Source organism: Lepidochelys kempii, chromosome 6 (assembly GCF_965140265.1).
Source record: "Lepidochelys kempii isolate rLepKem1 chromosome 6, rLepKem1.hap2, whole genome shotgun sequence".
Classification (NCBI taxonomy): Eukaryota; Metazoa; Chordata; order Testudines; family Cheloniidae; genus Lepidochelys; species Lepidochelys kempii.
Genome location: NC_133261.1, coordinates 125,043,139 through 125,186,506, shown reverse-complemented (window position 1 = coordinate 125,186,506; position 143,368 = coordinate 125,043,139). Strand labels below are relative to the sequence as shown.

General features: G+C 43.4%; 4 protein-coding genes across 7 annotated transcripts; 2 read left to right on the top strand and 2 right to left on the bottom strand.

The window, feature by feature from the left end:
* Positions 1–8,539: 8,539 nt before the first annotated feature.
* On the bottom strand, positions 8,540–39,845 carry GCH1 (GTP cyclohydrolase 1). Its single transcript, XM_073350071.1, has 6 exons — positions 39,146–39,845; positions 21,385–21,494; positions 18,992–19,047; positions 13,759–13,790; positions 12,423–12,507; positions 8,540–11,737 (listed from the first exon to the last, which is right to left on the bottom strand). Exons 1-6 carry the CDS (start codon positions 39,471–39,473, stop codon positions 11,611–11,613), a joined length of 738 nt encoding a protein of 245 aa, XP_073206172.1. The 5' UTR covers positions 39,474–39,845; the 3' UTR covers positions 8,540–11,610.
* Positions 39,846–59,382: 19,537 nt separating this feature from the next.
* Positions 59,383–61,030, top strand: LOC140913634 (uncharacterized). The gene is made up of 2 exons (XM_073350361.1): positions 59,383–59,938; positions 60,526–61,030. The coding sequence occupies exons 1-2, from the start codon at positions 59,383–59,385 to the stop codon at positions 60,750–60,752; spliced, it is 783 nt and encodes a 260-aa protein (XP_073206462.1). The 3' UTR covers positions 60,753–61,030.
* An 11,669-nt stretch (positions 61,031–72,699) lies between these two features.
* WDHD1 (WD repeat and HMG-box DNA binding protein 1) lies at positions 72,700–128,704 on the bottom strand. Its single transcript, XM_073350066.1, has 26 exons — positions 128,393–128,704; positions 125,674–125,758; positions 122,311–122,422; positions 116,614–116,765; positions 113,335–113,446; positions 112,694–112,744; positions 111,650–111,745; positions 109,910–110,002; positions 108,838–108,944; positions 100,231–100,372; positions 99,845–100,046; positions 99,466–99,650; positions 98,332–98,516; positions 96,518–96,759; positions 95,542–95,679; positions 93,455–93,611; positions 90,866–90,980; positions 86,129–86,260; positions 85,088–85,302; positions 83,051–83,181; positions 81,568–81,624; positions 81,263–81,306; positions 80,967–81,125; positions 80,397–80,530; positions 78,732–78,867; positions 72,700–77,395 (listed from the first exon to the last, which is right to left on the bottom strand). The coding sequence occupies exons 2-26, from the start codon at positions 125,748–125,750 to the stop codon at positions 77,192–77,194; spliced, it is 3,378 nt and encodes a 1,125-aa protein (XP_073206167.1). The 5' UTR covers positions 125,751–125,758; positions 128,393–128,704; the 3' UTR covers positions 72,700–77,191.
* Positions 128,462–138,987, top strand: SOCS4 (suppressor of cytokine signaling 4). Of its 4 annotated transcripts, none has more exons than XM_073350067.1 (2): positions 128,462–128,592; positions 137,098–138,987. In XM_073350067.1, the coding sequence occupies exon 2, from the start codon at positions 137,197–137,199 to the stop codon at positions 138,505–138,507; it is 1,311 nt and encodes a 436-aa protein (XP_073206168.1). In that variant the 5' UTR covers positions 128,462–128,592; positions 137,098–137,196; the 3' UTR covers positions 138,508–138,987. The 4 variants fall into 4 exon arrangements, with proteins under 4 accessions (XP_073206168.1, XP_073206169.1, XP_073206170.1 ...); XM_073350068.1 differs by having other exon boundaries at positions 128,462–128,596; XM_073350069.1 differs by having other exon boundaries at positions 128,590–128,674.
* The last annotated feature ends 4,381 nt before the right edge of the window (positions 138,988–143,368 follow it).

Genomic DNA, 143,368 nt, shown 5'->3' with positions numbered 1-143,368 from the left:
GGCTCAGGTGGGGATTTAAAGGCCCGGGGCAGTAGCAGTGGCTGGAGCTCCAGGGCCCTTTAAATCTCCGCCAGAGTCCCGCCGCCGCTACCCCAGGGCTCGGGCAGCAGGGCTCAGGTGGGCATTTAAAGGGCACCAGGGTGGTAGTGGGGGCTGGAGCACTGGGCCCCCCCACCCCTACTCCAGGGCTCGGGCAGCAGGGCTCAGGTGGGCATTTAAAGGGCACCAGGGTGGTAGTGGGGGCTGGAGCGCTGGGCCCCCCCACCCCTACCCCAGGGCTCGGGCAGCAGGGCTCAGGTGGGGATTTAAAGGGCACCGGGGTGGTAGTGGGGGCTGGAGCGCTGGACCCCCCCACCCCTACCCCAGGGCTCGGGCAGCAGGGCTCAGGTGGGCATTTAAAGGGCACCGGGGTGGCAGTGGGGGCTGGAGCACTGGGGCCCCCCCACCCCTACCCCAGGGCTCGGGCAGCAGGGCTCAGGCAGGGATTTAAAGGGCCCCAGGGGGGTAGCGGTGGCTGGAGTTCTGGGGCTCTTTAAATCCCCTCTGGAGCCCTGCCGCCGCTACCCCAGGGCTTTAAATTGCTCTCTGGGATAGCCGGTCCCGGTACGGCGCACCGGCTCTTACCGGTACGCCATACCGGCTTACTTTCACCTCTGTGTAGATCTAGTATAGGCCTCCATCCCCCAGTCTTTTTCTGGGTCAGGAAGTAACGGGAGTAGAACCCTTTCCCTCGATGTTCCGTTGGCAAAGGTTCTGCTGCGCCTAGCTGGAGGAGGTGAGCCACTTCTATGCGAAGTAGGTGCTCGTGAGAGGGGTCCCTGAAGAGGGATGGGGAAGGGTAGGAGGATAGGATATGAATGGGATAGAGTAACCGGACTGAAATATTTTGAGGACCGAGCAGTCCTGTGTAATACGCTGCCACGCATGTTGGAAAGTCTGGAGGCGGTGGCCAAATGGGCAAGTAGGCTGTGGAATCAAGGGGTGGTCGTGCAGACCCTCGACCAACGTTTCAAAATTGTTGTTTATTCCCGTATGGGTGGGAGGTGGTTGCTTGAGCTTGATTTCGTCTGCGCTTAGGGGGTCTAGCGCGATTCCTATTTACGTCATATGGTTTGGGTTGAGGCCGATAATATTGTTGTGCATGCGGTCTTTGGTAGAGTTGGTCTCGTTGTCTCCTGGGAAGAGATGGGTGAATGCCCAGGGTGCGCAGTGTCGCTCTAGAATTTTTCATGGTGTGAAGTAGTTCATTGGTTTTTTTGGAAAACAGTTTGTCTTTATCAAAGGGGAGGTCCTCCACTTTGGTCGGCAGATCTTTAGGGATGCCAGATGCAGAAAGCCATGAAGATCTGTGGATAACCACAGCAGTTGGAGAGTACGGGCTGCTGTGTCTGCCGTGTCTAAAGAGGCTTGTAGGGCGGTTTTGGAAATCAATTGGCCCTCGCTCAGAATTGATTTAAAGTCCACTCTCCTAGCCTCTGGAATGTAGGAGGCAAATTCAAAAAGTTTATTGTAGTTATCAAAGTCGTAGCTGGCGAGGAGTGCAGAGTAGTTTGCAAACCTGAATTGTAGAGTGGAGGACATGTAAACCTTGCGACCCAAGATGTCAAGGCGTTTAAGGTCCTTGTCTTGTGGGATGGGCCAATATTGTGGCTGTTTCATCCTTTGTGCGACTGCATCCATGATGAGAGAGTTCAGTTGTGGGTGAGAAAATAGGAAGTCAGCATCTTTAGCAGGAACATAGTATTTACGTTCGGCCTTTCTGCAGGTTGGTAATTAAGAACGTGGAGTTTGCCCGAGAGTGTCAGCTGGTTCCAAGAGTGCTTCATTTATAGGGAGCGCAATCTTTGAGGGCGCAGAGAGTTGAAGGATTCTGAGGAGTTTGTGCTGTGTCTCCTGAACCTCTTCTAGGGGGATGTCTTGATTGAGTGCCACCCTCTTGAAAAGCTCTTGAAATTGTTTACAGTCATCCACATTCTGTGGAGGCGGGGGCGGGGAGAGGGCTCCGTCTGGAGCAGATGGAGAATTAGGGTTTGGTGAGTCAGGATATGATTCGTAGCTCACGTTCTCAGGAGGGGGTTCAGGTACTCTAGGAGTGGATGGAGCTGGAGATCGAGGCACAGAAGCAGGTAGTGGTTTCGTGGAAGAGGTCTGAGGAGGAGTGGTAGGAGGATGTGGCCAAGGGTACCACTGAGGCCAAGGCATAGGGTAGGAGACCCCAGGTGCCGTCCACGGGGGGGGCGAAGTAGGGAAACTGAGGCTGTTGGCTGTGGACAGTAGCCTGAGGTGGAAGAGGGTCCGGTGGAGGAGGAGAGGCAGGTGGGGAGAACTCCGTCTGCTGCTGTGTATCGGGTTTGCTGTCAGTGAAGGTAGCCAGTTCAGGTGGTGAGAGCGGCTTTTTGAAGAGTGAGCCCTGTGTATCCAGGAGCAGAGAGTTAGGCTCAGGTCACACTGAGTGAGGAACTGTGGCTCCTGCTCCCTGGGCTGTGCTGAGCCTGGACTGTGCTCTCGTGCATTAGCAAGTGAAAGCGAAAGGGTGAGCGGTGCCGCGGGTCTGTTGGAGGTCCCCTGCAGGGGGTCCGTTGCTGGTGCCGGGGCGGGAGGCAGGCTTGGTGCCGACGTTCTTCCCAGCACCGGGGCAGAGCGCACAGTCAGCACCGCGGCTATTTTTACCACTGAGGCGCTCGGTGCTGCGGAAACCTTCCCGGTAGGGGAGGTCGGGTTCCTGCCTCTGCGGGAGCCGCGGCTGAGGCTTTAGAAAGAGCTGAGATGCCTGCCTGTGGTGTGGTCAGCACAGAGGGTAAGGATCTCATGGGAGACCCTTCGCTCTTGTCGGAGTCTCTTCTGTGAGACTGCTGTGCTTCTTGCCTCTGCTCCAGAGAGGGGGAAGCAGCGCTCCCCACTGGCTCGGATCTGGCCAGGGAGCGCGTAGGAGCGGGTTTAACCCTCCCCGTCTCCGAAAGCGGCTGCAGGGATTTTTCCATCGGAAGCATTCTAAGCCGCAGGTCCCTGTCGCGCCGGGCCCTTGCCTTGAGGCTCGTACAGCGGAGGCACTGGGGATGTGGGTTTCCCCGAGGCACTTCACGCAATGAGAGCACCCACCCGACCGTGGCATGGAGTCCTGACAGGAAACACACTTTTTGAATCCTGAAGCCCCTGGCATTGTGAATTAGAAATGGCAGGGAAGAGTGTCTCAGTGGGAGACAAGCCTGAAGCGAAAAGGGTTTTTGGGTTTTTTTTTTTTAAACTAAGTAACTAACTATGTAACTACACTAAAGGAAGGGAAACAACTGGGATGTAACTAATAACTATTTCTATATTCTTTGTTACTTTTTTTTCCTACAGAGACCAGGGAAGAGAAGCAGCACTGCTGAGTCCCGTCTTCAGCTGGGGACGGTGGAGAAGGAACTGAGGGGGGTGCGGGACGCAGGCGGTCAGGAAGATTCCAACGAGAAGGGAGATACCAACTGAGTGCCTGCGTCCCGACCAGGCACGGCTACCAAAAATATCCTGTCAACGGTGCCGGGACGCACCGACACCTAGAGTAGAGCACCCACAGGGACAGCACTTGAAGAAGAACCTAAGGTACAGGATAGGGGGAAACAAATATACTTAACATTAGCACACTGCTTGCCTCTAACTTGTTACACAGTAATTTCCAGTTCCCAAGCTCTGGAATTTCACTCCGACCACTATTCCTATTGCCTGGCTAAAATGATAAGCAATGAAAGAGTGTTGTCTTTAGGTTTCAGAGTTAATAATATGCTAAGGTTTTTAGTAGTCCGCCTACAACTTTTTGTAATACTGACCAGGATCGTAATCTTGATGCCCCTTTAAATATTCCAACCTAAAACATATTATAGAGCGATTTACAGTTGTGAATGATTTGACTGCAAAACCATGACTGTACCTTTAAAAAGGAGTGGAAGCCAACCCTTTTGTAAAGGTTACCTCCAGGAGGATAGCAGAATGGCTTAGTCAAGGCTCAAAGGGCGCAGCTGATTAGAGTCTTTCCCAATGCTGATCACTTGATAAAATGCATTTGGTTCAGGAGAATCTGAGCTGGTTAATGAACAGTGACCGCTAATTACAAAACAAGGACCAGCTAAAACTGTGATGATTTCACAACCCCTACAGGAGTTTGAGAGTCCTCAGAACCATGGGCCTTCATCTTGAACTGTGCATACAAAAACTCAAAACACTGATAGTAAAACTTTGACAGAAAGAATCCCCACTCACCATTCGCGGTGTAAAAAGCACATGAAAGGAAAGAATTGTTCTCAACCCATAAAATGCCAGAGCTCCCCTCCTTTTAAGGCCCTGTTCAGTATACCCCTGGGATGATCTATGGAGACGAAGGACAGGCTCAGACCCCAATAGACCATTGTGAAAGAGCCACCTGCCCCATTTAAGAAATGCCAGACTCCTAGGCAAGATTCTGCAGGAAGTGACCAAGTTTAGAGGTACAGAAAGCAAACTGAGTCCATGCAAGCATTTCCTAGTGTAAATATCCTTCAAAAGATATGGTCAGGATACTTTTCACTCAAGTTTTAATAATATATGAAGTTGACATCTGCTTATTTATCAGGGTTTCCATCTAATTTAGGTTTCACAGTAGCAGTCGTGTTAGTCTGTATCCGCAAAAAGAAAAGGAGGATTGTGGCACCTTAGAGACTAACAAATTTATTTGAGCATAAGCTTTCGTGAGTTACAGCTCACTTCATCGGATGCATTCAGTGGAAAAAAACTGAATTTCCACTGAATGCATCCGATGAAGTGAGCTGTAGCTCACGAAAGCTTATGCTCAGATAAATTTGTTAGTCTCTAAGGTGTCACAAGTCCTCCTTTTCTTTTTGCATCTAATTTAAGTATTTCTAAAGCCCCTATCATCTTGGCATGCAAGGCCCCAAACTGAAAGTTGATGACAACAGTCCCGTTGATTTCTATCGGCGCAGGATGTGGTTAAGTGTGAAACTATCCTGTGTGTTGGAATGCATTCATTATTTATCTGCTGTGTGCGCACATGCTTGCTTGTTCTCCCAGGGCTGTATACACTATGGAAAGCCAAGAAAGACCACATGAAGCATTTAGTTAGGAGCAGGAAATGCAAAGAACTATGGTTGCCTGGCAAGCATAAAGAAAATGGTACATTTAATTCTGGGCCTGCCATAGTTAATTTCAGCTGTGTGGGATTTGTCTGTGGGTACACAGCTCAGTGAATTCCTCACTTCCAAACAATCTCCCACACCATGCGATGAGCTACGCTGAAAGAAGGGGCCTGCACACTCATGTTCATACTTTTTTACACCGTCAGGTCTGTGCACTTACGTCTTTTCACAGATACGTTCCTGTGCACAAACTGGACTAGTACATGGAAGCTTCGAGACCACTTCCGTCATGTCTTTTTAGACTGTAAGCACTTCAGGGCAAAGGACTGTCCCACACTATGTGTCTGTGCAAGACCTAGCCCAGTGGGCCCCTGCTCTTGGTTAGTTAAGACCTCTACATTGCCTGAAAGTACAATGTGAGTATAAGAACTAAAATCCTGTGCTAGAGAGCAGCTTGTGTGTGGTATGATTAATCCTGGTTCAATGGTGCTTTCAAACACTCACTAAAGCAGTGGACAACTGCAGAAATTGCAACTGAAAACTCCACAAAATAAAAATAAAAAATAAAAAAGTGGGGAGAACATGAAAGGGCAGCAGCTGGCATGGGTGTCATTAACAAAAACAGGGGCTAGAAAGAATATGTCAGCGGAAGTGATACGAGAACCAGTGAGCAGTATACTAAAGTCAGTGTTGGGCTGTTGGGACAGGTGGCTCTGAACAGCTTAGAAATAAGTGTCTTGCAGATGAAAGTCAGCGGGAACAGTCAGCCGAAAAAACCATGTGGAAAAAGCTTAAGAATTTGAAGAGAGAGTACCGGAGATAGATGCAGCAAGTTCGGCACCAGATGATGAGTTTATTAAACAGGGCTGGTTCTTCCCTCAGTGTCCTCATGATATGGAGGGAGGAAATATCACAATATTGCCAACCCTAACCATTCAAAACATGAGTCACACGCCCCCCCTCAAATCACGAAATTGGCTTAAAAATCCTGAGATTTAAAAAAAGTTCTAGGCTCTTTTTCATTTGCCTTCTGGCTTTTGAGCCTGCAGGATGCGGCGTTTCAAGCTGTACTCCACCCATGAGAGCTGAAACCTTGTTTTCCAATGAAAGCACAGCAGGGTCTCATATGACTCCTTGTCAAGTTGTTGAAAATGGACATTTCCCATGGAATTTTCTGTTTTGACATTAAAAACCATTTGCCTTTTAAAAATGGTTTGACAGCAAAGCTCTTCTGACTCCATGCGTGTATTTAATATGGTTGTGTATTAAATAGAGCTTCATTGCGAACAAGAGCAATGTTTGGAAAACGCTTTGGAAGGTTGGCGTGACAATCATTTCCAGATGGACCAGACCATTTAAAAAGAACAGTGGGCTGGACTGGTCAGTACATTTCCTCCCCACACTTCCCCCCACAGGCTCCACAGCACAGCTCAAATCAGAAAATGAGACACACTGGGATGTTCCCCATAGGTGCACTCAGACTGAAGTTTTATCTCCCTGACCCCCAGGGCAGGACTAGCTCTCTTCCCCTGCACCTAGCTGCTATATGACCAGGAAGTGCAATAAAAATGTAGGCACAGAGGTGAAGTAAAGGTTTATTAACTACTGGGCGGGTATTTTTCCTTCCTGTTCTTTCTTCCCTTCATGCTTTTAGTATTTGCCTCTCATTTTCTCACCTTTTATCCCTCCCCACGGGTCCCACCCCCAATTTCTTTCCCTCCCCCACCACATCTCACCTTCTGCAGCACATTCGGACACTAAAGAGATTCTTATTTACACTAAGGCTCCTTTGCACCACTCTGGCAGTAGCAAGCAGCCTTAAAGCAAGTGTAAATGTGAAACACTGCAAAGGGAGCTCAGTGTAAGTAAAGGAGAACCAGGCCCAGGAAGCTGGACTGCTTTCTTGTAACCACACCCCTGTCTGGTTTCCTTCTCATCATACCCAGCCTAGAGTCGGGCAACAAACAAAGGAAGCACGTTCCTGTATGCTCCCAGTCAGCCCTGAGCTATTAGCTGCATCCTTCTCTCCTCTTACTGCCACCCAAGTCTATGGGTTGGGCTTGGCTCTGATGCTCACTGACCGTGGTAGGGAGGCCTTTTGTCTGGCTTAAGCCAGACTGGACTGGTTTTGTGGAGCACTGGCCCTGTCCAGGAGGGACTTAGCACCAGACGTGGCTTTGATGCAGGAGAATGCAACGGGGAAGGCGACTCAGTGTGGAGTGACAGAGGCAGGGGCCGGCCGATGGGAGCAGGCCCCATGCAGGTGGGAGCAGGGATGTCTTGTACTCTGGGGATGCACCAGTGTCCACCTTCGATCCTGGGAAGGTCTGGGTCTAATATACCATGATAGCCTCCCTGTTACTATTAGGGTGACCAGATGTCCCAATTTTATAGGGACAGGCCTGATTTTTGGGTCTTTTTCTTATATGGGCTCCTATTACCCCCCACCCCTGTCCCGATTTTTCACACTTGCTGTCTGGTCACCCTAGCTGCTATGCACATTCAGGCCCCTAAGCTCTGGCTGTCCCAGCACTGGCCTTCCAGTAGAACCGGTTCTCTGCTGGGAGAAGGAAACCTGATGTGGAGGCAGTACCAGCCTCTGGCCTACTTTGCTGCAGTTCTCTTGAGGCCACCCCTGCTTTTGTGCTAGAAATGATGCCAGAAGAGCAGAAGCCAACCTGGGAGAGGCAGCAGGGGCAGTCCAGGGCAGTGTTCTGGGACTTAACACGTGGCCTAAAGGTCAAAATTTCAGTCTTGCTGTGGGATTTGTCCCAACTCAGCTGAAAAGGGGAAGCTGCAAATCCAAGATCAGTTGGTGCTTCTGCTGCGTTGAGGCACACAGAGCCTTTGTTCCGTTATTGACACACTAAAGGAGTGCTAGGGCTCCTTTCTCGCTCTGTATCCTCTGCCGCCTCAGGAAAAGTAGTTCCCACAGCTAGCTGGTGTGGCAGGTGCTATTTTGGTTTTGTCAGGCTGTTTGAATTAAAGTGATGAAAGTTAAGACAAACCAAGGCTCAGACTTCTGGATTGTGAGGAAGGGAAAAGGCAGAACACTCAGCAGGGGAGAGACCATGGTGTGGCTTTCAGCCATTGCCTCAGAGACGTGGGGAAGTAGGACTCTAAAGGAATTGCGGCCTGTGTCGTGAGGGGGTAGGAGGCCAGAGATGTGGTCTCTAGCAGCACAACACGGCAGGTACTAGGCCTGAACAGGCTGCAGAGGTAGGCCCAAGAGAGGAGGTGATGGGAAAAGAAAGCAAAACCTAAGCTGGATGGAAACAGCAGCTGCAGCTTCTCTCCCCCTCCTAAAAAGTTTTGCACACTCCACCCCTCTGTCCCTGGTTTATATTTATGCTGCTGCTCTGTGTACAGGCTGGATGGTGTAATCTCATACAGTTGCAAGCCACGCTAATACGTTCCAAAGGATAATACTGTAATGTTTTAAACTCAATAGACTTTTATGGGGTACAATAGCAGACTGTGTAGTGTACATATATACACTGGATGTAGTTAAAACTCACTGGAGTCACAAAGTGTTCCAAAATGCACCAAATCCTACAAACATCTGAACAAAATCCAAGGCCACATGTACATAGAGGTATGTTTCAAGGACTACAGATCATGATGACGTAAATAATGAAGCGTGGTGGTGTAACGTGGACTTTATCCTTAATAGAGATAAGTGGTTAAAAAACACAACCCCTTCCGTTACCTCTAGAAGAGTAAGGGCTAGTCTACCCTACATAGGCTTTCCCACTACAGCTATACTGATATATCCCCTTAGTGTAGACACAGTATATATGGACAGAGAGTTTTCCTGGTCATTTAGCAATACCCCTCCCTAAAGGACATTTAAAAAATATATATATATGGAGATATACCTATCTCATAGAACTAGAAGGGACCTCATCAAGCCTAGTCCCCTGCCTTCACAGCAGGACCAAGTACTGTCCCTTATTTTTGCCCCAGATCCCTAAATGGCCCCCTCAAGGATTGAAGTGACAACGCTGGATTTAGCAGGCCAACGCTCAAACCACTGAGCTGTCCCTCCCCCAAGGACATCAACACCACCGAGAGAACCACTCTGTTGTGGCATCCCAATAATTTGAAGACCATCCTGCATTTGTCAGTATAGCTGTGTCTACACTGGCGGTTTTGCCAGCATAGTTACATCAGCGAGGGGGTGTGGTTTTTTCACTCCTCTGACCAACATGGCTGTATCAACAACTTTGTAGCGTAGACCTGGCCTAAGACTGTGCTTTAGAGACTTGACAGTTTCAAAGCAAGCATGTGATCACAGGAAAATGTATCTCTGTGTAAAACACTTTGGTGCTCAAGTTTTTTCTAGAGCTGCTGCACTAGGAGAGAGAACAAATCTGACTCTGCATTCCAGACTAGAGTGATTTAAGGCTTCTTAATTAGCATATTTAAAAAATATATTGAACTCAAGGACCCAATGCTGCTCCCAGAACTACTGCTGTAGATCTGAGGCAATATTATTGGGGGGAGGGAGGGAATTCGATGAGTAACTCTGGATTTATTCTGTGCAACACTGATTGATTCAGAATAGTTTGCCTGCTGTAATAGAAAGGCACTTCTAGAGTGCCCCACACTAGAGTAGTAAGGTTAGTGTTTTCAGAATATTGTACAGTTTTTTTATTAATACTTCGAATGTCTTAGTGTCTTTCCTCAATCACACTAACTTTATCCACACATTCTGGGGGACTGCTGGCAATCAAAGTGTGACAGTTAGGGAAGGGCAGCGTTTGATTATCACATTCACCCTGTTGCAGAGCTACAGGCCTGATGATAAAATACTTTTAGTTTCCTTTCGGCACAGGATGAAAAGGGGCATTAACGACCTGTGCATAAATGAGCAATAATTTGCTGACTCAAGCTCAAAGCTCACCTTTTAGTTTAGCCTGTAGTAGAGATTTTACATTCACACCAACAGAGACAGCGTGCTATATGAATTTGGACTCTCGCTCTTTGAAAGTCTGCATGGCATTTTGTGGGTCTTGCCGTTGGTTTTAGAAGCAAGTGAGTGATTTTGATTTGTGCACCATATTGTCCCAATTAAGAGTTACAACACACTCATTACATTTTCCTAATAATTTAATACATTAAATCAAGTCCCATTAACTGCCTGCTTCACATGCCGAGGTTTCAGAAAATATGTTTAACTCATTTTGCTCTCCTGGGAAGTTCTTTGCTCAGTTGCCCTCATGAAAGAGGAACAACAACAACTGAACAGTTCATACTAATGTATTTACAGGGCTATACTGACATGGAATTATGTTCCATCAGAAGAGACGTGTCTGGTATGCAGAGTTCAGCAGTCACTTCAGTTCCCAGGCTTTGATCCACTGAGTTGGAAAAGATTACAAGTTTGAAATATTGGAAGAGCTTGTCTAGTCCTGATTAATTCCACAATAAGAGCATCATGGAAGTGGATTAAAATAATTTAGAATAAGGCACTCTTATTGTGGAATAAGAGCGTCCACATGTGGAGTTAATCAGGAACAGTTAATTCACTTTTAAATTCACAACCTATTTTATTCTGGATTAATTTCCCCATGTGTAGTTTTCCTAAGGGAAATTTTTACTCGACTAAATTACAAACACACACAATATTTATCTAGCCCAGTTAAGACCTGGAAAATCCAGGAAAGCAAACTCAAAATGATATAAAACGGTTAAAACTCTGTTTGGATTCGTTAGCTCTTTGAAAACTCAAACAGTAATTTATATAAAGTGACTGCTACAGTTACAATGGCATAATATTCTCATTTTGAGGCACAGAGGGGAAGGTGCACAAACCCTTGCAGACAGAGATAAGACTGCGCCCCCTGAATTGTTGAAATTAATTCCCTGCATGTTGAGACTAGCAAGATAACAATATGCCTTTGTAACAGACTAAAGCCACAAAGGAGAGAAGGTGAATACTAACAAAATACAACTGTCACCAGATTGTCACATAAAAAGGTAGGACATGCATGTTCAAAGACTGAAACCGACATATCAGAAGATTTGCAATTAATGGTACAGTACGAATCCTGACATGTCAGTGGAGATCATTCAAAAGCTCCCTCTTAGGGATATGAGGCAGTATACGTGGCACGTAGATTACCTTGCAAAGATCTGTAGCCTTTCAATATTTCCTATGCTGTGTTGTACATAACCTGCCGAACAAAGTTCTAGTATTGATAAAGAACCTCTTTTCACTTCCCCCTATCTGCTGTTTTTCCTCAATGGCAATAAATTGTAGTCTAGATTGAGCAAGTATATTTAAAAACTATCGGTAGCTGGGTTATCCTGTGACACAAGAGACAGCATAGATATCCATAGGGCCTACCTCACGGTTACATTTTTGACTTACTGTCAAAATTCTTTCACTGCACATATTAGAACGCACGACTTAGTTAAAAACGAGCTGCACAAAGAGTTAAGAACAGACAGCGGCACGGACAGTGCGACCTGCAGAGAGCATTCGGCGAGTGGCACTGCTTCAGCTTCGGATGAGGGTTAAGAACTCTTCCCGAGTCTTTGCATCCTCCCGGAATACACCCAACATTGTGCTCGTGACCGTTTTACTGTTCATCTTCTGCACCCCGCGCATTACCATACACATGTGTCTAGAAGAAAGAAAAGGGGAAGAGGGGAAATCAGGCAGGCTTGAGCATTGCTATGAGAAGCAGGGGACAATCATTTCCCAGTGCTAGGTTTAAATTGCAAGCATTTCAGATAATCCACTTAAGGCAGAGTCTGGGAAAAGGCCCAAGGCTGGAATTTTCAAAGGAGCTCCTGATCCCTGTCAGTGGCACTGGCGTTCCTAATTCTTAGGCGCCTTCTGAAAACCTCACCTAAAGTGCTGTGTGTTCATGCCAGGCCTATCACACCAAAATGTTTGTTTCTAGATTGGAGCCAAGATCTGCTACTGGAAGTCTTCAGCATGTAATGATGACAGAAAATTAGTCATCACAATGGATCCATGTTTAAGGATCTATTTTGAATTGCTGGCTAAGCGATCAGCTGCCACCATGAGGTAAGGTAACAAGACACCCCCCCCCCCAGTGCAAAGGCTCCAATCCACTACCATGGCATGCTGACTGGCCGGGAGGTACTCCTGCATTATAGCACATTGGCCAAACTGTTATATGGCTCCATTGTACGCGTGGGGCATGATATGCTAGCTGTAGGAGTGAGAGAGGCAATGCACGAGGAATACATTTTGGCAGGTTGCCGTGTATCCTCCTTGCCGGGGCAATACCCAGCACCATTATGTTACTACAGAGAACAGCAGTGTATATGGTCACTTACGTCGCTTCAATAACCACTCCAACTCCAGTAGGCTGCAAGGCTTCTGTGATGGCTACTGCAATTTGTTTTGTAAGGCGCTCCTGAACTGTAGAGACAACAGGGAGTTCAGAGGCAGACGCACAAACAATAGCCGTGTGTGGCTGTATCTCATGGAGAGGAAAAGTGACACTATTCAACAGCATATTCCTGTTTCCAAGAGGAACTGCCCTCAAACTCTGTACTTTCTGGATATGTAGCTTGGGGGAATGTTAGTGCAGGCTTCTCTCACATAGTTGGGTATGGGAAGCCTTATTTTTTACTTTCATACGTGCATGCAGGAGTCTGTATGTAGCGCCATGACTTATGCAAAATCTGCACACTCCATTAAGTTTGGTTTTCTTGCACAGTGGTTTTCACATGTTCATTTCTTTGACATAGGGCAAGATATCTGTGGTTTTCCTTTTGTGTGTTAAGGAATTTTTTAAGCGTGCAAGTTAAAGCTTTGCAGAATAGTGACGTGCCACAATCTCCTGCAGTCTAGAGTTCTTGTGTCCTATATTCACCTGGTGCTGCCATGCTGGCCCCTGCTGCCTATAAAACCATCTTGAGAACTTTGCCACCAAGAATAGGTCAAGTCTAGTCACAGAACAGTGAGTCAGGAGAGCTCAGGCTGAACCCAACCCGACCTGCATCCACAGCCAAGAGCAGTTCTCCTCCTCCTCCTGTAGTGGTTTTAGGACCAAAACATAGTGGGGCAATTGGGATAAAAAGACCATCATGAGACAAGAAGGGGAACAGGAAAGATAGAAACATCTAATGGGAATTACGAAGGCTGAAAATACAGCCCTTGTGAGCAACCTCAGTTTCTTTAGTAGCTGTGTGGTTCTTAGAAGTGCCTGGGAATGTGGCTCATCTCTGAGGATGGCTATTGTCCTTTGCCCATGTTTCATCCTGGCTTGGGTATTTCTTTTAGGATTCAACATACAGTATCTTCAGTACCACAACGGCTCTTGAATTCCACCTCCTGGAGCCATCCCTCTGGACAGCAGGACAGCCCCCAAACTGCCAGTGACCTCACTTGGTCCCGGCAGCTCTACTTTAACCAGCACCTTTCCCTTGAGTTGGTCTCATAGCCGGAGTCAGTTTTCATGGGGAGACTCTGCTTTTCAGGATAACGGCAAGTTAGAAAACACAGGACAGGACTTGAAATGCCTGGATCATGACTCCCATTGAAAATCTGCCCAGATACAGCCCTGCTGTAGTGATCTGCCTATGGGACATACCCTGGCCTGCTTCCCCCCCGAAAGTGATGACGTATGTGGTAGTGTTCTCTGTAAGAATAAAAGAGTCTATTTACCCTGTAGTCTTCTACTGTATATCTCCACAATCCTAGAAAGAAACAAAATCTTGGTTATTGTGTAAGCCATGTGCCTAATAGGGAGATCTCTCTTTAAGAGACCCATTGGGCGGAGGTTGCTGTGAGTTGTGTCTGGGTCATTGTTGCTAGGCAGATTAAGCACTCCACATCTAGAAGCTTCTGGAATTGGGTGTGGCAGTTTTGGGTCTGCTCCAATGTGTTCCCTGTTGCCAGGGTCAGATGCCCTGTGGGCAAGTGTTCGGCTTAGCTGCTTTGCAAAAGGCCATGTGCCCTGTGTGAGTTGGGAGAAGCTGAGCCCAGGAGCAGGAAGCAGGCTGTTGTCCTGAACTCTGAAACATTTTGCAGCAGGTTAGTATATTGTGAACTCTCTGACAGGGAAGCCTGGTAATGCTAATGATAGCCAGGGGAAATTGGAAGGGAAAAATAACTTCTATTTTAAGTGTATGCTTTGAATGTTTTGATTTTAGCCAAACTGTTCTAGTTAAATTGTCTCCACTCATCTGAGTCACCAACTTTGCTTTAAGTGTAGCCATGGGGAAAGAGTCATTTCTATTTTGCTGGTCTCGGTTTTGTACTTTCTTGTAACAGGGTTTTCTTTAAATCTATACACTTAACTGAGTGGTTGGTTAATGAGTTAGCGGACTGGCTAGCAGTGATTTCGGCAGAGGAAGAGTCTGCGTGGATTCCAACTAGGGTGACCAGATGTCCCGATTTTATAGGGACAGTCCCGATTTTTGGGTCTTTTTCTTATATAGGCTCCTATTACCCCCCACTTCCTGTCCCGATTTTTCACATTTGCTGTCTGGTCACCCTAATTCTGACTACAAGCAAGTGGAGGGAAGATGTTGTTTTAGACTCAGAAGACTATAGATTTGGTGATCAAAGACTCAGACTTAGGTGAACAAAACCTAAGCTTTTGGGAACTCTCAGTTTCTTCTCCCTGTATTTCTGTGGGGCCTGACCTGTTCAAATTTTAATTTGTTTTCTTTATTTATGTTTATGTATAAATGTGAAGGTAAAGTCTGTGGGTTATCAAATAGCCATGTCATGCTGTAAAAATTATATTATTTGTTTCTTTATCATAAGATTTTATAAAGTTATTTAATTAAATTAATTTCTTTAGTTCCTTTTGGGACTTGAATGTGGTGTGGTTGACCCTGTGCAATCCTTGCTGAAAATCCTTACAGACTGAACTCTGGGTCTCCAGCTACTTTCTATGGGAGTTGGAGTTTTTTTTTAAAGGCACTGGAGACCAGAAATGAAGTGAACTCTAGCCCATCCAAAGGTTACAATTGCACCTCCTACATGAGGATTTAACAGTGGTCACACAGTGAACATTTAAGCGTGTAAAAAGCCATGCTAATGATCTGCCCCAGTGTCTGCTGGGAAAGGAAATCCTCATGGCAGCTTAGCATCTGGCCTGCATTTCTTAAATGACAAGGTTGTTTACAGCAGCTGATCACTCTCCCAGCCTGCAACAGGATACAGCAGCAGATGTATCATCCTTCCTGGTGTAACAAACTGTGGTCTCTTCCAGCTCCCCGTGGCTTTTCGTTTGGCTGTTGCTTTTGAAGGGCCTGGTCTGTGACCCATTAGTTCTGTAGCATCCTTTACAATAGCTTTATTTGGGGATTTTGCAATGGAGTCAGGCATCAAACGAAGGCTCCCCAAGGCTGTTCCTGGAAGCTACAACACACTGTGCCTTAAAGTTTCAGAGTAACAGCCGTGTTAGTCTACATTCACAAAAAGAAAAGGAGTACTTGTGGCACCTTAGAGACTAACCAATTTATTTGAGCATAAGCTTTCGTGAGCTACAGCTCACTCACGAAAGCTTACGCTCAAATAAATTGGTTAGTCTCTAAGGTGCCACAAGTACTCCTTTTCTTTTTGTACCTTCAAGGCTATAGACTGGGCCCATCTGAACTTCAAGGCAACAGGTGTTTGATATTGGGATTGGTTTTGGTACTTTTAACCCAAGAGATATGCTCCAAGGGCCATGCTGATAACCACCACTATTTAATTAAAAAAATAAATACAGGGATCTTAATACTGCTTTTCAATTGGACTGCAGATTTAACCCACTTCCGGTACAGTATTATCATGCAGGCAGTGGGGTGGTGCATCAATAGAATACTGTAATCTATACATTTAGAGAGACAAAACTTCAACATGGTGAAGGAGTAGTTATGTATGCAAATCCTGAATGCTTAATAAGATAGCCCATTGGCTATGTCAAGAAGCTTCTGTACAAGGCTTTTATATTGGTCTTGTCAGTCTAGACAGAAACCAGACACACATTGCCCTGCCTAGGCCATTAATTAGACACTTGTGAAAAAGCAAGAGAGCATCATTTTCAGAGGAAGGGTTTTGACAAAATAAGCCCCTTTACTGAAGAGCAAGGGGTGTGTTACCAGTCAGTTTACAGAAAGTAGCACCAACACGGATAGGAAATATTGAAAAACAAATGTAAAAAAAATTGATATTGACAAATATTCTTAGCCTTCGACTAGAAGAGGATCTGAAAGTACATTTATATTTGTAACAGGATTATTTGCAAGCCATGTTTTTAAAATCCAGAGAAAGGTGTTTGTTTACTGAACACAGGTCATCCTTGACTATACAAACTCATTAGACTAATCCTATTAGTATAGATTAGACCCACAGCACCAGCAGCCTCACAAATCTTAATTTGAGCCCTAGGTTGCATTAAATAGGGCAAGGAAGGGATATACTGTTTGGTCATCCAGTCTGTTTTTTACCACAGGTTTTGAAAACAAATTAGGACTCTGAATAATATTTTGCAATCTAAGAGCCTGATCTTTTGCCATTGAAAATGATGGGGATTTCACACTGACTTCCTAAGGACAGGATCAGAGCCTGAAATCATACAACAGGTCAATATTACAAACCCCACAGTGTGATTCTATACCAATTGCTAAGAGAGATGGGAAGAAAATTATACACTTTTAGCACTGTATTGCCATCTCTATTAAGAACCATGCAAGACAAGTGATTCTTAAATTGATAGTTCCTTTGTACCACTGGTTTCAGAGTAGCAGCTGTGTTAGTCTGTATTTGCAAAAAGAAAAGGAGGACTTATGGCACCTTAGAGACTAACCAATTTATTTCAGCATAAGCTTTCATGAGCTGTAGCTCATGCTCAAATAAATTGTTAGTCTCTAAGGTGCCACAAGTACTCCTTTTCCTTTGTACCACTGCAATTCAGAGACAATTGCAGACAAATGTAAACTCAATCCAATTGATTTATATTTCAGTTGTGATCCTGAGCAGTTTGAAAATGTCAAAAATTAAAACCCTTCGATAAATAAAGGTCTGTAAAATGTTAGAGAATACTTTTAGTAAGAACAGTCACCTTCAGAAACCCTAATCAAAAACAACAACAAACAAGTTATTCTTGAAGTTCCAGCCACAAGAGTGCTGATCAACAGAAGAGATGAATCATGAAATGCCACTCATCAGAAAGGTTTCTAGTACTAAGTGGCAATGAAAGAAAAACAAAAATTGTATGCCACAAGCTTTTGTCCAGGTAAACAGAAAGATACAGAGTGGAGATGCTGAAAATAGCTCAACAAATTCTCATCCTGCGTTTCTACAATGCATGCTACATACAGACACGCAGAGTTTTGTGCCAATGAAATACAACACAATTTCCAGAGTCTTTTGAACAGTCTGCCTGAGCCGGTTACTTAGGGCAAAGTTCAGCTTTTCTAGCTGCCAGACCATGTGAGATAGAACGTGTGGACTGATGAGCACCCTGCAATCTGAGGTTATTTTAACAAAGATTGCTTGTTCATGGTATAAGGGTCTCTCTCCAGCTCTGAATCAGATACATTCTTACGCAAACAAAGTGCAAAATGGGACCAGCTGCATTTAAAGTGCTTTAGTGGCATATTTGACCCACTCCCTCCCTGCTAAGAAAACCCAGCATGCCTGCTGATTTACAAGTTTAACTCTCATTATTGCTATTGGGAGCTACAGAGGATTTACACATGTATCAGAAGGAGAATAAATGAACTCCTACATAGTCTTTCCAAACAACAGCCAACTTCTTCAGAGTTTTTTTTCAGAAGAGAACCTTCTATTATTGTCTCCACTAAAGGGCATATTTGCTACATTATCACTCCATAAATGCCACTTTTGCTACAACTGATTCAGCACAGCACTTGACATAAGGCCACATGCTGGGGGAAAGCTTTTTATGCGACAACAAATAGGTTTCTGAAATGCATCATAATTACTTTGGTCCCTAATCTGAAATTCATCCATAAAATCCATCTCTAGGCTTGTTCACTGCAGGTTATAGTGAAACAAAAATGTCAGATTTAATTGAAGAGTCAACTGATGTAGATATGAAAGTCTTAGATTCAAATCATGAACATAATCCAGAAAGAGTTAGTTTTAAATCACGTTTGTTTACCATTCACAAGTTCTGGAGTTTGACCGTATAATGCAGTGTCCAAGCAAACAGATAATCAACTTTAGTGGGCTTATTTGCCTGCCTTCCAAAGACTGGTGCTCCCTAAAATAATCACTTGCCATCACTTTTGCACAGTAGAACCTCAAGAGGTATTAACATATTGAGAATGGAGGTTGTTCGTAACTCTGAAATGTTCGTAACTCTGAACAAAACATTATGGTTGTTCTTTCAAAGGTTTACAGCCAATGAACTCTGACGTAATACAGCTTGGAAATTTTACTATGCAGAAGAAAAATGCTGCTTTCCTCCTTTTTCCCTTTTTTTTTTAAAGTAGTTTATGGTTAACACAGTACTGTACTTGCCCTTTTTTGGTTGGGGGTTTTTGGGGTTTTTTTTTTTTGGGTCTCTGCTACTGCCTGATTGTGTACTTAACGGTTCTAAGTGAGGTGTGTGGTTCACTGGTCCGTTCGTAACTCTGGGGTTCTTCGTATATCCTATACACCAGTGTTTTTGAATAGTCTTCAGCAAAATTATGAATCTGTCCCCAATCTGCACACTCCCAAGGTGTGGTTTAAAGTAATAAGGAGTTGCAATTTAGCTTTTGTTTTCCAGTAGTCTTAACGAGAAGGACTGCTGTAAACCCAAATCCAGAACACGAGGTACTGCTACCGTCTGCTGTACTTTAGAAGGGGACCAGATTACAGATCAGCACACTTAACACAGTCTGGAATCCTTTTTACAAATTAGCATCGCTTTCATTAAATTAGCACTTACCTAGCAAGCTTGCTGAGACCAAGGACTTGTTTGTTAGGAAGATAACCTATATGTACCTAGAGAAAGGGGAACAAACCATTAACTGGATCAAAATACTCTTCAAGACAGCTTTAACACTCACGCATACTTTCTGAAATATTCATTTGCCTCATCTCAAACTTTTAGACCCACTCCTGTTTCAAATCCAGAATCTTTAGCATAGGGTGAGGACATGCGACCATGCAAGTCTGAAAGATTAAAGAGCAAGCAGAGACAGAGTGCTGGTGAGTTCAGTATCTTTTTTTAAAGTAGGTAAGTACTTTGGAAGAAATCACAACTTATACACCAAGTGTCAGGATGGCTTACACACTAACATGCAGAATTTAAGTCAGGTGCAACAGAGAGATTGTTTTAGCATTACTCAGCACAGAAAAGTTAAGCTAAAATAAATGCAGCCTTCTTTCAAGGAATTAAAAATATATATATATCTTTTGAAGAAAAAACTATCCTTTTTCCTTTAGCTGGAAAGCTCATATGGGAAGAAGCGCTTAGTGTGCAAACTGAAATGCACTTGAAAAAAAGAATTAAGGGACAACTCTTGGGACACTGATACTGCAGAAGACCAATGAAATTAAAGCCATCCTCCATCCTGTTCAAATATGCATTTATTGTCTGAGCATTCATGTTTAATAGGTAAATAGACAATATTGAAACAGTAGAGTTCTCATTATTAAAGACTGTCCTAAAAGCAGTGACAAATTTTTCAGATTTGTGCTGAGAAAATACGTGTTCAGAGTTGTGAAAGAAGCTAACGTATTAAAGTGGATTTATAGTTAGAGCAGATTACAGTGGCACACCAATGGGTCATCTGTAGCACAGGATGCATTTGCCAAGATAGAGCAGTCGGAAAGGGTCAGTGTAGGGTCAAAATTGTGTATAATTTTGCCTGGAAGTCTGGTCTTTCAGAATCCTATTTTGCTGTACCTGTGGCTATAGGTATCATAATACCACCTAATTACCTGGCTAATTTGATCAGTCCTATCACTTTTCTGTTGGGTAATCAACCAACTGACACCTGAAAGACACGAAACATTTCAGATCAAAGTAAGAGACATGGTTTTGCAGTAGTTAATTGAAAACAAGCAATGACTTTTGTTGCCTGGAGAGAACAGCTTAACTGTGAATTTTCAGACAGCGCTACAAATACATCATTTGTTGAAGAGCATTTGCAGCATGTTTGATGTACCCAACAGGAGAATGGCTAGTCTAACAACCCTTAGAAGCACACCAAGTCATTTAGCTAATCTTCTGTGACAATCAAGGTCCAGACACCCCAAGGGGAGAGAACATAGCAAAAGGACTGGTTCGGTGTTTGGGATTTCTCCAACCCACACAGGCTAAACTTCTAGATGTAAAAATAATTTACAGAATGCCCGAGAATAATGAGAAAGAAGCACATACATCCTACACAGTAACCAAAGTATAGGCAAATAGAAAGCCAGAACAGAAAGGAGACTCTTACTTTCCAGAATTAAATACCAGCAATATAGCAGAGTGGGGGGAGGAGACAAGAATGAGATGGCACCCTCTAGGAGACATACATAACTGGGCTTCTCTGCAGGTATTTTATTTTCCAAGAAAATATATTTGGGAACACAAATGGCATGGATAGAATTTTACAGGCTATGGGAACACCTGCATCTCTACAGCTCAAGTGTGCTTCATGGGGAGACACTGCAGTGCAGATGCTCCATCCTCCGGTACTTCTGGAGCTGACATGGGCATCAAATGTAGCAGCACAGAGACCAAGATCTTTAGACAGAAGGCCTCAGTTTTGAAGTGTCCAACTTGAGACCTTTTAAAAGAGTCCTGATTTTCAAAGGGTGGGTGCTCAGCACTGTCTGGAATTGAGGCCCCGTTAGGCTCTCACAGTTTGGGCATCTAAAATCACTAGTCACTCTTGGAAATCTAGGCCCGACTATTCATTTAAAAGAGCACACTAATCCAAGGTCTGCAGAGACTGCAGCGGTAACTGACGAAAATGCACCGGCTGGCTTTTCAAATTGTTACTGTAATCTGTTACGGATCAAAGCCGATGTCTGAGGTGCATTGGTTTAATATCAAGATGTCTGCCCTGAAGGCTTGCTGCTGCTTCATGAAGAGCTTCGATATAAAACGTCAGAAACTATTAGACTGATAAAGGTTGAGCACTATATGCTAGGGTCTTAAATCATATAAAGCTTGCATAAAGGTACTCTTCAGAATTTGTATTTTGAAGATTGCTATGATTCTAGATAGTAAGTGGCTGCATATAGTTACAGCTTAAAAAAAAAAAGACAGTAACTAGAAACACACATGAATGAGAGATTTAAATTATAGTTTACACTGCAGTATCTGTTCTGTGAGGTAGTTACCTTTCCAACGAATGGAACCAGGTGATGTTCACACAATGAGAACATGTCTATGTCCTTTACAATTACCATCTCATCATGATCTTCATCAAATATGGCATCATTCAGGACATCTGGAATTAAATGTTTGCAGGAGATTATATATAAATTATTCACAACATGCAAAATATGGGGAATTCTAGGTTTTCTGACCCCTTTCACCAGGAACACCTTAGCCAAACAAGCACTTGGCAATTCTTAAGACTATGGAATGTAGGCCCTGAATTGCATCCATTAAGCATAGACTAAGGATCCAGTTTGATTGGTACAGGGTCACTTGTCCTATAACTGCAACAGTGCAATGTCAGACTTCACAGACACAATTTGTCTTTAATAAGAGTCATTAAAGATAAGCTAATTTGTTCAGAGGACAAAACACATCCACTGGTTGGTGGGAATGAGAAAAGAAACCTAGAATGTAAAGACTAGGGTATGTGTACATGGCAACTGGAGGTCTGACTGTAGCATGTGTAGACGTCACAAGCTAGCTTTGATCTAGCAAACTCCAATAACAGCATGGAAGCTGTGGCAATGCAGGCTGTACAAGCCCACTCCGGACCCTAGGTAGGTATCCAAGCCTGCGCTGCCATGGCTTCACTGCTATTGTTATTTGAGCTAGATCAAAGCTAGCTTGGGTATGTCTACATACGTTGCAGTCATACCTCCGATGGGTGTGTTGACATATTGTATGTCTATTGCAATCAATACTGAAGAAGGCACAGTTCTAAGGATCCTCTCATGTTGTATAGGCTCCTGCATGCGCCACTTTGTGAGGTCAAACTGGTCTAGGGTTCAGAGGAGAGGCAAAGGGTCTCCATATGTTTGAAAAGTATCACCAAAAGGGCAAGGTGAGGAGAAAGGCAATTAAACACACCAAGGCATCTTCTAGGTCAGTTTTCACAGTCTGACAAGATACTTCCTCCTTCCCAAGTTTCATCATGTGCCCTGCAACAGAGTTAGGCCTCTATAAAGGCAGCAGCTGGTTAGAATGTCCCGAGCTCGTTCTCAGTGCCTTAGCAAGATCAGTACTGGGTTTATAGTTCTATGAGAAACTGACAGTCTTGCCTATCTGGCTTCTTATGCTCTCCCAGAAGATGTATTGCATGGGGCAGAGCCAACAGGCTTACAGATGGATACCCCAACTTAGCTGCGCATCCCATCCCCAAAGATAAGGGGTGTTACTTTTTTTTTTTAAAATGGGGAAATCCAAGCAGGTGGCGGGAAGACAAATACTTGGCTCTTCTAGTTCCAAATGGGCACCGTTTGAATGCTATGCCTGGTGACTTTGCTGTTTGCAGTGGAGAGTGGTGCTCTGAGTCTCAGTCTACTTCTGGTTTAAGTAATCTCATGCCAACTCCCCAAGTTGTTCCCAGGAGCATGCCCTGCTACATAGGGTCATGCAGGGCGCTGCTGTTTCTAGGAGTGTTCTGAAAAGCCAGATTGTTTGGAGACGTTAAAGGGATGCTAAGGCCCCGAGGTAAGAGTAGACAGCGCCTTTCAATCAGGAGCGAAGCGGAGTTCAGTGAAGTGAATTTCAGAGGCAGTAATTTGTTCTGCTCGTGCCAGGGAGAACTTTGCCAGACGCTCCAGCAGCAACCTCCAGCTTCTAAATAAGAAGAGGGCTAAGCTAACAATTAAATGGGAGATATGGCCAGTTCAATGGCAATAACTCATCTAATTGCTAACACGCACACCGTTTGTGGGCCTCCATGCAGGTTAACACTAAGCATTTAGTAGGGCCCCATGTAACTTCTAGACCATACCATAAAAAGAGCAAGTCTAATAGAAGAACAAAAGGTGTCCAGTGACCGTTGTACTTCATTAAAAGCTTTGCTTTCGTATTCAAGTGACTCAGTGGTTAATGTACAAATTCAACAATTGTGCCTGCTGCATTTGCTTTTATGCCTTCCTTGGACACTCATATCCCAACAGCTGCCATCTGTTGCCAATAACATATTGCCATCACAGATTGTTTTAATTTCCTGCATGCTATCAGCGGTACACAGGTAACCCTGGCAACCAGCATTTGCGATATTCTGCTGTTTCTCTGTGTTCATTACCAAGAATGGCTAGTGACCTGGAAAGCCGCGAGCTGGAACTTTGGAAAGTCACATATCCAGGGGCAGGGTATAAACGGAGCGGGGGGGGGGGGGGGGTTGTGGGGGCACAGAACAAGCTGGGGACCATTTTTACAGTGGCATGTCTGCTTCTCTACAATCTTTCTAAGCCATGTCCCCTTCCCATAGTCACTCTGGCAGCGGAGAGGGAGGAAGGATGGTAGGGAGGGGGGGGCACACTTCCTAAGGATAGGGGTTTCCCCACTAGAGGTGACAGCAGCAGGAGCAGGTGATGGAAAGACAGCAAAGCTGAGAGGGGACAGTGCTCAGATCCCAGCAGCAGGGGCGGTCGGGGTGACATTGCTCAGGTGTACAATCCTGTGCTCAGAGAAGTGTCCATGCAGCATGTGCCAGGAAATGTAATTTAGGACACTGCTCCGTGAAGTACTGGCAGGCCCACTCTACTTGCCAGCTGGAGAAGTTTGCTATCTGGCACATTCCCGAGACTGGCCTACTCAACAAACACCCAGTGACCCTAATCCCAGCAGTGCTCTCTCTAGAGGTCAACTGAACGGGTTTGGTCCCACTGCAGATACCACAACATGAATACCTGGCTAGTCTAGGGAACAGAGTGAGTGATAGGACAGAAGATAGGATACAGCATCCACGAGGAGTGAGGGAAGCTCTCCACACCTATGGAGATGGGGAGGGGGGAGGAGGCGTGTGGAAGAGGAGGGGCCCATCGACCCGTTTACTTTCCCCATTTCTTTCTGCACCAAGATCATATTCCTTGTCCACCCCTTCAAGGTGCTACACAGCTCCACTGCAGCCCTTGGTGGCTCTCCTTCTAAATGCCCTAGGCTCTGTTTATGCTTTGATGAGTCCTGTGCTTGAGCCAACTAGGGGATTGAGCAGCACGGCTCCTATTCATGTCAATGGCCCTCAAATGGCTCCATCCCCACCTTTGTCTTCGCCTACCAAAGCCTTCATGCCTTCCTCGCTTTGCTCCCTGTTTCTGACTGCCTCCCTCCACTAGCAAGTCAAGCATCTGACCTCCCCTCCTGTATACCCATCCTCTGCCTTCAGATGCTGTGAAGGCTACTGGGAAGAAGCGCCTCCACCCCATGAGGCCTCCTGCTGCACCAAAGCAAAACACAGAATGAATCCACCCCCCACCTCTGTCTATCCTTTGTTGCACATGTCTAATTTACACTAAGCACCTCATGGGAGAGCCGGTGTGGTTTTGCTGACAGGTAAAGCGCCATGCACTCTTACTCCTGCCCTTGCTTGGGGTATACCAAGCATCAGAGGGCTAAAGGGAAAGGTGCTGGAGTACTGTAAGCTCCAAGTGGACAATATCCAGTGTCAAAGCAGGTTAACGGGGAGGAGACGATGGAATGGCAACAAGGTCTCTAGAGCATCATGGGTCCGGAGGTTCTATGAAGGACACAACTTTAAACAAACAGCAAAATTTACAGAGCTCATCACTGCACGGGACGTGGTATATAAAACCTAAACGTGATAGGTGACTTGTGTCACTAGAGCCAACGCTGCCTTCAGTGGAACTCATGCTTCCCTCCTAAGAGTGTTGCTGAGAGTAACAGAGAGGGCTCAGCAAAAAGATCCCAGAGCAGGTCTGTGATTGCACCAAGCATTACGACACCCTGCCCGATGGCTATTAGCGAAGAACCTGGCAGCTGCTGTTCACAATAGGTGGGCAGTGATGTTAGAGACAGGTTTACAAACAAAGCTGTTGCACAGTCAAGCGAAAGGCTTGGAATGGTTGAGAATTCGGTACGTTCTTGCTCTGAATGCATCTAGTGTCAGGCCCCACGCACAGCCCTAATATGATAGGCTAGGTAAAAAGTCCCCACAGTCAGAAGAAATTGACATTTACAGAATGGACCTTTACAGGCTTCCATCGAAGCAGCTCAATGCATTTACCAGGGAGATTGTAAGGCTAAGTTACACTGTGAAGGAGACTAGTGTTATCCTGATTTTACAGGTGGAAAAAGAGAGAAGGTTAAGTGACCTGCCCATGGTCACACAGAGCGGGTGTTGCAGAGACAGGAATGGAACACAGGTCTCTTGAACCCAGTCCAGTGTCTTGGCCATGAGACCTTCCTCCCTCAAAAGCTTTCAGGAACTAAAGGCTAGTGCCATGCAGCTTGTATGTATTCAGTGCCCTGAAGTGTGCAGTTGGAAGCCAACAGTTCCAGGCCTCAAATGGTACATCTACATTACCAGTAGAAGAAGATATTGTGGCTGGCCCGTGCTAGCTGACTCAGGCTCTTGGGGCTCGGGCTAAGAGGCTGGTTAATTGTGGTGCAGAAGTCCAGCTCTGGCTGCAGCCCAGGCTCTAGGACCCTGCATAGCAGGAGGGTCGCAGAGCTAGCGCAAGGCACTTACACAGCCCCTTAGCCTGAGACCTGTGAGCCAGAGTCAGTTGGCACAGGCTAGCAGTGAGTTTTTAACTGCAGTGTAGACATACTGTAAGAGTTTACACTCCAAAGTGGACAATATCCAGACAAAAGCAGAGTTGGGGGTGCTCCACAAGACTTTGTCCCTTTGCTTTTCACTCATGTGGATCTTGTCTTATTGCTGATCCTGCACCTAAAAAAAAAAAATTGTTGAATATTAGTAGCAAGATGGAGGCCCAGAACAACTCACCCAGGGCAATTTCTACTACTTTGATCACTGCAGGTCACCCCTTTGCAGCCCATGTGAATTCCAAAAGGGATGTATCAATTTAGCCTTTCCAGCAAGCCCATCAGCATTGCCGAGCAAGTGCCACAAGCAGAACAGGCAGCGCGAATGAGATGTGGGGTAGTGCACATCCAAAAGGCACCTAACTGAAAGAGAGAGTCTCTCCGAGGCAGCCCTACCCTGCTGAGATGAGTCCTTCCGACTCATCCTTTGAAAATAACTTCTTCTTCAATGAACAGTAAAAAGTCTGGCTTTCCTCTGAAGGTTGACTTCTACTGAGAACAATCCAGATTTGTAAAACTGACTTCTGGCAAGAAGCAGTGTTGCGCGCCTCACTCCCGCACCAAGCTACAGTGACTCTGCCCAGGTGAATTGCTCAGTCAAGGATGACTGAATTGGGCTACATAAAGTGACTTGACCCCGCTGCCAAAACCAGCCAAGCCTTTTGAGTAGTTACTTGATTTACAGCAGTACCAACTGGCAGCAGGCACTGTACAGACAGTCCCTGTCTCAATGTACCTACACTCTAAAGAGACAGGACAGATGCACGTGTAACCCACACATCTTCTGGGTGTGGTGTTCTGTCCCCTCTAGTGGCACCGAGATCACTTAGAGATTAATGAGTCTGCTCTACAGCCCTGGCAAAGAGCCATGGGGCTTTTAGCTTATGCAGTAAAGACTCGCCCATTGTTCCAACTTGTTCTTGGAAGACCATCATAGCTGTTTTAGTCAGTTGCATCTTTCTGTACTACTAGAAGGGCTATTGTAGTTTTATCCTGACTGTTCTAATGGGGGTGGGGGAAAGGAAAAGGGAGGGGAAGGGAAGATAGATTAGCCCTCTAAATCAAAAAAAAAAAAAAGTAGGGCTAGACAAATTAGCCCCAACTACTAAACTACATTTATTCTCCATGTTTACTAGTGAACAAAAAGCCACACACATTTCACGTAAGTACATGAGTTGCATTTGAAGCATTCGGCATACTAGAGCCCTCAATGGCCCAGAACATGGGGTTAATTTCACACAAGCACTACTGTTGTATAACAGTTTCTCTAGTGCACTGTGTCCAACAGGCACACAGATTACAGCTCCTTGTTCTCTGCAGCATGCATTTCTTTGTAATTGAAAGGAAAGCTCTTCTCCGCCTCAACTGGAGTTCGCCACTCCTTGCAACATCACTTTAGCTACTCACCCCCCACCATTAGTACATGCCCCCCGTATTATGCATCTTTTCTAGCAGCAGATGGGAGAAGAGAGGTATTCCTCATGGTCTGTGAAGATCTAAAGAACGCTACTTGTCCTCTACATTTTTGCACATTTGGGCTCAGCTGCAAAATGGGTATGTTTGCATGCTACTTCAAAACAGCATGTCCTACAAGGCAGAGAGATCCACAAATGAAAGGGAAACTGCATGCTCCTAAGGATAACTCAGAGAAAAGCTAATTGAGTTGAACGCACAAGCCCTTTCCAAACATATTGTATTAATATGGCAGCTACAGTTCAGATCAAACACAGATGCCTTCCTGGGGGGCGGGGGAAGCGGGCGGCTAAGTAAACGAGAGAAGTAAAGTTAGAGGTAATCTTTTAAGTATCCCAGCAACAATTTCTCCTCTGACCCAGAATTAAGATACTGCTGTGGAGACTTTGATGTGTCGTAAAACTAACAGCTGGCATCCATTAAGAAGCAGCTCTCAGCAGAATTGAAATAAAACCTTTATCTACAGTATAGCAGCGGATGAAAGCAAAATGAGAATCAGATGAAAACAAGGAACAAGAGACCTTTTCGGGATTTTGCGTCAGAGGAAAGAGAGGACCTGTTGCTATAGAAACTATTTGCATGGCTTTCATGTGACACAGGAAAGCAAAAATCACCTCTGGCAACCAAGGGGCAGACTCTACATCTCCTGCCAGCCGGCTGGATAGGTCAAGAGAATGAAAGATGACAGCACTATACAGAACAGCTTCTTGATACATCCTGTCAGTTTCACAAACACTTTTGACACTTACATTTGCTTCCTTTGACAATGCATCGCAATAGTGGAAACATGAAAAGTTCATAGGCTGCTTTCACTCTGATTTAAGCCACTTTAAAAGCAGCTGATATTCAAGTTTCAAAGAGGTCCTTTCATTTTAACGAGCGTTTTTAGTATGGGGGGGGAATTATTTGCTAAGCCATGGAGCTTTTAGGATATTCGAAGAATTGCATTTTGAATGGGCAGATTACCAATAAATGTTAAGCAACAGTTAGCCTCTGGCTGCAGCACATTCAACTTGCCGCTCTGCAACAGAGGTATAATTTTTACTCTGTTCAAGACTGTATAGTTGTTTCCTTTCACAAGGGATCAGTGCCAAGTGAGTAACATGTTAACAGTTAAGCGAAAAGAGAAGTAGGTTTGTTCTAAAACAGACTGAGAAGGCAAGAACCACACACAGAAAAGTCCAGTAGTCTGTAACAGGTGTCCTCAGATTCAGACAAGCATCTTTAATCTAGTCAGTCTAACATGTTCCAGGGCAAGTAGGATAGAACAGGACAATCAATCTCTCCTGTGGGTGACTGGTTCAAAGACATCTGAGGCTTCACCTTCAGTCATAGGAACTGGACTGAGGAGGGTGTCCACATCCAACTGACACTGTTCAAGCAATCTCAGAGGCCAAGGAGCGCATGTGAACTACCTTCATCCAAAGAGGTGTGGTCTGTACAGGTCAAGATTAAGGCACCTTGACAGAACTGTGGGGGGTAAGATTTGATTGTGTTCAATGATGAGGAATGATAGACTTTAAAAAAAAACAAAAAAAAAAACCCAAAAGAATGCACAAGATATGGCCACACGCTACAGCTGCACTGGGCATGGGTGGAAACACCAGCCGTATTGATTTGAAACTAATGTAATTTCAGAATGCTTCTAAAACCCTAAATTGCTATTGGAAAGCAAAAAATAAATCCAAGGTTGAAATCGTCATTCTATCCAGGTATTAGTGTTAGGAAATGATTGCAGTTAAGGAAAATATTATTGATGGGCAAGGCATGAAAATTATGGTGGCCTTTAATATCAAAAAGAGAAAGATACACCGTGTCAGAATTCTGATATATTTTTTACTGAATCAGAGTGAACAGTAATAATTCTCAGCCATATACGGAGAGTTTATTGTGTCGTGGCATTTTAATGCTTAAGTTTTCAGAAGGAAGGGATTCTGGAGGATGCAGAGTTTCAAGAAACCTTTAATAAAGAAAGAGGCTCCAAATTAAAGGAAGCATGGGCTGAAAACACTGCTGCTTAAATAGACAACAGAACTAAAAAGGAAGCAATACAAGGATTAAATAGGCATCAAATCCACGTTGTTCCCCTCACATATATTCCTGCCGAGTTGAAACTAAAGGAAGAAATCTTACCTACAGGTTCTTATAAAAGTTTGTCTGTCATCTCCATCTCTCATAAGGACTAGAATTGTGTGCTCAACCCCAGATGGAATTAATTGTTTCAGAAACAAGGGCTAACCCCTCAGTTAGCAAAAGCAAAGGTTGAAGAATAATTTGATATATTAAAAAGGCAAAAAAAGAGAAGAGAAAAGTCAAAATCAGTTAAATAACATTACTGCGTGTCATTGGAACAGATTCATTTGGTTTCCTATCAATGTATTCTGCATACACCATGAGATTGGAGTCTATTCATATGAAAGATCACAGTTATTACAGATTCTCAGATGTAACTAAGATTTCAAAATTCTTAAATTGGTTTTTTACTGATACATTTATTAATATGAGGGAAAGCAGGATTATGTAGAGCCTCATTAAAATGTATCAAGATTTCAATAAAGGTTTTCATAACGTTACCATAATATCATGGGAACCATTAAACAGCGAACTAGAGATGGAAGGTAGAGAAGTTTGAAACAATGGACTAGAAAGGCAGCATAAGAGCAAACAAGTCTTTAATAAGGAGGATCCTCAAACAGATAAAGAGGTTAAAAAAATTAAGTTAATATCTAAAACCCAAAGAAGTTTTGCCAAACAAGTGTAATTTGAGGGCATTAATAGTGAGAAAAAAAGTGGTTAAAAAGCCTGGAGACTTAGTGCAATAGTCCAGGGGGGAGGAAAGTTGATCCTATTATGTAACCATGCTCAAGAAAGAAAGCGTCCCGGCAAGAAAAGTTAATTGATATTACTGGCTTTCATAACAAACCACATGCACCGCTGGAAATTTACTGTTCTTGAAAACAACAGTGTAGGTCTGTGTAAAAACCAGCCTTTGAAAAGTTGTGTTATTTGATCCATCTAGCCAGTACATTACAAATGATGTTTAATTCTGAACAGATTGTTTGTGGACTAAGATCTAGCAATACACCTTTTGTCTCCAATAACAGAAACAGAATGGAGTAACCGACCATCTTTTAGAAAAGGGTGGTTTGGCTGATCAAACAGTCTGTTTGTTTAAGCTTCAGATTCTCTATTTTTACATTGTGATGTTTAGCAAGGACACTCCTCAGCAAACCAACTGAGCTTCAGGAACTTATGAATTTATCCCCACCACTGTCACCAGTTAAAATACCAAATCCACAGACAAAAGATAAGGAAAATAGCAGTAAGGTGGTATTTATTCAGTACTCTCCATCCGAAAGAAGAAATCCAAGCCGTACACAATTTGACAGAAGTTAGTCTATTGGTACTGGGCATAATGTCAGATGTTATTGGTTTTGCCTTAAAATGAGAGATCTATAGTACAGGGTCACTGAGTAATTAGGGTTAAATGAAAACAAAAGTCACAGGTGTAACAATCTGAACAAAAACAAACGTCGAGGAAAGTAGGGCTACTGAACAATTGCATCTAAAAATATGTGCAACTGTATCTCATGAGGTTGTTTTTTTAAAATTCAAATAAAGATTCTTCAATTAATACCTTTGAGGCAGCACAGAGTAAGTTAACACATTGTCTTTAGCAGAAAGACAAACTGAATGCACTGCCATATTTTAGAGCTGTTCTGTTCAACAAAAGGTGTGCAAGGCTTTTGCTGTGCGTGACTAGCACCATTTTACAGTAGTTGCAGCCCTTAATGAACATGTTGTTTTATTTAAAGTGCTTCAGTATTCAAATGTAAACAAGTTATTTTCCTTCTGCAAATGCCCGGTATTTATTCATGCCAATGCTTGGTTTTTGCTGTGGGATTGCTGGGCAAGAACCAACTAGTTACACCTCATCTTTTTAAATCAGCTTTGTTGAAGTTCACCATTTCAGAATACTCATCCTTCCGTTTAAATTAGAAAAAGTTATTTCAGCAAATCTGAAGACTTAGAATTCTAGTTAGAATTTAATGTTAGCTTGCCACAGGATATTTCCACTTATTCTTGTTCATTTATTGTGTGCTTTTTCTTAAGTTTGCACTGTTATATACTTGTTAATGTTTGATAGTTTAACAGCCTTACAGACATCAGCCTCCTAGAAAGTTTAAGTAATAAAAGGAGTCCCCCTTTTCTCCCACAACACAAAAGGGAACTTTTGACAGGTAGTCTGAAGCAGATCTACAAACACTGAATTAAAGACAACCAGCTACTGATAGACTACCCGCCTTTACTTTTATTTATGGAAAATCTAATTAAATGTACAATTTTCTAGTTTAAGTTTACTCCAAGAACCATTTAGTAGACAAACAGACCCTCCCTCTGATTATGTCTTGTGAGAAATGTTATTTAATTAATTAAATTTAAGACAGGATTTTAAAAATCCAGTTTCTATCTGACTTTGACTGCTACAGGAAGTTTAAAAAATGTTTTTCTACAGATGGCCATTTTACTTCAGATCAGAGTGCTGATATTTTTATATTTGCTTTTCATTGATTTCATATCATTGGGAAGAAGTCAGAGATAAGATAGGAGCTCATTTCTATAATTCTAGAACAAGCTAATACAGATCAGCTGTATAGAATCATTTACTCCAAAGCAAGGGCCAATGCATAAACTAGAATCAATATTAGATGCTTGTTATAATTGTTCTTCTTGTTGTGCTAACTAAAGTACAATAATATATAACTGCAGAACATCAATACTAAATACAAGCATAAGTGAAGTAGGCCAGGACAAACCACTAGAGTCATTACCACCAAAGTAGCCATGAAAGCACACAGTGGTAGTCTCAAAGGTAACCTATAACGAGGCAAACAAGTTGACCTCTACCCTATTTTTCTCTTTTACGATTTACAGAGGCTTGTATTTGGCAAACTGTGTTTACACACTTTTTTCTCCTCCCTACATTGTCACAAATCCATGTCTTGTCTCCCCAGCACAGGCAGACTATGAAAAAAATAGTTAGGTTTAACGTATCACTGGTATCAAGGAAGTGAAACTTGGTTACTTGAGGGGAGGTAATTGTGACGCTGACAGACCAGGTGCCAGCTCTTGCCAAGGCTGTCGGCATCAGCCAAAACCAGACCAGCTCACCTGTATGGTAGCATTGTCCACAGTAGGTATTAGAGTTATAAGAACATGTTTAGCGTTTAGACTGCATGGAATGCTTGTAAAATTGTTACATGCATAAACGTTACTTGTAATGTCTGTATCCCAGCTATAAGGTGACATGGAAGCTCGATAACTGTAAAAATGCTTGCTCTGCATCTGTGAACGTAGGGCAGGTCTGCACTTAAAATGCTGCACCGATGCAGCTGCGTCGCTGTAGCGCTTTCGAGAAGATGCTCCTATGCCAACAGGAGAGCGTCTCTCGTCAGCGTAGTTAATCCACCTCCCCGAGAGGCAGTGGCTATGTTGACAGGAGAAGTTCTCCCATTGACAAAGCTCTGTCTACGCAGCGGGTTAGGTTGGTATAACTATGTCACTCAGGGATGTGGATTTTTCACCCCCTCCCCCCAGTAACGTAGTTATACCGATATAAGTCTGTAGCGTAGACCTGGCCCCACTCAGGAGGAATGGTCCACCACCCATTGAGGGCTATCAATACTAAATGGGCCATTGTGGAACATCACAGTACAAAGGCTCGGTTAATGGCCCTCTGACATCCATGAAGGTGGTACCTGCAAGAAACCCCGTCCTGTTGGCTTGAATGCTGGAAGAAGGGGATAACACAAGGACACAGGAAAATTTTCTCTCTGTCTTTGCTATTTGAAATCTCATAGGGCTGGAGCTAGAAAACAGCAGCAGAGATCCCCAGGCTCAGCCTGGGTTAGCCCTAAAAGACATTTTGTGCGGACAGGTTACTACAGCTCTGTCACTTTTTAAAACCATAGACAGTAACTCATTTGTGGATATATGCTTACCTGCTTTAACCTGTCAATAACTCATTTCTTTTTCCTAGTTAATAAATCTTCAGTCAGTTTACTATAGGATTGGATACAAGCTTCGTCTTTGGTGTGAGGTATGAGGTACAAATTGAACTGGAGTATGTGACTGTTCTCTTGGGACTGGAAGCACCTTGAATCTTTTGCAATCTTTGGTGTATGACAGGGTAGTCAATAGGCAGACTGCAGGCCAAATCAGGACCACCAGATGCTTTTGAATGGACCGTGAAATCTTTTTATTTACTTATTATCATCATTGTTATTATTTTTGTATTATTTTCTCTGGAGTCTGGACTTAACCAAGAAATTTGGACCTTGACAAAAAAAGGAATTGATTACCATTGGTGTATGGCAACCAACTATCACTAAGTCCAGTTTGCCTTGTTGGCAAGATAGACTGGAGTGCCCAAAGGGACTGTCTGTGACTCCACGGTGAGACTGACAGGAGTTCACATTTGTTACTGGGTCGGTGAAATCTAATTCTAGAACACACAGTAAGTTTGGGGTCTCTGCCCTGCATCTTGATAGTTTGCCCTGAGGTTTACACTCAAGGTCATGAACCACTCCAGACAGCATGACAGTTTTATCCAGGTGGTTCCAAATTTTTTTTTTTAATTATTTTTAATAGTTGCTAAAACCAAAAAAATTGAAAGAAAGCTCTTTGCTAAAAAAAGCTTTTCAGTTAAGGTTAAAAATCTCCCAATCGAGTCTTGAATCACAAAAGTCTGACAACAAAGATAAGAAGATTAAATGTTTCTGCTCTTTCAAGAAGGTGAATAAGTTTCCAGGCAGAAAAATACTTAAAGCCTTTCAGGTCTTTCTTACACACCCTAAAGAAACAGAATAGGGCAAAACCACAGTACTTTTTTCTTCTTTGTGGGCCAATCTTTGAAAATACTAATGGTAGATGACACTGTACAATCCAAATACATTAAAACATGAGCTTTGGAAAACGCCAGTCATACACAAAGTCGTATGACCTTGCATTCACAGCTCTCCTGCTTTCTCCTTTCTGATTTCACCAGGTGAGATGGAGGTGGCTGCAGGGTAGGTAAGGAGATTCAGAGGTATAGCCAATAGCTAGCCAGAAAACTCTGGATTTTGCCCACCTCTTTCAGCCAATTCAGAATTCAAGATTAATATATAGCATTCAGAATCAAAGAGACAAAACAACATGATGCCCCATTTTCATTTCTAGACAGAGTTAAGCTGAACATTTTATACATTGGCACATGTTTTATACTACGTACGTCTCCTGACCTTACAGTCTCTATATGGTCTTCACTAAGTTTGATATCTGAGTTTATTGAACATCAGAATTTTCTCTGGGATCTTTACAGCAAACTAAAGACTAATTTCTTTAGAAATAAGCTATCACAAATCCCATTGTATAACTAGAAATACAGATACTCAGATCTACGATTTTAAAACCCTGTTGTCATATTGCATACACTTGGACTATTTGTAGCTATTTGAATTCCTTCCTCGGATTTGGCTCTCTGCAGCCACAGAAGTGTGACAAGATGGTATCCGCACTCTGTGTCTTACAGCTGGGACTAGATGCCCTAACAAGATCAAAGCTCCATTGTGCTAGGAGCTGTACAAAAATAGTAAGAAACAGTCCCTGCCCTGAAGTGTTTAGATATAAATAGTTTTGTGGTTTTTTTTTTAAATATAGCACCTTTCTTCTTATAACTGCATTTAAGGATCTACATTATGGAGGTTAAAGCAGCGTCAGCTCCTAAGTCTAGTCTTCTCAGCACCTGCACATTTTGCCAGGTAACCACAGGTTTCACCCCCCAGCCACAACAGTTTCCTCTCCAACCTAGCCAATGGGGGGCAGGGGGAGAGAAGGACTGTCTGCTTTCAACTGGAGAATGAGAGGGGTTGTTCTTTGGGGGAGAGAGGATGGGGAGGGGAAGAGGAGTGGAGCGACTGGAAAATGATGATGCTTCCGCTTATGATGGGGGGAGGGGGGAAATGAGCACCATATTCGCACTGCAGCCTCATTTCGCCTTTGAAAAATAGTCCAAAAATAAAGCCACAAAGCCACATCACTAAGTCTGGTTATTGTGCAGAAGCTTCTGCAAGATATTTTGACCCAGTTCTGCCCTCCTGTCCATGAACACATCTTCAGAGCATGGAGGACACTCCTTATGTGAGAGGCTGCCAGAAAATTGTCCCAACTGGGTCTTCCATGAAGTTTTTTTTTTTTCCTGCCATCCTCCAAAGCTCTGTGCCACCCGCTCTATGACTGATCTCCAAAGGGAGATGGTTGGGTCACACATGAGAAAGTTTCCACATCAGAATAAGTCGTATTTTGGTTTTTTAAAAATTGTCAGTGGCAAGCAACTAAATAGTTGACATGCCTTGCTGCAACGCAGCCTCCCCCGGTCCCTCTCTGACACCACACTGGGGAGAGGAGTGTAGTGACCTAACTGCCTAATGCGGTGCTCCCTCGTGAGATGGGGAATGGGGACAGCCCATTCAGAATCCACCAGGGAGCAGATGGCATAGCAGGGATGAAGTGCTACTGAATGAGCTAGAAATTAGGTCAGTTCCCAGGGATGTTGCCCAAGGAGTGGGGTTTAGACACTGGCACAGAGAAGAGACAGCTGGCTATCATGGGACATCTCAGTTGACTTTACATGGTGGTCCCAGGCTGATGCCCTGTAGTCAGACAAATGAGAACCATCTACCAGGCAGCAAGCAGGGTGATAAGAGGAAAATTAGGAGTTGACTGGGAGCTCTGAAGTGGACTGCAGACACCTCCAGGTTTATCTTTCCACACCTTGCTGCTTGTAATAAACTAGCTCTTTTTGAGCTGCCTTTGAGTTACAGCCAGGTGAGTACCCACATCTATACACCTCTCTCGGGGACCCAGCATTCAGCACCAGCATGCAGATAAGTTTTCATTTGCAACAGTTATACTCTTTTTTTCCCCTCCTTTTTTAATTATTGATGTGGGACTTTCACACTTTCCATTTATAAAATCTCAAGATTTTCTGCCTAAGCAGTGTTCTTACAGAATAAGAAATAAACCAAGACTGCCAGGAAAGTTACACACATATAGTTACAATCTATATATTTGCTCAGTTAACTCTTTGACCCCCTCATCAAGGAGGAGTGGGGGAACAATGTGTAAGTCTGTGGGTGTAAAGCCAGGTTTGAAAAGTGTAGCAGATACCTACAAGCAGAAGGACTAAATGCACTAGTGAAAGGCAAGGGTGAAATGTTCTACTAGTGAAGTCCAAGGGCAATAGCCTAATGAGATGTGCAGTCCCATATGCCACACAAGGCTGTCGGCAAGGGGAGGGTGCTGTTACTGAACCTTTGGGGTGCCTCCATTTTCACATAATTATCTGGGTGCAATTACTGTAAGATTCATGTGCCTCTAGCTACAGGAAGGGAGGAGATGGCTTTTGTCCCTTCTCCCCATCAAAGCAGCAATGGAGTTGGTACGAGAGAAGAAGATTGGCGCAAACCTTCCTCTTTCTCCTCCAGTCTCTTTTTTTGGTTTCTCCTCCCTTGCGAAGAATACCAGTACCTGCTGCCTCTGCTGTGGCTCAGCTTTTCCATTCAGCAACAGCATGCCATTGGCACAGCTCCTGACTGTGTCACTGACACCATAAGGGTTTGGATAGCAGCCATGAAACTGACCATGATCTTGTTAGTTTCACAATACTGCTGCTTGACAATGCTATGAACAAAAGTAGACAGTGGAGCTGTAGATCATAGAAGACAACTGCATTGGCTTATATTTGGTCTTTTGCAATCACAAGGCTTTTTAAAAAGTTGATGCTTGAATCCTATAGAAATTGCTAATCTACCATGTACTCACTTGAGACTGGTGAGCAGCAGTGAGATTTTCAAACCCTGGTACTATGATTTGTGTTAAAGTAGCATTTAGAGTCCCCATTCAGGTTAAGACCCTATTGTGCTAGACCAGTGGTCCCCAACCTTTCTGTGGGGAAGCGTCACCACCTAAATGCCGCCAAAAAACAGCAAAGCTTCTCGGTGGCATTTCGGCGGGTGGTTCTCCAGTGGCCGTGCTCCGCGGTGGCATTTCGGCAGGCGGTGTCCTGCGGGCGCATACAACTGCCCCGGCAAGCATCATTGTGCCCGCAGGCACCGCGTTGGGGACCCCTGTGCTAGACACTGTCAGGCATTGTAAAATTTGTCTCTAACCAGAGAGTTTAGACGGCAGGGCCAGGGCTCAATATCCTTCTTGCTTTGCCCAGTCAGCACTATTTGAGTTTAAAGTTGACACCTGGAAAATTTAGCTGCAAGTAGTTTGCAAGGTTAGGGACTAAGAAAAGGAGAAACATTGAGAAAGCAGGTTTCAGAGTCGCAGCCGTGTTAGTCTGTATCCGCAAAAAGAACAGGAGTACTTGTGGCACCTTAGAGACTAACAAATTTATTAGAGCATAAGCTTTCGTGGGCTACACTGTTTCTCACCTACACCCTGGATAAGTCAATATAAAGTAGCACTAAACTGACAATATTATAGTGGAGCAGTCATGAGACAACAGTTAAATTACATCAGAGATTTCAGTTTATAAACTGTTTAAGGAAAACAATATCATGGAGGCTTATATTAAATTTGCTTACTCTGGCTTGCTTATCACCTCAAATCTGATGAGCAAGCCTCAAAATCTACACAAGTCTCAGACAACTAGGCCAACGGGGTTAAAAAAGTGCACAAGCTTTCAAAAAGAAAAAACCCCACACTGCATGATGCAGTGGAAACTGGCAATATCTGGGAGTAAGTAGACAACACTGTCAGATGTGTTCAGTGCATGCTTGCAACTCTGGTCAATATACTCCAGTCAAATCAGGGTAGGCACTGCCTTCTCTACCTACCCTGAAGTCTCCTGGCATCAGGAGATCCTTATGACATTCCCCCCCCCCCTCCAATTGAGGCACACCTGATAAGAGGAAGTAGACATTTTTAAAAGCATTTTAAAAGCAGGAACATGCAGGAAATCAGAGGATCAATGACACACTTTTTTCCCCTAGCTGTTTGAGTCAGCAGGAAGCAGAGTTTTTGTTTGAAAGCTACTGCAGTGATGTGTTTCAAGAATTTTCCCTCAGTGATTTATTGAGCACAGGTCTGCTCCACTACTGCAAGGAGCTGATATTTCACCCAACTTTAATCAAAAGTAAACCTTGGAGTTGGGTGGCGGGGAGGAGGCGGAACCATCCTATTTGATTCCATCATGGATGACACACTGAGGGCAACTTTCCTGTATTTCCTCATCTCTACACAGGGTCAGGAGTCCTGAATGCGTTACTCTGGTAGCTGGATTGTTTTAGGCAGTGTGTAATGTTTACAATAAGGAAAGTTTTCTGGATTTAACACAGAAGTTTTACTCTTTCTGCTTTTTTCAGGGGCACTATTTTGCCCTAGCCTCTAGGAATAGCCCTGTATCATCCACTTCATCTCTAGCCCTCCTGCTGCTCTCCTGTTGCTGGAGTAGAGCCCTGCACCCTCAAACTTCAATATCTCAGCAGGCCTCCTGATAGTGGAGACATCTTACACCCATAGGGTCCTCACAAATGACAAATGTCCTGGTTTGGGGGCTACCTGCACCCTTCTCCCACAGTGATGACAGGGGCACCCCTGCACCGTACACGCCTCCTATTCCTGAGATGGGATGGGGGTCCCCTATGCACCCCATACCTGAGATGGTCTCCTGGTAGCCCTTGGTGAAGAACTGCATGGCAGTGGCTGCCCTCCAAGGGGTCCTGAGCAGCCCCTGCCGCTCGGGGTCCTCGCCCAGCGAGCGCAGGATGGTGGTGTAGGCGGCGGCCAGGTTGGGCAGGTTCATCTCATTGTCCTCCTCGCTGCGGGTCCTCTCCTCCTTCCAGCTGTCCAGGCACTGCGCGCTGGTGCCCTGCGCGTAGCGGGGCTTCTCCGGCGGCGGCTTCTCCTCCGGCAGCGCGTACCCATTGCAGCTCACCGTCCGCGGCGGCTGCTCCAGCAGCACCCCCAGCTTCCCCTTCTCCATCGGCCCAAGGACTCGGTCCGTGCGCCGGGGACTTGGGGGGCGGGTCGGGCTGGGAAGGAGAGAATCACGCTACCCTCGGGGGAGGGGGCCCAGGCAGTGCCCGGCGCTGGGGGAGTCCGTGCGCCCCGGCGGGGAAGGGGTGGCCCGCGCCCGGGACAGGGGAGCGTCTGCGCCCAGGAGTGCCGGGCCTCCGTGCGCCCGGCCCGGGGAGAGGGGCTGGGAGTCCGTGCGCTCCGCGCGGGGCCGGGACGACCTGCGAGCTCCGCGTCCAGGGCTCTCGGCTCGCACTTCGCGGCGCTGTCCCCCTCTTTATAGCGCGTCGGGCTCCCGTCGCGGGGCCCGCGCCGCTCCCATTGGGCGCCCGGGCCCGTGCGTCACGCAGCCCGGCCGCCTATAAGAGGATTACGGCCCGCGGGGTAAAGGAGACGGAAGCAGCGGCTGCCCAACAGGTTCCCTGCCCCGCCCCAGGCGCTGGGGGAAGGGAATGGCCGGGTCGGGTCCCGCTGTCACCGGGCTCCCCGCCCGTGGGGGGTGTAGCTCTGCGGGGGGCGCCTCATGCCTCAGAAGCCGAAGCCCTAGTGCGCCCCAAGCCAGGGGCCTTATCCGTCCAGGCTGGCTCTGGATCCTGCTGCTCATTTCAGCTGCAGGGGCTGGGCCCTTGGCAATCGATTCGGGGAAACTGCTGAAGCCCATGGTCAGCAGCGTGCGACGAAGGCCAGGGTTCAGTTAATGGAAGGAGGAGTACCTGTGCCCAAATAAATGTGTTAGGGTATGTCTACACTACGAAATTAGGTCGAATTTATAGAAGTCGGTTTTTTAGAAATCGCTTTTATATATTCGAGTGTGTGTGTCCCCACAGAAAATGCTCTAAGTGCATTAACTCGGCGGAGCGCTTCCACAGTACCGAGGCAAGCGTTGACTTCCGGAGCGTTGCACTGTGGGTAGCTATCCCACAGTTCCCGCAGTCTCCGCTGCCCATTGGAATTCTGGGTTGATATCCCAATGCCTGATGGGGCTAAAACATTGTCGTGGGTGGTTCTGGGTACATATCGTCAGGCCCCCGTTCCCTCCCTCCCCCCGTGAAAGCAAGGGCAGACAATCATTTTGCGCCTTTTTTCCTGAGTTACCTGTGCAGATGCCATACCACGGCAAGCATGGAGCCCGCTCAGGTAACCGTCACCCTACGTCTCCTGGGTGCTGGCAGACGCGGTACGGCTTTGCTGCACAGTAGCAGCAACCCATTGCCTTCTGGCAGCAGACGGTGCAATACGATTGGTAGTCGTCCTCGTCGTGTCCGAGGTGCTCCTGGCCACGTCGGCTGGGAGCGCCTGGGCAGACATGGGCGCAGGGACTAAATTTGGAGTGACTTGACCAGGTCATTCTCTTTAGTCCTGCAGTCCTATTGAACCGTCTTATGGTGAGCGGGCAGGCGATACGGACTGCTAGCAGTCGTACTGTACCATCTTCTGCCAGGCAGGCAAGAGATGAGGATTGCTAGCAGTCGTATTGTACCATCTTATGCCAGGCAGGCAAGAGATGAAGATGGCTAGGAGTCATACTGTACCATCTTCTGCCAAGCAGCCATGAGATGTGGATGGCATGCAGTCCTTCTGCACCGTCTGCTGCCAGCCAAAGCTGTAAAAGATAGATGGAGTGGGTCAGAACAAGAAATAGACCAGATTTTTGTACTCATTTTCCTCCTTCCCTGTCTAGATCACACTGCAGTCACTCACAGAGAAGGTGCAGCAAGGTAAATCTAGCCATGTATCAATCAGAGGCCAGGCTAACCTCCTTGTTCCAATAACAACGATAACTTAGGTGCACCATTTCTTATTGACAGGTTTCAGAGGAACAGCCGTGTTAGTCTGTATTCGCAAAAAGAAAAGGAGTACTTGTGGCACCTTAACCCTCTGTGCAGTCCTGCCTGAAATACTCCTTGATGTACAGGCACACCCTTTGTTGATTTTAGCTCCCTGAAGCCAACCCTGTAAGCCGTGTCGTCAGTCGCCCCTCCCTCCGTCAGAGCAATGGCAGACAATCGTTCCACGCCTTTTTTCTGTGCGGACGCCATACCAAGGCAAGCATGGAGGCCGCTGAGCTCATTTTGGCAATTGGAGCACATCAACCACCACACGCATTATCCAGCAGTATATGCAGCACCAGAACATGGCAACGCGATACCGGGCGAGGAGGCGACGTCAGCGCGGTCCCGTGAGTGATCAGGACATGGACACAGATTTCTCTGAAAGCATGGGCCCTGACAATGCATGCATCATGGTGCTAATGGGGCAGGTTCATGCTGTGGAACGCCGATTCTGGGCTCAGGAAACAAGCACAGACTGGTGGGACCGCATAGTGTTGCAGGTCTGGGACGATTCCCAGTGGCTGCGAAACTTTCGCATGCGTAAGGGCACTTTCATGGAACTTTGTGACTTGCTTTCCCCTGCCCTGAAGCGCATGAATACCAGGATGAGAGCAGCCCTCACAGTTGAGAAGCGAGTGGCGATAGCCCTGTGGAAGCTTGCAACGCCAGACAGCTACCGGTCAGTTGGGAATCAATTTGGAGTGGGCAAATCTACTGTGGGGGCTGCTGTGATGCAAGTAGCTCACGCAATCAAAGATCTGCTGATATCAAGGGTAGTGACCCTGGGAAATGTGCAGGTCATAGTGGATGGCTTTGCTGCAATGGGATTCCCTAACTGTGGTGGGGCTATAGACGGAACCCATATCCCTATCTTGGCACCGGAGCACCAAGCCGCCGAGTACATAAACCGCAAGGGGTACTTTTCGATAGTGCTGCAAGCTCTGGTGGATCACAAGGGACGTTTCACCAACATCAACGTGGGATGGCCGGGAAAGGTGCATGATGCTCGCATCTTCAGGAACTCTGGTCTGTTTCAAAAGCTGCAGGAAGGGACTTTATTCCCAGACCAGAAAATAACTGTTGGGGATGTTGAAATGCCTATATGTATCCTTGGGGACCCAGCCTACCCCTTAATGCCATGGCTCATGAAGCCGTACACAGGCAGCCTGGACAGTAGTCAGGAGCTGTTCAACTACAGGCTGAGCAAGTGCAGAATGGTGGTAGAATGTGCATTTGGACGTTTAAAGGCGCGCTGGCGCAGTTTACTGACTCGCTTAGACCTCAGCGAAACCAATATTCCCACTGTTATTACTGCTTGCTGTGTGCTCCACAATATCTGTGAGAGTAAGGGGGAGACGTTTATGGCGGGGTGGGAGGCTGAGGCAAATCGCCTAGCTGCTGGTTACGCACAGCCAGACACCAGGGCGGTTAGAAGAGCACAGGAGGGTGCGGTACGCATCAGAGAAGCTTTGAAAACCAGTTTCATGACTGGCCAGGCTACACTGTGAAAGTTCTGTTTGTTTCTCCTTGATGAAACCCCCCGCCCCTTGGTTCACTCTACTTCCCTGTAAGCTAACCACCCTCCCCTCCTCCCTTTAATCACCGCTTGCAGAGGCAATAAAGTCATTGCTGCTTCACAGTCATGCATTCGTTATTCATTCATCACACAAATAGGGAGATGACTACCAAGGTATCCCAGGAGGGGTGGTGGAGGAGGGAAGGAAAATGCCACACAGCACTTTAAGCACAGCACTTTAAAAGTTTACAACTTTAAAATATATTGAATGACAGCCTTCTTTTTTTTGGGCAATCCTCTGTGGTGGAGTGGCTGGTTGGCCGGAGGCCCCCCCACCGCGTTCTTGGGCGTCTGGGTGTGGAGGCTATGGAACTTGGGGAGGAGGGCGGTTGGTTACAGAGAGGCAGCAGTGGCAGTCTGTGCTCCAGCTGCCTTTGCTGCAGCTCAACCATACACTGGAGCATTCTGGTTTGGTCCTGCAGCAGCCTCAGCATTGAATCCTGCCTCCTCTCATCACGCTGCCGCCACATTTGAGCTTCAGCCCTGTCTTCAGCCCGCCACTTACTCTCTTCAGCCCGCCACTTACTCTCTTCAGCCCTCCACCTCTCCTCCCGGTCATTTTGTGCTTTCCTGCACTCTGACATTATTTGCCTCCACGCATTCGTCTGTGCTCTGTCAGTGTGGGAGGACAGCATGAGCTCGGAGAACATTTCATCGCGAGTGCGTTTTTTTTTCTTTCTAAGCTTCACTAGCCTCTGGGAAGGAGAAGATCCTGTGATCATTGAAACACATGCAGCTGGTGGAGAAAAAAAAAGGGACAGCGGTATTTAAAAAGACACATTTTATAAAACAGTCGCTACACTCTTTCAGGGAAAACCTTGCTGTTAACATTACATACATAGCACATATGCTTTCGTTACAAGGTCGCATTTTGCCTCCTCCCACCGCGTGACTACCCCCTCAACCTTCCCCCCTCCCTGTGGCTAACAGCGGGGAACATTTCTGTTCAGCCACAGGCAAACAGCCCAGCAGGAACGGGCACCTCTGAGTGTCCCTGAAGAAAAGCACTCTATTTCAACCAGGTGACCATGAATTATATCTCACTCTCCTGAGGATAACACAGAGAGATAAAGAACGGATTTTGGTTGAATGCCAGCAAACATACACTGCAATGCTTTGTTCTACAGTGATTCCCGAGTACGTGTTACTGGCCTGGAGTGGTAAAGTGTCCTACCATGAAGGACGAAATAAGGCTGCCCTCCCCAGAAACCTTTTGCAAAGGCTTTAGGACTACATCTAGGAGAACCGCAAATGCCAGGGCAAAGTAATCCTTTCACATGCTTGCTTTTAAACCATGTATAGCATTTTAAAAGGTACACTCACCAGAGGTCCCTTCTCCGCCTGCTGGGTCCAGGAGGCAGCCTTGGGTGGGTTCGGGGGGTACTGGCTCCAGGTCTAGGGTGAGAAACAGTTCCTGGCTGTCGGGAAAACCGGTTTCTCCGCTTGCTTGCTGTGAGCTATCTACAACCTCCTCCTCCTCATCATCTTCTTCGTCCCCAAAACCTGCTTCCGTATTGCCTCCATCTCCATTGAAGGAGTCAAACAACACGGCTGGGGTAGTGGTGGCTGAACCCCCTAAAATGGCATGCAGCTCATCATAGAAGCGGCATGTTTGGGGCTCTGACCCAGAGCGGCTGTTCGCCTCTCTGGTTTTCTGGTAGGCTTGCCTCAGCTCCTTCAGTTTCACGCGGCACTGCTTCGGGTCCCTGTTATGGCCTCTGTCCTTCATGCCCTGGGAGATTTTCACAAAGGTTTTGGCATTTCGAAAACTGGAACGGAGTTCTGATAGCACGGATTCCTCTCCCCAAACAGCGATCAGATCCCGTACCTCCCGTTCGGTCCATGCTGGAGCTCTTTTGCGATTCTGGGACTCCATCATGGTCACCTGTGCTGATGAGCTCTGCATGGTCACCTGCAGCTTGCCACGCTGGCCAAACAGGAAATGAGATTCAAAAGTTTGCGGTTCTTTTCCTGTCTACCTGGCCAGTGCATCTGAGTTGAGAGTGCTGTCCAGAGCGGTCAGAATGGAGCACTCTGGGATAGCTCCCGGAGGCCAATACCATCGAATTGTGTCCACAGTACCCCAAATTCGAGCCGGGAACGTCGATTTAAGCGCTAATCCACTTGTCAGGGGTGGAGTAAGGAAATCGATTTTAAGAGCCCTTTAAGTCGAAATAAAGGGCTTCACTGTGTGGACGGGTGCAGGTTTAAATCGATTTAACGTTCCTAAATTCGACCTAAAGTCCTAGTGTAGACCAGGGCTAAGTCTCTAAGGTGCCACAAGGACGACTCTTCTTTTTTGCTGATACAGACTAACACAGGTACCGCTCTGAAACCTGTACCGTTAATGCTGAGCTCCAGGAACATCTCACCCTTCCCTGCAAATTGCTCAGAATACTATGCAAATATACAATAAAGCATTTCCGTTTGTTACACCATCCCTGGTAAGAACAAACATATTCACACTATGGGGACTTGGCTTTATATTAGGGTTGCTTCCTTGACTACAGAGCCCACCCCCACAGACACTAAAGAGCAAAGATCTAGGCAGCAAACCATTCAACATCCCTAGGGATGCTCCACTCATCAATTCTCCTACCTAGCTCCCTTCAGCCTTAACTGATCCAGTGTGTGCACTTACTGTACTAGGGAGCTGGCATGGCTTTCATGAGTTACATTGGACATAGCTCTGAGGGTGGTTTGGTATTGTGTGTGTAACCCTTCTGCCCATCAGAGTTGACAGCAACAAGGGCCAGGTTCAGTATCGAGGGGTTCCATTCCAACACCACAATGCAAAACCGGCTCGAGCCCCCACCCAGTGACCTGGGACAAATATATACCACCCCCGCTGGGCGCCTCTAAGAGGCAATACTTCCCCTCTCACAAGCACAGAGGCAGAGTGCAGCAAAAGCCTTTTAATAACAGAGAGAAACAACGTGGCTTTATGTTGCGGAAATACTACCAACAGGATTCATAACACAACCCATGAGCAAAAATCCATCCCAAGCAAATTGGGCCATGTCCTTTCCCTTTGGTTCTTGAGTCCAGCAACCCAAAAGTCACCCAAAGTCCCAAAAGTATCTGTCCCTGGTCAGTGCAGCCCCAAAGTTTGAAAGTTTATCTGCAGAGTTTTACCTCCCAGCCTCTGTGGAAATCTGGGGGGGGGGGGAGTTAAGGGGCACCTTACATTGTCCAAAGCCAACTGCCCCGCCCCTCCGTGGGGCTCCGCTCTGCTCCACCAGCCGTCCCCATTAATTGCTCCGCTCCACCAGCTATCCCGTGAACTGCTTTAGCCGTTCTGCAAACTACTCTGCCAGCTGCTCTGCTCTACCAGCTGTTCCGCGAACTGCTCTGTTCCGCCAGCCATCCCGCGAACTGGTCCACCAGCCATCCCCTGAGCCTCTCTGCAATATATCTTCAGCCCCCCCCCCCGCCCCTTTAACACAGCACTCAGTGATTTTAGCTCTTTAGTGATTTCAGCTTGTAGTAGGGAAGCCTCAGTGCTGGTGCATCATTGACCCAAAGTGAATTCAGCTCAGCAGCCTGTAACTAGACTCCTAATGGAATCAAAACTAGCTCTGATATTCCACAGTGGAGGGAGGAGAAGGTGCAATTGGCATTTAGGGCCCTCACCAGGGGCCCACACCATCAAGTGTAAGTTGGCCTATCAAGGGCTGTGATCAAGTGTCTTGATGTTTTTGGTCTTTTAGCCTCAAGATGAAAACCTTGTCTGTGTCTCTTAGACCTTGAAAAGAAAAAATTATCTAAGTTATACCTGTCCCCAACCTCTCTCAATTCACTGGGTTTTGGAACCCATGACCCTAGCCTAGCGAGTGCTTCTTAGTTGATGGCGAGTCCCTCCATCATAACAAAATGCCAAGTACAGTTCCACTGTCCTTGATTCACATAATCAGGATAACAGTTTATTCTTCCTGCCCCAATAACAGAGAAACTGGGGCTCCTACAGCAGCCAAAGTGACCATCTAGGTGGGGTAGGTGTGCCTATGCAAATGAGATCAGCCCCTGAAGTTCATTTCCAAAACCCGCCACAACTTGCCACCAGATGTCAGGGTAGAGCTCATCCTGACTCTGCTTACACATGTAAGTGAAGTTGGGGGGGATCAGATTGCAAGTAGTCGACAATAGGTTTCTCTGCCATGTTGAAGGAGAGTTGTGTGAATGGATGCTCTGTAGTAGTGATTGTTCACATTTGGCGGTTTTAGGAAGACGTTAGTACTGAAGTCTGCATGTGTTGGCAAGGTCATATTTAGGGGCAGGATTAAGGCTGTGGGTTGGTTGTTCAAAGTGAAAATGTGGGCTGAATGATCTAGTTCAGTGGTTTTCAACCTTTTTTCAGTTGCCCACCCCTAAAAAATTTCAAATGGAGGTGCGGACCCCTTTGGAAATTGGAGACAAAGTTTGCGGACCCCCACTCCCTGAGATCCATGGACCACAGGCTGAAAAGAGAAGGTTACTTACCTGTAACTGGAGGTTCTTTAAGATCTGTGGTCCCTATTTAGATTCCAAACTTGGGCATGCATGCCATGCGCCGGAATGATTCATAGCAGTGTCCATTGACATGCATGTGTGTTCTCCTTGTGTCTCCAGGCGAGGCTATAAGAGGCCATGCAGGGTGACACCGTTCCAGTATCCCTCTTTACCGCTAAGCAGTGTAGTCTATAGCAAAGGGGATGGAGGGAGGTATTGGAATCCAAATAGGGAATCACGCATCTCAAAGAACTCCAGTTACAGGTAAGTAATCTCCTTCTCTTCTTCAAGTGATGGTCCCTATATGCATTCAAAATGTGGGTGAGTAGGAAGCAGTGATCAGTGTGGAGTGCAAAGACTTGCAAGAAGTCAGTCTGTAGTACGGCACTGCCTATGGCTGCATCTGCAGCTGCTGCTGGGGCAATGGTGTACTGAGAAGGGAAAGATTGGACAGAGCTCCGCATGGCTGCCCGGCAAATGTCCTCCATCTGCACCCGCGTGGAGTTAGCAGTGACTCTAGGAGGTGGAGTGACATTAGAGAGAGTGTAGCATTAGTGAATGAAATGGGATATCCATTTGGAGATGTGCTGTGAGGAAAGGGCTTGTTCCTTGCAACATTAGGCAATGGCAACGAAGAGTTTGGGCGAAACCCGGAAGGCATGGGTGCGTTGGAGGTAGAAAGCCAGTGCATGTTAGATGTCGAGAGAGTGCAGTGTTCTGTCCCTGTGGGAGGTCTGGGATTTGGGATAGAAGACTGGGAGGCGGATGCACTGGATGAGGTGGAATGCAGACACCACCTTAGGAATGAATTTGGGGTGCAGGTGTAAGGAGACCTTGTCCTTGTGGAAGATGGAGTGGAGGGGTCAGCCATCATGGCCGCCAGTTTGCTAATTCATCATGCCGATGTGATGGCCACCAAGAAGATCGTGTTCACTGAAAAATGGGAGAGAGCACGCATGGCGAGGGGTTCAAAGAATGGTCTGGTGGGGGCAGAGAGAGCAATATAAAGGTCCCAAGAAGGGGTAGGTATGAGCACTAAAGGAAAGGTGTTGAGCAGAACTTTGAGGAAGCAAACGGTAGTCAGGAGTGTGACAACAGAGATACTGTCCATCAGGGGAGGAATGCATGAGCACCGTCAGGTGGACCCAGATGGAGTTGTGGGCAAGGCCCGACATTCTGAGTTGCAGAAGGTAGTCTAGTAGGATAGGAATGGATATGGAGTCCAGTGAGTAATGGTGGCAGTGAGGCCAGGCAGTGAATTGTTTCCATTTCGCCTGACAGCAAGCCCTGGTGAATGACCTCCTGCTGTGCGTGAGGACATTGCATGTTGGGGTGGAACACACCCTGTCTACATGGAAGCTCCATCCAAACACCAAGCCGTGAGGTGGAGCAGGCTGAAAGGCGCCTTCGCACTCCAGGGTCCAAACCACATGCCGGGGGCTGTCTTTGGTCAAAAGTCCAGTCAAGGGGGCTGCGATCAACGTGAATCAGGGAATAATGTGCCAATAGTAGCCAACGAGTCCCAGGAACTGGTGCACTTGATGCTTCGTGGTGGGTAGTGGGCAGGCTGCCAGCGCCTGAACCTTTCCCACAAGGGGCTTCACTTGTCCTCTCCCTTTGGTGTACCTGAGATATGTGGTCTCTTGCCATCCAATGCAGCATTTTTTGGATTGGCCATCAACCCGGCTACCCGCAGGAACCTCAGGACCGCAGCTACCCGCTCTAGGTGGTCTTCCCAATGGCAGCTATAGACAACCACATCATCCAGGTATGCAGCAGTGTAATCTTGGTGGGGTTGGAGGATGCAGTCCATCAGCCGTTGAAACGTTGCTGGTGTCCCATGGAGGCTGAAGGGCATCCGAGTAAATTGATACAGACCCTTTGGGGTGGCAAATGCGGTCTTTTCCCTGGAGGCAGGGTCGAGGGGGATCCCTTTGCTCAGACTGAGTGTGGTGAGGAAGTAGGCCTCCCCTAAACAGCCCAGTAGTTCATCTACACGGGGCATCGGATATGCAGCGAATTTTGAAATGGTATTGATGTATCAGAAGTCGATACAGAAGTGCCGTGTTCCATCAGGTTTGGGTACCAGCACTACCGGGCTGCGCCATTCGCTCTGCGATGGTTCAATGACTCCCAGGTCGAGCATAGCCTGTACTTCCTCCTCAACAACTTGCTGCATGAGGTGCGGCAAGGGCCTGGTCAGCTTCCGGATCACCGCTCCGGGCTCCGTCTGAATGGTATGATGAACTAGGGTCATGTTGTCCGGTTGGACTGTGAAGGTTCGCAGGAACGCCTGCAGGAGGCACTGGGTCTGCTTACATTGCTCCTCAATAAGTGTTTCCGAGCTGCGGTCCTGCAGGGTCCTCTGTCAGGGTGCACAGGGGCCCAGCTCTGGGTCCGGCGGGTAAGGGTTAATTAATAGGCCCTCTTGCTTCCACCAGGGCTTCAGGAGGTTGACATGGTATCACTGAGTTTTCTTGTGCCGGTAGGGCTGGTTGATCTCATTAGTGACGTATCCGACCTTTCAGATCGCCTCATAGCTCCCTTGCCAACAGGACAGTAGCTTTGACTCACGCCAGGGCAGGAGGAGCAGGACCCGATTGCCGGATTTGAAGCCGCGGATCTGTGTGCCCCGGTTATAGGTTTGGGTCTGCACGGCCTTTAAGTTTTCCTGAGCTAGGGCTCCTGCCTACGCGAGATGTTCCTGGAGTGGGAAGACGTACTTCAGGAGGCCCTGGGTAGGTGATGGGGCTTGCTCCCATGTCTTGCGCATGAAGTCCAGCAGCCCCCATGGGTGACGTCCATACAATAGCTCGAAGGGGAGAAAATTTAGTGGAGGATTGGGGCACCTCGTGGATTGCCAGAAGCAAGCGTGGAAGTAGCTGATCCTACCGGCGTAGGTCTTCTGCGGGAAACTTGCGCAGCATGTCCTTCAGGGTACGGTTAAACCGTTCAATCAAGCTGTCAGTTTGTGGGTCGTAGGTGGAGGTGCACAGCTGCTTAATCCCCAGGACGCCGCAGCAGCTGGGAGGTGAAGTTGGTGCCTTGGTCAGTAAGGATTTCCTGGGGCAGGCCCACGCGGGTGAAGAGCTTAATGAGTTCATCAGCGATGGTTCGGGCGGTGAGGCTCTGTAGCGGTACTGCTTTGGGGAAATGGGTGGCATAGTCAATGACCAGCACATACTGAAATCCAGCAATGCTTTTTGGAAGGGGGCCCACCAAGTCCATGGCCGCTCACTCGAACGGCGTTTCTACAACAGGCATGAAAATCAGTGGGGCCTTGGGCATCCATGGGGGAGCAGCTAGCTGACATTCTGGACAGGAACTACAATAGATCTTCACCTCCTGGTGCACACTGGCCCAGAAGAACTGTGTCAGAATTCGGGTGAGGGTCTTTTCATGGCCCAAGTGCCCTGCAGCCAGGATGTCGTGGGCAAGTTTCATTACAGCTCACTGGTGACATCGAGGCACGAGCAGTTGGGTCCGGAGCTGTCCAGTGTGGGGGTCTTGTTCCACCCGATAGAGATGGTCATGGCGCAACTCAAAATGGGGCCATAGCTTTGCCTGGCACAGATAGATCAGGGTCCCATCAACGGCTGCTAGCTGCTCATACGCTCGACTGAGGGTGGGGTCCTCCCTTTGGTCCTGGCAAAAGTGGGTGCTAAGCATGGATTCAACGGCAGGCCCCGGCGGGGGGGTCCTCAGGCTCTCCTCCCTGTCCATTGGAGTCTGGTTCCTCCCCCTCCTCTGAGCGGGTCTTGGGGCAGTCCCCTTCCAGCGCTAGGGTGACCTCAGGGCCTTCCGTTCGAATGCTGAGAAGGACCCCTGGGAAGTCTGTCCAATCATGTCCCAGGATCACTGGGTAGGCTAGTCGAGGAGCCAGGCCAACCACCATCAGCCACATGACCCCATCCATGGTTAGCTGGACTCGGGCACTGGGGTAGGGCTGTACTGCAGCCGGATCGTCCCCAGGTGCGGATCAGCTGGGAGGCCTAAGTTTTAGCAGATTGATTGAGGCTGTGGCCAGATGCTAATCAGGGCCAGGGTCGGGCAATCCCTGACAACTACTGGCACCATAATCTTGGTGGCCTGCAGCCATGGGGCACAGGTTTCTCCCACGCAAACGTGACTGAAGCTGCAGTCCATTTTGGTGCAGTCACGTTGCAGGTGTCCATATTTCCCATAGGAGAAACAGGTCTGAGCTCTGGGTGCCCAGGCCAGGCGGACACTCCCACTGGGCCCCTTGGGGGCTTCAATTGGTCCCCCTGACCTCTGGTTCAGGGGCGCTGGGACTTGTCGAACCGGCACCTCGGGACATCTACACCGGGGCTCCTGGCTCCGCGAAGAGTTTCGCAGTTCGGTCTGGGCTCTCCCCTTCTTCTCTAGGTTAGGGCGTTTGGGCCCTGGTGGGTGAGCTCGAATAGCCAGTCCCACCGGGGCCTCAGCCGCAAGGAAATCCTCCATCAGAGTGACGGCGGTGGCTAGAGTTGCAGACCGATGGCAGAGGACCCAGGCCCTTCCTTGCGGCAGGAGGATGTGGACAAATTGTTCCAGGATAACTTGCTCAATGAGCTCATCTGGGGGAACTCTCAGGCTGTAGCCACCGCTTGCATGCCTCCCTCAGCTCCTGGGCCACCAACTGGGGTGCTCGTAGGATAGGTCAGGTGCCCATAGGATAGGTCAGACTCCAGAACTGCTGCTGGAAGGTTTCCGGGCTATCATCCAAGGCATCTAGGATTGCTGCCTTTACCTGGGTGTAGTCCCGTGCTTCCTCTGTAGATAGCCCTCAGTACATGGTTTGGGCGGTCCCAATCAGAAACGGGGCCAGGAGGGTGGCCCATTGGTTTCAGACCCACCCTGCAACTAATGACACCCTTTCAAAGGTCACGAGGAAGGCCTCGGGGTCATTGTTGGGGCCCATCTTGGTCAGCTGGATTGGTGGGGCTACGCTGGATGGCCCAGCAGTGTCTCCCAGCTGGTGTTCCGCAGGACGGGGTCGCAGAGTCGCCAACTGCTGCAGACATTGTTGCTAGTGGTCCGGTTCTGGCATCCCAGCTCCAAAATCAGCTGCTGCTGCGCCCCTAACTGCTGGACCAGCTGCTGCTGCTGTTGGAGCGGGGCTGCCTGCTGCTTGCTCTGGGCCAAGAACTTAATAAAGCTTGTCCATGGTCATCCTGGGCATGTTCCTCCTCAGACCCCTTCTCACAGGGATCGGGGGACTGCTGCCCATGTTCTCCGTCATGTGTAGAGAGGTTTGGCCGGGGCTCATCCTTCTCCAGGACAGTGGGGAACCACACCACCTCGCTACTTCCTTCCAGTCGCTGACGGGGAATTAGCCTGTCTGCAGGAGTCTCTCGCAGCGGGAGCAATAGAGGCAAACACAGACAGTCATTTGTGCCCGGCCCATGGCTGACAGGCAATAGTGAGGCAAGGGCTCAGGTCCTCAGGCGGGAGCTGAGCAGCAGTTCATGCCATTAGCAGGCCCAGGCCCTGGGTCACGGCAGGACAGCAGAGAGTCAATGGCTCAGGCCCTTAGGTGGCTGAGCAAGGCAGGTAAACAACAAACCCAGGCTCTTGGCTCCGAAGGGCCTGGGCGATGGGGAGACTGTCAACCACAAGCTGGGGTGGCAGGAGGGATGCAGGCCCGCCCACTCCACTGCGTCCCAGCCCAGGGCCCTAGCAGCAGCAGAAGGCCTGCTGCCGAGTCAGTGGGGATCCTGGCTGCAATACACTGACATAGGCTCTGGCAGTGCTGCAGCCAGACTCAGGTCGGCTGCCCCCGGTCTACTTCTGAACTCCCCCTCGGGAGGTACATGGGTCGGGATGGTGTCCTCCGGGGGATCCAGCACTATGGGGTTCTCTGGGTAACTGGTGAGGGGCAAGCCAGGCAGCTCCTCTGGGGGGTCAAGCACCATGAGGTCCTCTGAGTAACTGGCGAGGGGCAGGCTGGGCCGCTCCTCTGGGCTCTGGTCGGCATCAGACGTTGGCAGGTCAGGCCAGTCCTCAGGTCTGCCGTATATCGCCAGGGTCTCCCAACCGGGAGCTAGGCCAGAGGCATCTGGCCTCTCCGGCAGCTGCCCTCAAGTGAGCTCTGGGGTTGGGCTTTTAGACTTCCTGTCCTGTGCCTTCACCTCTGGGGGGCGGGTGCAGGACTTGCTGGCTCCGCCCATTTTGGTGTCAGGAAGGGCTCATCCCTCTCTGGGGCAGCGGGGAACCAGACCGCCTCGCTACAGCGGGGCTTGTTGCACCTTGGCGGTACCGACAGACCCAGTGCCCGGGAGGTAGATGGAGGGCTGCTCCACTCCTCTCTGGTAGTTACGCCAGTCATGGATCCAATTGCGCAAGTGGGCGCATAGCCTCTTCCATGAGGAACTTGCGGAGATGAAGTTCCCCAGCTTCCCATACCTGGGACAGGAACGAATGGCAGATGGTGCAGCTAGTGACCACGTGAGCTTCGCCAAGGCTGTACAGAAACCACTGGTGCTCACCACTCACTGAGAAGAAGTGCGGGCACAATGCACAGTTTTTGAAGCCAACTTGATGGGGCATAATCCCTGGGATGGGAGACCTCTCCAACAGGGGATGAACTCTGGTAGAGAGCGAACCCAACTAACTACACAACAAAAAACAAGAAAAGCACTATTGAGAACGATTTACAAGGAAGAAGAATGGACAAAGCACTCTCTTAGCTAGGCTAAGAGTGTGGGGGAACAGGGGTTCTGACTCAGGCCATGTGACAGTAAGAGGGAACTGGAGCAACGTTATCCTGCATGGCCTCTTATAGCCTCAGCTGCAGACATGAGGATGATGAACAACACTCGTGCACGTCAACCGACCCTGCTACGAATCGCTCTGACTCCAGAGCATGGCACACATGTGCAGCCATGTTTGGAATCCATCACCTGAAGAAGAATCACTGTTCTATGGTAATGACAACCTGTCGCGGACCCCTCAGACCACAGGTTGAAAACCACTGATCTACTTCATCAGACCAGGGGCCCGAAACTGATGTACAATATCCCGTGGAAGAATGTTACACTTTAACTCCAGAAACTTGACAAAGCCAGAAAATGTAATGTTAAGGTAACATCTCCACTACTTCCCGACAACCATAACTCTGTCCTCTTTGGGATGCCATGAGAAACTTGAGTATCAATACTTTATGCTTCCATAATAGACACTACCATTATACCAGTGTCCAGCACAAACAGACAGGACTCTGATTTCACATAATCCAAAAAGTCCCTCCATAAGGCCCACTAGATACTTATTACTGTTCCCGTAGAGACCTAAATGGATGCACTGAGCTGACTTTATTACTTGTGTTCTGTACAATGAAAGACTAACAGAGCTTGGGAGTTCATGGGCTTGGTATACACACAAGTTTTGTACCAGTATAACTATGCCAGTAGTGTGATATTTTTAAAAAACCACGAACAGTTAAACCAAAAGAAGCATTCTTATATTGGATATCAATCTCCTTCCTATATGGGAATAAGCTATACCTGTATAAGCACACACATACTAGATGAACTGTTCACATTAAGCAGTATAGCTTCTATGTTTAAACAAGGCACTAAAGTTGCCTTTCCTGGAGCTTCCATAAGGAAATTATCCAATTAAGAACAGGAAAGGGGATTGTAAGAAGCTGGGAATGAGTCCTATGGCTGTCTAATACTAAATGAGAAATGGGACAGTGCTTTCAATCCTTAGTCACCATTTCTATATAATTAGCTACGTCACACTGAAGAAAAATATCACACAAAGCATAACTGCCAGGTGGCGGAAACAGTCACTTACTGCTGCGGCTCAACATTCTGGAGGAACAAACCCACTGATACACTTCAGCAGGCAATTTTCCATGTATTATTAGATACAGACTTACCAAGTCTGTTACTGTCATCCCTAAAAGGGCAGAGTTAAGGTTATCCAAATATATTGTGTGGAAAGTATCACCTTCACTCTGCATGTCCTGGTTCTCAAGTTCAGGACAAGGGGGATATTTGTTAAATTAACTTTCTTTTAAGGGAAGCACGTGTGTAAGCTAAGTTGGCACTTCCTGGTTTACATGTAAATTTGGAGATTTAAAAAGGTTAATATTCAAGAGGTACAGGGAAGAGATGATGCTGTTGTGTAGCTGCAAACTTAACAAAACTATGTGGAAATTTAACCCTAACTCAGTTTCGGAGTTTGGGGGTGTGTATGAGTGAGTGATTGGGAGGGAACTGGCAGGAGAGGAGGAGGAGAATATTTAAAGTTCTCCTTATTCGTATATGCAATACTAGATTCTATTTACAATGTTACTGCAACTGCATAATTATAGTTTTGAATCTCACCGAGGCAGTGATAGTGTGATATATAACATTCACCAGAAAGGTCCTGGACACAGATTTTCCTCCTCTATAATCATGGCTAGTTTTTATGCACTTCAGCATGAAGAACTAACAGTGCCAGCTGCTGTGTAAATTTGCTCACACTGCTCAGCCAGTAAAGTCAATCCTTTGTAATTCCACTGCTGCAGCTCAGAGTTTACTGGGGTGCCTGCCTGTTGTACAGATTTCCACCCAACCTCCCTTAGGGCTAAGAGGGATCTCCAAGAGTATAATGTGGGGTTTTTTTTAATCTAAACCAGCAGTTCTCAAACTGTGGGTTGGGACCCCAAAGTTGGTCATGACCCCATTTTAATGGGGTCGCCAGGGCTAGCTTAGACTTGCTGATGCCTGAGGCCAAAGCCTGAGGGCTTCATCCCTGGGCATAGGGACTCAGGTTACAGGCCCCCTGCCTGGGGCTGAAGCCTTTGAACTTCGGCTTTGTGTCTCCCCCATGCTCCCACCGGGGGCTCAGGCTGGCTCAGACTTCAGTCCCCCCTCCTGGGGTCACATAATAATTTTTGGTTTCAGAGTAGCAGCCGTATTAGTCTGTATTCGCAAAAAGAAAAGGAGTACTTGTGGCATCTTAGAGACTAACAAATTTATTTGAGCATGCATCCGATGAAGTGAGCTGTAGCTCATGAAAGCTTACGCTCAAATAAATTTGTTAGTCTCTAAGGTGCCACAAGTCCTCCTTTTCTTTTTATAGTAATTTTTATTATCCAAAAGGGGTCACGGTGCAATGACATTTGAGACCCCTGATCTAAACTATGATTTAAGCTGGTCTCTGGGAAGGGAAGCTCTGCTAATTAATCTCACCACAATGCACTGATTTAATCTTCCATTTCTCATGGATGTGCAGTTACCATGTTAAAACATCATTTGGCCACAGCAGAGGTATCAAGGGGGATACAGCTGGGTGGTGCTGGAAAAACAACTCCCTTCTTACTTAAGAGGTAAACAAGACAGTCAGCAGGATACCATTGCTCAAATTGGGTACAGGATAGAATTAGGTCTGGGGAGGGGAGATGGCGGCAAACTCACTTAATCTCTAGAGCCTCACTTTCCCCAGGGAGACCAGGACAACCCCCCTACTCCCAGCATGGTCATTAAGTCTGTAGTTGAAGAAAAAGCCCATATGTAGCTTGTGCCCAGACTGCCTCACTGAGGCAGACTTCAGAGTAGCAGCTGTGTTAGTCTGTATTCGCAAAAAGAAAAGGAGTACTTGTGGCACCTTAGAGACTAACAAATTTATTTGAGCATAAGCTTTCGTGAGCTACAGCTCACTTCATCGGACTGTGGCTCTCTGGTCTGTCTGAGCATGGAAGACAAATCTTAGCACCAGAAAGTTAACCCCTCTCCAAACTCTGCTTCCTCCCTTTAATTTCCTGTTCTCCTGCTTATTTCCTCCAGCTGAAGGTTCTATCCTCTCAACTTGACTTTTATGGCTGATGTTGCTGGGGTGGAGTCTGCTAGCCATCTCATTAACCCCTTCCTGCCCTGGCCCTATGGGAGTGGGGGACAACTCCATTGTGCAAATAAGAAAAGGGACCATTTACTGAACCTGGTTTTTGTAAGCACAGAGTAAAACGTGGAACAGGGATCTGCAGTGTGCAGTGAAATGAAAATGTGCTCTTACGGGATGGTAAAGTATACAGAGTGTGCACTCCATCATATATTATCATACCCATTCATTGATTATTTATTTGTTTTGTGACATCACCCAAACCCCCCCAGCACCCAAACTCTAGGGCTGTGGTTTTCAACCTGGGGGACCGCAGACTATGTCTAAGGGGTGCACAAAAGGTTGTCATTAGCATAGAATAATGGTTTTCAACCTGTGGTCTGCAGACTATGTCTAAGGTTTACAAAGGGGTCCGCACTTCCATTCAAAATTTTTTAGGGGTCCACAAATGAAAAAAAGGTTGAAAACCAATGGTCTAGTAGATTAGACGCTAGGCTATATCTCAGGAGACCTGGGTTAGATTCCCAGCTCTACCACTGACTGACTATGGGCAAGCCGCTTCACTTCTGTTTCCCATCCCTGCTGCTGTGTTTCCAGCTCTCCTGATACTCGGTCTTTTCCTTAAAGCCCCAGATCTTGGAGTCAGGGGATTACATGATAATATCAGTTTTCATTTTTTTTTAAAAGTAAGTTTCTAGTCCTCATGCTGATGGAAAAAAGCCTGAAAACATTGCTCATGTGTATCCTAAAGGCTCAATAAAAAAAAAAAAGAGCACCCCAATGTGTTATAAAATCTCATGGTTTTTAAAGTAATTTCATGACATTTGAGGTCCTGACTCACGATTTTTTAACATCTGGTAATACTGTATCTGTCTTATTTATTTAGACTGAAAGCTTTTCAGAGCAGGGGCCATTCTCTGATCACATGTTTGTGCAGGATTTAGCACACCAGGACCCAGATCCAGGGCCCTAGGCACTACTGAAATACAAATAACTAATAATTGTGCTGTACAAATACACCACGTAGGAACACATGATCCCTTCCCTGGGAGCTTAGTGGAGATGGGGCTAAGCTGTAAAATGCCAAACCAGATTTTGAGCTCTCCAATGTTTGCATCTATAGATTTGGTTCAGCACCATCATATATATATATAAAACTTAAGGTCAGTCCCAAAATTCAGACCTATATCACGGCTTAGATACCATAACCATAATAAACAAATCAGTATGCTAGTACCCGTGATGTGGTAGGAGCCTTCTAGATATTCAAGAAAGGATGGTTCTTCCCCAAGGAGCTCAAAGGCTAAGGACAGACGGATGGGTAGGCAGATCAGGGGAAAAGATTAAATAGTTAAATAGTTAAAAAACTATTAATTTTTTTTATACAAGTCATAGATATATTAGATTTGCAGTTCTCAAACTTCATTGCACCGTGACCCCCTTCTGACAACAAAAATTACTACACGACCCCAGGAGGGGGGGACCAAAGACCAAGAGCACCCAAGCTCCGTTGCCCCAGGCGGGTGCGGGTGGGAGGGGCAAAGCTGAAGCCCAAGGGCTTCTACCCTAGGCGGGGGGCATGTAATCTTAGCCCTGGGCAGTGGGGCTTGGGCTTTGGCCCTTGGCCCCAGCAAGTCTAACATCAGCCTTATGGTTCCTGACCCACAGTTTGAGAACCCCTGTATTAGATGAGTTTCAGAGTAGCAGCCCTGTTAGTCTGTATCCACAAAAAGAAAAGGAGGACTTGTGGCACCTTAGAGACTAGCCCTGGTCTACACTAGGACTTTAGGTCGAATTTAGCAACGTTAAATCGATTTAAACCTGCACCCGTCCACACAGTGAAGCCCTTTATTTCGACTTAAAGGGCTCTTAAAATCGATTTCCTTACTCCACCCCTGACAAGTGGATTAGCGCTTAAATCGACGTTCCCAGCTCGAATTTGGGGTACTGTGGACACAATTCGATGGTATTGGCCTCCGGGAGCTATCCCAGAGTGCTCCATTCTGACCGCTCTGGACAGCACTCTCAACTCAGATGCACTGGCCAGGTAGACAGGAAAAGAACCGCAAACTTTTGAATCTCATTTCCTGTCTGGCCAGCGTGGCAAGCTGCAGGTGACCATGCAGAGCTCATCAGCACAGGTGACCATGATGGAGTCCCAGAATCGCAAAAGAGCTCCAGCATGGACCGAACGGGAGGTACGGGATCTGATCGCTGTTTGGGGAGAGGAATCCGTGCTATCAGAACTCCGTTCCAGTTTTCGAAATGCCAAAACCTTTGTGAAAATCTCCCAGGGCATGAAGGACAGAGGCCATAACAGGGACCCGAAGCAGTGCCGCGTGAAACTGAAGGAGCTGAGGCAAGCCTACCAGAAAACCAGAGAGGCGAACAGCCGCTCTGGGTCAGAGCCCCAAACATGCCGCTTCTATGATGAGCTGCATGCCATTTTAGGGGGTTCAGCCACCACTACCCCAGCCGTGTTGTTTGACTCCTTCAATGGAGATGGAGGCAATACGGAAGCAGGTTTTGGGGACGAAGAAGATGATGATGAGGAGGAGGTTGTAGATAGCTCACAGCAAGCAAGCGGAGAAACCGGTTTTCCCGACAGCCAGGAACTGTTTCTCACCCTAGACCTGGAGCCAGTACCCCCCGAACCCACCCAAGGCTGCCTCCTGGACCCAGCAGGCGGAGAAGGGACCTCTGGTGAGTGTACCTTTTAAAATGCTATACATGGTTTAAAAGCAAGCATGTGAAAGGATTACTTTGCCCTGGCATTTGCGGTTCTCCTAGATGTAGTCCTAAAGCCTTTGCAAAAGGTTTCTGGGGAGGGCAGCCTTATTTCGTCCTTCATGGTAGGACACTTTACCACTCCAGGCCAGTAACACGTACTCGGGAATCACTGTAGAACAAAGCATTGCAGTGTATGTTTGCTGGCATTCAACCAAAATCCGTTCTTTATCTCTCTGTGTTATCCTCAGGAGAGTGAGATATAATTCATGGTCACCTGGTTGAAATAGAGTGCTTTTCTTCAGGGACACTCAGAGGTGCCCGTTCCTGCTGGGCTGTTTGCCTGTGGCTGAACAGAAATGTTCGCCGCTGTTAGCCACAGGGAGGGGGGAAGGTTGAAGGGGTAGTCACGCGGTGGGAGGAGGCAAAATGCGACCTTGTAACGAAAGCACATGTGCTATGTATGTAATGTTAACAGCAAGGTTTACCCTGAAAGAGTGTAGCCACTGTTTTATAAAATGTGTCTTTTTAAATACCGCTGTCCCTTTTTTTTTCTCCACCAGCTGCATGTGTTTCAATGATCACAGGATCTTCTCCTTCCCAGAGGCTAGTGAAGCTTAGAAAGAAAAAAAAACGCACTCGAGATGAAATGTTCTCCGAGCTCATGCTGTCCTCCCACACTGACAGAGCACAGACGAATGCGTGGAGGCAAATAATGTCAGAGTGCAGGAAAGCACAAAATGACCGGGAGGAGAGGTGGAGGGCTGAAGAGAGTAAGTGGCGGGCTTAAGAGAGTAAGTGGCGGGCTGAAGACAGGGCTGAAGCTCAAATGTGCCGGCAGCGTGATGAGAGGAGGCAGGATTCAATGCTGAGGCTGCTGCAGGACCAAACCAGAATGCTCCAGTGTATGGTTGAGCTGCAGCAAAGGCAGCTGGAGCACAGACTGCCACTGCTGCCCCTCTGTAACCAACCGCCCTCCTCCCCAAGTTCCATAGCCTCCACACCCAGACGCCCAAGAACGCGGTGGGGGGGCCTCCGGCCAACCAGCCACTCCACCACAGAGGATTGCCCCAAAAAAAGAAGGCTGTCATTCAATAAATTTTAAAGTTGTAAACTTTTAAAGTGCTGTGCTTAAAGTGCTGTGTGGCATTTTCCTTCCCTCCTCCACCACCCCTCCTGGGATACCTTGGTAGTCATCTCCCTATTTGTGTGATGAATGAATAACGAATGCATGACTGTGAAGCAGCAATGACTTTATTGCCTCTGCAAGCGGTGATTAAAGGGAGGAGGGGAGGGTGGTTAGCTTACAGGGAAGTAGAGTGAACCAAGGGGCGGGGGGTTTCATCAAGGAGAAACAAACAGAACTTTCACAGCGTAGCCTGGCCAGTCATGAAACTGGTTTTCAAAGCTTCTCTGATGCGTACCGCGCCCTCCTGTGCTCTTCTAACCGCCCTGGTGTCTGGCTGCGCATAACCAGCAGCTAGGCGATTTGCCTCAGCCTCCCACCCCGCCATAAACGTCTCCCCCTTACTCTCACAGATATTGTGGAGCACACAGCAAGCAGTAATAACAGTGGGAATATTGGTTTCGCTGAGGTCTAAGCGAGTCAGTAAACTGCGCCAGCGCGCCTTTAAACGTCCAAATGCACATTCTACCACCATTCTGCACTTGCTCAGCCTGTAGTTGAACAGCTCCTGACTACTGTCCAGGCTGCCTGTGTACGGCTTCATGAGCCATGGCATTAAGGGGTAGGCTGGGTCCCCAAGGATACATATAGGCATTTCAACATCCCCAACAGTTATTTTCTGGTCTGGGAATAAAGTCCCTTCCTGCAGCTTTTGAAACAGACCAGAGTTCCTGAAGATGCGAGCGTCATGCACCTTTCCCGGCCATCCCACGTTGATGTTGGTGAAATGTCCCTTGTGATCCACCAGAGCTTGCAGCACTATCGAAAAGTACCCCTTGCGGTTTATGTACTCGGCAGCTTGGTGCTCCGGTGCCAAGATAGGGATATGGGTTCCGTCTATAGCCCCACCACAGTTAGGGAATCCCATTGCAGCAAAGCCATCCACTATGACCTGCACATTTCCCAGGGTCACTACCCTTGATATCAGCAGATCTTTGATTGCGTGAGCTACTTGCATCACAGCAGCCCCCACAGTAGATTTGCCCACTCCAAATTGATTCCCAACTGACCGGTAGCTGTCTGGCGTTGCAAGCTTCCACAGGGCTATCGCCACTCGCTTCTCAACTGTGAGGGCTGCTCTCATCCTGGTATTCATGCGCTTCAGGGCAGGGGAAAGCAAGTCACAAAGTTCCATGAAAGTGCCCTTACGCATGCGAAAGTTTCGCAGCCACTGGGAATCGTCCCAGACCTGCAACACTATGCGGTCCCACCAGTCTGTGCTTGTTTCCCGAGCCCAGAATCGGCATTCCACAGCATGAACCTGCCCCATTAGCACCATGATGCATGCATTGTCAGGGCCCATGCTTTCAGAGAAATCTGTGTCCATGTCCTGATCACTCACGGGACCGCGCTGACGTCGCCTCCTCGCCCGGTATCGCGTTGCCATGTTCTGGTGCTGCATATACTGCTGGATAATGCGTGTGGTGGTTGATGTGCTCCTAATTGCCAAAATGAGCTCAGCGGCCTCCATGCTTGCCTTGGTATGGCGTCCGCACAGAAAAAAGGCGCGGAACGATTGTCTGCCGTTGCTCTGACGGAGGGAGGGGCGACTGACGACACGGCTTACAGGGTTGGCTTCAGGGAGCTAAAATCAACAAAGGGTGTGCCTGTACATCAAGGAGTATTTCAGGCAGGACTGCACGGAGGGTTCCAATAAGAAATGGTGCACCAAAGTTATCGTTGTTATTGGAACAAGGAGGTTAGCCTGGCCTCTGATTGATACATGGCTAGATTAACCTCGCTGCGCCTTCTCTGTGACTGACTGCAGTGTGATCTAGACAGGGGAGGAGGAAAATGAGTACAAAACAAATCTGGTCTATTTCTTGTTCTGACCCACTCCATCTATCCTTTACATCTTTGGCTGGCAGCAGACGGTGCAGAAGGACTGCATGCCATCCACATCTCATGGCTGCTTGGCAGAAGATGGTACAGTACGACTGCTAGCCATCTTCATCTCTTGCCTGCCTGGCATAAGATGGTACAATACGACTGCTAGCAATCCTCATATCTTGCCTGCCTGGCAGAAGATGGTACAGTACGACTGCTAGCAGTCCGTATCGCCTGCCCGCTCACCATAAGACGGTTCAATAGGACTGCAGGACTAAAGAGAATGACCTGGTCAAGTCACTCCAAATTTAGTCCCTGCGCCCATGTCTGCCCAGGCGCTCCCAGCCGACGTGGCCAGGAGCACCTCGGACACGACAAGGACGACTACCAGTCGTATTGCACCGTCTGCTGCCAGAAGGCAATGGGTTGCTGCTACTGTGCAGCAAAGCCGTACCACGTCTGCCAGCACCCAGGAGACATAGGGTGACGGTTACCTGAGCGGGCTCCATGCTTGCCGTGGTATGGCGTCTGCACAGGTAACTCAGGAAAAAAGGCGCAAAATGATTGTCTGCCCTTGCTTTCACGGGGGGAGGGAGGGTGGGAACGGGGTCCTGACGATATGTACCCAGAACCACCCGCGACAATGTTTTAGCCTCATCAGGCATTGGGATATCAACCCAGAATTCCAATGGGCAGCGGAGACTGCGGGAACTGTGGGATAGCTACCCACAGTGCAACGCTCCGGAAGTCGACGCTTGCCTCGGTACTGTGGAAGCGCTCCGCCGACTTAATGCACTTAGAGCATTTTCTGTGGGGACACACACACTCGAATATATAAAACCGATTTCAAAAAAACCGACTTCTATAAATTCGACCTAATTTCGTAGTGTAGACATACTCTAACAAATTTATTTGAGCATAAGCTTTCGTGAGCTACAGCTCACTTCATCCACTGAATGCATCCGATGAAGTGAGCTGTAGCTCACGAAAGCTTATGCTCAAATAAATTTGTTAGTCTCTAAGGTGCCACAAGTACTCCTTTTCTTTTTTTTGTATTAGATGAAAAGATTAGAATAGATAACGTACATACACACTCTCCACCCTAAGTTTGGGGGTAGTTGGAGCTGCTGAGAATTTGCTTCAGGCCCATTTCTAAATTCCAGGTGGCTATTGTTTAGCTGTAACCTCTCCTGTCTCTCTCTATTTCTGCAAGCAATGGCCAGCCTGTGCCTCATTATGAAGTCCTTTGAAGCAGTCCAGGTAAGTTTTGACCTTTCCCTGGCTTTATACTCATGCTATTAGCTTCTTTTGTCCTTTCTCACATGGGGTCTGTCTGCCTACATTCTCAGTATCAAGTACTGTAGTTGCCACGTGGCACCTAGGAAATGGTAAAAGGGTCAAAGAGACAAGAACAGGGCAGGGAAATGTGTCATAGAACATGACTCATTTACCCTCATCTCCCTGCTAGTACCAATGCTACATTCACTAAAAACAAGGTTGGAAACAGAAACACCCAAATATCGTGGCTCTGATTTTGACCTCAGTTTGCTCCAGTGTAAACCCAGAGTGGCTCAGGTGAAGTAAGTGAAGTTACACTGACATAGAGGCAATATGGGAGCAAAAATCAGAGCTTCTGTTTTTATTGCTCATGACACCGGATCAGGAATAGACACTGCTGACTAATTGACACAGGGAATCAAAACCCGAACACGGGTGTATAACCCAATCTTGGGGGAAGATACATACCTCTGCAGATACTTGACGGGGGTCTATCTTGGTTTTACATTTGGCAACATTTTCGTAGCTTGTCATACCAATATCTCATTGAATTGAACTGATTCAAATTCTAGAATATCTGTCTATGTAGGCTGTGCCAGTGCCCTTAGTCCAGATGTGCAGATTAAGGGCCTAAGCCAAAACTCATTGAAGTCAATGACAAGAGTACCACTGATCACAGTGCCTATTTCACAGGTTAAAGATTTGCTCGGTAGGCCCTGCTTTATTTCCTCCAAGATACATAACTATACGATAAGCATTTGAAAGACTATTTTAATCAAACAAAAGATGCAAGTAAATGGGGATAGGAATGAAGAAGAGTTTATTAAACCATCATCGTGTACCCACTGTGACATGCCTAATCTTTTTCATTTATTTCTTAGAAAACATGAGAACAAAGTTGTGCCTGAGTCACACTATTATATGCTTAGGAATTCTAGGGTCTGGTTTCCATTTTTACTCATGGTGATTGTTCCTATTTCAAAGTTACTGCAAGTGCCTTGTGAATTCCTAGAAGAACCCATTTCTATTGGTGTTTGAGTTGCATCTGCAGAAGTCTGAGCAGGATCTTGCACTGCCTTCTGAATCATCAAAGTTTTAGTGTTAAGTGTATTTTTAGTGATCTGGGTGTAAGCCATGCGCTGCCCGTAGTGATATGTAGTGTCATAAGATGACCTACTGTATAGAAAACTTTACCTGCCCACCCCTCAGTGCCTCAAGAAACCAGCCACTCTGCAGGGCAGTACTACCACTGGATTGCTTTAGCCCCACTGTGTGCCTCTGCCACCCTGGGGCCGCTCGAGGTAAGCCAGGCCGGGCCGGAGCCAGCACCCCAATCCCCTTCTGTACCCTGAACCCCAACCCCCTGCCCTGAGCTCCCTAACCCCCTGCCGCACCCCAATCCCCTGCTGCACCCCAACCCCTGGCCCTGAGCTCCTTCCTGCACACCGCACCCTCTCCCACACTCCCTCCCACACCCCAACTTCCAGCCCCAGCTCTAGCCCTTTATTCATGGCCCTGCATACAACTTCCCCACCCAGATGTGGCCCTTGGGCCAAAAAGTTTGCCCACCCCTGCCATACATTGATACAGGCCACTTCAACGTTCACTCACTTGGGTATTCTGCATAGTAGGGAAGGTGAGTGCAGCCATCCTCCCAGCCTCACCTCTTTCCATCTGCCTTTCCCTGTCCATCTGTAAAGTCCAGTCTCCTTAGCATTTGGGTCTGACGGGGTCACGGAGAACACCGTAGCATGCTCTGGAGCCAGCACTCCCTCCTCTCATCCTCACATTCCCACCCCTGTCATTTTTTTGGCTCTCCTCCTCTCCTGGAAGAGGAGAAGCATTGGCTTTTTGCCACAACGTTAATAATTACAGCAGCACTAAGTGGTTGCTTTCACAGCTACATCAGTTTGTAGTCACCCTGCTGTTGCATGCTGTGCCACTACCTGTTTTGAAAGGATAATCAAGAGGAATGGCTGGAGCAATTAGCCTTATCTGGCACAACAATAAGTTTATAATCAAACACCAGTATGAAGAGCAGAGTCAGCTGACAGAATGCCAACTACAACTTTGTAGCACAAAAGGACAAGACATGCTCAATGTCACATTGGCTAGACATAGTCCTTGCTGATTTGTTAAGTTTTTAAGGAGCGGCTAGAAGGTACTGTGGGTGTGGGAATAAAGGGGGTCTCAGCACTGGATCTGGCCTACGGGATCCAGGCATAAGAGCCTGCCTTCATAATTCTCCACAGAAACTCCAGCTTGGAAGCAAGACAACCCTCAGCTGCATGGGGGGCCCCTGTCTAACAGGAAAGAGGGCAATACAAGTATTGCCTCAGGAGTAGTGTTCTCTCATAAATTAAACCACAAAGTTCCCTAATTTGGGGCCTTACCGTAAACTAGGCTATTCAATTACCCAATCTGCCAGTAAAATAGGGCTTCAAAATGCACCATATAAGGAATCGAATAGGTAGGATCCAGGGAAAGGTAACCTCTCCATATTAGGAAGCAAACAGGTCGGATCTGGGAAGGAGTAATCCTCACCATATTAGGAAACAAAAGGATGATTCGGAGGGTAAGGGCTAGGGCGGGTACCAAGAGAAGGGTAAGGGTAAAAGATGCTGTAACCATAACTCGGGGTTCACTTCGTTGGTCGTGAGACTGAGGGGAATGAGCAGTCTGGATGCTGTAACCGAATAAATCGCTTCTTACCACTCCACCCGGCTTCATCCATCATTCGGCCCTGCAACAGGTACCTCCTTAAGATATTTGCCCCCAAAAGTTGCCAAACTTGGTGGATTACACAAAGCAGAGAGAAGAGGCATCACAGTGGCAAAGACAACGCAGTGACTTGCGAGCGCAGACCATTTTGAACAGCACAAAACAAAATGAGACCTACAGCATTCCAAGTTCTTGGCTGATAAGGTGCTAAAAAGATGCATCTCTGTCTTCGGAGAGTATAGAATGCAAATGAGAGGAGATGTTCATTTTTGGAGAAGCGAGGCAAATCTGCCAAAAGCATTATTGCTCATTTAGGACTTGATCCTAAGCCACTGATGTCAATAAGAGTCTTTCCGTTTACTTCAGTGGGCTTTGGGGCTCTTGGGGCTCAATCTTGTGAGGTAAGGAGCACCCCGAATTCTGATTAAAGTCCTGGGGAGCTGAGAGGTCTCAACACCTTTCAGGATTCACGCTCTTAAAAGAACCAAATTGTGCAATGTTTGCTAATAAAGAGACTCTCTAACTGTCCGCTGTAGTCTCTATTGCCATAATATACCATTAACAGCTCAAAGGAGAATAGGATGGTTCAAATAAATGCTGCTAATAGCATTTAAGCAGAATTTAACCGGAATGTGTAAGGTGAATAACGATATACACAGGTGTACACGTTGAATACAGCAATAACCAGTGACGATGTCACAAAGTACTTACTTATTTCCTATAGACTATTAAATACACACGGAACATTTCTCTCAGTGCTATGATTCATCAGTCATTTGGATCTGGATCTGTCAGTTTAAAGAAACATTGAGTTAAATGTAGTAGAATTCCAGCATCTAGAATAAAAAAACAAAATAGATGAGTATTTAAGGCACCATACCCCTATGTCGCCTTCTTCTCCCTAGGGGACAGGAAACACTGCAAGTTTCCACTCACAGTTTTCCTATAATGCACCCTCTCCATTAACTTACCTGCAAAAGTCCTCTGGTGTTAGAGGAGAAAATGATGCTGCAAAGAGCAGTTTTGCTCAGCCCCATATGCTCCAAACCATACCACAGAGCTTTGGAGCAGGGACCATCTCTTTGTCCTGTGTTTGAAAAGCACCTAGCACAATGGGGTCCTGGTAAATATTTATCATAATAAACACATGAGAACCTCTCCGCAAAGGAGCTGCTGTGGGGATGGTGGAAGGATTGGGGGTGAAGCTATAGAGGCATAGCTTCCGTCTTACCTATTTCCCCACACAGATCTTCTGCTATATAAACAAACAACAAATATAAAATACATTAAAATTAAACCGCCTGGTGTTATAAACATTTCCAGCTGATTACAAGGTATAAAAATTGTAATCTGAAAACAAATATAATAAGGCAACTCTATTTACACCAAAGATTATAACTGCTCTTCCCTTAAAAGCAGCAGTCTTCTATAAACCTTCATCTAAAACAAGATCAAGCCTTTGATTAAAGGAAACTAATTTAGTAGTTGTGTCCCTGCATCTCTCTACTCGTTTACTTTGTGGCATTATCATCCTGGGATCAATAATGTGATTTGTACACTGGACACAGTTTCCAGGCAACACACATCTTGGAACGATTCTTGTGAATTTCCTCTGTCATTCATGTCCAATTGAATCTCACATCAAGTGGCTCATTTCACAACCTTGGTGGATATTAGTTTTGCGTGGCTTTGGTGAATGAGGGAGCATAAGATTCTCCTCTTTGCTACTGCTGTTAGTTTTCTGCAAAACTGTGTTAACAAGGTAGTAGCCTATCGTTTTACAGAATGGCAGTTTATTCTTCCAGTGGAAAAAGATATTAATTTTTTTAAATGAAAGTTTAGTATTTTGCATAATGTAAAATGCAGCAAAAAATGTGGAGACCTTTACTTTGTGGGATACACACTTCCTTCTTTCATTCCTGTAGTTTTCTCACATCTCTTAAGTTGTCAGGTTGAGGGGATGATTTTGCTGTATGTGTTTCCTTGAGAGCCTTAGTCTCCCTTGTATGAAGTGCAGTGAAATGCAAGACCTGTCTTGTCCTTGCCTGGCCCTTTGGCCTGGATTAGGCCAACATGAGAAAATGTGGAGTGATATAAAACGGTCCAGGGACTTCATTAAAGGAACATTTTCAAAATCATGAGCCACGTCTTCTGCTTCTATCAGCTCAGGATCTGCCCCTATGTATTGTTAACAAGCCAGGGTCTTTTAAATAATCAAGAACATTATTAGTAAATACCTACAGAGAGAGAGAGAGAGATTCATTTGTACTGGACAAATATGATGCCAGGATGTGCAGCAATTGTATGGGTACTTGCAAAACCTTTAAGATGGGATTTTCAAAAGCACTTGTCATTCATCTATTTTAATTTAAATCAGGAGTTTTACCATTGGCATTTACCAAAGCAAATGCTAAGCGCTTTTGAAAAGTCACTCTTAAGTTAAAAATAATGTTCCTGGTGTGGTTTTGCAGTAGGCAGGCAGGAAGCTGATTAGCCTGCTTCACTAAATTTCTACCAGTCCAGTTCATTGTCCTACGTTTTCCATCATTTCACGTATCCGTTTTACTCCTTGGTAGACTGCCAAGCACAGTGTTGGTACCTGGCACACTAGGAATGAACATGTGTCAAGTCAGTGCTTCTGTAGCAGGGTTTGCGCCAATATAGAGCAGCAACGCTGCTGTGCTTGGTCTTCATTTATTTCATCCTGGGATCTCTAAACACTTTACCAGCAGTGTACAACTGAGCTGAAGTGGGAGAAACAAAGCGCAGCTACCTCTGAAATGGATTATCACTTTCATATACACACATACACCAGCAAAAACCACAGAATGGCAGGTATTACTACACACACACACACACACCCCTTTGTTTTTTTATTTCTGTGGCAAGAGGATGTCACAGGTAGGTAAAATAAGGTTCTGTTGCTCTCAGTCTAATCGCTTGAGGCCAGAATTGAGCCCAGTGCCTTGGAAATACTATAGATAGGAGAGGTAAAACAGGAATTTTTTTTGCCATCCATTATATTTCATCAGAAAAGTTTCAAACATTTTTCATGAAGTGTATTTCACAACATGGAGATTATATGGCCTAATGTGAAATAGCTCTGACTAGCAAACAGAATGTGCGTTGTTGAGCCACCTCATAAGGGGTCACATTTCCTGCTCCTTTTAGGACATGCTACTATGGTGCTATAATCCACATGCACAGGAAGGGGCATGCTCATGGAGACTGGATTTGGGACACATTTCACACTGGAAAAGAGATTAAACAAGAAACGTCATGTCAGAATCTGCTGTCACAATGCTCTGAATCCATCCCCAGCCAGTGGGCTGATAAGAGTTACGCAGCCCACAACAGCCTTAACTGGCAAATCCAGACATTTCACTTAAATAACCACTCTGCTTCTGCCATCTAGTAATAAGAACACATCCCAAACTAGTTAACCAAGCTGTCCAAGCCCAAGCACACTGTTACAGGCTATTGAAATGCCAACACTGGCCAACACCAGAGCAGCCACTTCTTTGAAACAACTTACAGCCCTGTAAGTTGAACGTACATCTCTGTCATGTTGCACTACTCATTCTTGCAGCAACAAGAAGGGGAAGATAAGATTTACCCAATAGTTACTTATTTTTCTAATCAGTAAACAGAAATGCAAAAGAAATCACGAGTGTGCAGGGAAGGAGCATATGGCTTGTTGGAGTGCCTCAGTGAGTAACTATTGCAGCAGAACATAAGAACAGCCATACTGGGTCAGACCAAACGTCCATCTAGCCCAGTATCCTGTCTTCCAAGAGTGGACAATGCCAGGTACCCGAGAGGGATTGAACAGAACAGGTAATCAAGTGATCCATCCCCTGTCGCCCATTCCCAGCTTCTGGCAAACAGTGGCGAGGGACACCATCCCTGCTCATCCTGGCTAATAGCCATTGATGGACCTATCATCCAGAATCCTTTAAGAACGGATAGATTTTCAGAAACCCAATCTAGGAATGGTCTATTTTAGTTAGACACAACATGTAATGTTAAGACAGTATTTAAATGCACAGAACCAAGTTTATCCTTTATGTATAATACTAGGAGAACACGAGTAGGTGCCCTTAGCAACCCAAACGACATAGGCAGCGGAGAGTCACTTTTCTTCACCTAATGGAGATGAGTATCTTAATTAAAAATTGCATTGCTAATTCACTGATACAAGATGATGACATAAACTTCTCAGTCAAATGTTATTCCACAAAAGAGCCTTCTCATTTGAACTCCCATGCCAGTTAGGAAAGAAAATTAAGAGGGCTTAAAAATCCTTGTATTAAAAGGCATTGTGACATTACCCCAGGGTACAAATTGCACAGTTGAACAGCTATGTCCCCTCAGTTTTCCAGGCTGGGGTGCCTTTCACACTGCTTTGCTGTGAGAACAACCACTCCCGATCTGCTCTCACACTGCCTCCAGCATGTAAATTACTCCCAGCTATACTGTATGAGAGCTATGTCAAACCACTCTTGAATTACACTGCAGAGCAACACCAGCAAATTCCCAGTCCCAGACTTTCCCCCAGAAATGTGCATCTTGTACCGCCCAGCCCTCTCCTGGACAACACAAGCTCATATACAGACTAGCATTTTATTAATAGAAAATGATATGCACAAATCCTGTTATCTCAAATGGAGTTTCCCAAACACTTCAGGTGCCACAAGTACTCCTTTTCTTTTTGCGAATACAGACTAACATGGCTGTTACTCTGAATCCAAACACACTGGTTTAAATAAAACAAATGTATTAACTACAGAAAGATAGATTTTAAGTGATTACAAGTAGTGAGGCATAAAAGTCAGAATTAGTTACAAGAAAATAAAAGATAAAACACAACTAATATATAACTTAACAAGCTAAATGAATTCAAAGCAAATGTCTCTCTCACCACGTGCTTCAGCAATCTTACTGGCTGGTTTCCATCCAGCCAAGATGCCTCCCCTAGTTCAGTGTTACTTTCCTTGTCTTTCAGGTGTTGTTGATGCTGTGGGCAGAGAGAAAAGGGGTATTTTGAGGCATCTGTTCCCCTTTCTTAAAGTTCTCTTTTCCTTCTGAAAATCATCCCCAGCTGGGGTTCAGGAGACAAAGTCAGTGGGGATGGGAACCTCCAGCTGTTTGTTTGACAAGATGTAAATTTCTCGCTCAAACCCTTTTTCCTGTCAAAGAATGGCTACTTAACCTGGTGATAGTCCATTTGATTTTGTTGACACCTGCTGAGGCTTCACTTTGCCTTTTGTCTCTGAGAAACTGGTTTGGAACCTGTCTGAGTAGTATCATACCGTAGAATCTTATAACTTTACATACAATGTTGCCACAATAGTTTACCAGGACAGTAATGATCAGCAAATTATGAGTTTTCAAATGATACCTCACAAGGTATATTTTGAACAAAATTTATCTTAGTCATGTAAAAGGGGTAAACACAGTGATACAGACTGTCACAGGTATAAACTCTACAGTATTTTATTTGACTATATCTTGTCTAAACAATATGGATACTTAACATCCAGGACATGGGGTTGATTATTGCTGTTATTTAAAGGGCAGTGAAAGAAAACAGTGTGGACAAATCCAATATTCTGAGGACTACAGATACTATTTTATGCTCAGGAGTCTTCAGATTCCAAAAAAATTAATCATCACAGACTTATGCAAAACAAGTGGCTAAGAAATTGGGGAGGGAGAGGGCGAGGAAGAAGGAAGAAATACCAGGCTTTATTTTTGCAAGTACCTTGGCAGTACAGGCCAGAGAAAATTAGACAAGGCAAGCTATGCAAAGTACATTTCAACAATTCTTTGTGAGCCCAAGCATCATCCTTGGTGCCCTCAGGCAACCCACCTACCAGATCATTAAACAGATCTATGAACCAAGTGCAGAGGCTGTGTGAGTCTGGCAGTCATGAATTTGTGCCAATGGGGAAAAAGCACATTTTTCTTCACTTGGAAGACAACACACAGACCTTCGAAGCCTCACTTCTCTGTGTTGGAAGCTCCCTCAGTTTGTGTTAAACTTCCTTAAAATTAACTCTTTCCTCTGATGAAGGATTTTGCTCTGTGTTTGAATGAGGCACTTAAAATTTAACCTTTAAAAAAAAATTAAAAATCCCTCATTCCAGTTGGCACAGCTTGAAAGCCTTGCATAATTGTCTTGTTTTGGACTCAAATATTATGGAGCAAGTGCATGGAAGGCCAAAGAAAATGTTCCTTAGTAGGATGATTGGTGTATTTTACTTATTTATAGCACAAATGTTTCTCTCTTGAAGAGGTGTGTAGGTTATGAAATGCAATATGCCTGGTATTCAGGTATATTTTGCCTGTGTTCAATTTAATCTGATCTTTAGGATGGCTGAGTACTGTAACTCCCATTTGAAGTCAATGGGTCTCAGCATGTCTTTTAGGCTCAAACCTCAAGTGTTGCACTTATAAAACCCTTCTTTAAGATGGGACCTCAGTGTGTTTCTTTTAGGGATGTAAATATTGTTTAAAAAGTTAACCGTTTAATCGGTTAACTGATTAAAGGGAGAGGGGCTGGGGCCGCTCCAGCTGGCGTTGCTCTAGCCAGCCCAGGGCTGGGGTCAGCCGGCCGATGCGGCTAGAGTTGGCCGGCCGGCCCGGGGCTGCTCCAGCTGGTGGGCAGCTGGGGCTGCTCCACCCAGCACAGCAGGGGTCAGCCAGTTGGCGCGGCTGGGGCTGGGATTTGCTGGCCTGGGGTTGAAGGTTAACAGTTAGGCTGGGTTAACTGATAAGACTAATGCTTACCTGTTAACTGTTTAAAATTTACCTCCCTAGTTTCTTTATGTAACTAAGTGGATGTGCAACCACTGAAACACATCAGCCATTAAAAGCCACCAGACAACTTTCATTTTGTGACCGTTGCAGCACGACGTGTGCGTCCTTACAGACTACATGGTGTTTTTTTTTAAGATCACTGGGCAAATTGTAGCAGTCACAGCTTCTCAGCAAGAAGCATCTCTGACCTAGGCATTGACAGTATGAGACAGATATATATGGTCTAATTGCAATGATTTTCCATTGCGGAAAATTGTTGCACTGAGCCATAGCTGAGACTTCACAATGCTATCAGCGGTGAAATTTTATGGCGCTCTTGCTATGAGTTACTGTGGCAACCAAAATGACAGCAAAAGCAGATGCCAAGTAAACTAAAACACCTAAGGGGGTTCAGCGAAGATGGGTAAAGATGTTCTTCTAGTGTGAACACTATAGTAACTGTTATCCATTTTGTCCATACAACTTCATTTTGAACATCATCTTTCTGACATAATGCACGAGAAAACAGCTTTCTGGGGTCACATGCAATGAGATGGTTGAGCAAAACAAAATCCTTTTCCCCAAAGAAATAAAGTTAAACTGACCAAAAAGATTCTTTCTTCAGCGGGGATTTGAAAAGAGGTGAAAGCAGTGAGGATAAGAGGTAGTTCACTCCAAATGACAGGAGCCACGGCAAAGACTCTCTCACCAATACTAAGGAGAAGACAGCCGAGCAGTTGGCCAATATTCAGAGCCTTGCTGGGCTGTTCCCATTAGGAAGAGAAATTGATTATGTGAATCAGCTGTTTCCTCAATGCGATCCTGTTTACTTCAAAAGAATGTACACAAAGCCCTGTTTCCCTGAACACTGAATGAACAAACAGCAGGCAGTTTCCTTGCTCATGATTTCCAAGGCAGGCTTCGCAGACAGTCCTGTGCCAGACATGCCAAACCCGCGGGGAAAAATGCAGAAATTGGCCTTGTTTTTGGCTTAATTGGCTTGTGAGTTGCTTGTTGGATAGTTTTTGGCTTGTAGCTTCTTGCAGCTTGTTGCTGCCGCTTTTTTTTTTTTAATTGGCTCCTGGCGAGCAGGGGCAAGGGTCAAGCCAGGGGAAGAGGGAGAGCGTGTCGGGGTGCACAGCGGGCCCACCACAGTCCCAGACTGCATTTCGGAGGAATCTAGTCACATAGAGTGTTGGGGTTCTTAGGGATTGGCTTGTTTTGAAATGGGATTAGCTTGATTTTTGGCTTATTGTCAAAGTCGGGGTGCTTATTTGCCATGTGAAAGTTGGCAACTGTGTCCTGTGCCCCAAGGAGCTCTTTCTCAGGGCCATGCTCACAAATGCTACTCTGACTTTCTGCATAGGACTCCAGATCAATGCCCCAGCATTTGCAATCAGTCCCAGGGAAATCCCTCTTATTCTCCCTTCCCATGAGATCTAGTACCTTGGATGGTGGTTTCTTCTGTTTTAGCCGTCTCACTCCATCAAGGTGCTCAATTATTTCTTCCATTTAACTTGAATGAAGGGTGGCTAGCACAAGGTCTGTGCAGCCATAAACACCTTCTAGAATAACAGTACACAGATAGTGCTAGAGAAGCAGACTGAGGGTATCTCTATATTGCAATCACAGGGTCTGATTGCAGCTTAAGTAGACACACCCAAGCTAGCTTAGATGGAGCTAGTCGAGTCCTGGTAGTAGTAAAGCAGCAGCAGCAGCATGCGCTTCAGTACAGACTGGAGAAGCCCACCACAAACCCTGGGTAATTACTTGCCGGGCTAGCCTGTGTTGAAGCATGCACTGCCATAGTGTCACTGCTTGGGTACTCGAGCTAGCTAGATTAAAGCCAGCTCACGTAGGTCTACATGTGCTGCAACCGCACCCTGTGATTTCAAGACAGACAGACCCTGAGGACAGACTATGGTCGGAGAGGAGGTGTGGAGTGAGGTCATTGAAGGCTCCAGCCTCCTGCACTTGTCATGCTGCCATGACCAGACATGTGAGATAGGTGTATGCCTCAGTGTTTTATAGTATATACACACATAAAATGTACTATGTAAATCTTAGGAATTCAGTCAGTATTTTCTAAAATAGCAGCATTTGCATAATGATCCCAGAATGGTTTAATCTGTTTTCTCTCTTTTTACTTACTGATGTGTACAGTGCCTTATATCATTTGTTTAAAAGCATGTAAGAGTAAAAACAGTATGCAAAAGTTTGTGTTTATCAAATACAGATAGATTATTTAAGCTTCATATTAACTGGGTTAATACATCTTCAGATTTTCTTCCATTTGCTTGCTCATAGCTGCCAAGATCGCCTCCACTTTTCCACATATAATGAAAATTGCCGTGATACGCTGAAATCTCAAGGTCAAGTTTTTCAAAATGAAAAACATTAAAACGTACAAAAATTCTCACTTTATCACTAACATCTGAAATTTAAATTCTCTAGGATTTAAGAGGTTTTTGCTAAATCTGTTACTCCTAGATCTTAAAATGAAAATCAATGTGTGCTTGACTTCCAGTCATCAGATACTGTATTTTATCCATCTGCAAGAACGGTGTATATAACTGGCTTCTGACTATGAGGTGCAAGTCTACTTCCTAGTGCAACATGAAAAAACTGAAAAGGAGACTTCCACCAACCTAAACACAGAAATGTTCACATTTTATTTTAAACAAATATTACATACAAAACCCACAAATTCTAAAGTTAAGAGCGCTTTATGGACCAAATCCTGGGGTAGAGTTCTTCTGCAGAGTGTAGGTCAGGGGAGGAGCATACGCATGTACACACAAGACAGCTTAAACCTCTCCTCTGTACACCCACTGTTTCCAGTACAGCTTCGGTACGTGGCTGGACCCTCATTACTAAATTAGGCTGCTGGAGCTCAACGGCTGGAAATCACCATAAGGAGTTGAAACTGCAGCCAAAGATCAGTATGGTACAGGGGCATCTTTCTCTTCCCCCATAGCTTTTTCTCCTTTCTACATTGACAGGAGGAAGAGTAAGTGACATAAGAGCCCCTACTTTGGCTCGACAACACCATGAGATCATCCTTACACTTTGCTGATTCTCCATGGGCTAACTAGCTGGCTTTGGGATCAAATATCACAACCGGTACGGCACACAAAGGCAATGAGGCATCATAGAATCTGGCCCTATATCTAGAAAATAATCAGTGAATTATGACTATTTGTATTAACTATACACACTTCATATAAAAATTAATTTGCATGAAGGATCTCAGGGATGCTGCATCACTTCCATCATTCCACTTTGTAAAGGAATCTTTAGGACAAAACACTTACTCTTTTTTGCAAGTGCACTTAGAGTATGTTGGCAAAATTTCTTAATACTGGAGAAACTAATGTCTTGAGACAAGAAAACAGTGGAAAGGTACCAATTTTGATTTAGCTCTGCTTGAAAGCAAAGGCTGACAATCTGACATCTGTAGATGGATCTAACGGCTTCCGCTTTTTGGGCAAACTGGAGTCCTCCTTTGATTTTTCTTCTAGTTTCTCTTTCTCCTCATTCTTTGCATCTGCTGGGCGCTTCCTCTTTTTTGCTTCAGCTGAATTACTAGCTGCTCCTCCTTTGGCTTTCTCTGTCCAGATCTTAAAAAAGCAGGTATGTTAAAAAACTAAAAACCAAGCATATTATTGTGAATTCTACTACCCTACCATATAATCACAGAAAGAAAACATCTGCAGAATAAGTCAGCACTGGAATAGTGACTACACTGACCACTGCTAAAGTTTGAGACACATTGGTAAGGTTGGAAATTACTTCCCAAGTCCAGCTTGTGCTACTGTGAGACTCTTCTTTACATCAATATCTTAACTAGTCTAGTTGTGAACACTAATGGTAGTATTTTAATGATCAGTCTTGACAAATTATTCAATGGTCCTTTGTTCTAATTGCACACACACACACACACCACGTTAAGGTTGTGTTTAAGTAATTTTGACAACAAAAAGAAATATTAGTGATACAACAATATCGCTTAATATTGTTAATTCCATATTAAGATATGTACCTATACGTGTCAAGACAATGTAATTGGATGTCTTAATGTGAATGACCCAAATATCAATAAATAAAAACTCCCTCACCCGCCAAAAAAATGTATTATGTTTCTCTCAATTTAGCATGATGGATATTTAATGCCCCAGGCTTTAGAGCACAGTTATAGTCCCTTTGTTGATTTCTCTAGCCTATACATTTTAAAAGCCAGGTTTTATTCAGGCCTTGGTCCGTTTGTTTTTGCAGGTGAAATTTGGACATCTAATCACTAATATTTGCACCACGAGATCACTACAGGTCCAAAATAGCAAAGTTTTCTTGCCTTCCTTCACATGTCTTTTCTGTAACAAATAAGGAAGTGCTGCACACACCATTTCACGTAAAGATGGTCTAACCAAGGCATTGTGAAGAACTATTATCTCTTTGCTCTTACATGCCACAGCTTATTTATACATACCATTATGGCATTTGCTATAACTGCAGACTGTAAGTGCTTGTCTAATTTGCTGTGCATGATCACATCTAGGTCTTCTCAATATTTCTCCTTTGTAACAAGTATTCTTCCATTTTGAACTTCCGTTTGGTGTTTTCACCTCTTTCTCTCACCTTACTAATTCTTGACCACTTCTCTGAACTTTTAAATTCCTTCCTTTACTAGTCTCTGCATCCTTTCCAAATCTGATTTCATGTCTGCAATTTACTCTTGCAAACATTACTCCTTCCTCTAAATCATTATGAAAATAAACAATTTATAAAGATCTGGCTGATAATTAAAGCATGTATTTTGGGTTTTGGCCTGGTATAATATTTTGAGTCCAGATGGAGAGCAGCAGCATTTAAGGAAATTTCAAAACTGGAATTTCCACAGGATTCAGTGGTAAAAGAGAAACAATTCTTGAAAAATATAGCGCAACACGGCTTTCTTACCATCCTTTCATCAGATGACAGCACTCTAAATTGACTCATGCCTTCTTTTATTATGTCTGCTTCCTCCAAATCAGGATTATCTGCCAAAATACTCTCTCTGTTTTCTTCTAGCCACATCTGGAATCCTGTCTTTGGTCTAAAATTGTCACAAAAAATAATTTCCAGTGTATGAAGCCTATAGAACAACTTTACAAAAATAGCATTTGCAACAAGAACTGATTGGAGTGTTTTTTATTGCCACAGAGATCCTGTCTAGAAAAGCAAGTCAGCATACTCAGCAGTTTCTATTCTCTCTTCAGAACAGTTCACCAGTAGGTTGCAGCAACAGATCAAATCTGAGTGTTTTTAAAACAGAGTACTTGACTTTAAAACAGTGGTGGGCAACCTGCGGCCCATGGTCAATGTAAACAAATTGTCTCACGGCCCACCAGCAGATTACCCTGATGGGCCACACGCAGCAGGTTGCCCACCACTGCTTTAAAATGATCTCTGCTAAAAAGTTCTCTTTTCAAATTGGAGACTTTCATGCAAGTCCCTTATGAATCTGGAACCACTTGTGAAGCCTTTAGATTTAGATTTTAGATGTCAGGAAATGTTTCAAATTTAAATACTTCCAGTACTTCCATCTAGCATAGCAGCATGGCTTAACCTATTGTTCAACAATCAATATCAGATGCATAAATAATACCCAGGCAGAAATCATGGCCGAGGGCCTAAAACTTACATTACACATCGTACATGACTATCAGTCACATACAAATGAACCTCTCTCAAAGTGACACAAAATCAGCTGTGAATGGATTTTCTGTAACTATCGGGAGACATGCAACATTCTATGCTTTCACTGTGTTTTCCTTACAATCGCACGATTTGTTTTATGCAGAGACAAGTTTGACAATACATATACTATAAATAGCAGCCAGCTAAGATCATAAAAGTGGCTTCACAACTGCAAAAACTTATTAATGAATGCTCTTATCATGGTTTTATACAGCTTCATCTCATTCCAATGCCATCAGAAATCGTTCCTACAATCTTGGTGTGTAAGGACTACCTCTAGAGGCGAGGCAGCTAAGTCTTCATACTCAATTAGCTAGTGAGACTCAGAAGATGAATATAACAGAAGTGTTGACGCACCACTTTTATAGCTCATGTTCCAAAATGTTCAAACCAAACTTTTAAAAAAAAATGTGACACTTCTAGGGTACATCAACATTGCAGCCTGGGGCGCAAATGGCAGCTCATGTAGATGTAATCTAGCTAGCTCGCGAAAAACAGAAGTGAAGATGCTACAGCACAGGCTTCAGTGCGGGCTGCACAAGTCCACCTGACCCTTCTGGGTATGTACTCACTTGCGCAGCAACTGCTGAAGCCCATGCGGCTGCATCCTCACTTCTATTTTTAGTAAACTAGCTAGAGCACAGCTAGCATGGGTTCATCTCTGAGAGTTACCATTCACACCCCTGGTTGCAAAGCAGACATACCATGAGACTAGCCAGATCTAAAGCACTGAAGAACATTAATGTACAGATGAGAAAAATGAAATAGCAACAATTAATGAGCCTTATATTAGAAATGCAGACATTTCTGAAATTGTGTCAAGCGTATACATCAAAATTAAAATTAAGTGTTATGTGAGAAACAAAATCCCTTGTATTCACTCACTTTTTGTTTTCAGTGTTTTCAGTGGCAGCATATTGGATTTCAGGCAATATATTTTCAGCTTTTTCTTCTCTTTCTTCTACTGTTTTGTCACCAGCATGGGGTGTACGGGGCTGGAAAAAAGTGGCTGCTAAAGCCTATAAAAATTTATAGAGATTTTAAAAAATCCACTGGTGATATTTACACATTGTGAATACGTCTACATCTGACAATACAAATCACATCATCCCAAGGAAAAGCGATTTGACTGAGGGTTTCTGTTGTTAAACTGATGGTTTAAAACCTTAAGATGGTACATGGTTATTGTCAATACGCTATTATTAAATAAGAATAACTACTGAAGTCACCGCAAGGACATGCTTTCTACAGCTTGACAAAAAAAATCTCATATTGCTTTTTAGTCTGCACATGGTGTAGTTCTACACATTTCTGTACTCTGCTTGGACAGAGTTTACCATCTGGGTTGTTTCATTCAATCAACAGTGTTTCCTATATGCAATAAGAGCAGGGAAAATTCAATTTTACTCACTAACTTTTTGCTCACTGAACTAGTGTAAAGACCGGAAATATTACCTGCTTGGACTTGGGCTTGGGGATCAGAGGCTTTATAACTGGAGACTTTTGTTTGTTTACAGCCCGGCTGTTAGGTGTTGGGGTATTCTTGGAGAACTTGCTCATATTATCTAGAATGTTAGCTGAATGAGCTGTTGGGTCTTTTTGATTAGCAGATACCTAAAGTAACAAACAGTTGGGAGTATTTTATTTTCAGTGACAAAAGGGAGTCTTCTTTTCCAAAGAATTTCTTTTATATGAAAATCTTAACTTTAAAAAAAAAAAAATCACTATCAGATGAACTGCAAAATTCTTACCTTAAAGGGATTGACTCGTCCTTGGCTGCTTGATGTAATTACAGCTTTTGTTACAGAAAAGGGAAAAAAACAACACATGAAAATCTGAGAAGTATTGTGTGTGTTCCATAAGATTAAATGGAACATTTTTCATTTTATTTCCTTAATTAGAAAAATAAAAGTATTCCAGCCTTGTTAAATGAAAACAAAGGTCTGCACTTTTACTACGATGTTAGGAAACAGGAGGCGAGGCAGATGGATAGATACTGACAACAAAATGATAGACCTGACAACAACATTTTCTTATTGGAATGAGATTTACTCACCAGATTTAGGAGTAGACATTTCTGGCAATCCTACAGTTTTGCAGAATGGATTCTGTCCTTCAGAATAAAAAGATACATTTTAAACTCATAACAAAACGCAAATATTAAAACAGCACAACTCATTTTAAAAAAATCCTAGTGAACTCATATGTAACTTTCATCATTACTTTATATTTTAATATTTGTGTAAGTGCTTTAACAGACACATTTAAATCATTGTATCCCTATTTGGGCTCACCTTTTCTAAGAAGAAGGAAAGAGCTGAATGTTTACTTTGCTAAGCTAAGCTTTACTTTGCCACTTTTATGGATAACCCCACTTAAACTTCATCTTTTTGAGCAGTAGAAGCAACAGCATTTATTTAAAAGAATTTCTAGTACTTAAAGTGTTACCATAATACAGAAAAGAGCATGCTAAGAAAAAATGAACTTATAATTGCAGGTCTTCAAAGCAAGTTTCAGTGTTCGCACTCTTCACTCCTTCAAACAATACGGTAAGCACATGCTAGACAGTAGTTCAGTGATTATTTCCCCTCCAACCCCTCCATCTTAGAGTCCAAAGCATTCATATTACTATATATGTATTAACACACAGAAGGCGGGAAATGGAAAGCGCACAAGGAGATGCGTGCTAGAAAGTCTGTCTGGAGATGATAGTGAAGATATAGCAGAGCATCACAAGCTCCCTATAACCCTTTTCCTTCAGGTGCCCCAGAAAATGGGCATTGGCAGCCAGGGAGAGGGCACAGCCAGGGTGTGCCTTCATTCTGTTAATTCAGTTCATGTAAGAGCTGAAATGAAACCAAGAAAACAGTTCCATCAGATAAGCCAGAAGTCAGCAGGTGCTATTGTTAAAAATGAAACCACCAAAAAAAAAAATGCAATGATAGTAACGTAGTTAAGTGGGATGTTCAAACCAGACAGAACATGTCTAATGGTTAGTGTCCTAACTGGAGTCAAGAATACTTATTTCTTTCCACTGACTTAAGTGGGCTTTGGATCAGGCCCTATGTGTAGAGCCCTACAAATCCACTGATATCTGCTTTGCATCCGCAGATATGGATATCCACGGACCATTTTTGCAGATTGAGGATGGATGCGGATCCAAATTTTATATCTAAAGCCTTGCAATTCTGCAGATATCAGCTTTATATTTGCGGATCATTTTTGTGTATCGCAGCTCAGATGCGGATACAAATTTTGTATCCGTGCAGGGCTCTACCTATGTGTCTGACCTGCTGTGTCACTTAACATCTGTGCCTCACTTTCCTTGTAAGATGGAGATGATACTTACCTACCTTACATTGGTCTCCTGAAAATTAATTCTTTAAAAATGTTAAACGTTATATAAATTGTTGTGTTATCATCCAATCCATTTTATAAAGTTATGAGGGGAATTTCCACAATGAAAAATTAATTCCTATTAAATCTGTAAAACAAAGGTCTGTGTAAACTTCCCAACCTGTCCCAAAAGTGTTTCTTACTAAATTTTTGTATTTCTGGCATTTTTTCCACTTCCTCAACTGCATCAGCTTCCTTGCTGTCTTCCATATCTTGTTCATGCAGAAGGTTTCTGACTCGAGGCTGGCTCCACTCTGTACCAGAGTTGCTATAACTAAGTGGAAATAATTAATTTTAATAAGGTTGTGCATGAAACTCCACCTCATCCAAAGGGAAAGAGGAACACTCATTAACAGAAAGGAATAAAGTAAGACCAAGTTACATTTCTGTATTAATTTTATAAAATGAAAACAGTCTGGGCTTTTTTTTTTTTTTATTATGCTGTTGATTAATCTGTGGTATGACAGTCAAAACAATTCAAGGGTTTAATAAATTAAATATCAATAACCACTTCAGTGCCACCACCACACAAAATACGTTCAGCACCACCACCACAGTATTCCTATGACACTAAGGGGGATCACAAGTGCCTGTGTTTTCTCTTGAAGTTCACAACACTGAATTCAAACAGCCTGCACTGACCTCCAATGTACTCAGAACTCAAAGGCTCAAAGACAGACCACACAATTTTACCTTACTCCCCAAGATGGGCAAGAGAAAGGTGGGCTCTGAATAAGAAGAACCTTGCAACCATTTCTGGAGGAAGAGTTAAGGAGAAAGGTGCTAACTATTGAGGAAAGGGATAAAACATCCGAGATCTCCTGCTATATAGTGTTGACAATTTGCAAAAATATAAATGGGCCAAGTTTTCAAGACTAATAATTTAATTATGCACACATGCCAATTACATGCACAAACTACTCATTTAAATACAAAGCCAAATTACTGGATTCATATATTTTCAAACTGCAATTTAGGCAGAAAATGTTAAAAATATGATCTTGTATTTTACTGAAATCCCATTAAATTACCAAGTACATTTTCTATATTTCTCTCTCAATCTTTGCTGATTACTAAGATGTGCGTATATGTAAACAGAAGCTCTCGTTTTCCAACAAGACTCTTACAGCAATGACTGAATCTGGCAATAAGAACAATCTAGTTTTCGTGATATAATCCAACCCTAGAAGAGACTAAAATCACCAACATTAGACTGTGGCTTCCATTCATGAACCAGGAAATTGGAGCAGACTACTTGGAAGGGAGTTATCAACCTGTTTGCAGGCACATATTCCAAAGGAAACCTGCACACATTTTTACGTATGGGCCTTAAACTTGTTGCAAAATTAAACTTCTTTCTATCAAAATAAGCTCCCTAACTTTATGCACTGTACTGTGATGCCATTATCTCAATGCTGGTGAAAGGCTGTGAAAGCTTTTCTATCACTGGATTAGTGATACTGTTTAATACCAGCTCTAATCCTGTCTATTCCTAGAGGGGACAGGTGCTGTAAAGAACATCCACTGTGGCTGTAAATCGCAACTAAGGGCTGTTCTACCACATTCTTGCATTGAAATAACTAAATTGGTTTTAAGTCACAATTTTTGTTATTTTGGTGCAAGTCTGCGTGTGGACACTAATAACAAAAGGTGTGCATTAAAACTGATCTAGTTATTTCAGGATCAGTTTGTGTGTAGACCAGCCTTAAGTCCCTGCACTGCCAACTCAGCCTAGAATCTCGAGAAATCAATCTGCGTTCCTTCAGCCTCATGCATCACCAACAGTAGTTTGCAATCAGAAATTAGTTCTATTCTATATAGGTTCATATGCCACCCTCATTACTGTGGTATTTGAGTGACTTCGATAAAAATTCTTCCAACACCACATAAGCAGGAAATGAACCAACCCACTCTCTCTAGCTTTGCTGGCTCTTCAGAGCTAATTTATTAAAATGAATCCCAAGGAGTAGAGCTATTGAACAACACAGCTCTACTTTTATATAGATCATTGTTAGAGTAGAATCACACTAGGATTAGAGCCAATTGTCACACACTAATAAATATATTGCATGTTTATAGCATCAGACAATAAAATTGTATTGACTGCACCATAGTTTTGAATATATCCGTATTAACAAAAAAATCTGCAGGTTTCTTTATCATGTCAAAATTATTTTTACCCAGCATTCAGATGGTTTCGGAAATCCTCCTCCTCCTCATTTTCTTCAGGTGCTGCCATCTCTGTCGCTTTCTCTACAGCCATCTCACTAAGCCGCTGGGCTAGTATTAGTTTTCTAGAGCGAGATGCATACTTGATAGCTAAATTGACAGCATTTTGGGTCATGAAGTCAGCAAGCTCCACACAACGAAATTCACGTTCCAGTTTACACGAAAGCTAAGAAAGAAAAACAATCCTTTAGTTACACACTCCACAGGCATGCTTCCTAGAATAACCGAAAGAGAATAATTAATCATAGTAATGGCACTAAGCACCACCAACTTAATATCTCATAAGGGGTATAGCTTAGCCAGACACCTGTATATACACCTTATAGCTCCCTTATTTTGTAAGGACAGTAACTTTTCTTAGGCAACACAGACCTATTGGCCAATTATATATACACACACACATATATATAAAAGCCTGGAAATTCAAAATAGTTTTTTAATAGGAGCATGCATGGATATGCAAGCCCATCAATTAAGGCTTTCGTTTATTAAAAAAATGTTGGAAATTTAGTAATCATGACAGTGAAATTTTAACAACACTCCCTTGAACAACGAACAATAGACCTTATCCTGCTCTCCTGGCTCTCTTGATTAGTGTTACTGATTTCAGTGTGCCTACTTGCATAAGAGAATTTAACAGGATTTGCACAATGTGGGCAGGAAGTATGCAAACATTTCACATAGCACTGCCAACACAATTCAATTCTGACCCTGCAATACCTATAGTATTCTGGTGCTAGACATATTAGGCAGAGAGTGCCAACAATACTTAATGGTATAGCAAAAAAAGTAGTTCTCTCTGTGCAACACCTTTTCCACGATTGAGAAGCAATACTGTGGCTAAAATCATATAGTGTGTTAGGTGGATAACTGTACACATGGAAGAAAATGACAAAGTAGCTATCCATAATTAAACTGCATCAAATACCATCTACTGAAAATTAATGCTCAACAATAATCTTTAATTTCTTTTGCATTTAAATTTTACTTACAGCAAACAATTTCATTAAAAGCTCCTGCTGTTCTTTTGCTGCCTCATTTTTAGCATTTTCATCGTATTCATATCCATTTTTGGATAAATAATCCAAGTGATTGTGAAACACTACTGAACGCCAAAATTGTTCCTGAATAAGAGAGAGGGGGAAAAAAGCATACTAAAGGCCAGGAAAAAAAAAGTGCTTAGTACTTTCCACCAACTTGTATCAAATTATTCTCTAATGTTCCTTTTCACATTCTGTTGGGGCAAGAGATAGATATTTGTCCTTAAGCCTTTATCTGCAAAAGAAAAACATACCACACTAAGAACTTGGACAAATTGGAGAGAGTCTAGAGAAGAGCAACAAAAACGATTAAAGGTCTAGAAAACATGACCTGTGTTGGAAGATTGAAAAAACTGGGTTTGTTTAGTCTGGAAAAGGGAAGACAGAGAGGACATGCTAACAGTTTTCAAGTATATAAAAGGTTGTTACAAGGAGGAGGGAAAAAAATGGTTTTTCTTAACCTCTGAGGATAAAACAAGAAGCAATGGGCTTAAACTGCAGCAAGGGCGGTTTAGGTTGGACATTAGGAAAAGCTTCCTAACTGTCAGGGGGGTTAAGCACTGGAATAAATCACCATGGGAGGTTGTGGAATCTCCATCATTGGAGATTTTTAAGAGCAGGTTAAACAAACACCTGTCAGGAATGGTCTAGAAAATACTTAGTCCTGCCATGAGTGCAGGGGACTGGACTAGATGACCTCTCAAAGTCCCTTGCAGTCCTATGATTCGAACTTTATGGCATGCTTGTAAACCACATCATATCCACACACAAAAGTGCTCCAAATAGTGTTGTCAATGTTGGTTGTATGTATTTCTGGAGGTTTCATCACATGACATAATCTTTAATTAAAGATTAATCTTTAATTCCTGGAGACTCCAGGACAATCCTGGAGGGTTGGCAACCCTAGCTCCAAACAGCTTACATGCACAACAAATGCCATTTATATTATACTTGTTCACAGCTGGATTGAATCTAGTCTAATCGGAACTATCTGAGCCTTCACCAGTTTAGTGCTAGAGTGGACAATGCTAAACCATTCAGAATAAAACAGTTCGAACAGTCCTACTACTACTGTGCTACAGTGCATGGGCAGCCTTTCAAAATCCCCAGAATCCACTGCTTCTGGGAGCTGTAACAGAAACTGTAGGATAGAATACCAGAAGGCATTTTAAGTGAAACAGTATAAAACAGCACTAGCATGGACACTGGCCAAAACTGCAGTGGTCTGCAACACAAATAAACAGAGCTAACATGCACAGTCGGAACCATTTGTGTTTAAGCTAGTCCATGCTCAATGGATCAATTGGGAACCGTTCAGTCCTGTAGCGTGTAGACGAGTGGTTCTCAAACTTTTGTACTGGTAACCCCTTTCACAAAGCAAGCCTCTGACTGAGACCCCCCTTATAAATTAAAAACACTTTTTTATATATTTAACACCATTATAAATGCTGGAGGCAAAGTGGGGTTTGGGGTGGAGGCTGACAGCTCGTGACCCCGCATGTAATAACCTTGGGACCCCCTGAGGGGTCCCGACCCCCAGTTTAAAAACCCCTGTAGACACTACCTAAAATACAAGCTCCCTCCAGCCAAATTAACACTTCAGGAAGTCCTTCTTCCACTGCTTGGCAAGGACAATGAGACACACATTCAGTCAGTACTGTTGAAAAATGGAGGAAAACCACTGAACACTTCACAAAAGAATACAGTATTTTTTACTGAAGCTTCTTCTGTATACATCAGGGGTCTCAAACACGGCGTTATTTCCTGCGGCCCGCCATAGGTGCCGACTCCACCGGCAGCCAAGCTCTCCTCCCCCCCGCCAGCCCCTCCTCCTCCGAGTGCGCCGTGTCCCAGCTTCTCCGTCTATCTCCCAGCGCTTCCTGCCGCCAAACAGCTGTTTGGCAGCATTTAGGACTTTCCAGGAGGCAGGGGGGAGGAGCGGGGATGCGGTGCACTGGGGGGGGGCAGAGTGGAGGCAGGGACTTTGGGGAAGGGGTTGGAATGGGGGTGGGGAAGGGATGGGAAGAGGTGGGGCAGGAAGAGGCAGGGCAGGGGCGGGGCGGAGCCTCATGGACTAGACGAGCAGTCTGAGGTATGACATTCATCATGGATGATTCTTTGCTGTGAGTAGCTGGGAAGAATGTTTGTTAAAAGTGGCAACGTATTTTGTATGAATAGTTACTTTAAAAAGTTCCTGCCATTACAGCTATGTTGATAGACTGTTAGTATAGATCATCATCAGTTTTCAGAGGAACAGCCGTGTTAGTCTGTATTTGCAAAAAGAAAAGGAGTACTTGTGGCACCTTAGAGACTAACCAATTTATTTGAGCATGAGCTTTCGTGAGCTACAGCTCACTTCATCAGATGTTTACCGTGGAAACTGCAGCAGACTTTATATACACGCAGAAATCATGAAACAATACCTCATCATCAGTGTTACTGACCACATAAGGAATGGTTACAGGTATTTATATTTTATTAAAACCCCTCTTCGCATTACAGTTTTAAAAAGTTAATACATTGACTTTTAATAGCATACTATATTACTCCTCATTTTTTTCATTTTTGACTCTACTTTTGTATCATTGTATGAAAAGGTTTCAGTGATGCGGCCCTCGGGCCAATGTACTAGTCCTCATGTAGGCCTCATGGTGATTTGAGTTTGAGATCCCTGGTATACATAGATCAGTGAGCATAGATTTCAAAACATATGAACAAGTTTCAGAGTAACAGCTGTGTTAAAATAACAGAACGCCACCTTCAGCCCCCAACTAAAACCCCTCCAACGCATTATCAAGGATCTACAACCTATCCTGAAGGATGACCCAACACTCTCACAAATCTTGGGAGACAGGCCAGTCCTTCCCTACAGACAGCCCCCCAACCTGAAGCAAATACTCACCAGCAACCACATACCACACAACAGAACCACTAAGCCAGGAACCTATCCTTGCAACAAAGCCCATTGCCAACTGTGCCCACATATCTATTCAGGGGACACCATCATAGGGCCTAATAACATCAGCCACACTATCAGAGGCTCGTTCACCTGCACATCTACCAATGTGATATATGCCATCATGTGCCAGTAATGCCCCTCTGCCATGTACATTGGTGAAACTGGACAGTCTCTACGTAAAAGAATAAATGGACACAAATCAGATGTCAAGAATTATAACATTCATAAACCAGTCGGAGAACACTTCAATCTCTCTGGTCACGTGATTACAGACATGAAAGTTGCGATATTACAACAGAAAAACTTCAAATCCAGACTCCAGCGAGAGACTGCTGAATTGGAATTCATGTGCAAATTGGATACAATTAACTTAGGCTTGAATAGAGACTGGGAGTGGCTAAGTCATTATGCAATGTAACCTATTTCCCCTTGTTAAACCCTGGATTTGTGCTGGAAATGGTCCACCTTGATTTTCACACACATTGTAAGGAGACTGATCACTTTAGATAAGCTATTACCAACAGGAGAGTGGGTTTGTTTGGGGGGAGGGGTGGGGGGGGGAGAAAACCTGGATTTGTGCTGGAAATGGCCCACCTTGATCATCATACACATTGTAAGGAGAGTGATCACTTTACATAAGCTATTACCAGCAGGAGAGTGGGGTGGGGGGAGAGAAAACCTTTTGTAGTGATAAACACCCATTTGTTCATAATTTGTGTGTATAAAAACAAACATCTTCTGTATTTTCCACAGTATGCATCCAATGAAGTGAGCTGTAGCTCACGAAAGCTTATGCTCAAATAAATTGGTTAGTCTCTAAGGTGCCACAAGTACTCCTTTTCTTTTTGCGAAAACATATGAAATTGCCCCTGAGATGGAGATTAAAACTCAGTGCCAATTTACACCATGTGCACCCCAACTGAAATGAGGTTTAAATCAAATCAGAATTTGGAGCAAAGTACAGATCTTTTGCGGAGATACCAAAGAATATTCTACATTTGCATCTTTTTTCAACTAGTCTCTACTTTAAGAGACAAATTAAACCTGAAGACCAAAACTTTCAGAATGACTAATAATTTTGCATGCTTAATTAAATACTTTAAAAGAGCCTGATATTTAAAAGTTGGGTGCTCAGCAGTGCCTGAAAATCAGACACCTATAATGGGTTTCAAGTTGGGCCCCAAACACTAAGGCAGCCAAAAAATGTTAATCACTTTTGAAAAGCAGACAGATTCGATTTTGATGATCAAAGGGAGATAGCATTTCTTAATGTGTAATCTTACATTGATTCTATCAACTTTGTTCTATATTTATTCTCTTTGGTACATACAATTATTTTAATAATAAAAAACTTGCATGAACTACCAAACCTGAACAAACTCCACACCTAGATCTCTTCTGCAGACTCTATGCTGCCTCTTTGTAGTACAGTTCCCAAATTGTTTATTGGGGTTAGATATTTTGCAATAAATTTAGTGAAAGATGCCAGACTGACAGCTCTGGAGACTGAAGACCCCTATTTATGTACAGATGGACTTCAGAAGTGGAAGCTTCTCTATACTATCCTACCGATGTGCCTCAACCTTGACCTAGGAGCAGAACACTAATTCAGTGCTGTCATGTATTCAATAGTTTGCCTCTTTACAGTGGGGGTTTTAATAATGTGGACCCCTGTTCACTAGGAACACTTAAGACAATCTCATCCCAATTTGTTGGTAAAGTCTACATACCTCCATCTGTCCTTTTTCTGTTGTAATTTGACAGTAAGGAAGTTTAAAGGATAAAATTGCTACAGCAGGACGTGGAAGTGTAGGAGGGAACCGAGCTCCTTTACAAGGAATGCACCTGTCCAAGGAAAACAAAACACATACAAACCACTCAAAATCTACAGAAAAGCCAAACTGCAAGTCAGGTCTCCCAAGAATATAGAAGGAACGAGGTATTTTAACAGGGTTTGTCATTTACAAAAATTGTATTTTTACATCTGTACAACTGGTGAGAGAAATAAAAGCTCATGGAAAGACCAGAACATATGCTCCACAATGTCAGCTACACCAGAGTTCTCTGTTCCATTCTCTTGTTTACTTTAGATACTTTAAATACGGCAAACAATAAAAACATTATAGCAAATTTCTAACACATGATTTAGTATATTCTAGAAACCGTAAATTCCAATTTATCCAAATCACGGTCCACAGAAAAACAGAAGATAATTGCAAAATTTGAGCTGGCTTTCTTATTGTTTGTTTTATTTTTGGCAGAGGAGTGGCGTGTGTGATGGAAAGGGACGGGAACACACACACACACTCTCTCTCTCTCTCTCTCTCAAGACAGTCTTGTAGCACGTTCTGCTTTTTGACGTACTGGATCACACATACAGTCCTGAATAAAGTGACTCTAGTGTTATTGGAGCACTATAATGGCATTTAAGTTGGCACTCTCTTGCAGGGTTCAGCTAAGTAAAATATCAGTCTGGGAAAGGTGATCTATAGAGCTGCATCACTGCAGCATTAACAAAATTTCTCCTTAACACTGCATAAAAAAAGAGGAAGCATTACTGGTCTGGTTAGGTGTGTCAGTTATTGTATAAGGTTTGATAAATGAAACACCAAACAATGAGCCTCCCCTGCTTTCTTATCTTTAGCAGTTGTGGTGGCTTTGAATAAAAAGTTCTTTGTAATTCATAGAGGAGCACCCTTTTTCTTAGAGGAGCAGGAGGAAAAAACTCATGATGACTCTGACTCAGTCATCCCACCAGTTTGATACACATTTTAATGAGTTTCCTGGAGACCAGGGTTATTTAAAGAGCTGGAAGAGGAAGTGGACAGCGAATTGAAGTCTGCCAGTGACACAAAATACTTTCACTTAATAAAAAACTACAGAGGAGTATAAAAAGCTCAATTTTGAATTACAGGAGAACCTCAGAGTTACAGATACCTCAGGAATGGAGGTTGTTTACAATCCTGAAAGGTTCTATAACTCCGAACAAGATGTTACAGACTTCAACTATGGGGCCTTGGCGCTGCAGCCATGGGGTGGGGGTGGTGTCAAGGCTCCAGGTGTAGTGGGGAGGGGGGACCCTCAGGTCCCAGGGCTTTAAACCTGGAGGGAGTGCTGGGACTCAGGACTTTAGCCCCATGGCTCCGCTCCCTGTTTCAGCCTCACAGGGGGAACTGGGGCTCAGAGCTCCCCACGGCTTCATTCCCGGTTTCAGCCGAGGGGGTGGGGGGGAACATGCCAGGGCTTGGGGCTTTAGCTACGGGGGGAGCACTGAAGCTGAAACCTGAGGGTCAGAAGCCCCGAGCCCCCTTCCTGGACGCCTGACCCCCCCCACCCTGCGGCTGCAGCCCCAACCCGTTGTGGCTGAAGCCCTGAGCTGGTTGTTTTTTGGTTCTTTTTTTTGTCTCCACTGCTGCCTGATTGATTACTTCCAGTTCCACATGATGTATGGTTGACCAGTAAGTCCGTAACTCTGGTGTTCATATCTTTGAGGTTCTACTGTACATTTTTTCTAAATTTATCTGCCAGCAGTCTGTAGGGTAGTGCACCACTGAAAAAACAAGCTGATGGGTTCTGAACTGGCAGGAACCTCTCTGGAAAAGGATGTAGGAGAAGTCATAGATAGCTGAACAAAGAGGCTAACCTAGTGTGGATCAGCAATTAAACAGATAGGATGCTTGGGTGCATTAAAAAAAGGGATAGAAAACTATCAATTCCTTAAAACAATGTTATTGTCATATATTGCGCTATAAAATGACAGTTCGCTCACAGCTCCTCACAGTCATAGGCTAAGTATTATCACACAAATAACCAGCTACGACTGGATCTGCACAGGGGTCAACTCATGTGGATGCCACTGCAGGATCTGGCAATTATTGAGGGGATATGAGGAGGAAAAGTATACAAAGTGATCAAGGTATTAAAAAAGCAATGTAGGACTGGACCAAATGGAATTGGGAGCTTCTGATGCTGTTTTAGGAACCCCATAGAAGAAAGATTACAAACTTATTCGCTTTAGAAAATTGTAATTTTAGTAAGGTTTGTAATTCACAATAAAATGTAAGATGCCTGTTAGCCACACATTAGAAATTTCTTTATCAAATTATTACTGACAATTTTATTCAAGGTCAATTTAGTAATTAAATGTCCATTTTAAAAATTACATATATAATTGGATCACTTTCTGAGCATATTTATTAGCTATTTACCCTTTAAAAATCATGTTAGTTAAAGTTTCTCTACAGTTTCTATTATTCTAAAGGGGAAATGTAACATTTATACCATGACCAAGACAAACAACTCTCTTTGCAAAATCCCACCTCAGCTGCTGGGGGTTTTCATGGATGCCAATTACCCAATAATGATCAGATTTTCCTTTGCAGTATTCTCGTGTGTCACATACTGGAATCCAGGTGTTCCCAAGTCCTCTGTTCAACATCTTCACAATTCCCTCCGAATCCACATAACATGGGGTACCTATTTATAACAAACACAAGCATTGTTCTGGCAGCCAACTCAATCTAAGACCGCAATACGACTGAGGATTTATGGGCAGATGCTGCTAGGCAGCAGTACATGGTTAGGATGCCCAAATATTAAGTAATGTCCTCCAGCCCAAAAGTACAAACTGTTTGGGAGAAGCTACTGTTTGATTAGAAAGCTGCACCACCTGCTGGCCAGATTATTCAAACTGACATTTAAACATGGAGATACGTAAGAGATTGAAATTCCTGAAAGATTTCAAGAATTTGACAGAAAATAAGCTACTTTAGGAAAAACCACAACTTTGGGAATAAGCACTTTTTCCTACTATAAATCTCAGAAGTTAGAAATTCAACAGAAAAAAGGTTTCTCTCTTCAACTCGAGGCACAGCAGTATTTACAGTTTATCCTGAAACTCCCAAGCAGGTAGTTCCCAAATTCAGCTACTTAGCAGCTGACAGGTTTCAGAATAGCAGCCGTGTTAGTCTGTATTCACAGAAAGAAAAGGAGTACTAGTGGCACCTTAGAGACTAACCAATTTATTTGAGCATAAGCTTTCGTGAGCTACAGCTCACTTCTTTGGATGCATTCAGTGGAAAATACAGTGAGGAGATTTATATACACACCCATTTTTTCATGTTCCGTGTGTATATAAATCTCCTCACTATATTTTCCACTGAATGCATCCGATGAAGTGAGCTGTAGCTCATGAAAGCTCATGCTCAAATAAATTGGTTAGTCTCTAAGGTGCCACTAGTTCTCCTGTTCTTTCTACTTAGCAGCTGTAATCATAATCTATATTTGATTCAGATGGTGCAGTCTCTCTGCTCTCTCACTATCCAACCAAAATTGGGGCCTGGATGAAGGTTAGATGGTGGAGACTCAATCCACAGAAGAAAGAGGTAATACTGGCTGGCACAGAAAATATTCAGAAGAGATGTTAGGGCTGATACCTGTCCTTGGACTCGAGGGTGTTTATCTGCATTTAGTCAATAAGATGTGCAAGCCAGAACCCCAGTATTTTTTAGCACTCAAGTAGCATTAATAGCCAAGAAGGGTTCTTCTCATCTGTGTATAACTAGCAGATTGGAACCTCTCTTTCTGGATGCAGAGCTGCCCAGCTATCTGGTCTTTGTTACCTCAAGCTGCAATTATTATTGCACTCAAAGCTGTCATTGAAGACCACTCACATTTCAGGTAGTGCAGAATGCAGTTTCTGAATATTTAGTGGTGCTTCTCACTGGGAGAATGACACCTGTAGTCCACAGTGTGCTCTTGTTTCTAATTTGTGTCCAGGTGCAAGTCAAGGTGTTGGCTGCAACCTATAAAATAACTTTCTAATTTTGTTCCTGACTATTGCAGAGAACACCTCTCCTCATGCTATGCTGCAGCAGTTGAGGTTAGCTGAAGAACTGACTTAAAAGCCCGCATATGTAAAAGGGGAGTGGTTGGTGGCATAGGGTTCCCAGCTACAGACCCTCAGTTCTAGAACTCACTCCACACATTGATCTGACAGAGGAGACTTTGTTGACCTTCTTAGAAGGCTACAGGGGTTATCTATTTTTCCTCACAGGCTTTTCCCTAAGCAGATATTTGGGACAGATCTCAAGTTTTTTCTATTTCAGTAGAAAGGCAGAGATGTAGCTTTTTTGGGGGGAGGCAGGAGGGAAGCCAATTGGCTCAAGGTTTTTTGGTAACATTTTAAAGTATTTTTTTAATACTGTAAATACACTAAAATTTCCAATTACCACATTTATATCAGAGGAAGATGGATGGATCAGTGGTCAAGAGACTTTAAAAACAAATTTGAGTTACAGGAACATCTTATTTTTTAAAAATTAGGTGAACGATTCTGCAAAATTCTCCACCTAAAAAAGCCAAGGTTGCTCACTGGAATTCTCATCACATAGCTGCATCATCTTACCTTCTGCTGAAAATCCTACCCACGTCAGGTAGGATTTCCTTGTAAGAGGAAGTGGGTCTCCATGTAAAACCTGTCTCTTCTTTTTTCCTATCTCTATCAGCTGTACTCCAAGGCACTGGTCCCCATCAAAGCCAGTACCTAGTAAGAAAAGAAGGTCAGCCCAATGACTGTGTTGCATAACAATATAATTTTATACTTGATTAGACACAATCTGAAGGTAAAATGCATCTTCCTCTGAGTAATTCTATTTCAGGTCTATGCCTGAACTGGTAGGTCAAATAACTGAGAGCCCAATTCTGATCTCAGATATGTGGGTACATGTTGTGTGTATCTTATAAGCTCAGCTACAGCTCTTACAAACACATGCGTAATACTTGTTTTTACAAACTACAAGTTTCTACAAACTTCCTCCTGTGTATCTGAAATCCAAGTTGGATCATGGCTATCTTACAGTTACAATCCTCTCCCCACAAACTCAGCCAATTATCAAAGCATTCATTTGTTCCTGCCTAGCAATTAAATGTCTATTGCATATTCTTCTTCAGAATTCAAGCTATTTTAAGCGATAGATGTGTATAAATATGCAATGAGGCCAACATCTGCAAACTTGAGTGCCTAAAATTTCAAGCAAAATTTTTTTTTGCTGATTTTCATAAGTGTTGAGCACCTACAACTCCTACTGAAGTCACTGGGAGCTGTGCATCCTTAGCACCTCTCAAAATTAGGCTACTTATTTTTAGGTGCCTAATTTAAGGCACTCAAGTTTGAATATGTAGGCTTTATTGTTTAATGACATTTGTGGGTTTGCTGCAATAAAAGGAGTTACTGGTGGAGAGGGAGAGAGGAAGCACAGAGCGAGGAAAAGAAAAGAAGAATTGGTGACCATGCACGTTAACCAATACCTGAAACCACTGACAAGAGATGGTAGGGATTTCAAACAAACCAAAAAAAAAAAGCATGAGAGGAAGAAGAGTACCTCTGTGATAAATAACCACAAGCTGCTCTCCATGTCCCGCCATTGACACCACCGGACCAGGGAGACTGAAGATCTCTTTCTGAACTCCACCAATTGTAAACACACGAGTTAGCATTGCACTAGTGGCACAAGCAGCCCAGCCCTGACCCAGACAAATAGCTTCAATATCTTCATCCTTTGGCATATCTACTGTCCATTCCTTGTTGGAATCCCAGGAGCTAAAATGAACGCAATGAAGCTTGCTAAAAAAAATGAAAAATGAGAATAAAAAAAATGCTAAAAAATGAGAGGAACAAAAGGAAAACATTTAAACATTTAAGTCTGAAATAGATGGCATGACTTAAAATACACCATCGACTTACCTGTGCTCTGTAAAGTTTTATTATTTTCTGAGACTTGAGGGATTACCTACAATCTGCAACTATCAGACAAGTGAAATGGCATGATACGTGCAGATTACCATTTGTAACACTATTGCTCAGTGACTGATCATCCAATTCAACTTGCAGCTTCAGAAAGCCAGATTCTTCAAAAGTATGATGTTGAATCTGATTGGAGTCTATGGGTGGGATCTTCAGATGTGCTGAGCAACTCCAACTCCAATTAAAATTAATGTGATTTGAGGGCGCTAAGCACACCTGAAAATGAGGCCCTACAAATCTTGTCACATTTTCCTGACAAATTCAGGGGGTTTTTTAATTAAAACTTTTAATTTTTAAAATTTAAACTTTAAGAGACAGACATAAGCAAATTGCTTTTAAAATTTCAATTTGATGAGATTATTTGCATGAATAGTTCTATACAGTGCTGCAAGGACATAAAAAGAAATAAAAAAGACAAACTCCCACAGATATCGGTCAGAGGTAAGTAAGATCTACCCAGGGATAGGGCTACATGCTTAGGGCTTGATCCCTGTGTCCATTGGTCATTACTGCCCATTATATTCCTGTTTGTCATTTAAAGGTGGAATTCCAAGTGCAACATCTTTCATATGGCAAATAAAAAATACAGCCGCTTTAGAGTCCTGTTACATTCAAACACCAGAAGGCAAAAATACAGCCGCTTTAGAGTCCTGTTACATTCAAACACCAGAAGGCAAAAAAGGCAGACTCCCAAGTATTTGACACACTTTTGAAAAAGCTTTGAAAAACGTACAGGTTTTTCAGAGCTCCTATAACTAGTAGATGCTGATCACATTTTATAAATGAAGATCTACATTTTGGCTAGTTGTACATGGATGAACTGGGTGAGGAAATGGGTGAAGATCTTTCTCGCCCCTGAACATTCCCCAGCTGCTGTTGGAAAGTATGTACGGCCCGTTTCATCAGCAGGTTCTAAGAAGCACTATACAGTGCACACACTTAAGCCATTCTGTCAGTGTGTGCCCTGCAGCTAAAATGCATCTACGCACCAATGCTCAGACACAATAGCTTTCTATTATCACTCCTACTACTGCAGAGGGAAGTAACAATCTTCCCAACAATGCCTTATCATGCATTATTGACTTGAGGGGACTGAAATTCTGTCATTAATATGTAGAGTTTCGTTTGAGACATCAATGCATTAAAATCTTCCAATATACACTTGGAAAGACAGAAGAACTTCAAACAACAAGAAACAAAGAAAACTACCTGCACTACATAAAGTATTAGGATACTTCTTAAATCTACGTAGCGGAAGGATGTGAAAATCTACCACCATTTTTTTTTTTAAATTAAGATCAAGAACCAAAAAGTGATAACTTCAAAGAGCTCTTCGAACATGCTGAATTTAATTCCACAATACAGGTTCCATGCAGATGCACTATAGATTACCTTGCAAGTTCCTCTGTGCTCTCACATGCCAACAGGATAGCTTCACTGGAGAGATCAGCCATTGTGTGATTCAGAGAATTTGGCAAGTGTGTTGCATGATGTATAGAGGTATCGTGAAATTCCACATCTATAGCGTTGTCTTGCTCATCATTATAACAACGAATAATACCAATAGAGTTCCACACCTATAAGACAAAAGGTGAAGAATATTAGCAATTCCAAAGAAGCCAGTTAAATTAGTCACACCTACGAACAGTTTAAAAGTGGCTGTGGCTGTCAGCTGCTGGGGCCGTCAGCTGCTGGGGCCGGAGCTGTCCCCACTGTTCCCTCTCATGGCCGGAGCTGTTTCCCCTCCCCCTGCCTCCCAGCGGCCACAGCTGGAGCTGTCAGCAGCCAGGGCTGGAGTTGGTACTGTCTCCCCCACCCCACCCAGCAGCAGGAGCTGTCAGTCCCCACCTTCCTCCCACAGTGGGACTCAGGCTGTCAGTCCCCCCAGCAGTCAGCCCCTCCTCCCACCCCAGTTATTTTTAGTAAAAGTCATGGAAAGGTCGCAGGCTTCCATGAATTTTTGTTTATTGCCCGCAACCTGTCCGTGACTTTTACTAAAAATAACAGTGACAAAATCTTGATCTCAGTCATAGTTGAAGATAAACGATTTAAAAGAGTATTTTATCTAGAATGTAATAGCACAGGTACAAAATGTCATATTCTAATTTTCCCTTAAAACAAAATATTGTGTCTACATGAAAATAAGTAAAAATAGGAACTTCTCACTCATGTGTGATTTAGGCAAGTTACTTAACCTCTCTACAGCCCACTTTCTCCATGTGTAAAATGGCGATATATAGGTATAGATATATAAATATATATAACACTTACCCATCTTTTTAGAAGTACTTTGAGATTTACAGGTAAAAGGTGCTAAGTGCAAAGTATACCATTAAGAGCTCTGGGTATTAACAGAAGGCTACTTTTATTATTTAGCTTTAGAGTTATCTCAAATTTTACAGTTTTTCAAGATAACAGTAAAAGAATTGATTTTAGTCTTAGGCAAGTCAAACAAGAAGTAGTGTCAGTAATTACTGAAAAAGTTATTATATCAATCAACACAGCCATACATAAAATTAGATTTACCATGAAGCGGTGCGTGAGGTGTGAAGGGGTAGAACCAGACTGGAATGGCTTTTGCTGGGGAGTTGGCATTGGTCCATCATAGAAAGGTCTTTGGGTGGTTGATACTGGCAGAACTGGAATGCTACTATCTTGGTCATTGTCATCATCTTTTTCAAGATCGGAATTAACTTTCATCAGTGCAGTATCTAGAAGGTAAAACTTTAATATCAGAGGATTACCATGGCAGATGAGATAGAAAACAATTAAAGAAAACACTAAAAACTGTGCAGTGTGATAAAACAGAGGCCATATTTGAACAGAGGATGTAGGTAAGACTCAATAAAATGCTATCAGAGCCCGAAAAAACATTAAGAGCTGTAGAATCCAGTTCATTCTGTACCTAGTGAGTTCTCATCGTCCTCTATTATTGCCCCTCGTTGTCTAGGATGGCCTGAAGCTAGCATGAGGTCGTCATCATCATCATCATCTTCCCCATTAGATAGGACCTTTGGAGATGACTGTGGCTCAATCAGGTCTGTGTTTAAAAAGTCATCATCTTCATCAAAAAGATTGTTGTAGTCCTTTGTCACTGCACTGGAAACCTAAAGTGAAAAAACAATCCTCAAAGAGCATTTTTCTGAACCTTGCATTCACAAATTGGATTAGCTAATAAATCAAACCATACAGGGGCTGAGGCTGCTAGAGCTCTGAGTTTTTATGTACTCAGTCAAAATAAGCATGATTGCTTAACATTTACAGATAAGGGTTAAGTAATATTTTTATTACCTTCCCACTTGATTTCTTTCCATCTCTATTACAAACATTCTCAAGCAGTCCCAGATTTCCTTCAGTGTCTGTATATGCTATTTGCCCACCTTTGGGGTGCCATGCCAGCCCACAAATTGTGTAACTTTTCTCATGTTTCATCCTAAAAACAAAAAAAAAAGTTTTTAAGCTTCTTAAGGTAGGAACCTTCATAAGTGTATTCTGCAAAGTTCTAGTGCTCCTTGTACTATAAAACAACATACAGATAAATGTAGCAACAACAAAATTACAAGGTGCAGAGAAGGGCTACTATGATGATCAGAGAAATGGAGAAACTGCCTTATGTCAGGAGACTTAAGGAGCTTGGCTTGTTTAGCTAAAAAAAAACAAAGGCTGAGGGAAGATATGATTGTGCTCTATAAATACATTAGAGGGATAAACAACAGGGAGGGGAAAGAGTTACTTAAGTAAAGTGCCAATGTTGGCACAAGAACATCTGGAAATAAACTGGCCATCAACAAGTTTAGGCTTGAAATTAGACAAAGATTTCTAACCATCAGAGGAGTGACGTTCTTGAACAGCCTTTTAAGGGGAGTAGTGTGGGTAAAAAAACCTAACTTGTTTCAAGACTGAGCTTGAGAAATTTATGGAGGAGATGGTATGATGAGGTTGCCTCCAATGGCATACAGCACATCCAAGACTGCTATTAGCAAATATCTCCAAGGGCCACAGATGAGACTCTAGATGGGGAGAGTTCTGGGGAGAGGGAACTTTTTCCCATGTGTCTGGCTGGTGAGACTCGCTCACATGCTCAGGGTCTAACTGATCCCCATATTTGGGATTGGGAAGGAACTATTCCCCCAGGTCAGATTGGTAGAGATCCACAAGGGGGTTCACCTTCCTCTGCAGCATGGGTCACTTGCTGGTTTGAACTAGAGTAAATGGTGGATCTGTAACTTGAAGTCTTTAAAATCAAGATTTGAGGACTTCAGTAACTCAGCCAGAGGTTATGAGCCTATTGCAGGAGTGGGCGGGGGAGAGGGTCTGTGGCCTACGATGCGCAGGAAGTCAGTCTAGATCAGTGATACTCAATTAGATCTACCCATGGGCCGATTTGAGTATTTTATGACGAGAGGCGGGCCATTAGTGCAGAAGGCTGACAAAATAAAACACAAAACAAAACTTCAGCTGCCAATAAATAAAGACCTTGACTGCAACATAACTATTAGCGTTTCTTTTAACAAAGTTTATAAATCAACATTATTACCTGTTTCATAGTTGTAGCCATGTTAGTCTGTATCAGCAAAAAGAATGAGGAGTACTTGTGGCACCTTAGAGACTAACAAATTTATTTGAGCATAAACTTTCGTGGGCTAAAAACCCACTTCATCGGATGTATGCAGTGGAAAATACAGTAGGAAGACACACACACACACACACACACACACACACACACACAGAGAACATGAAAAAATGGGTGTTGTCATACCCACTATAATGAGAGTGATCAGTTAAGGTGAGCTATTATCAGCAGGAGAAAAAAAAACTTTCGTAGTGATAATGTAGCGCAAGAACAACGCTTCCTCAGCTCTCGTCCCCTAATGCCCCTACTCTACTTGCACTACATTGATAATATCTTCATCATCTGGACCCATGGAAAAGAAGCCCTTGAGGAATTCCACCATGATTTCAACAATTTCCATCCCACCATCAACCTCAGCCTGGACCAGCCCACACAAGAGATCCACTTCCTGGACACTACAGTGCTAATAAGCGATAGTCACATAAACACCACCCTCTACCAGAAACCTACTGACCACTATACTTAGCTACATGCCTCCAGCTTTCATCCAGACCATGCCACAAGATCCATTGTCTACAGCCAAGCTCTAAGATACAACAGCATGTGCTCCAACCCCTCAGACAGAGACAAAAGCCTACAAGATCTCTATCAAGCGTTCTTACAACTACAGTACCCACCTGCTGAAGTGAAGAAACAGATTGACAGAGCCAGAAGAGTACCCAGAAGTCACCTACTACAGGACAGGCCCAACAAAGAAAATAACAGAATGCCACTAGCCATCACCTTCAGCCCCCAACTAAAACCTCTCCAGCGCATCATCGAGGATCTACAACCTATCCTGAAGGACGATCCCTCACTCTCACAGATCTTGGGAAACAGGCCAGTCCTTGCTTACAGACAGCCCCCCAATCTGAAGCAAATACTCACCAGCAACCATACACCACACAACAAAACCACTAACCCAGAAACCTATCCTTCAACAAAGCCCACTGCCAACTCTGCCCACATATCTATTCAGGGGACACCATCATAGGACCTAATCACATCAGCCACACTCTCAGAGGCTTGTTCACCTGCACATCTACCAATGTGATATATGCCATCATGTGCCAGCAATGCCCCTCTGCCATGTACATTGGCCAAACCGGACAGTCTCTATGTAAAAGAATAAATGGACAGAAATCAGACGTCACAAATTATAACATTCAAAAACCAGTCGGAGAACACTTCAGTCTCCCTGGTCACCCGACTACAGACCTAAAACTTGCAATACTACAACAAAAAAACTTCAAAAACAGCCTCCAACAAGAAACTGCTGAATCAGAATTAATTTGCAAACTGGACACCATTAAACTGCACGCAGCCAATGAAGTGGGTTTTAGCCCACAAAAGCTTATGCTCAAATAAATTTGTTAGTCTCTAAGGTGCCACAAGTACTCCTCATTCTTTTTGATTATTACCTGTGTTTCTGGCAACCTCTAATGGGAGAAGTGATATTGACGATCTCTGGCAAGCTTTATGAAGCGTGTTTTGTAGGAGGTCAGGGCAAGGCACATGCACTGTTGAAGATGCTCTCATCTGTCAGGCAATTGCAGCGTTGTTTTTTTATAATGTTCATGGTAGAAAACCCAGATTCGCAGAGGTACGTTGATCCGAACATTGTTAAAAGATAGATGAATAGATTCTGGCTATTCTGAAACTGCTCAGCATATTAAGTCCAGAAATCACAAAGTCCCACTTTTCTGAATTTTGCCTTCAAGACATCTGAGCTCTGGAGCCTTACAATTTCTAATTGAAGGGCACCTTCATCAATTAAATCAAGAATGTTCTTTTCTTTAGAAGGGCAAGGTCCATCAGCAGAAACAACAAACAGATAAAAAATAAATAAGAGCAAATCCTTTGGAATTTTAAAATTTTCAAATCACATTTTAAAATTTTCAGTCAGATTGTTTAGAAATTCTTGGATCGTTTTCATTGAAGTTTCATCTGTAACAACAACATACAATGTGGGAAAATGCAGCATCTTTCCTGTAAAGTCTGTCTGAAAGACTTCACGATTCACACACTTTTTCAAACAGATCCCCAACACTGCTTGCATGGCCTTGGAGTTGCAAGCTGAAGGAATTCAAGTGACCAATAATATCGCACAGAAAAGTTACCTGTGACATAGAGGAGACATCATTTATAAATTCCAGGAACTCACAAGCCTTGGTCTTGTGGTTTGAAAGAAATTCGATTATTTCTTTTTGAATTGCACAAAACTTCTTTAGCATGCACCTCCTACTTAACCAGTCAATGTCGTTGTTCTGCAACAGGTCACTGTATGCAGCTGAAACGTCTTGTAAAAAAGGTTTAAAAAGACGATGTTGCAAGCTAGAAGTTGAGTGTATATGTAGTTCACTAATGTCATCACAATACCCACTGTTTTTTTCAAGTCCCCAGACAATTTACCGCATAGGACAGTCTGGTGAATCATGCAGTGAAGCATATTTAATGAAGGGTGTGTCGCTGCAAAACAGGAAGCAAAGCCCTTCTCTTTCCCAGTCGTGGAGGGACCTCAATCTGTAACAAGCAAATTTACTTTCTGCAGATCTAAACCATTTTTTTCAAAAAAGCCTTTTACCTTTTCAAAAATGATCTCTCCTGTGGAGTAGGATTTTAATGGTTTTAAGCACAAAAATTCTTCCTTGAAAATGTCACCATCATAAAATCTAACAAACAGCAATAGCTGAACAGTGTCACTCAAATCGTTTGATTTGTCCACTGCAAGAGACGTGTATTTGGCATTTTTTAAATCAGAAAGAAGTGCTGACAAACAACCCTCGTAAATTACCTCCAATCTTTGCATTGCCATGGAATCAGACATGGGAATTTGCTTCACATGGTTCACATTGTCATCTTTGTTTTTATCTCCGGCAAAAAGCTCCTCCAGCATTTCCAAGGGCACTCCTTCACAAGCTCGGCACCCAAGAAAGGCTTTTTCTTTTTAGCTAGTACCAACATTATCCGAAGAGAAGCAGCTGTTGCTTTTTCTTGTAGTCGCTGACGTTGTGAGAATGACATTTGAAGTGTGATACGAAGACTTCAGATTTTCAATTTTGTCACGTCTTGCAACACTGCCAGGAGGCTAGGCCGTGTTGAAGTTACTGTGCTTTGATTCAAAGTGTCGCCTCACATTGATGACCTTGTAGATGGATACAGTGGTTTGGCATATTAAGTGCAAAGGTTTTGCGTTTAAATGAGGTGGCGTAATAAAAGGAAAATCTGCTGTCCAGTTTGGGTTAAAAGCTTGGTTTTTGCTGTCGACTTTGCGATGTTTACTCCCACTTGCATTCATTTTTGGCTCCATTTCCATTCCTAATGAAAAAATGGGCAGCAACCTAGCTCAGTCATAGCCAACGCTATCACGAGAACTTAAGATCCAGTCAGCAGTGCTTAATTTGTGCGGGGGTTCAGCCTTCGCACCTCTGGACTCCCAGCCAGCAGCTGCCGCTCTCCGGCTGCCCAACTCTTAAGGCGCCGTCGTCGTCAGCAGCAGCGCAGAGGAGTGGCACTACCATACCACCCTTACCTCTGTGCTGCTGCTGGTTGCAGCGCTGCCTTCAGAGCTGGGCACCACCCAGGAGCTGCCCCTCTCCAGTTGCTTAATTTGTGTTTAATTTGTGCCAGGACTTGCTGGGGCTGAGTCCCCGGCACCTCTTTCATGACAAATTAAACACTGCAAGTAAATTACTTACTAAGGAAATCATAGGCAAATGATAGGCAGCGGAACATTTTTTTAAGGTGAGCTGGCGGGTTATACAGGAAGCTTTTTCGGGCCTGCGGGCCCCCTCCTGAGTATCACTGGTCTAGATGACCAAGATGGTACCGTCTGGCCTCAAAGTCTATGAACTGAAGTGAAGTTAGCAGAAATTTGTAAAATAGCACCTAGAAGTTCTTCCTTTCATATGAAAAAAATCAATTTGACTTTTAAAATAATTAATAAATCAGAATTATATTCATGAAATGATAATTTCCCACTATAGGTGGAAAAAGAAAAGTAATTCCCCAGCAGACACGTCCTGCTGAATTGTCCAGTTACAATAGCACACATGACTGCTCTCGTGAATCACATTTGACTAAAAGAAAAGGAGTACTTGTGGCACCTTAGAGACTAACCAATTTATTTGAGCATGAGCTTTCGTGAGCTACAGCTCACTTCATCGGATGCATGCATCCGATGAAGTGAGCTGTAGCTCACGAAAGCTCATGCTCAAATAAATTGGTTAGTCTCTAAGGTGCCACAAGTACTCCTTTTCTTTTTGCGAATACAGACTAACACGGCTGTTACTCTGAAACCTGACATTTGACTAATTAGCCCTTTGCCTCTAATGTCAAATGGATTAAGTCTCCTCTCTCCCTTTGTTCTCACATAAGTGTCCTCCTACGAATCATCAGCATATAATCTTCCTGGGCTCCTAACATGTATTTTAAAAGTAATAAATCATGTTTCTTATCTGACTTATTCACATGCAAAAACCCTCCCTCCTCCTCACTTCATCAGACTTATGGAACAGAGATACTTTACTAACAAGACAGTAGCACAATCAGGTTCTGCCTTTTCTCCTTTGGGGCAAAGGCGAAAGAGTGGTTGGCTCCCTGATGAATCTTTATTTCCCCTCCTCCTGATTTAAGTATCCCATTCTTGAAGAAATGCATCACAAGAGCCACTGTTCTTGCCCTTTCAGGAGGCTCAAAGCCATATTCCCCTCACAGCCTGTCACAACACTACTCTTTATAAATTAACCAAAGGATGAAGGTGAGTAATAAAATGCATCACCTTATCCACTGCGGGCTAGATAGTGGTATTTAGTCATAAACCCACACTCAGGTCCCTGCCCCACAAGAATCACCAGGAGGCATTCTGACTCAAAGTGAGCTAGAGAATACCTCCCAGAGCTCCCTGGTTGCCCTGAGACGAAAGTATGGTGCACACTATGTGTACATATGTGAAGATGATGATGATGCCATGGCTTTGCCTACTTCCCACCCTCTGTCTGGGAAGTTGCTCCTGGTGAGGGGAGGAGGTAAAGCACCTCAAGCAGCCCCTGAGCTCCCTTGAGTGCCAGGCCTGCAGTTCTGACCATCCCTTTCACAGGCTGTACAACAGTGAGGAGACTCCATGCTCCCTCGTCCCACCCACTGTGGGGCCATATAAAGGGAGTCACTAATCTAACCATGAGTGGGCTGCCTCTCTACTGCTCCCAGCTCAGGGAGCAAGAGAAAGTGGTTTTTTTTATAAATCTAAATATATATCTTTTTCAGAGCTTTCTATAAGCAAATTATTAAGAGTACAAAAATATTGCTCAGGCATATAGGAATGAAATCAGGAGGGCCAAATCGCACCTGGAGCTGCAGCTAGCGAGAGATGTCAAGAGTAACAAGAAAAGTTTCTTCAGGTATGTTGGCAACAAGAAGAAAGCCAAGGAAAGTGTGGGCCCCTTAATGAATGAGGGAGGCAACCTAGTGACAGAGGATGTGGAAAAAGCTAATGTACTCAATGCTTTTTTTGCCTCTGTCTTCACTAACAAGGTCAGCTCCCAGACTGCTGCGCTGGGCATCACAACATGGGGAATAGATAGCCAGCCCTCTGTGGAGAAAGAGGTGGTTAGGGACTATTTAGAAAAGCTGGATGTGCACAAGTCCATGGGGCCGGACGAGTTGCATCCGAGAGTGCTAAAGGAATTGGCGGCTGTGATTGCAGAGCCATTGGCCATTATCTTTGAAAACTCGTGGCGAACGGGTGAAGTCCCGGATGACTGGAAAAAGGCTAATGTAGTGCCAATCTTTAAAAAAGGGAAGAAGGAGGATCCTGGGAACTACAGGCCAGTCAGCCTCACCTCAGTCCCTGGAAAAATCATGGAGCAGGTCCTCAAAGAATCAATCCTGAAGCACTTACATGAGAGGAAAGTGATCAGGAACAGTCAGCATGGATTCACCAAGGGAAGGTCATGCCTGACTAATCTAATCGCCTTCTATGATGAGATTACTGGTTCTGTGGATGAAGGGAAAGCAGTGGATGTATTGTTTCTTGACTTTAGCAAAGCTTTTGACACGGTCTCCCACAGTATTCTTGTCAGCAAGTTAAAGAAGTATGAGCTGGATGAATGCACTATAAGGTGGGTAGAAAGTTGGCTAGATTGTCGGGCTCAACGGGTAGTGATCAATGGCTCCATGTCTAGTTGGCAGCCGGTGTCAAGTGGAGTGCCCCAGGGGTCGGTCCTGGGGCCGGTTTTGTTCAATATCTTCATAAATGATCTGGAGGATGGTGTGGATTGCACTCTCAGCAAATTTGCGGATGATACTAAACTGGGAGGAGTGGTAGATACGCTGGAGGGCAGGGATAGGATACAGAGGGACCTAGACAAATTGGAGGATTAGGCCAAAAGAAATCTGATGAGGTTCAATAAGGATAAGTGCAGGGTCCTGCACTTAGGACGGAAGAACCCAATGCACAGCTACAGACTAGGGACCGAATGGCTAGGCAGCAGTTCTGCGGAAAAGAACCTAGGGGTGACAGTGGACGAGAAGCTGGATATGAGTCAGCAGTGTGCCCTCGTTGCCAAGAAGGCCAATGGCATTTTGGGATGTATAAGTAGGGCCATAGCGAGCAGATCGAGGGACGTGATCATCCCCCTCCATTCGACATTGGTGAGGCCTCATCTGGAGTACTGTGTCCAGTTTTGGGCCCCACACTACAAGAAGGATGTGGATAAATTGGAGAGAGTCCAGCGAAGGGCAACAAAAATGATTAGGGGTCTGGAACACATGACTTATGAGGAGAGGCTGAGGGAACTGGGATTGTTTCGTCTGCAGAAGAGAAGAATGAGGGGGGATTTGATAGCTGCTTTCAACTACCTGAGAGGTGGTTCCAGAGAGGATGGTTCTAGACTATTCTCAGTGGTAGAAGAGGACAGGACAAAGAGTAATGGTCTCAAGTTGCAGTGGGGGAGGTTTAGGTTGGATATTAGGAAAAACTTTTTCACTAGGAGGGTGGTGAAACACTGGAATGCGTTACCTAGGGAGGTGGTAGAATCTCCTTCCTTAGAAGTTTTTAAGGTCAGGCTTGACAAAGCCCTGGCTGGGATGATTTAATTGGGGATTGGTCCTGCTTTGAGCAGGGGGTTGGACTAGATGACCTCCTGAGGTCCCTTCCAACCCTGATATTCTATGATTCTATGTATCTATTTACATGGACAAAGTCTAAAAATAAGGGATAAGAAAAAACTCCCTTTTGTGAAAACAATAGATAAACATTTATATATTTTATGGAAAGCAATGAATACCTCTCCATGCACTCCTGAGTGTCCACATTCCAAACTGCTATGCAACCATCGACACTTCCAGCTGCTACATACTGTCCGCAGGGAGACCAGGTCACAATACTCAGAGTCTAGGGAAAGTAGACATTACTATTAGTTGAGCGCTAACAATGTTCTTGGTCCCGTATAGTAAAATAGACATCTATGAAAAAGATCAAGAACTTTTAGCAAACTATATCCAGCTGTCTGTGGGAGGATTTTTTGCTACCCTCTTTTAGAGCCACTTTTTAAAAATCAGCATGTTTTTTATTCCTTTTCATTCAGAGTACTTATTTTCAGTCACTGCATGCTATAAAGAAGTGCAACAAAGTCTGAGTTTTTCAAATGTCCTGCAACACGTGGACAGTAGCAAAATGCATTTTGCAACTGCAGAAAGCAACCATTTTAGGTGGAGTTATGTACGCATAAAAGACTGTTTTATATTTTAATATTTGAAAGACTATTAAGAACTGTTCCACTGACGATACGCCCAGTGATTTACACGTGTACTATACCAAGACTCTTGTAGGCCTAGGTACACATATATCTAAATTACCATGTAGGTGAATTTGCATTCTCCTACCCAGCGATCTCCAAAGATGGCATGCTATAAGACAGGAGATCTCAAAGTTGCTATTTCCCTACTATGTAGGCAGATTTCAATTAATCAAAATATAGAGTAGAATAATGAAATCTCTATTATGCAAGCAAGCAAAGAAATATTTCTAACAGTTCTCTTTGTATTAAATCTATTTGAAACAAACATCTGGAACAGATGTTCCCAAACTCAGACCCACAGAGATCTGGCTGGTTACATGGTGCTGTCTCTCCTCTTGATTTTCTACCACATTGCATCCAAGGATACTTCAAAACACTTCAGATACTTTCCTAATATTACTATTCTATATAAACTACTGCTATAGATTCCACAGGACTATAACAAGATTGCAAATGAGAGGGAAGTTGACCTGGAGGGTACATGTCCATGAGACAATTTCTAAGGGGATGTGTTTCACCCTATGACAAAGTTTACAAACCTATGATTTAGGGCACTTACCTGAGTAATGAAATTATCTGAAAGATCAAATTGATTATCCCAAGTTTCTCTTCTGTACAGTTTAACAACTTTCTCAACTGGAACTGCTAGTAACTATTCAGGGGAAAAAAATCTGTTAATTTAGGACAAATCAAATTTTGTTAAACAGCTTTAGTTTTATTTCACATGTCCCTTCCCCTTCAAATAAGGCTAATTACAGCAGCCAACAAGCAGTGTAGTTCCTTTATTCAGAAGTGACATTATAGTTGTAACTGTCACAACAGCCAATCTGACACAGTATCTTAATTAGCATTCCAACATTGTTGATTGATAAAATAAAGACAGACAAAACATTGTGAATTGTATTGGAAATTTCAAGAAACCATAAATAAGCATAGTTGAGCACAGCAGTTTGTATTTTAATCTGCATTTATTTCTGGCAGAAGTGGTGAAGAGGCTGACAGCTGCCCCTGAAAATTACAGAAATTCTGACCTTTGGAACTGCTAGCAAAATGTATAAATAGTTTTCAACTGCTTATAAATAAAACTTTTCCCAATGGACCCCTTCAAAAGTTGATATCTATAAAACCTTTTGATAGGATGTATTAATATTTTACACTTATATTGTTAGATAATATTTTATATATAAATCTTTGAATATTTGACACCTAAACAAGATAATTTCACCTAATTCAGAGAGTATAAAAAAATAAGGAAAAAAACAAAGTTACTGCCAGTCACCCCATAGACCACTGCAGTTCAAAGTACTTCTTACATTATGTCTAAATAAGAAAAATAATATATTTGTTTAAATTTCAAGATATGAATGCAATATAGATTGTTCTGCCAATCAAAACTGTTACTGTTTTAGAATTGTATACAAAGTGCATACCTGTAAAGCAACATGCACATCTAATGGACTGTAAGTGACATTCAAGCAGCACAAAAAAGTGATACATGGTCTTCTGCACAACTTAACCTTCCTGGTACCAGTGATAGTGGACATGGGCAAAGAGACTCCACATAAAGCCCCAGAACAAGATGGCCTGAAGTGGATTATTCAGGCAAGCTTTTTGAGGGGACAATGGAAATGCATTTATGCAGATCCAGTGGATGGGAACCCCACATGGCGTGTAGAAGTTGCAACCATTTTTTCAGATCATAAGTTGGAAGAGGGGTTTTGCCATGTCTCCCACTTTCACTTAGCTCCCTGTCCAAAGCTCCTTTACTATGGCTGTGTGCATGGCTGGGTAAGTTTCACATTGTATATAGATTTTATTTGTAATGTGACAATCAACACTTCTTCATCCCACACTAAAATCAATTTTATTCTTCTGTTGAAAATACAATAACTTATTATTTAAAAGGCTTGTTTATTTATACAATAGAAATTATTCACAGTATAAAGTTTACTTACATGAAAGAATGACTAAACCACTTTGATACCTAGTAGTGTACAAAGATGTTATTTCCCCACCAACAGGGTTCCTTCCTGTTCAGCATAACTTGAATATATAATACTGTATCAGGCTGACAGCTGGAGTATTACCAGCCTCACTTTGGCACTGACTATACAGTACTTTAACAAGTATCCATTTCCAGGGTTTGTTTGTTTTTTTAAATAATTTAATCAAAAACACTTTTCTTATTTTTTGGTGTTGGGATATTGATTGGCCTGGCTTAAATTCCGTTGTTAACAATGTGCTAAGTACTCGCAGAGAGAGAAGACTAATACAGACAGCAAAACAATGTGTCACTTACCTTCCCACTTTTAGGCTGCCAGGCAAGCCTACATATTGATTTAGCATTTGTCACATCGTTACACTTCTGCAGCAGTGGCCAGCTTGTCACGCATGTCTGAAAACAGAATATTTAGGGACTAGGTTCTCTAGATTGCAACTGCAAAAATCCTCTGTATTATAAAAAATAGAAAGTCTTAAAAGTGGAGTGTAGGGAAAAGAGGTAATTATACTAGAATTGTGGAAGTGAAGTAATATATCTCACCCAAATATGATATTAAGTCTGTCTTATTATTATTATTATAAAAAACCATGTCCAGGTTTTATAACTTAGTGAAAATATTTCTATAAAAATATAGCCACTTATAAAATATAAAGTCTCAGACCAAGCACAAACCTTTCATTTTTATTAAATATGGTACAAATCAGATTGGTTATTCTACCCGACTAATACTTTGTAAAACCACAGTGATTTTAATAGGGTTGGACAGGGTGTGTGTCAAGGCAGGATCTGACCACAGTGATACAAAAAGGGTTGTATTGTTGTGCCCCATATTACTGCTTATACATTGAAATGCAAATCACAGCTATAATCTCAAAACGTTGTCTACGAAAAGTTACAGTGCCAACATTGCTATACAAAAGGCATCCACGATCATAACTTCTAATGCTAGGTCTGACCATTTAGGTGCGTATTTGTCTTAAAAACTAGCGAGTCACAAGGATACTACTCAATCCTGCCATCAGCCCATGTATAAATTATTCCCATTTGGAGTCCCATTGTAGAGTCAACGGGATTTAAGCAAAAGTAATTCTAGACACAACTCTGCAGGACTGGGCCCTAACTCTGGAGAACTACATTATTATGAGCTATTGTCAGCATTAAATCTGCAAATTAGATTTCACCTGTATTGGGATTTTTAAAATATTTATCTTTTCCATTTATTGCCAATACACCAATTCTGACACATCAAAAGACAAAATGCATTATTTTAGTTAAGATCATTCTTTTGTAAAATACACACAGTAAAATCTAAAGTCTAACTCCAGAAGATTAGCATTTTACCTGATCTGAGATTTTCCATACTCTGACAGACCCATCACAGCTTGCTGATGTCTATATAAGAAAAAGTAGTTTTTAAAATGTCATCAACAATTCGCAGTAAAAGTAGCAAAAGTCATGCTACAATTAGAAGTTTAAGAGGTGTACAGCCAGTAATATAGACATACACTATATGAACTGCCTTTAAACAAACTCACAATAAATTTTATATGATTTATATTTTTGATATTAAATAAAATATAAATCATCTTGTTTGAAAATATATGAAACCCTTGTTCATTCCAACCCTTCTGTATTTACAAATTCTTCACAATGAAATACTTAAAATTAGATGTAATTTTTTTTTTAAATCAAAAGTTTGTTTTAAATTATGTTAGTGGATCAACTTCTCCCCTCAGCAGTAAGGACAATATAAAAATTTCACATTGAGAATGTACGTGTAGGAAAATAAAGCTAAGGTTATTGGAGACAGTTTGATATTCACATGACCCTTTTGATAGGCCGTACTCAGTAGACAAATGAAATAAAAACCATGTCCTCTGTGCCTGTGGACCATTTTATGATTTAAGATCCCATAAGAAACATAAAATATGAACTGCTGGAGGAAAAAGTACAAGGTAGAAAGTGACAGGAAAATTTTTTACCAGAAAAGCATCTTGGGGATCAAAAGACAGACTTAGGACAGGGGCATCATGTCCTCGGAATGTTTTCTGTTGGCTGCTATCGGTCACCTCCACAACTTTGACCATAAAATCACTGTGGATGAGAGCAATATACTTAATTAACCATATTACTTTAACACTGACAGGCAGTATTCTGCTTTGCTTGAAGTAAATGTGAGTTCTATCTTATTGATCATTGATGGATAGGGTGCTTTTTTAATCACACTTATCACCGTAGAATCTATGTGAAAATGAAAGTCTTGCCATTTACTTCAACAGGAGCAGGCCATCAATAGCAGAATAGAATAACTTTCCCCCTAAATTAAAAAGGAAATGGAATGCTTTAGCAAGAAATCATATATATGTGTCATAATCACACCCACCCACCCCATATTAATAACTATATTATTATGTAATTTTAGATTAATATCACCTAAATCTGTACTTTGGCTGTTGAAAGGTAGAGATTTATATTTTATCAGTACCACAACTGATTGACTTATCTTGTTAAATAGCTGCTACATATGCATATTAAGCTTGTTTGCTAAAAATCATTATGAACTTTAAAATATTTCATGTAAATAATGCATTAGCTAATTTTCAAATATTTGGATTTTTTCAATATTATGACTCAATTTAGTCCATAATTAAGAATACTATCAACTTTTAAGCCATACTAGGCCCCACAATAGCATCTTCACCCAGCACTCTCCACACACTTAAAAAATAATGTAAAATTTAAAAGTACTTGAATTGAGGTTTCTGATGTGTGAAAAAATAGAATACTAGTTAGAGACATCTGAGGCTCAAATTCAGTTTGGAATACATTTTTATGGTTGACATATGAACCACTTAAGATCAGGATTATAATGCACTTCCCAAAAAATCTTAATAGCACTAGAGAGTTGCAATCTACGTATTCATTACATAAATCTAACCTTGGGCCTCAATCCTGCAGTTTTAAGCATAATCAACTCTTTTCAGGATCACAGCCACAGTTTCTGCAAGATACTAAGGGCTTGTCTACACTGTATGGCAAGCACTTTAAGGGGTGTGATTTGTAGAATGTTCTAAGGTGTTGAGCCCTAGCTGCCCAGCATAGACCCCACTGGCACACTCTAAAAGGTACCTAGTTTGCATTAAAGGGGACAAAGTAGTCCCTGTTATCGCAAACTAAGTACCCTTTAGAGCAGTGGTTCTCAAAGCCGGTCTGCCGCTTGTACAGGGAAAGCCCCTGGCAGGCCGGACCGGTTTGTTTACCTGCCGCGTCTGCAGGTTCGGCCGATCACGGCTCCCACTGGCCGCGGTTCACCGCTCCAGGCCAATGGGGGCTGAGGGAAGGGTGGCCAGCACGTCCCTCGGCCTGCACCAGTTTCCGCAGCCCCCATTGGCCTGGAGCGGCGAACCGCGGCCAGTGGGAGCCGCGATCGGCTGAACCTGCGGACACGGCAGGTAAACAAACCGGCCCGGCCCGCCAGAGGCTTTCCTGGAACAAGTGGCAGCCCTAGTTTGAGAACCACTGCAAAGTATACACAGGACAGTCAGGGCATAACATGTTACAGAGCTCATCAGATCACACCCCTCTGGAGTGCTTTGCCATGTTATGTAGACAAGCCCTGAATATTTTAGTCTAACACAAAAAATTGCCATAGCAAGAAGTGTATAAATTGTATTCATTCATTTCCATATTACTATTATTTTAGTATCTTTATAACATGCCTTGCAACTTTAAAACAGAACAGTTGACGAAATTTACCTTTTAAACAAACTACATAAATATTTCCAAATAGATCAGGTAAGCCTTTGAAACAATCCATATGGAGAGCTCTGTGTGGATACACAAGTGTGTATCCACATCTGATCTGCGAACCGCAAAAATTATCTGTGGATATCTGCAAATATCCACGGATTTGCAGGGCTCTACACGGGGGTGCAGACTGAGGGTCCGAGGTGAACCACCCTCCTCCACAGCCCGATCGGGAAGAGATGCACTGGCAGCTGTAGGGAGTCACGGTGGATCCTCCACCTGCCCTGGGTGGGGGGCCTGAGCAGATCCTGACCCCTGTCCCTGCCCCCAGGCCTCCCGACCAGGGCAGGTGGAAGATCCACGCTGCAGTTCCTCACAGCTGCTCGCCCGTCCTTACGGTCAGAGCCCTGCACGGATACAAAATTTGTATCTGCATCCACGCTGGAATCCACAGAAATGGTCCAAGGATATAAAGCAGATACCCGCGGATTTGCCGGGCTCTATCCATATGTTCTGCATTTAAGTGGAATGTACTGTCAACTCACAAAGTTCTAGACTTCAAGTAATACTTGAGAGACTTGTGACAATTAAAATAAAAACAATTTATTTGCATTCCCTTTTTTTTGTATGTCACCCTCTCTTTCAACACTATTATGGCAGAAATCTCCAGGTGGCACTGTTAAAGTCTTACAAGTTCTTAGTGTGGAAGGACTGCTCGGTCTGAAAAAACACTGTATTTTTGTTAGATCTGTGATAATTTTCTTTTCAGGAAAGCTGTTGCAAGCAGCAGGAGAATGTTCTCTGCTTTAATCTAACTAGAGTCAATTATTGGGGCAGAGCTGCTCTCTGGAAACTGGGAATTGGCATTTTGTCTAAAATTAATGAATAAGAGGACTGTTTTACCACCTCTGTTAAAGAACTGGTGTATATAGTGTAAAATAAACAAGTTGCCCAAGATATTAACTAGACTTTGCATCGCTCCTTTCTCCTCCTCAGGGGCCAGGGGTATAATCCTGCACCCAACATTTACTACTGCTCTGCAGAGGGGTGACAATATATTATGTTAGAAAATAATGTCCCAATCCAACAAACATGCACATGCTTAATTTATTCGTGGGCATTAGCGTTTGCAGTACTGGGTCCCTAAACTGTTAACAATACTGTGATTCTTAATACAAAGTTAATAACTAAAGCCCTGATCCTGAAATGAGCTCCATATGGATGAACCCTTGTGCTGTCACAAAGTAAGCGCCTGAAGAATATAAATTACATCTGGAAACTTGATGTTGTGGGGCAGATATTTATGTGACCCCAACCTCTCCCATAAAAGTTTTTCTCAATGGCCTCCTCCATTTGACTTTTTTCTTCTATGACGACCTTTTGAGGCATTGTAAAACCTTCACAAAATGCAGATTAATTAGATGGCATTGTGAACAAAAGTCACATCCCAGGAAGTCGCTAATGTTCCACATTTAGTGTGGCTATTGACTTCTCCTGCATCAAGATCAAATTACCTGGATCCAGCAGCAATTTTAGTACCATCCCTGTTAAAGACAACATGGTTTGCATTCGTGGTGAAACGAGTCAGGATGCCATCAGGAGCTCCTTCAGGGAACGTATGAATCTGGACGGTATTGTTAGATACTGCAGTAACCAGTCTTCCATTCTACAAATGAAACAAATAAACTCTGGAATTCGTGGATTAAAGAAAAATATTTTGGTCCAAGGAACAGAAAGCCAGTTCTTTCCATATATAATCTTGAGTAGTTCCACAAGAGCTTCTGGTTTTAAAAAGGAGCAGCAGCTGGGAAATGTCCTTCCAGCTACATTTCTTCCTCTTCCCTCTCTCCCCCCAGCCACAAAAAAAATTAACAGAAACCAAGAAGAAAATTTTCAATTAACAAGTACAACCCTCCACACTTTTAATTTAATAATATTACTTAACAATCTTCCTTAAACCAGTGGTTCTCAACCAGGGGTACACATGCCCCTTGGGGTACGCAGGGGTCTTCTGGGGGTACCTCAACTCTCGACATTTGCCTAGTTTTATAACAGGCTACATAAAAAGCACTAGAGAAGTCAGTACAAACTAAAATTTCATATAGACAAATGAGAAAGTAAACAATTTTTCAGTAATAGTGTGCTGTGTTGTGACACTTTTGTAGTTTTTAAGTGAGGTGAAGACAAATTAGACTCCTGAAAAGCATGCAGTAGTCTGGAAAGGTTGAGAATCACTGCCTTAAGCTATTTAAAAAAGTTACTCCTTTAGGCCCCAATCCTGCAAAGATGTATTCACATACTTAAATATTTGCTCTGTGAGCAGCCCCGCTGGCTTCAATGGGACTAATCACAATGCATAGTTACGCATGTGAATAGGTCTTTACAGGATCAGGGCCTTAGAGCCTTGTGTCTTTCCTAAAATAATGAGCGTGAGAGTCCAGGAATGGCACTAATGAGGTCTAATGAGATCCATTCAATCTTCTTCACCAGGAAGGGGATTATGAGGCCTTAACTGTGGAGAGTATGAAGCAGGAAAACAAGGAGGATTCTCAGGGTTTTGTTAGAGAGGAAAAAAGCGCACTTCCCAACATAAAAAGTTTAATCAAAATATACAGGCAGTCCTTGGACTTACGACACAATCAGATCCTGAAAACCGTGTCTTAAATTGAAAACATCTTAACTCGAATTTCCCGTAGGAACAGTGTCCGATCGAGCGTCGTAAAGTTGAAACACAATGACAATTTATAAACATCGTAAGTGCCGTTCGTCATAAAGTCGAGAACTGCCTGTATTTGGTTTTTATGTGCCACATGATCATGAGAGGGCGCCCTTGTCCCAAATATCACAGACTAAATGCCATTAAGGAAAGCTTGATGGTTTGTCAGCCATAGTTTAACAAATGGCCAGTTTGCAGAAGTACAAACCAGAAGACCGTCACATTAATCTTTCCAATATTCCCTATTCAGAATTCCAAATTAATATATGGTCAAGTGCCATGGCAATCTTTTATGTTTATAGAAAAGATCTATTGTTAAGGTGAAAATATATCATTCCTCTTCACGTATGTGTGGCAGCAGGTTCGACAAATAATTTAAGTTACAGGCTATATAAAATACATAATTACAGCTGCCATGCATATTTTTCTCCAAAAGCAGAGTTACATAAAGTTTACATAAATATTACAAAAAATATACATGCAGCAACACTCAGACTAGATAATCTAATGTGTGTTAAGAGATATCAATCAGACTGTACTTAACTGATTCAGACCTACTTCAATTTAAAAACTTTTTTTCCTTAAAGATAAATTATTTATGAGTGAATTAAGAATTACATCTAATTTTTAAAACAAAATTACTGGAATTAAGTCTTGGAAAACGTTTTTGAAACTCAGGCTAAGAAACTCAGACATACATCTTTGAAAGCAGTGGGCTATTTAATCCAAAAAAATAAAATCAGTATTCCTCAAAATTTTCCTGTTTTAGTGAATTTTTCTTTATAACATTGAGTTTTTGCTTATATATTCAAATGTAGTCATTTTTTTTAAGTACACATCAATAATTGCTTATTCATTCCCCCAAAAAAGTTACCAAAATTTAATAGCAGATTTATTTTTTAAAAATGCATGTATCACTGCAAACTTGTATGCCACAAACACTGTTTTCTATTTGAAGATTAATTACAAACTTCTGGGATCATTTTCTCATTTTCAAAAGATGCTGTAAAATGAGGGGACATTTCAGATTTTATACAAAAACAAACAAAACTCAAAGTATTTATGTAATACATTTTAATGTAGCATAAGAATAGCTTCAGACAAAGGAATTACTATGAAAATTGTCAATACAAATATGTGAAGTTTTCAAAAGATGCATTAATGATGCACAATTGACCCCTGTTATAAGAAGTGATGTAACTCATCCTTATTTTAATGATCATATCCAAATAATCATTCCATCCATATTTATAAAAAATATGAATTTCCTTCATGAGGGATAGATACAGCAAGTTATATTAGGCACTTTAATGCTAGAGCAGATCAGTTAGATTACTAGAATAGGTTCTAATCATCACTCCCACAAACTACTATTATTTGCAGTGGAAGGATTCAAGACTCAATTTCTCTCTTACCTTTGAAAAGGTCAGAGAATCATCTTCTGGATACCCAAAAATCTTTAAAGCCAGACACCCACTGATGAGCAAGGGCAGAGTTATCTGTACCACTAGGAAATGACTTCTGGAATGTAATTTTTGATCCATATAGCCAAATGACCACTACAAAGTCTGAGCATCATAATTAAATTACACTGTGGATTAAAAATAAAAATAATTTGCTGTTTCAGTTTTTCTAAGAGAGTTTAAAATCATGAAGTCAGAATATCCTGATGTGAAGTGATAGATATGTACATTAGAGAAACTCAGCATGAGGAAAACTTCTGTACTTCTTTACCCCACTGAATGGGGTAAGGAATAAATGGTCAAATCAATATACTCTAAAGCATTTTAAAGTTCTTGAATGATTTATCTAAACTATAAACCAGATAGACATGTTCAACCAATTAGATGTTTCTAGTGATTCAACATTAATCTCTCTTTTGGGAACAGATGTCAGTAGATGTGGGGGTAAAATGATATTTAAAGTAAATTGATCAATTTTTAATGGCTTTAATACCTTCACCTAAACACATTGGTGGAGGTCAGTCACTTTTGCAGTTTATGCAAGGCACAACTGCAAACTATTCTAAAGCAAAGAAAAGATAGGAAGAATGGTAAGATACCAATATGGCTCCATCAGGAGTTCTTTAATTACCTGAAAATCAAAAAGGAATCCTACAAAAAGTGGAAACATGAATGAATTGCTAAGGAGGAGTACAAAAGTATAGCACAAGCACGTGGGGACAAAATCAGAAAGTCTAAGGCACAAAATGAGTTACACCTAGCAAGGGACATAAAACGCAATAAAGAAAGGTTCTTTAAATGGAGCAAAAGAAAGACAAGGGAAAGCGTAGGTCCTCTACTTAGTAGGGAAGGAGAGCTAATAAGTGACAACATCAAGAAGGCTGAGCTGTTTAATGCCTATTTTGCTTCAGGCTTCACTAAAAAGGTTAATGGTGACAAGATACTTAGAATTAATAAAAATAGAAGGGGGGAAGGAATGCAAGCCAAAAAGGGAAAGAACAGGTTAAAGAATATTTAGATAAGTTAAATGTATTCAAGTCGGCAGAGCCTGATTAAATTCACCTAGGGTAATTGGGGAACTAGCTGAAGCAATCTTGGAACCATTAGCAATTATCTTTGACAACTCATGGATGACGGGTGAGGTCCCACAGGACTGGAGAAGGGCAAACATAATACCTATCTTTAAAAATGGGAACAAAGTGGACCCAGAGAATTATAGACTAGTCAGCCTAACTTTGACACCTGGAGAGATACTGGAACAAATTATTAAACAATCAATTTGTAAGCACTTAGAGAATAATAGGGTTATAAAGCATAGCCACATGGATTTGTCAAAAACAAATCATTCCAAACCAATCTAATTTCCTTCTTTGACAATCTTAGTTGCCTAGTGGATGGTGGGGAAGCAGTAGACATGATATATCTTTATTTCAGTAAGACTTATGAGAATGTCGTGTGGAACTGTAACATAAGCAAACTAAGGAAATGTGCTCTAGATGAAATTACTATAAGATGTGTGCACAACTGGCTGAAAGACCATACTCAAAGAGTAGCTATCAATGGTCCACTGTCAAACTGGGAAGGTGTATCTAGTGGGTCCTGCAGGGGTCAGTGCAGGGTCTAGTATTATTCAATATTTTCATTAATGACTTCGATAATGGAATGAAGAGGATGCTTATAAAATTTGCAGATGACACCAAGCTGCAAGGGGTTGCAAACACACTAGAGGACAGGATTAGAATCCAAAATGACCTTGACAAATTACAGAATTGCTCTGAAATCAACAAGTTGAAATTCAATAAAGACAAGTGCAAAACACTTCACTTAGAAAAGAAAAATAAAATGCACAACTACAGAATAGGAAATAACTGGCTAGGTGGTAGTGCTGCACTGCTGAAAAGGATCTGGGAGTTATTTCAGAGTAACAGCCGTGTTAGTCTGTATTAGCAAAAAGAAAAGGAGTACTTGTGGCACCGTAGAGACTGCATCCGATGAAGTGAGCTGTAGCTCACGAAAGCTTATGCTCAAATAAATTGGTTAGTCTCTAAGGTGCCACAAGTACTCCTTTTCTTTTTGGGAGTTATTGTGGATCACAAATTGCATGAGTCAACAATGTGATGCAGTTGCAAAAAAGGCTAATATTCTGGGGTGCATTCACATAAGATACAGGAAGTAATTACTCTACTCAGCACAGGTGAGGCCTCAGCTGCAGTAGTGAGTCCAGTTCTGGGCACCACACTTTAAGAAAGATGTGGATAAATTGGAGAGAGTCCAGAGGACAGCAACAAAAATTACAAAAGATTAACAAAACCTGACCTATGCGGAAACATTAAAAAAGCTGGGCATGGTTAGTCTTGAAAAAAGAAGATTGAGGGGGGAATCTGATATGTTAAGGGCTGTTACAAAGAGGAAGGGGATCAAGTGTTCATGCCAACTAAAGGTAGGACAAGAAGTAATGGGCTTAATCTGCAACAAGAAAGATTTAGGTTAGATATTAGGAGAAACTTTCTAATTATAAGGGTAGTTAAGCTCAGAAATAGGTTTCCAACCAAGGTTGTGGAATCCCTATCACTGCAGGCTTTTAAGAACAGGTTAGACAAACACCTGTCAGGGATGGTCTAGGTTTATTTGGTCCTACCACAGTGCCAGGGGCTGCAGCTGTTGATCTCTCAAGGTCCCTTCCAGCCCCACATTTCTATGATTGTATGATTAAGACAGATCCTTTTAATATCATGTAAGATGTGTCTGTGACAACATTAAGAAAAAAAGTTAGCTTTCAACAAATACAGTAGTCTATGTTATGTAAGTTAACTCAATGAGTTTTATGTGTAACATTAAATCAAGTTTGCTAAATCCAATACCATTCTAGCTCCAGCCCTGCAAATATTTCCAACACATGCTTAACTTTATGCACGTCAGCAGTCCTATTGAGTTCACATGCATACAGTTAAGGACATGAGGAAGATTTTGCAGGATCAAGGTATATATCAGCACCCGCATTGCACATTTCATAGGAAATGTTATACTAATACCTTTAAAGCAAATGAATATGCTTTTTCTCCCACATTAATGGACTTAGGATCATCATCATCCAGGTTTTGCCAGATCCTAACATCTCCATCACTGCCACAAGTTACAATACAGCTGTTAAGAAAATAATATTATTTACATTTGTGTATAGCACGGTTATTTTGATTTTCCTCAGCCCAAAATATGGGGGGAAATGTTTAAAAATTCACATTTTTATTAAATGAAACACATTTTATAAGTGTATTTATTCTTCAAATAATATGAGAAAGACACTCATATTATACAACATGAAAAACTTGTAATTCTGCTAGCATAACACAATAATTGAGTATAAGTCTACTAACTAGGTTTGCCCATCCCTCTTTTGTATCTGACCTTAGATACTCAGACACTAACTAGCCAATTCATTTTTCAGCATCTAGGAGGAAATTTTCAACAGCACAAAGGAAAGTTAGGATCCCATCTTGCACTGACTTTCACTAGAAGTTGGGCACCCAACTGCCCTTTGTGCCTCTGAAAATCTGCCCCCTATCCTGTCACAAAGTTTTGACCTAATCCAAATGTGTTAAACACACCTGATTGAAGCTGAGATGGCTGTACAGGAGGGCAGGCCTTTTAAAAACTGTCAAGATTCTGAATTCAACTCTCCTGTCGTTCATGATTTCACTTCTACAACTTTGATGCATCAAATTGTTACACAACGTTCTTTACCAACAGAGATTTGGAGCAGAAATCTGAATCTCCAATTTTAAATATTAGAAAAACAGGAATGATTTCAGGATTCCGTTATATCAGCAACACTTCAGCTTCCTCTTAGTGTCCTTACCTCAGACTATGACATTTGTATTTGCTATCAGTCATGCTGGCTAAGTAATGCAAAGGTTTTATAACGTCTGTCAATCATTTTTTGTATTTTGTCCTTTTGTGGTTTTGGTTCTTTGTTGGTAGATCAATCCCCATACCATTCTGACCCTGATACCCTTTTTAACACACACAGACCACGTCTACGCAACAAAATTAAGTTGACCTAACTTATATTGGCATACAGTCACTGCAGTAATTACATCGCTTGTACATGTCTACACTTTGCTCCATGTGTTGGTGGTGCACATCCATCACCAGGAGTGCTTGCACCAACTGAACTCCTCACTGTGGGCATTGTGGGATGGCTTCTGAAAGCCAATGACATCAATGTAAACAATGCACTGTCTACACTGATACTGCATCAACCTAACTACATCAACATTGATTCTACACCTCTCGTGGAGATGGAATTATTAAGTCGGTGTAGCAGTGAGTTACATTGGAGGGAGTAAAATTTTAGTGTAGACACTTATATAGTTAGGTTGATGTAAGCTGCCTTGCATCGATCTAACTCTGTAGTGTAGAACAGGTCTCAATTTCAATTCAGCAGCATTATCACGCTTAACCTTTAGTAGACCTCAGCATAGCTATGTCTCTCATGGTTGTTAAAAATCTACTCCTCTGAGAGATAGCTATGCAAACCTAACCCCTGGTGTAAACAGTGCTAGATTGACAGAAGAATTCTTCCTCTGATTTAGCTACTGCCTCTCAGGGAGGTGGATTAACTACAGCAATGGGAGAACCCCTCCCGTTGCTGTATTGAGTGCCTGCAGTCAACACTACAGCAGCGCACTTGCAGCACAGTAGCTGAACTGCTGTAATGTTTTAAGTGTAGGCATAGCCTACTTCTCACCACCTTTAGCCTGACCTGTTTGTTACTTTGTTATATAACATAATATGTATATGTGTAAAATGAGTATGTATGCTTTTGTTTAGCTGTGTGTACCATATAGTTGAGCTGATTATTTTAAAGTCATGTTAATATACAGAAGTTTGCATTTTTAATACAGTAAGAAATTGAGTATGTGACCGAACTTTGCATTCTTTTCCCTGCAACTGGATAGTACTCATCTCTTGTACTCTTACAATTATAATTAAATAAGTAGCACTGGAACGTAGGAGTTGTGTGTTTCTATGCAATTTTCAGTTCTTTGATGAGTGCATGCTGAGATCCATAGTATTGCAGAGCAGCAGCTGATCATGTTACTGAGGGTGTTAGTGGAGTGGAGTGTGATAAAGGTAGCGGGCTAATGCTTGTAGGCTGCAATTCTGATTTCCTTGTTTTTTAGCATTTGACTTGTGATAAACACACTTAAGAAACCCCAACTCTAAGTGAACAAATTTTTTTGTTGGGAAGATTAAAGTTATCTGGCTAAATCTTCACATAAGGTCTGATCCAAAGCCCACTGAAGACAATAACAGTCTTTCAAATGACCTCAGTTGGCTATGGAACAGGTCCTTAACACACTTAACGCTTGCTGCCTGAGTTTTTTGTAGACTCAAGTTAATGGAGACTGTTGAGTATAGATCTTGGACTATGTTATTGAAGTTGAAAGGATATAAACCAAAGAGAACACTGAAAGATAGCAAGCCAATAGCTGGACCTGTGCAGCTACATTTTGGATTTCCAATGTCTATATATACATAACACTTTTCCTCGCACTGCCCCATTTCTACTTCAACCTATGGGACTACTCATGGGTGTAAAGTTGATTGAATGTGTAAGTCATTGCATGATTGAGGCATCAAAATGTAAATTTCAGGAAAGTCACAGGAACATAGGAATTGCCACACTGGATCAGACCCAAAGTCCATCTAGTCCAGTATCCTATCTCTGGCAATGGTCAATACTAGATGTTTTATAGAAAGGTGTAAGAACCATAGCAGACGTGGGATAATCTGTCCTTCACGTTATATCTCAACTTGACCTCTAAGATTTAGAGGTTGGTTTAAAGCCTGAAGCATGAGGTTTAATATCCCTTCCAAAATTTGTATCATTATTAATTAGGACAACTCCAGATATTCTAGATATGAATATCGGGAGCTGTCCTAATTAATGATGATAAAAATATATAAATATCCAATAACTTTTTGAAGCTTGTTAAGATCTTGGCCTCAATGACTTCCTATGGCAGTGAGTTCCATAGTTTAATTGCACATTTGTGAAAAAGTATTCTATTTATCATTTTTGAATTTCCCACCTTTCAATTTCATTGAATGTCCCCTTGTTCTCATGCTATGAGACACAGAGAGCAGAAGCTCTTGATCTACCTTCTCTATACCGTTCATTACTTTAATACACTTTTATCATGTCCTCTATTACTCAGTTCCTTTCTAAGGTAAACAATCCCAATCTTTTCAACATCTCTTCATAAGAGAGTTTTGCAAGGCCGGTGAACATTCTCATCACTCTTCTCTCACCCTGTCTAGTTTTGCAATATCAATGGCATTGCTTGCAGACACATGAACTACTGAAATAAGCCCTAGTTTCAATAATTTACCTTCCAGTGTCATCAAAGCAGACATCCGTGTGGCCTTCTGTGTGTCCATAGCGCATTGGCTTTTGTGTTGAAGGCATCCTCTCATCTATATAATTAAAAAAATGTAAAAAGCTTTATAAAACAAATACAAATGATTTGTTAGTGTTAATAACAGGAAAACACTATTGAAACTTCAGTAGTTAAAACATTTTGATGCAGTGATATTTTTGTATGTTTTTTTCCTATTAAAGACCTTGACAATGTTGATAAGAATCACTACAATATATGTATTTTGAAAAATATTCCTGAAAAGTATGATGAAGGAAAATTCCTGAAAAGTATGATGAGGAAATTTAGAGGGGGGATTAGCAAATACTGCAGTATTTCTGGTTAAACAAATATAAACCGAGAGCATACACCACCACTTTACTGTATGAGAGTTAAATTGATTAGAACTTTATTAACAACTGCTAGCCTATGCCAAAAACGTTAGTGCGTCCCCAAGTCCTGTAACTGTATCCACAAAGATAGAACCTTGTACCCATGTAGAGCTCCAATGACTTTAACAGGGTCCCATGCAAGCATCAGGGTTCACCTGGGTAGATCCAACTGAAGTACTGGGACTCACATAAGCAACACCGATATCTTTGTGACAAGCCTATATCTTTATTATGAGGGAAATAAATATGGATAAACATCAGCTCCAAATAACAGTCATTTTAAAGTATGTAGTTGCAACAGAAGGCATTTTTTAAAAAGCCATCTATTCTAAAATTCTACATATGTTCTAAGTTGTATTGATATAAGCAGAACAGTTCTGTATTTTAAATTCTTCATGAACTAACTGTGACTGAACAACACACACAATGCACTTCACTTTTGCTTCTATTTTTTGAAGGTCCAAAAGGATCATAGTTAAAAAAATATTAATCACTTGGGGTATGTCTATACTACTACAGCAGGCAGCGATCGATCCAGCGGGGGGTGATTTATCGAGTCTAATCTAGACGGCATAAATCGACCCCCAAGCGCTCTCCCATTGACTCCTGTACTCCACCGGTGCAAGAGGCAGACAGAGTCGACGGGGGAACATCAGCAGTTGACTCACCACAGTGAAGACACCACAGTGAGTAGATCTAAGTACGTCAACTTTAGCTACGTTATTCACGTAGCTGAAGTTGCATAACTTAGATTGATCCCCCCCAGTGTAGACCAGGCCTTGAACTTGGTTAAACACAGTGGCTCTTAAAATAAGAAAATTGCCTCCACATGTCTGCTTTTTTGAATACCTCTGTATTTTACCCTGCCAGCAAACCTATAAACTGGATAGAACCTTAAAACACACAATTCATATACATCTGTTATATTGATTCGATGTATGTTTTACTTTTTACAATATATGGAAAAAGTGACTTTAGCAACCTCCCACGGAACTAGTGAAAGCCACTTCCCTAGAGTGAAAAGAAAAGGAGGACTTGTGGCACCTTAGAGACTAACAAATTTATCTGAGCCTAAGCTTTCGTGAGCTACAGCTCACTTCATCCGATGAAGTGAGCTGTAGCTCACGAAAGCTTATGCTCACATAAATTTGTTAGTCTCTAAGGTGCCACAAGTCCTCCTTTTCTTTTTGCGAATTCAGACTAACACGGCTGCTACTCTGTTCCCTAGAGTGGTGGGCCTTTGGCTAGTGGTGAAACAAAATAAGGCTGCAGGACTTGGAAGTACAGTGGCTGCTTAAGAGTGTTGCCTATTGGAGGTAGGGACCTCACTGCAAGCATCACTGGATAGTCACTGGCAATAGAAAAAATGACCAGATATCAGATTCAGGTCATTCATTCAGTATGTAGCATAGGGCTAGATAACCATCATCCCCTACCAAGGAGCAAAATACCTCTTGGAAGGGGCAGATCATTCCACCAGTTCAGAATGAAGTTTGTCCCTCAAGCAATGAGCTGTATCCACGCTGCAGAATGACAGGGCTTGCACCCAAGTCACAGTGGGACGTGGGCTCTGAGCCACCCCCCTAGCAGGGTCCTAGGATCAGGGTTCTTTGTCCTCACAGACCCGAATCTGACTGATTTTTGTGTGGCTGGCAGGGGGACTTGGGCTCAAACCCGAGTCAGAGCCCAGGCTTAATATGCAGTGTAGACATACCCTAAAGGCTTCCCTGCTGGCCCCTGGCTGCTCCTAAAACCTCCACATTAGATCAATATGGGGGGCAGGATGGGGAGAGATCCCCTCAGAAATTATACAGCCCTAAGATAGGATTACGTTCTCCACAGGAATGGTGATGCAGGGGGAGATATATGCCCACGCTCACCGTGTGTAGGTCCTGAACCCCAAGTAGGAGGCAAAGCCTGGGGTGGCTGGTATCTAGAGGCCACTGCCTCCATCTTCTGTGTGTGGAAGGGGAGATCTGCACCCAGCCCCTGAGGGGTGATCGGGCCCAGTGCGGGGGTCACAGTGAGACACCCCACAATCCTCTCGCCTGCTTTCCTGCAAGGCCTGATGTGTGCATAGCCCCCTCCTCAACCCAACCCAACCCCTCCTCCTCCCCTTCCCCCTCCTCAACCCAACCCAACCCAACCTCTCCTCTCCTCCTCCTCCCCCCATCCCACCCCACCCCACCCCACCCCCTCCTCTCCTCCCCACCCCCCCCCCCCCACACACACACACACACACATACCCCCTCGCCCGCCGCCACCGGCGAGACCCAGCCACCCGTCAGCCCGGCACTCACCAGCCACGGTCCCGCCCGGCCCCGCTTCCAGCCTTCCCGCGCTCCCTGCCGGCGCAGCTGCGCCTGCGCGGCCCTGGCTCGGCTCGGGCCTGCTGCTCCCGTCAGTGGCCGGGGCGGGGCCGGCGGGGCGAGCCCGGGCCGGGGAAGAAGGATGGCGGCGGTGGCCGCGACTCAGGCCGCTTCGGAGCTGCTCTGCCCAGGCAGGTGAGGGGATCGGGGCTCCGGGCTCCGCCGAGAGGGGAGCGCGGGGAGAGGGCCGGTTCCTCCCCCTCACAGAGCCCGGTAGGCAGCTCCGTACCCTGCGCCGTCCTTCCCGCCCCCCCTCAGCCTGCCCCCTCCCCCTGCCCCCCCTCAGCCTGCCCTCCGCCCCACTCCCCCTCCTCCTGCTCCCCAGCCCCCTTCTCCTGCCCCCTCCTCCTCCTCAGCCTGCCCCCCTGCCCCCTCCTCCTCCTCAGCCTGCCCCCCTGCCCCACTCCCCCTCCTCCTGCCCCCCTGCCCCACTCCTCCTGCCCCCCTGCCCCACTCCCCCTGCCCCCCTGCCCCACTCCCCCTCCTCAGCCTGCCCGCCTGCTCCTCAGCCCCCTCCTCAGCCTGCCCCACTCCCCCTCCTCCTGCCCCCTCCTCAGCCTGCCCCCCTGCCCCACTCCCCCTCCTCCTCCTCCCCTGCCCCCCCTCAGCCTGCCCTCCTGCCCCCCCAGCCTGCCCCACTCCTCCTCCTCCCCTGCCCTCCTGCCCCCCAGCCCCCTCCTCAGCCTGCCCCCCGTCCCCCTCCCTCTGCCCCACTCCCCCTCCCCCACTCCCCTCCTCAGCGTGCCCTCCCACCCCACTCCCCCTCCTCTCCCTCCTGCCCCTCCTCAGCCTGCCCTTCTGCCCCACTTCTGCCCCCCCTCAGCCTGCCCTTCTGCTCCACTCCCCCTCCTCCTGTTCCCTCCTCTGCCTGCCCTCCTGCCCCACTCCCCCTCCCTCTGCCTGCCCTCCTGCCCCACTCCCCCTCCCCCTGCCTGCCCTCCTCCCCCTCCTCCCCAACTTCTCCCACCCCAGCCTGCCCCACTCCTCCTTTCCTCCTTTTGCCCCAGCCCCACTCCCCCTTCCTCCTGTTCCAGACTCTTCCTGCCCCTCCATTCTCCCTTTTTTCTGCCCCAGCCTGGCTCACTCCCTCTTCCTCCTCCTCGCTCCCTGACTCAGCCTGTCTCATTCCCCCTCCTCTGTATCACAGCCTCCCCCTCCCTCCTTTTCCTCGTGTCCCCTCTGTGCCCCCAGGCCTCCCTCCTTCTTTTCCCCTCCCTGTCCCATACTCCCATTACTTCTCCTGCCTCTCTCATTTTCCGCCAGCCCCCTTTCTCCTCGTCTCCATTCTCTCTTCTCCAACCCCACCCCCATATTCTTCCTCCTTCTAATCTCCGCTTCCTCTCTCCCTATGCCCCCTCTGTCATTCCTTCTTCCCCTTGCAACCCATCCAGCTGTTCAATTAATCCAGTCTATCTTTGTGTCTGATGGTGAGTGTTATCTGCTGCTGCCTGGCATGAGGTCGGGCTCTGAGATTCCCATCTGCATATTCCCCTTGTAATGGCTCTGCTGGGGAGCAGCAGGTAAGTAATGTTGGCTGCATTTGCATTAGGACAGTGCTATTCTTTTATTTATTGCTCAGGAGCAGCTAAAAGAGAAGGGCTCAAAGCTTTGATCAGTTCACACCTTTTAGCATGTGCCTTAAAATACGGTGGGATGCTGGGTTTTTAATACTGCTCAGAACAGACTGTGACAGAAGCTAGTGTTTAGAACTAAGTATGCACAAATCTATGCTTCATTTCAAATATGCATTATTTTCCATTTATACTCTTTCACGGTAGTCCTAAAGAAGCAGTTATTTAGCTTTGAAAATAGTTTTAGGCTGAACTTTTAATAGTGGGATAGTATCTTATTCATGGAGTGAAAGCTCTTGTATCTCATTAATGGAGTGAAAGCTTTACAGTGTAGATAAGTACAAGTAATGGTGTTTTCCTTCTGTTGTTAATTCCAGAGAGTCAAGTATTAAATGCCTGTGATTTCATAAGCACTAGAGAGACACATAATAGTATTTTGAGGACACGTTCCCTCTTTTCTGATACTATTGTCTTTGTGAAGGGGAGAATAACAGGAAATCGAACTTGTCCTCCTAAGTATTTTGGTGCAGGTTTGTGGCTGTAGATAGTTGTGACGTCTACAAAAGCAGTTAAAATAAATGTTGATGTCTTATAACCTGTGTTTGCAGAACACATTTTATGTTTCATGCTGACTTACATAGTCATTTTTACTAAAATAGACTTTCTCAGAATACATTGACATATTTTTGTAAACACAAGTCGCTGTCTTACACCATTCTGAGTGATGCTGCTGTTATAATTTTTAGCTATAATAGCTTGACTGTACAAGTCAAACCTGCAATGTGTTGTCGGTAGTTTAAAAAAAAAAAGAAGTTGTCCCTGCAAGCACATTTGGTCCTTTATAACCTTCATTAATTAGTATTCATTTTTAAAATTGAACTAAAATTTCCCTTTGTGATCTTAACTCCTCCATTCTCAATGAAATTGTGGGAAGCTCCAGTTAAAGAACAAGTCCTTATTCAGGCATCATATTGATGTTGGCGGGTATTGAATAAAGAGTGCAAGCTCTGACCCATTGTGGGATCGTTCTCAGAATCATGAGAGACTAATCTGTTACTATCCTATAACTAGCGTATCTTACTGATACTGTACTTACGATGACTATACAGTTGTAGTTAAATGAATAGCTACTCCAGTACATAAACCAATAGGCTGTATTGCTTTGAACCGCTGTATTCAGCACTAAAGGTGCAATACAGTTTTATTTCTTTAAGGACGAAAAAAATGGCTTGTCTTAAAATCACAAAGTATCTGAAATAAGAAAACAGATCTGTTTCCCCTTCCTGTCCCTTTAACCATATGGCACATTTTATTCATGCTTCCAAGAAAAATTGCTTATAGGCTGAACCCTTTTATGCCCAGTTTTATTCTGCATTTGCGCTATTGGTGCCTGGTGGAGGGAAATATTTTTTGTATTGGAACTGTTATTGGGCCCTTTGTAATAGTGACATCATTAGTGCTTTCATGTTTGAGTCAGTGACAGTGTTAGACTCTAGGCTTCCTTTATATTTTTTATTTTTTAGTATTCTCAGCTCTCATTATGGAACCTTGTAGAAGCTGTGCAGAGACATGGTTTTCAGTGGGGATATGGGGTAATATGTGTTCTAACAAATTATTCTAGTAGGAACGCCTAATCAGGTGAGTGGGAAGGTAGAACTACACTCTTCAACTCAAAAATTTCTTATGGGGGCTGAGGGAATTTCATGTCAAATGTTTTAAAACAATTCAGTAGTCTTATGCATAGTGTCTTTCATAAACGTTTTAATGATTTCAGCTAAAATGCTTTATACTGTAAAGGATGCTTTAAGTACAAAATCAGGTTACAGCTAATCTTGCTGAAGCTGAATCCGTATAAGATTGATATAATGTTGTTAGGTTAGGAAAGCCATCAGAAGATATAGCGATAATTGTCTGCCCTCCATTTGTTGTAAGTACAATCTGGGGGCATTATTGGATCCTCAGCTGCTGTTAAAAAATTGTCTAGCTGTAGTTTTTCTGTTAAGGCTTGTTTCTTTTTTGCTTGGCCAAGAGGATGCAACCATTTTTTTCCAGACCTTGCTACTGTCATCTATGCATTTGTTGTCTGAGTATTAGATTATTGCAGGGCACACTACACGGGGCTACACTTTAAATCTACTTGGACGGTGAAGCTTGTGCACGTTGCAGTAACTGACTTATTAATTGCTGTAAATTTGCTGGGAGCATGATAGCAGTGCTCCATGATTTGCACTGTCTGCCTATTCGGTTTCTGTGTGGAATTTAAAGGCTTAGTCTTGAGCTGTAAGGCCCTGAATGTCTTGGTACCTGCCCACTTGAGATACTGCTTTTCTCCCTGTGCTACATGGCCACTGCTGTTTAGTCTGCAGAGGCACGTTTTCTTTTTTGGAGCTCCTTGAGTATAAAAGAGAGGGAACTTTTGGTAGGGCATTTTGCATGAGTAGCCGTGAACTTTGGAACCTATTTCCCACACACATGCACATACTGGATATGAAATAGCCCCGGTATTTAATCTTTGGGCATGGTGCAAGGCCCATCTACCCAGGGTTTTGGCGGAGAAAAGGGCAGGATAAGAATCAGGATTTCTTCTTGGGTTAGAGGTATCATCTGGGTATTGATTTTATCTCTAGTAAATTATTTTCTGGTGTAAGGGTGAGAGGTAGCTGCTGGTTCCATTTTTGAGTGGGATTGTATCTATAATGTATTACAGAGGCACCCAGAGATAAGGTTAGGTACTTTTAGAATCTGAAACATAAATCAAAATAAATAAATAAATAGTTAGAATTGAGACAAATTAATGGAGACAAGGGAACTGAGAGTTAATGCTATGTTTAACTGGGTTTATTTCAGAAGTAAGTCAACAGAGTCCCACCTTCAGTGGAAGTGAAAGTGTTAAATTAAAATGAGGTGTGATGGCCAAAATAATGACTGGGCAAAGATTAATGTGAACAGCAGTTGATCAATGAGAAATATATAAATAACTATATTTTTGTATATAATAACTAGGACTGGATGACAGAGGATGGATCACTTGATGATTACCTATTCTGTCCATTCCCTCTGAAGCATCTGGCACCATCTGCTGTTGGAAGACAGGATACTGGGCTAGATGGACCATTGGTCTGACCCAGTATGGCCATTCTTGTGTTCTCAACTTAAATCATTTGTTTTAAAAAAATCTAAAAAGAATAACTAAAAATACTAAATATAAAGAGAAGACAGATAAATATAGACCATTCAAATAATATATTTAATTTATACAAGTTATTGAAATGTAAGCAGTCTGAAACTATGGGCAGTAGTTAGGAAAAAATATTTAATAGATTTGAATGCTATAAGTTACATAAAAATATCAACTTCCACAATTATGACTGAAATTAACCTTATTGGTTAGTAGTATACCAGTGGTGGGGTTGTGTCATTTAATGAGAGGAATAATCAGATGGAGACACTTGGATTTTTGTATTTGAGTAGAGAACTGTCCTCAATAATTAATCACATGGAAACTATAACTAACAACTTGATTAGAAAGGTTTTGGAGGGACTGGCAGTGGAGTGCAGACAAACATTCACGGTGACTGTAGAAAAAGAATATTTTAGGAGGGGAACACTCAAGTTATTCAGAACAAGACTTCCCTGTGTTTGTTATGGCCCTGATCCTACTGCTTCTGAAGTCTATGGGAGTTTTGCCATTGACTTCAGCACACAGGATCAGGTTCTCTCTTCTATATTTTCACTGGCTGGTGATTGTTGCCTACTGTCTGATTGAGGGAAGCATTTTCATTGTATAAATGCATCCGCTAGAAGATGTTGCTTTTAGTTGAGATCCTGAAGTTTATGCCAGGACACCGTGTAGCAATGACCCTGTAGGGATTTTAAAGCTATGATGATATCTAATGACCTTCAGAATCCGGTGGCCTGACATGAACCCTGCTTTATCCATGCATGTTGTTTTGTCTTGTCATTTGTTTAGGAGGAAGAGTTTCATGTTTAAGAGTTTTGTCAGTTGTATCTGCTTCTAACATGCCTAAGGTATATGCACTTTACAAGAAAGCCTCAGGAGACTCTACTCTTATGGGTATAATTTGTAAATGTAAAGTTCTCAGAGCTGATGTGCATAACTTGGTATACTGGATAGCTTCTTCATTTAACATTGCCCGGTAGGTAAAAGTATGCTCTCTATCTCTGCTGCCTTTCTCTTTTTCTTTTTCCTTGGGTTGCGTTTTAATCACTAATGGAAGTACACCTACGTGGCATTATTTGGTTAGAAAGTCTTCAGTTTATGGATAGGATAGTTACGTGTACAGTACCTCTCCAAGGTTCTTCTATGACCCCTATCACTATAGTGTCTGAGCACCTCAGAATCTTTTAAATCTCACAATGCCCCTGTGACTTTGTTGTTCACCTGATTTTACAAATAGAGAACTAAGACCTGGTCTGTGCTTGAAAATTAGATCAGTTTAACTACGTTGGAGAGGGGTGTGAAAAATCTATCTCCCCGAGCGGGGTAGTTAAGACCGACCTAAGTTTCCATGTAGACAGAACTAGGTCAACAGAAGAATTCTTCCATCAACCCAGCTACTGCGTCTTGGGGAGGTGGATTGGCTATGCTGACAGGAGAATACTTCCCGTTGGTGTAGGAAGTGTCTACACTGAAGCACAGCAGTGATGCAGCCGTGCCGCTGTAGTGTTTTAAGTGTAGACAAGCCCTGAGGCATGCAGAGACTGAGGGCCAGTTTTTTAAAGCTATTTAGGCACCTAACTTCTATTGATTTCAATAGGGTTTAGTGTCTTGCTCAACTTCACACAGGAAGTATGTACAGAGCTAGGAGTTGAATTTGGGTCTCCCAAATCCCCAGCTAGCCACTGCACCCTGCTTTCTGTCCTTTTATCAGGCCAAGTTTAGATCTGGTTTTGAGAGGGTGCAGCTCCAGGTACTCTTGCATAGTCATATATTTTGAGTAGCAATTGCCTTTCTAATTGGCAAAATTAGTCTGCAGTAGCAGATGAAACTGGGAAAATAATATTCTCTTTGGGGCAGGGCAACCTTTTCATTATGTGTATCTACAGTGCCTACCACAGCAGGAGCCTGAGCCCTGATTGGACCTTCTAGGCACTACTGAAGTACAAATGCTAATTGTTCATCATATATGCATATGGATGTAAATGAAAACTGAGCCAGTGAATCTCTTAAACTTACTCTCCAGGCCTGTAGTTTCCATTCTCCAATACTAGAAATTGTTGAGTTTTTAATCATCAAGAGTGCTCTGTGAAAAGTATTCGATTAAACTTCTGGGACTTCCTGTATATTTCCCCTACTCGACATAAAAGGTATGTCTACACAGCAACTGGGAGTGAGCCTTCTAGCCTGAATAGACAGGGTGGGGCTAGTGTGCTAAAAATAGCTGTGTGGATGTTGAGGCATCACTGGCAGCTCAGGTTTGCCACCTGATCCTGGACTCAGGAGGTAGGGTGGGTCTGAGCTCAGGCGGCTGGGCCGAGCCTCCTCCAGTGCTGCAGTGTTCACACAACTATTTTTAGTGTATTTGTGGAAGCCCTGCTCCCATATATCTGTCTACCCAGGCTGCAAAGTCCATACTATGCCTGTGGGAAATACTTTCTAGTAAAATGAAGTGACTCTCCAAAATTCCACAGTGGAGTTACATCAGGGACGAATTTGGCATATTGATTAAATTTAAACATCTTGCTAGCCTAATAGTAGTGCTGTATAGTTCTGTATGAGAGACATAGGTTTCATTTATCATCGGACTTTCTTCCTCACTTACTAACAGAGGAGGGAACTCAGCATGCAGAAGTGTCAGCGTGCTCAGCCCCTCAGGGAATGCAGAGCGATGGGGTATAATACTGGGTAATTCTCGTGATGAGAATGGATTTGATGGAGAGAGGAAGCGTATGCCTTTTCTTCCCCTTCTTTGTATTCACCATCTCTATCCGTTTTTAAACAGTTGAGGAGAGGACGCATATCCTGATTTTGGTATGGAAAAAACCCACCTCGGGTTATGACAGACCTGGAATGCTCAGGTGCACCTTGCCATGCATATTGAAAAATGTACTACTATACTTTCAGCTATGTACTCACAAGGAGATTTTTTCAAGATGCCCCCCTCCCTTCCCCATTGTACGTACACACACACAAACATTTAAACTCTTAAGAATACAATAAGCCTTAGGAAGCAAACATAGGGAGTGAAATAAGCATGTATAAGTCTCAGGAAAACGCTCATTTAATGTAAATTTTCCTCCACAATGAGTAATAAGCAGCTCCATCTTTCATGGCCTTTTTTCAGTTGCTTTTAGTAAGGGATCTGGATTTGTTTTAATCCTTTTCAGAATGTAAAGCTCCAGATATTTCAGCCCCCTGGGGACCTAATGTTGTGTTTTTAAACTCCATTTTGAAAAATAAATGAAAAAAGCATTCAGAGATTGGCAGAATCTGTGACTTATTTTTAATTTCTTTTGTATCCTGAAAGTGACCCAAAAGTGTCAATTAAGAATAGGATCCTAGGCATCAGACTTTGTGGATTAGTTATAAACAAACATATCATCTAGGTACAGTAGCTCTTTGTACTCTTTAACCTACTTTGTTTCTGTTCCGGCTTGTTCTTTCCTGAAAGGCTGATTGAAATAGTTGCAGCATTTGCTCAGTGAACAACTAAAGCAATATAACCTAATGCATGTGATGTGCCATTTTAAAACCTACCTCGTGCAAAATTATTGTCAACAACCAGGTCTTTCTGCTATAAAGCATGGTTGAATGTATGCCTTATTCATACTCAAAGAGATGGTAATTACTGGGAAATATTAATAATGGAGAAGGATTAAGAGTGTCTAGGTCTGCGACCAAGGCAGCGTTTGTGAAGAATCTTCCTAATGAATTGAGCTTGATCTATATTATTTATACATATGCCAGCAGTTAATTGCCATTGCGTATATTATTTATACATATGCCAGCAGTTAATTGCCATTACTGTCACTTATACAGTTGCGTTGGTCTTGTGTTATGAACTTGTAAAGCTGTTAACCTAGCTGTGTTTTCTATTTCCTTAGATACTTCCAAAAAATGCCTGAAAGACGCTTCAAGCTGTAGAAACTGTTACAGAAAAACACAACATATAGCTCTGGGACTTTTGGAGTTAAGCTGTCAAAATGGAGGAAAATAAAGAAAGTAATAGTAAAAATGTCGATGTAAGACCCAAAACCACCCGTAGTAGGAGTGCAGACAGAAAGGATGGTTACGTATGGAGTGGAAAGAAGCTCTCATGGTCAAAAAAGAATGAGAATTGTTCTGATGGTGAAGCAGCAAGTAGTGCAGGAAAACCAGTGGCTGGTTTAAGGAACCAAGAGAGGAAGCACAGCTGTTCATCTATTGAACTGGACTTAGATCGTTCATGTGGCCACAGATTTTTAGGCCGGTCTCTTAAACAGAAATTGCAAGATGCTGTGGGACAGTGTTTTCCTATAAAGAATTGTAGCAGTCGGCACGCTTCAGTGCTTCCATCAAAGAGAAAAATTCATATCAGTGAATTAATGCTAGATAAGTGTCCTTTCCCACCTCGATCAGAGCTAGCTTTTCGATGGCATTTAATTAAAAGACATACTGCCCCCATAAGTCAAAAATCAGAAGATTGGATAATCACTGATTTATCCCAAAGTGAAGAGACAGATGATCAGCTGAGAGATGGAGAGAGCACAGATCGGGGAGGAAACACTTTCTCACAGCCATGTGACATTTCAGATAGCAACTCCTGTAAATGTGATCCTAGGACTGAATCGGTTATGAGTAAGGTGTTAAAGAACAATAAAGACGAGAGTGATATGGACTCTGATGATGAAGTTATAACACTTTGCACAAGTTCTAGAAAGAGGAACAAACCCAAATGGGAAACGGATGATGAGCTGCTACAGTTGGAAACTCCTCCCAAATACCATACCCAGATTGATTATGTCCACTGTCTTGTCCCAGACCTTCTCCAGATCAATAATAATCCATGCTACTGGGGTGTAATGGACAAATATGCAGCTGAGGCACTACTAGAAGGAAAGCCAGAAGGAACTTTTTTACTACGAGACTCTGCCCAAGAAGACTATTTGTTTTCTGTTAGTTTTAGACGCTATAGTCGTTCTCTTCATGCAAGAATTGAACAGTGGAATCATAACTTCAGCTTTGATGCTCATGATCCTTGTGTCTTCCATTCTCCTGACATTACTGGTCTCTTAGAGCATTATAAAGACCCAAGCTCTTGTATGTTCTTTGAACCACTTTTATCCACTCCCTTAAACAGGACTTTTCCTTTTTCCCTTCAGCATATATGCAGAACAGTTATTTGCAATTCTACAACATATGATGGCATTGATGCTCTTCCTATTCCTCCATCTGTCAAGTTATATCTGAAGGAATATCACTATAAATCAAAAGTTAGAGTACTCAGGATCGATGTACCAGAGCAACAAAGCTAGAATGTATTTTTTGGGGGGGGAATAGGGGTTGTCTCTTGATCTGATAACGTTTGTGTTGTCCTTCCTCCCTTGCATTTTTTTTCTATGGCGATTTGAATCTTTTCTGTAGATTATTTACAGTCCAAATTGACCTCTGCCTGGGTCTTTCTGTCCAAATATACTTTGACTCTTCCTTCCACCCCTTTTTAGTCAACTCACTAGAGTCTGTGGTTTTTTGGTAATGTTCATACCCTAGGGTTTTATGGAATTTCAGGTAGGTTTTCTAGGGTTTCCACATAAGGATAGTCTTTAGATTTAAAAATAAAAATTCATATTTGAATTTGATCTGTCTTTTTATATTGTAATTTGCATATGTTGCAGGCATGTTTGAAATGTATGCACTGTAAACTAAAGATTGACTAATCTGTATTTTCTATCTTTTAAAATGAGTGCTAATGACCTATATATAAAGTAAAATTAATCAGTCTATTTCTAACACTATTACTGTGTGTAAAATATTATTTTGATGGGCAGTTATTGCTATGAATTTTTTTCTACTTTTTTTCTTTAAACACTTGTGACACAGCACTATTTTATCTTGCACTGTTAATCCTGAAAAGAAGATGGATAACCTTCTTACTTCATTCATAGCGGGAGGGCTTTTTTTAAAATATGGTTTAGAAGAAATAGCTACAGATTGATCAAATGCTACATCTCCCCAGACAAGATTGCTTGCTGCCAAATTCTGTGTGCAAGGAAATTATGCATGGATAATCCTCCAGAAAGCGTAATGAGTAATGCCGGGGTGGTTATGCAAACTTTCCCCCACAGCTCCACTGAAGCACAGCATTCCTTGCCTAAAAATTTTTCTGTAACATCATCTTAAGGTTCAACCCAGACCAATTAGGGGTTGTCATCGCCTCCCTTGGAACTCTGGATACCTTAAACGCTAGGCTGCTGTGGGTCACAGCCTGAATGCCAACAGTCAGTCTACAAGCATGCAGGTTACACCCGGGCTTCCACAGCCCAGTTACTGTTTGCAGAGTGATGCCAGTGCCCCCCAAATGCCAAATTTCTTTAGCTGTCTCCCTGCGGCCCGCTCCTGGAACAGTCACAGAAGTTACCTTTATTGCTCCTTTAAAGAGAATATGCTGCAGCTTGTTAATTTGACTGAGGTTTGACAAACGCTCTTACTTTAGTCACAGAACTGAATTAAGTTTTAGCGTTAGAAGGGTATTTTTACCTATGACTTTTTGTTTAATAAACTTGTTTTACTTTTACAGTTTATTAAACAAAAAGTCATAGGGTCAAATTATACACTATTCTATTTGTATACAAAATACAGTAAAGTAAAAATACCCTTCTAAGACTAAAACTTAATTTCAGCACGATACAATCATTGCTGAAGTAGGTTTCTCACCTATATTCAGTTCCTCAAGTCTTTAACTCCTGTTGAACATTTGACATTGAAGGACCCAATGTTCTTTGATTTCAAAAGCTCTGGCCCCTTGAATCACGCAAATAATGGATCACTGTCTTTTTGCCCCCTTATATCACTCCAAAGTTCATTGTCTCTGTTTCAAGAGTCAGGAAAGTTTCCTGTGGACTTCCTATCCCCACGCTGATTTGTTTGTTAGTAGGGTTTCTGTTTTTTTTATTCTAGATTGCTTAATTAACATTGGAGACTGGTATAGAGCTCCTTCCCTCCTGGCTGAGAGAGAACTTTTTTGTCCCTGGGTTTGGTCACATACTTTAAAGCATAATATCAGTGAATATCCAAAATTCCTCATATAGTGTTAATGAATACATTTCACAATTATATTAGTCACCAGTATGTCATAGGCTTTCATAAGACTTTATTCAATATACTTTTATAATACAGCAATATTGTTTACAATCAATTGATTCAATGGCTTATGATTTGAGGTTCAGACCCCCTGTCTTTATTGACCAATAAACTTTTGAAATGTATTCTCAGATAAAGTAACTTTTCTCCTATGGGGAAGAGATGCCATGCAGTCTGAGGAAGACTTCATACTGGTTCCTCCCCCTGTTAGCTTGTTGGCTTTGTTTCCTTTTTACGTAAAGTACCTTCAGTATTTCTGCCTGAGGACCAGGCTTGTCAGACAAGGAAGTTCACATTCCTTCATCTAAGGCAGTCTAGGCTTACGCATTGCTTGCCAAACACATTTTAAGAACATAATTCTAGCACCTACTTATAACTCTTTGTACACATCCCATACATACACCACTCAGGAATTTTAATGATCAGTGAGTTATTAGTTTTCCAATGATAGATTACTTGCCACCTTTTGGGTATACATCATGATGTTAGGTGTAGCGAATAGGGCAGGCCTGACGAGTTGCTGACAGAATAGCGAACCACTAATAGGCCTCGGAGTCACATCTCCTTTTCAGGCCTCAGCCGTCTCAGCGTAGAAAACACACTGAACTAGTCTGGTGTCCTTGTGATGTGGACATTTTTCAACTAGAGACTAAAAGGAGACCATTGTGTTTGTTTTCACTTGTGGTTTAAATTGGTTTTGAACCAAAGTCTCCAGGAATAAAATATTAGTGCATCAATCCATGTTATTGCATGAACATATGTTGATGAATATGCTATGGGGCAGATTCTCAGCTGGTGTAAACTATCATAGCACAATTGATGAGTATCAAAAGTTTACATCAGTTGAGCCTCTGCCCCTGTATGTGCAAATGGCTATTAGGGAACTGATATTTATGAAACTATCCATAGCCATCAATGCATACTTCCTTGTACTGCTTCAATTCAATTAACTTCATTGAATAGACCAGACATTCTCTTAAGAGGATTCATGATTTTTTTTTAAGCTAGTTCATATTAGGAAATCTATTTCTTCATTATCTATTGCTGCCATATTCACATAAGACTGGATGAAAAACGGGAATCATCTTTTGTTCCATGTGTGCGTAGCATCAAGCACAATGGGATATTGGTCCATGATTGACTAATAAATAGTCCAAACCTAAATTTATCCAAAATTTGCAGAGGCACTTTGTCTGCTTAATCAAAGTGGTCTCGTTCAGAAACTCCAATATAAGCCAAGCACTTCATAACTAAAGGATTTCTTACTTAAGTGGAATTGTTCATCATGTTTTCCACAACACTGTACAAAAACTAGATTGCAACCCACAAAAATGATCTAATATGTTTAAATTCTTACACTGAACCCGTTAAGAAGAAAGATGAGTGCTTTAATGAAGGCTTACAAAGCGAAGACTATCTTCATTTTCAAGAACAAAAATTGTCCCTTCACAACGAAAGGCCATCAGACAAATGTGTCTTGGATGCAATTTTACAGCCTGCTGCATTTTTTCAGCTTTGTCTATGTATTTTTATGCAGCCTTTATAATGGTGGCATCTGTTATAACACTGAAATGAAACAGTAGCTTGGTTTATTCCAGATTTTTCTACAATTTTAGGAGACTAAATAGTTAAATAGAATAGCTATTGTGTGTGTAAAAACAGAGCCTTTCATGTGTGGGTTAATTAATCATAACTGTTTAAAGTAACTAGATAGGAACAAAATTGCTGAACATGGTTTTTTGAAAATTTGTGCAGGTTTTTGTTTTGTTTTGCCAGTTTAATGTGATTTTTTGCACCCCTGGGATCTGACTGTGGGCGTGTAATTTCACAAGACAAAACTTTTTTTACTGTGAAGCATGTGAAAACTCAAAAAGCCCCTTTTGTTCAAAAATTCAAACTGTCAAGTTTTTGAGAAAGAACCCTTTAAGAGGCTATCTGGTTTAGAACTTCCTTGAGTTCTTTTTCCACCTCTGCCACTAACAAACTTGCTAATATGTTGTCTTAAATACAAGGCCTGTGACCATACAATTCATCCAACTTGCGGAAGGCACTTTCAGTCCAAATGCAGAAACGCCCAACATGGCCACCTGGAGTAAGTCTCAAAAGATTCAGCTTGTCTACATTGAGAAGAGTAATTCCTGGGATATTTCTAAAAGCCCTGATGATGCCATTGTCCTCATTATAGATAATGCAGGATCGCCTGTGCTGAATGTGACGGCAATTCCTCATTTTACCCTTCCCAGCACGCATACACTGAGAGGCATAAACCTTTTTTATGTCATTCCATGCTTTAAGCTTCTGAAGTAGGCAAATATGCCTGCTTCAAAGATAACTGGGGCTGACAGAAGTTAAGTGACAGGCTCAAGATCACACAGAGAGTTAGTTTCAGAAGCCAGATAAGAAATCATCTTTATGATTCCCAGGTCCATGCAAAATCTAGTAGACCTGGGCAGGCCATTTAACCTCTGGGGCTTGATTTTTTTTCCCATGGTAATCCTACATTGTACCACGCCGGTCCTATTGTCTGAGGCTGCAAACCCTGGCATACGGAGGTCTGGTCTGCTGATCACCTCTCATCCGCTTGTGCTATAGATCACACAGCGTACTCAGTGTTAGGAAAAGCTGAGCACTGCTGTCGTACTGACGCTACAGTTCCTACTCCTAACCCAAGACTGCTCACCTAAAGCTGACCCAGTGGATAAACTCTTGCATATGTCAATAGTTTGACAACGGGTCCATATGTTTGTCCACCCTTGCTTCCCCAAGTCAACAAATGAGTGCCAGTAAATTATTGTTTGTAGGTCACAGTCAAGTGACCCATTGTGTTAGGTACTGTACATACACATAGTAAGAGACTGCTGCCTCCTCTATTTAAGTTGCAGACACTAGCCTGAGAGGGGAAAAGGGTACAGGGATGTGAAGCAATTGCACAGGCTTATACAGCAGGTCAGTGGCTAAACTGGGAATACGACGACAGGTTTCAGAGTAGCAGCCGTGTTAGTCATGCATCCGATGAAGTGAGCTGTAGCTCACGAA

Coding starts and splice junctions, on each gene's coding strand:
- SOCS4 (XM_073350067.1), top strand. CDS start 137,197: ATGGAGGAAAATAAAGAAAGTAATAGTAAAAATGTCGATGTAAGACCC.
- GCH1 (XM_073350071.1), bottom strand. CDS start 39,473: ATGGAGAAGGGGAAGCTGGGGGTGCTGCTGGAGCAGCCGCCGCGGACG. Junction 21,495..39,145: donor CTACCAGGAGACCATCTCAG/GTATGGGGTGCA, acceptor ATTTAATTCCAG/ATGTCCTGAATGATGCCATA. Junction 19,048..21,384: donor TGGTTCCATTCGTTGGAAAG/GTAACTACCTCA, acceptor CCCTTTCTCTAG/GTACATATAGGTTATCTTCC.
- WDHD1 (XM_073350066.1), bottom strand. CDS start 125,750: ATGCCTTCAACACAAAAGCCAATGCGCTATGGACACACAGAAGGCCAC. Junction 108,945..109,909: donor CAGATAATTTCATTACTCAG/GTAAGTGCCCTA, acceptor TACTTTCCCTAG/ACTCTGAGTATTGTGACCTG. Junction 78,868..80,396: donor GAAAACACTGAAAACAAAAA/GTGAGTGAATAC, acceptor TGACAATTTTAG/ACCAAAGACAGGATTCCAGA.
- LOC140913634 (XM_073350361.1), top strand. CDS start 59,383: ATGATGGAGTCCCAGAATCGCAAAAGAGCTCCAGCATGGACCGAACGG. Junction 59,939..60,525: donor AGGCGGAGAAGGGACCTCTG/GTGAGTGTACCT, acceptor TTTCTCCACCAG/CTGCATGTGTTTCAATGATC.